Genomic DNA, 144,179 nt, shown 5'->3' on the forward strand with positions numbered 1-144,179 from the left:
AACGGTTTCCAGCATGACCTTGTGTGGGCCATCTTAGGTTTAGTTCTAAAATATATTGAGCTGGCTTTGTGACAGATTAAGTCACAGTGAGGAATAGAGTATGATATCTAAATAAAATGATGACCTTTGAATCATAATATTTATTGTAACAGTTTAATGTGAAATTACGGATATATATATCTTATATGTACCGCGAACCTTGATGTCTCTACAGGTATTCGTCTGTCTCATGTCTGAAAAGCTACGTACGGCGGCAAAGTTCAACATGAGAGAACAGGAATGTTCTTGTTTTTCTTCGCAAGCAGGATATTCTACAGTAAATTTATAGGAACTAATTACACTATAGTTCATATTTTAAAATGTGACACAACTTAATGAAAATGTAGATTTAAGTATGTTATTGTTTAATGGCTCTAAGCATTACTGAACTGCTCAACAATTACTTTTCACGGTGGACAGTGTAAGTATCTCAGAATGAAACCGTAGTTGTGAGTAAAACCAAAAGTACACCACCATTTATCTTTAAAAAGTTCACATAATAATTTACATTTATAAATTAACTTAAACTTTTTCCATCATTAGGGACAGGTACGTTTCTTAGACATATTGAAACTTTTCTCGTCAATACATACGGATATTTTTATTTGCAGATACGTAAAGTAAATGTTGTAGTGTACATGAATAACGTAGTTGAAAGTAAAATGAATTTTGATTCTGTTTGAGGAAGATGGCAGAGGCCTATTCTCTTATACTTAATCTAGAAAGCTATTGTGTTAGAATTCTGGAAAAACGATTTTGAAAGACATTGAGCCGAAAACGCTATTATTGTGTTTGATGTTCTATTTACAGATATTAATGTTGCCGACAGATTGGTAAATTGAAAATTAATATTCAGTGTATCGTGATAAATATAATAAATTGTAACAGCACGAATCTATTTCAACTAATTTTTGAAGTTTTACATGAAACTTTCAGGTTACATTTCAATATACGGATGGAAATACGGATGATGCAAGAAAGATATCCCATTGGCACAGCGGTATGTCTACGGACTTATACTGATAGAAATCTGGTTCCATTATCCATGGTGGGTAGAGCACTGATAGCGCCCTTAGAGTAATTTTGTGCTTAATAACAAAAAGAATATAAGAAAGATTATATGTTGCACATTTTACTATTTGTTAAGAGGAGTATTAATACAGGTTGGAAATATACTGTTGCGAGTACGTGATCTTTTATAATAGCGTTGTAAGTTTATAATCTTTTGGAGAATATTATAGAAAAACAAGGCAAAATAATAACAATAATTATTATTTTATTACACTTAAATCACACTCACAAACATATTAATGCATAACATTGCGAATAATTGCGGCCTTTAGAGGTTTTAAAATAATCTTCATATTAATCGATTCATTTTTCAGAAAACATAATTTAGTAACAAAGCATTACACAAACGCAATCATATGAAGCATTTATTAAATATTTCTGAATTTTCAAAATTCCATCTTTAGCCATCTAGAGGTACAAAACAAACACAATGGTAATGACAACAGGAACATTATATAATTTGTTTCCTTATTACCTATTACAAAGCATATCACACCCAGTCAACAGTATCCATTTCAAACTCCTGGGCTTCAGTTCTCTGATCTAATAGTAGGTTTGATCATTACGTTTAAAGCGCACCTATAGCGTCAAAGTGTGGAGCGAATTCTTGCGGTAACGAGCCGTGTAATGGATTTACCGTTATACGTTCATTTTAATATCTACGCTTGTTTCAGTATAATTCTCTTTTTTGCATGTATGTATATTCTTGAATGTATATTGCGCAAGTTCCGACTGTTCTCGAAATTTGTGGAAGATTCTTGAAAATGAGAATCAATAACATTTGTTTTTGTTTGTTTTGAATTTCGCACAAAACTACTCGAGGGCTATCTGTGCTAGCTGTCCCTAATTTAGCAGTGTAAGATTAGAGGGAAGGCAGCCAGTCATCACCACCCACCGCCAACTCTTGGGCTACTCTTTTACCAACGAATAGTGGGATTGACCATAAAATTATAACGCCCCTATGGCTGAAAGGGCGAGCATGTTTGGGGATGCGAACCCGCTACCCTCAGATTACGAATCGCACGCCTTAACACGCTTGGCCATGCCGGGCCCATCAATAATATTTGTTTTGCGAAAACGCGATAGAATATTGTTGAAACCCGAATGGTTCGCATAAAAGCAGCGAAACGAGAGACAGAAGATTGCTATTGGTCAGCTACAGTCAATGTGCCTTAAGACTCGGAAGCTACAATTGTGATTAACGTTTAATGACCACGAACGTTTATAGATTTCTAACATTACAAACCGTTCAACTTCAGTGAATTAATATCGGACGTCAGTATTTCTACGAGGACATTAAATATATTCGCCTGAAAAAGTCAGCTTGTAAGGGTGTGAGGCCAACCAAGCTAGTTAGCTTAAGCGATATGTATTAAATTTTTGATACTTGCTAACGAATTTTTCTCTCTTAACACAAACATATTTTAATATACAAACAACAATACAATTTATGATAACGGTTATTATGAATAATGGATTATATACACGAGCTTTATAAACTAACAAACTGTGTATACTTCTATTGACGGCTTGAAACACATTTAAGTTTTTCACTAAAAACAATATCTAATGTATTCGTAGAAATACTTACGTCCTAAATTAATTCTGTGAAGTTGAATGTTCGAAATTATAAACATTCCTTACCAAATATCTGTAGTTTTCCGATAAATAAGCGTTTATCAGAGCTATATCTTCTGAGACTTGCAGTATATTAACTGTAGCAACCAAGCAATGTTCTATTACTGTATTTTGACGCGTAAATTTATAAACTTTAGGCAAAATTCTCGAAAGTTCCCCTACCGAACAATAACGGAAGATATGCTAAAGATTTCGTGAAACACATACTATTGATTCTCATGTTTGATAATCTACAAATTTAGAGAATAGGTGGGGCTTGCCAAATACACATTTAATAATATATGTTACATGCATTAAACTGAAATGAACATAGATATTAAAAGAAATACATAACAATAAATCTAAATCCATTACAATTTTAGTCAAAAGTCTGTTTTAAATGAAATCTAAATTTTACTTTGTATAAAAATATATATTTTTAGTCAGTTAGTTCGTTTACCTAAACATCAACCTAAAATTGCTGAGGTTTACCACGGTAGTAGTAAAATATAAATACAGCGAAACAGTTAAGCCTTAATAACATAAATAATTACATAGGCCTAATATCAAATGAATATCAATTGGTATTGAAGGAAAAACAATCAATCATGCAATGCTATGCAATTAATAACACTATATGCTACGCTTACATAGCATTAACAGTTAGATTCATAATACTTTTAAAACTATGTTATTTAAGAAATACTGTGGTCTAAACAAGATAAAAAAAATTGATCTGTTTCTAATTAATTTTACGTATAATATATTCAGTTGGCTATTAGTTGCTACTCAACGTAAAAATAAGCTAAAAAATGTATCTGCATTGACCTTTATACCTTTAAGTTTAACGCTGTTAAAGCACGTCTAGGCCTGGAAGTATAACAATACCTTCAGGCAATCCTTTTCTTTTCGGGCAAATCTAACGTTAAGTCTAAATTCGGGTTAAATCCTAGTTATTTTCTGACATTGAGTGCAAGGACTGCAATTTGACAATATAATTTTATATTAAAGAACCGAGAAGAAAGAAGTTTAATTATCTTACGTTACAGATAGCTTACCTGAGATTTCGCTATTCTTGAAGGTGTTTCTGATACGGGAGTTAGGCCTGTAGTTTGCTTCTGTCTTTGCAAAACTAAGCGAAAACTTGTTAATTCTAACCCTAACGTTAGGCCCACTGGTTGCTTTAAATTATTGCTATTTGTAGTTTTTCGAGAAACCCTTGTTAAAAGATCATAACGCCCTTTAACGAAAAACACATTGCGAAATTCGTGTATGTCTGTGTTTTTCATTTGGTTGAATGTATCACGATAGTTATTGCTAACTTTCTTAAATCCATAAAGATTAAGTTGTCGAATAAAACTCGTAATATTATTCGTCTTGAAGATACTAATGCGATTGTCCAAATACTCTTTTTGAAACTTTGTGTAATCTATTAAAATTGTTGTACCGTCGCAGTTCCATTGAATTGCTCCATTGTTACATTCGTTAACTATTTTCCACAGTTTCTGAGGAAATCTCATGGAAAGAATCGTTGAATAGCACTCTGAAACAGTAACAAATTCCGGCGAAAACGAATATTCAGAGTTGTACATTATTGTCAATTTCATCCATGAGTTGGCCACACTCATAAAAACACACACATCTGTTTAACTATGTTGCTAAGTGACGAGTTTTATACATTTACTTCCTCTTCGAAATCGCGACACTCGCGTGATGAGTTTTGTGAATCAGTTGTAGCGTTCGAGCCAAACAATACATTGTGGTAATAATTTTAATCCCATCTTCTAACAGTTTTATTTCAAATAAACTACTGATCATGCTTCGTAACCTCACTTTATATACCTGTACACTGCGGTATTAAATTATTTGTTCTTCTGTTTTATTTAATATTAGCCTGAAACTAGTTCAACATAACATTCGACAACATTTACAGAATATTATTATGCATAATATCAACTTAGTATTAGAAAAATAAGAGAACAACGTGGTATTAACATTGTATCAGTTCTGAATGTTATCCTGTCTTAACGTATAATTCAAAGAAAACAATACTTCATAATTGAAATTTTAGATTTCGATTCATTCTTTAATTTTCTTTGCATATTTTAAAAATTGGTAACAAAACTGAAAACTTTCTCTAACAATAATAGAAAAAAGAAGATAGAAAAAAAATGGGTTCTAAACATACAAGTATCTTCCACAATTTTCAATTTTCTACTTAGAAATAGCTTTGAATTTTATTCAAAGAAGTCATCATCTAGCTCAATGAAAGAGTTTTTGTTTTATGACAGTGTTTCCCACCCATTACGGCAACAAGTCTATCACACCCACGTGTGTCATTGTTGTAGACCTACTTTTAATTTTCAATCCCACAATATCTTACCAGTCTCCCACTAAAAAAACCTTGGCTTTGAGGTCAAGGGCATAGCTGATACCACAATATTATGTATATAGGGGAAGATTTTTCCAAAAATGTGGAAGTTCTCTGCTACAGAAATAATTTAATTATTTTACATCAAAGTTAATATTTACATACATAAAAAAGAAGACGACATTACCTTTTAAACTTTCTGACTCCTCTGTCTCTGTTTGGCCAGTTAAGTTAAGACGTGCGACTCGTAGTCTGAGGGTCGCGGTTTCGCATCCCCGTCGCACCAAACATGCTCGCCTTTTCAGCCGAGGGGGCGTTATAATGTTACGATCAATTCTACTATTTGTTGGTAAAATAGTAGCCCAAGAGTTGGCGATGGGTGATGATGACTAGCTGTCTTTCCTCTAGTCTTACGCTGCCAAATTAGGGACGGCTAGCGCAGATAGCCCTCGAGTAGCTTTGCGCGAAATTCAAAAACAAACCAACAAATATCTTGTATATTCATTTAATTACAAAACAAATCAAACCTGTTACACCAAAACGTTTTAATTTTAATTTAATTAATCAGTTTTGAAATTCTTAAACATGAGCAATATTTTTTGTTTTGCGGACTGATAAATTTATGCAGTGCTTTTCTAAGAGTTCCCCGCTAGTACAGCGGTATGTCTCCGGATTTACAACGCTAAAAACAGCGGTTCGATTCCCCTCGGTGGGCTGAGCAGATAGCCCGCTGTGGCTTTTCTATAAGAAAAACACACACGCTTTTCTGAGAACAAAGTTTACCATATAATACTAATTCAATGATATACACTCTTGAAATGTAAAAAATAATAATCATATTTTCAAGTAAATATATGGAAAAGAGTTCATATATTGTTTTTAATCACTAAATTACGACTAAACTTTTTATAGTAAATATCAGTGTTAAAATCATTTATTGATGGCTAAATTAAAAACAAACAAACTAGATAGCCCTCGAGTAGCTTTGTGCGAAATTCCAAAAACCAAAAACCAAAACAACAAACTAGAAGCAAAACGGATGTATGACGGTCGTGTCTGAAAACTTGTTTTGAAATATTGTGAAGTATTGAGCCAGGAGAATGTGAATGTGGATATTTTTTCTTTAAAAAAAGAAAACTGTTGATCGCAAGCCTCGTATTTCTAATGTTATAAAACTGTAAAACAGACGCTGGGCACACATTAAACCGTCTCAGCGACTGTTGAAAAAAAAAAGATGGTGATAAATTTTACTATACCACTGACAATTGTACAGTATAATAAATATCTTACGTTGTACTTTTATTTTATTTTCGCAGTAGATTCTGACTCACATGTAATTTGAAACTGCCATAGAAGTATTTTGTACCGAAGTAAATTTCTATTCACGATAAAATTTGAAATTAAGTTTACGCGTGCCTAGCAATTTTGAAAATATTCCTACAGCCTTATCGATATTAAGATATTGCTGAAAGTTTCATAACTCTTAGCTGCACCAGAATGTCGTAAAGAAAATTAATTTGGGCTGTAATAATCCAGTGCAAACGATGCACTTCACAGGTGAAGCTCACCTCAGCTGATGTGACATCACTTTAAAGTATAATGAAACACATAACTAGCCACGTTAAAGTAACGGATATGTGTACGTTTCAACGATGTTACATTGCAAAAAATATAAAAAAAATTAAACACTGGTTGAAGAGAATCTAAATAATGCTAAAATTCGTTGAATTTAAACTGGAAGTTATAGGGAGTTTCTCGATGTATTAGTTTCAAAAAGAAACTAATAAATACTTTTAATTATTATATTACATTTATGTGTATCTACTCAAACAAGTTTTGGAATAAGACAAAATACTAAAATACATGATTATGTACAAAAATAAAATATAAACAAAATTTTCGCTTATTTTTATTATTATTGTTTATTTTACCTTTATTGCTTTGCTTTCTGGCATAACCTTTCATGACATGATGCTTCGAATTTGGAAGCTAAAAATTTTGAGCCCAAAACCAGTAACCGCTCCCAAATTTAGCTTGCGTTATCCCCTGGTAACTTCACATTCTTTTAGAAAGCGTTTTACATTTAATTTAATATTTTGTAAACTGGGATTGATAGTTCTATTTTAAAAATAGTGGTATTAAAAAGTTTGCATATCTTGTAGCCAGAAAACGTTTCATACATTTAAACTATGGACGAAGTAAACGAGTTCAGACAACATAAGAAAAAACAATAAGAAAACCGGAAATTAATTATTTTAGAAATTTCCATAGGAGCAAATTATGAATAAATGACGTCATGAAATATTTTGCAACAGACCATAGAAAGTCTGAAAAACAATTCGCTAATGCTCATGTGGTTCCTAATTCCTTCTGACTAAAATGAAAAAAAAAAAAACTGGAGTTACTGAGTATATTGTTTTATGACCAATCAAATTGTTGACCTTTTATGGTTTCATAATATCAGGAAAATAATTAGGTATTGTGTAAAATTAAAATAAAAGTGTGTGTGTGTTTTTTCATAGCAAAGCCACATCGGGCTATCTGCTGAGCCCACCAAGGGGAATCAAACCCCTGATTTTAGCATTGTAAATCCCTAGACTTAATGCTGTTCTAGCGGGGGACTAAAATAAAAGTAAAAATATTTACCAAGAAGCAATACAGGATCTAGTTATTTATACGTATAAGAAAGATATTACGATAATATTTTGTTTTGACATAAGTAATAAGATTTCAGATATAAAATACTTTAACTGAAACTTTGCACTTATTACAACTGCTTAATACTTTAATATAAGACATTCATTAAACTATGTTATGAGAATTGAAAAATTCGAACTTCTTATATTTTACGAAAATTATACATACAGTGATGCAGTTTAAATTTGTCTTATTGATTATATGAGGGACCCAGCATGGCCAGGTGGGTTAAGGCGTACGACTCCTAATCCGGGGGTCACGGGTTTGAATTCCCATCACATCAAAGATGTGCGCCCTCTCAGCCATGGAGACGTTATAATGTGACAATCAATCCAACTATTCGTTGGTAAAAGAAAGAGTAGTCCAAGAGTTGGCGGTGGATGGTGATGACTAATTGCCTTCCATCTAGTCTTACACTGCTGAATTAGGGACAGCTAGCGCAGATAGCCCTCATGTAGATTTGCGAGAAATTCAAAAACAAGCAAAAATAGGTTATATTATAATAAACATTGGTAATAGCTTTTAACACGTCTTTCTCTGCTACCTGCGTGTGGGTTTTCTGTAAGAATATACACGCCATTGCTGACAAGGCCTTTTGCTGTCAGAGCTCATCAGGTCGTCTGGGTGTGCAGTAGAAAAAGGTCTTGGTCAGAAATGTAATTTATGAGATATTTCAATTTTATTTGTATTCCTGATCGCAAATGCAAGCACCAGAAAAAGGATAGAGGTAGAAACCATAAAATACAAAAAATAAATAAATTTCGAAAATAAATTGATTTTCAAGGTCGTTGACCTGTATTTTAGGATTTTGTTAATTTTATCGTTAAAAGCAAGGTTACGTAATGGGGAATATGTGCAATACCCATCTCGAGTATCGAAATCGATTTTTAGCTCCATAAGCCAAGACTCAACGTGAAGGCGAAATTTGGTTGTATCAGTAAACAGATAGAAATTAATTAATATACGTTGCATTTTTGTTCATTCAAATAAAATATATACCAGTTTTGCTTTTAGGCCCGGTATGGCCAGGTGGTTAAGATATTCGACTTGTAATGTGAGGATCGCGGGTTCGAATCCCTGTTACACCAAACATGCTAGCCCCTTCAGCCGTGGGGGCGTTATAATATAATGTGTTGGTCAATACCACTATTCGTTGGAAAAAGAGTAACCCAAGAGTTGGCTGTGGGTGGTGATGACTAGCTGCCTTCCCCATACTCTTACACTGCTAAATTATGGACGGCTAGCGCAGATAGCCCTTGTGTAGCTTTGCATAAAATGAAAAAAAATATTTCCTTTTAAAAGTATATATATGTTTGTTTGTTTTTTAATTTCGCGCAAAGCTACTCGAGGGCTATCTGCGATAACCGTCCCTAATTTAACAGTGTAAAATTAGAGGAAAAGCAGCAACTCTTGGGCTACTTTTTCACTAACAAATAGTGGGATTGACCGTAACACTACAATGTCCTTACGCTGAAAGGTCGAGGATGTTTGGTGTGACGGGGATTCGAACTCGTGGATTACGAGTCGAGCGCCTTAATCATCTGGCCATGTCGGACCTATAAGTTTATGACTGAAATAAAAGTTCAACTCTTTAACAATATTCAAAATTCTATTATGAATTAAAATTTATATACTTGAGCATGGTCGCACCAGTAATCAAAACGTTGCGCTTGTTCTAAAAATAAATCTTACTTACTGTAAAACCTGTATTTTGTAATAAAAATAGTTAATAAATAGGTAAAGTGAAAAAGAAAATATCCAGCATTATCTCATTTTGAAGACCATATGATTTTTTATTTAAAGTCGCTGTTAACAATTTAATACAATCGTGGGATATCTCTCTATGAATAGGTTTTTCTGTAAATAACCATAAATCTTTGCAAGATTACAACTGTACGATGTATTTGAAATTTTTTATTTACAAAATATTTTGACGAAATATTGCCTTAACTATTAGATTTTCTACATATAAATCTACCTTTTCAAATTATTTCTATACTTAGGACGTTTTTAAAATCATTCCTAAAATGCAAAATTACTTTTGTTCAATTTTTATTTCAAACATAAAATATCACTATAAAAAATATCTTTCGTCCCCGTAATTCCAATATGAGGTGGTCGTCAACTGTTAAAGAAGCAAAAAACGTATTTGTATAATAATCTTAGGCCTGATTCTAATTGTATCTAAACGATGTAATAAATTTAAGTGTATTTATGGATGCTGTATCATGATAATTATAAGAAAGATGTAGTTTTAGTGTTGGCTTTAGATAAATCTGATTGAATACGTTTACTGGATTTATCATTTGTGGAATCACCTATTTAAATTTAGAGATGTGGAGATCTACGTTTAGAAGTGACGCTGTTACTTGTTTACAAATGGTTAAATGAATACTGGTAACCCTCCTTGCCCTGGCATTCTCTTAGTTACTGTACAATAAAAAAATAAGGCTTCTTCTAATTGATTTTACTAATTCTAGTTCTATTACTTTATCTTTTTATTCGTTCGTCTTTAATTCTCTCTAGACTTGGGACCGCACGGTCGGGTATTTGGGCTGTTCCTCACATGACCTCTAATGGTTGAATTCTTTCACATGTATTCCAAATAGAGTTATGTTCATAGCAACATAATGCTTCCAAAATTTATGAATCAGTTTTAGTTTATTTAAATACTGATGTAAAATAACTAATAAAGTTCAAAGTACTTAATATCATAAATCAGTACACCAGGAAACTTAAGGAAAGTCTATAATAACTAGAATGCAATTTAATCACAAGTTGGGCACCCTGATCGTTGACGCTATATTAAGCTGTTGTGTTGCAATTTGTACTTAATAAGTACACAGTTCATCACTGAATCACAAATCAAATATTCATCCATATAAGTGCGTGTGTGTTGGTCTCAATTATACATTAAATGCATTGAATTTAACCATATAGCACGTAAAATAATTTCTCTAATTGTTTTAACAGGATCATTTTAAACACAAGAATATTACTGGTTCCAGCTAACTTATTACAACAGCATCCACAGATTAAAACAAATCACTATCAGATTTTTTCTTTTCTTTTTATTTCAAGAAAAGTCAAAGGTAAACATATTTGCAATGCATTCAGTGCTGATCTATAAACCTAAAACCTTGTCTACAATATTTAAATGTTAAAATAAATTGCTATTCATAGTATTATCATCCATACAGTGGATGACATTGCATATTCTGTGTCAACAAATAGGTCTTATTTGCCTGTAAAGTATTTGTCATTGTGAATAAATCTACAATTATGTAGAAACTATAATATGCATTTTAAGGTCACAATTAGTGTGCCAAAATACATCTTTCTCACAAAGAAGTCTTAAGATGATGCTGTGTTAGATCTATCTTTCTGAAAAATACAAGTTTTAGATTCTAACCCCTTTCCCTGTGCTGTATTTGAAGATCTTATCAAATAAGACTAATGAGGAAAAGACATACTGCAATTGGTTGGGAATCTTGTCCTTTGTACTTTTCTTTCAAATAAACAAATAACAATAATGTTGAGATCAGGATATTTTTCAAACTATGTATTATAAACACATTTTATTTCCTCTTATGTTAGTAAATATTTTGCTATCAAGAAACATTTTATTGTGAAAACTAGGTTATTTTAACAAAGATTTACTTTTCTGTAAAAAAAAGAGAGAGAGAGAGAGAAACATATTTAATATTCAGAATAAATCACAAAAGCTAACATTTTTTATAATTTTTTTATTATTTAAGTTCTTTGTTTCAATGACTATTAGAATAAACTTAAATAAACAAATTTACATGCACAGACATGAACAGTTAGCTAAAAACTAATGTATCATACAAAACTATATATCAAACGGAACACATCAACTTTTGGAGTGAAGACATTGATTGATAACTTCTAGTAGGTATGGGTTTTCCAAAGCAGCAGCAACTCTTTCCTTATCAGCAAGTTGTTTGTTTACTAGAAAAGAAAGTTGTTAATAAGGAAAACATATATACATGCCAATTCTACATATTATATAAAATAACAGAATATACTACTAAAAGATACTGTTCCAAAATGAAGGAAAAAATTGAAACTTCAAATATTTTTCATATTAAAAAAAATGAGCACTTTCATACTTGTTCTATTAATTCACAAATCTCTGTTCATGTTAATGAAGAAAATCTGGTCTCCAGTATAGTATACATAGGCAAGCATTTGATCATAGCTCAGGTTATTTCTATTATAATTAATCTAACCTAAAAGTTTTCTTCCATTCCTGTTCATAAAATTTTCATAAATACCAAAGACCATCTCACAACAAACTCAGTGGGAAAACTGCTCAATTGATAATTCAGAAAACAGCTAACATCATAAATAAAAAGAAATTTAAATCTGAGGTTTCAGTTGCTTGAAAACAAGTACTTTCAAACAAAAGCTTCTGTGTACTTGTAGGAGAGAATAACAACTCCTGCAGGACAAAAATAAAATTACATAAGGATAATAAATTTTCCTTTCCCACTAAATCTCACAAATACACAGACCAAGTAATCAAATAAACTACATGAGAATCTGAAGGCCACAAACAAGAGTTCATCTGAACCTTTTTCATTCAGCCAAAGATTGAATCCAAAAGAAATCACATGAAAGAAAAAAAACAAAGATTAATTTAAAAACAACGTCAAGAAAATTCAGGACATACCAAGCCAGAAAAAAAAAATCACTTCAGAGGGTGAACAGCAGTACAAACACAACAAGACAGAAAACCTGTCAAAAATTTGTCCAAATGGTGTAAACCTTGTAACAATGAAGATATTTAATAAAAAAATAAAGTCCCAAACTTAATTATCAAGATGCCATACCCATAATAAAAGAAAGAATTAACAAAAGATTATGCATTCAAAATCCAGAAACAAGTTAATCATAAGAGAGAGAAGATTCCGATTAAAACTTATATTATTTTTGGAGATGATGAAAGAAACAACATTTGAATCTAAAAACAATCAGCTCCAAGGAGTACAATTAAAATTCTAGTCATTAAAAACTTTCAAATCTAAGTGAAGACATTAACAGGAAAGTGTGAATTATATTAGACAAAAACAGTATGAAAAGAATTTTGAAAATAAGAAAAGAGTTCAAACCTTTCATTGTTTATGATGATGAATCTTTAGTGGAGGTTTGATGGGCTTGAGAGAAAATATTATAGGAAGTCAATGGCATATGAGAATCAGGGATTACAGGGTAAATATCATAAGATCCAACTAAAGTTTATTAAATAGTATAATTAATTACTACAAAAATCTGGTCCTGAAAAAATACAAAATAACTGCACACTAAAGAAAAAAAAAAGAGCTGGAGTTGGGGCACATACAACAATAAAGAGTAGAGACTAAAAATACTGCCAACACTTTGAAGTGGAAACAGATACAAGGGTAATAGTTGAAGGAAACAACCTTTTAATCAAAAGTTTCATCCAATATATATGATTATATGGAACAATGTATTACACAACAATGGAAAAGAACTACCTCAACCCTTTCCAATTTGAAATCTCATTCTTTTACAATGGACACATTACAACATTTGGCTTATAAATTTATTTGACCTCTTCTCTTTCAACTCACTGATAACAAAAATTCACATTTAAATTTGTTTTTAAATAAATTAAGTTAAATTGATATGAACAACCTTGTAACTGTGAAACTATATATAATATAATTTTCAAATTATCAAAATTGGACAAGTTTTTCAACACATCAGAAGTCTGTTGCACACATAAATAACATTTTAAATAAAGTGTTTCTGCTAAATATTTGTCTGTAATTTTCCCAAACCTTTACAGAATAAATCCTAGTAAAAGGTGAATTAGATACAAACAAAACCTTTTTAATCCTAGCATTTCATATTACATTTGCATAACCTCTAAAGTAAATTCTGACTTTATTTCAGTAAAGATATATTTTTATCTTTTATTTTCTCTACTCTAACACTAACTGTAGAGTGATCATCAATATACACTGAAAAGTTGAAAACTATGAAATAAGATAAATAATACAGTGTTTTCCTCTGCATTACCCACAGTATTCATCAGGAAGTTCCCATTTATCTTAACAATTTCAACTGTTAACCTTTTCACTTCTCTTCTCTTATTTTAATATTTCATTTCAGTATCATGTACCCATTGGAACAATAAATCTCACATCCAAAGAACTCAATCACAGTAGGAGCCCCTTAGTTGTTTTCATAGAGTTAACATAAGCAGTATATAGTTCAAGTGTCATGTTTCACATCATGCTTGCCTTAAATTAACATTAGATGTTTTACTTTTCTTAAATACTGTTGCACTAAGCTGAAAAGTTTATAATTTTTACATTAATAGTCACTTATGATAAAAGTATACAACATTCAATAAAAAATACACAAAAACAAGAATTTGTAGTACTCCTGCATACTTCAATAAACATCTGAAACATTTTCTCTAAATTTTATTGAGTCTCTCATCTCTATGACCAAAAGAAAACATGCAGTTTTTGAATATGCATCTTAGAACATAAAAACGTTGTTTTTCTAAACTGAAAATGCATTCCAGATACATAATTCTCTTCCATAAGTCTTTTCTCAATTTACACTGCCCTCTACTGGTGCAAATTAGGAAGATGGGTGAGGAATGTAATAGAGGGAGGTGGTAAGTGACTATCAGAAATACATTTTTAGTTTAGGAAAATGTTAACTTCTATCCAATAACTTTCATGAAAAAAAAGAGTCCCACATTAACTGGTGAAGAGCCAGTGAGAAGATGATCTTCTTTAGGAATCACTAAAAGGAAAACCATCAAGTGTGAGAATGAATTAAAAACATACCTATGACAGACCAAAAAATTTTTGAGCCAGGTATACTTTTCACCTATCAGTAATGGGTCACAACAAAATGGATGAAAACAAAAGAGGAAGCCCATGAAAATTTACAAAAATAAAGGGACCTCTTGGTGCACAGTGGCTAGGGGCACGACAGACCATAATTGAGAGTTCAACATCACACAATACCTGGTAACATCTGAAATTATACATCAGGTCCATGGTAGAAAAATGGTCCTCTACCTTTCACCTCAAAAATGTGTCAGCAAGGAAGAGAAGCTTCTATACCAAAAATCCACCTGTACATACACACACTTCCAACACAACCAACACCAAACCCACCAGGAACAGACATTCGGCAGATAGTAAGAAGGTGTGAAGCCTAGATGAGTCTTCATCCTGCAGCCTTGAGAATTTTTCATCCAGTTCCAGGTAGGAAAATGGTACCCAGCCTTACACATGTCAGAATTCATGTGTCTCATTCAAGTGCAGCTAACAACAGATCCACCAGAAACTAACATCCAGTGGACAGCAGAAAAAAGAACTCCTACTCAAGTTTGCACCTCCAGTCCAAAACCTAGCAGAAATGATAATTCGTGATGATGAGAAACCCACCTGAAGTAAAAATATATCTTGGATGACTGGTATAGGTATTAACACTTTTACTAACAAAACAAAGAACAATGTTTTGACCTTCTTAAATCATCTTCAGGTTAATTCTTTTTAGTTAACCTGAGATAAAGTCAAAATGTTCTCTGCTTTATTAGTAAAAGTGCTAATACCCATGCCAGCCATCCTGAGATCTATAGAAATGATAATTTACTGTCCAGTCTGCAGTAGAAGGAGGATAACTATCCAAATACATGAGGACTTATAGGGCTGGACTGGCTCTATCTAACACCAGACTCAGCATTTGGCAGACAGCAAGAAAAGTGCCTCAAGCTAGAGAAGCACACTGAAATATATTGCTTAGTGCTACATCCAACACCCAGCAGCATTTGGAATTGTACATTAGGTCCACAGTAGGAATGGTGGCATGCCATCTACACTGGTAGAATGCCACTGCTATACTCTCTCTCAGCTGAGAAATATTGTGCACTCTCAGAAGGACAGACCTTCAAAGTATACTGTGGCTAGAAGTTGGTAAGTAGCTAAGACTCATACTCCACTAGAAGAATGAGGGAAGATGTTAGTTAGAGAGTTTGGAGGACCACAACACCAGAGACAGTGCAATGGGTGGTTTTAATTCCCTATTTTGAAAAGAAAAGTGATCAAGTTGATAGAGTCAATCAACTAACACCTGGCAGCATCTAGAATTATACAACAGCTCCACAGTGGGAAGAGCTTCAAATATCATAGATCATCAGTGATGGGCAGTAACCTCTATTTTACCTATGTTAATCCATAACCGTATGGCCTGGCACAAACATATTTATGAAGCAAAATACTGCAAGATGTACTTATTAGTGGTCTTGCTGAAGCCCCATCTCAATGGTGGGGGTAAATATGACCTAATTATGTTATATTATATTGTGTTTTGAAAAGCAGTGAGATCACATTGACAGAATTAATCAACCAACACCTGGCAGCATCTGGAATTGTACATCAAATCTACGGTAGAAAGATGGAAATGCACAGCAAAGAACAAGATAAGGGAAGAAACGTGAAATAGAAAACAATTATCAAAAGAATGAGAAGAACATGCCAGGTAAATCAACTGGTGAATACAAACTGTTATAAGAGAATGGTCACTGGAAAGGTTAAACATCCAAGAATTGAACAAACAGGAATCATGAAAGCAGAAATGCATGTAATATACCATTAAAAAGCCCTAACCTTCCAAAGGAGGATAACAGAATCAGAACAATGTGAAAAAGGGGATATACATGAAAGGATAATGGGTGTGAATGAAGAATTGCCTTCTTGAACAGTCAAATAGTTTGGGTAAAAAGTAGCAATGTCAAAAAATCGAGAACATTGGAACTAAGAAACAAAAACAAGATGGATATAAATCATGGACACAAATGATCTGTGATGTCTGCATGCCAATACAAGCAAAAAAGGGGAACTTCATGGAAGATGATATAACAAACCTGAAGACAAAAACTTAAAAACAGGATGAGTAAAAGCATGAAGAACCACACTGAGTTTCCAATGAGGGAGTGAAACAAGGAAAGGAAGACATTAAATGCAGACAGAATGAAACAACGTGGACAAGACCAACAATCAGAAGACATGAACATATTTGGAAACCTAAAACACTGCAGATAAAGTCAACCAATAGCCCACAACAGAGAAAACCAAAAGGCTTATGTCAAAAAAAAAGTGACGTGAAAGGCATTAGGATGGGAAGGATGATAACAGCTTTGGACAGACCAATAGTGGTATGCGTACCACATGTACTGACAGAGAGGACAGAAAGATAAAAAAGCTATATGATGAGAAAATTGGGTCCTTTCAGTCAAGAACAGATAAAAAGCCACACATGAAGACAGAGTGTGAAAATGTACTAATGATGCATGCCTATTTTCGGGTTGAAGAAGGAATGCTAGAAATAAAGGAAGAGTGGGGGCAATGCCAAAATTCACTGCAGCCATGAAACATGCACTTGAGCAGCCAGTATAGAGCCACCAACAGAATACAACATTGAGTGGTCTGAAATAATGGCAAAAACATATGGAAGGAGATGAATGAGAGGATATGCAAATAGATACTAACCTGTCCAATCCCAACTGGAAGCACCTACTGCCCCAACATATGGATGAGGGACTGTAAACCAAAACTGGGGAAGCTGTGTATTGAAATGAGTGGCAAAGAAATCAAAATCTGGGGCATGCCACTGAGCACACAAACCCTAACAAACTTGAAGATCCAAAAAAAATCATTCCTTAGATAGCATCTAATTAGGAAGAGATAACCAATCTATGTAAAGATACAGGACACTAAGACAAAAAACAAGCAAATAAACAGACACAGTGGTTGTGGGTTTAATTTAGGAGAGCCAACATTTGAAAACAAAAGGCCTCTGACCAAGTGCACCCTAGATTGGAGACTACTGTAGAAATAGTCTTGAAGAGATTTTTTTTAATATTTATTTTTAAAATTAAGAAATTAGAGCTTAGATAACATAAAAAACATGAAATTTTATAAACTTCATTTTTATGTTATGTTTATAAATAAAATGTTGTCAGATTAGATTTGGAATGTAACACTATAAAAGGTCGTGGTATGCATTCATTGACCTGGTTTAATGGAAAGAGTTAAAAATGGCCATCTTACCAAAGAGTACGATGTTAGTTTATTACTGGTTTCTTTGTTTTTGAACTTTGTGCAAAGCTACACAAGAGCTATCTGCACTACCCGTCCTTAATTTAGCAGTGTAAGACTAGAAGGAAGGCACTTAGTCATCACCACCCACTGTCAACTCTTGGGATACTCTTTTATCAATGAAAAGTGGGATTGATCATCACATTATAATGCCCCACAGCTATAAAGGCAAGCATGTTTGGTGCGCGGGGGGATTTAAAGCCGCGACCCTCTGATTACGAGTCGAATGCCTTAACACACCTGGCCATGCCAAGCCAGTTCATTGCTGGATGTACAAATTTATGAAATAATAGTGCTTCTTACCTGCATCTTCTGATGCATGAGTCCCTGGTGTAATATATACATCTACCTGCAAAGGAAACAGTAACTGTATATGTATTTTATAGTAAATCTACAACAAGATGTAATCCATAAATCCATAATATTAATTAGTGTTTACCTGTTTTGACTAAGTTCTTTGTATTATATATTTACATATCACAGCACATATAAAAACAATACACATACATCTTTTGTGACACAGCTATTTTGTAGAATAATTGTTTAGCATTTATTGGCACAAAGCAATTAGGTTATCTGCACCAAACAACAACAAAATAAAAATAAAAGTAAAATCACTAAAATATGTAAAAAGGAATCATATTAGTGCAAAACAAAGTTCAATTTTTGAATTAGAAACTTAAACAGAGTTAAAAAGGCCAACAATGCTTACAAATTTGAAAAAAAACAACTGAGGTGGACAATGTCACCATTGCCAATAATATTGTTCAATAAAGGGTGAACCCATGGTAAAAATGTCTAAAATAGTGCCATCATCCTGGTTATAAGTATTGCATGACAGTAAAATATGGGCAACTCTGACTTGAGTGTCAACAGAGAGCACATATTGGTGGATCAGTTCCAGATAATAGGATACAATGAGTTAAAACTGTGACCAATGTGCAGCCTAGCTAGGACAACCTCCTTCTTCCCATCCTTACAGAAGCAAGATGGCCAAAGAGCAACAGAAAGTTTGGTCTGAAAAAAGCTTGTTGTCACGTTGCTTACTCCAAGTCGACTGCCAACTAGCATGAAGCCTGTAGACCAAGTAAGACAAGCATGGCCATGACAGCACCAGAGCAGACAGACTTAACTGCAGTGTGAGTGAGCTCGTTCCCACAAACACCAACATGGCCCAGTATCCAGAAGAATTTGACAGAAATTTATGATAAAGAGAAACGAGTCAGTCAGTTTCAAATAACAACAAGAACAGGGTGAGAAATGTCATGAAGTGATTCCAGGGTCAGTAGAGAGTTTAGCAAATCAGTGCAAATAGTACAATTCATGTATGGCATAGTTTCTATGTGATCTAGGGCAAAGGAAATGGCATACAGTTTGGCAGTGAATACTGAAACTATAGAAGGATTCCTGTGTGCAACCACTGAACCATAGCAAACCATGGCAGAGCCCAGAAAGCCACCTGATTTTAAGCCATCTATATAAATGGGAATGGAAGGCCAGTTTAAAAGATGTTCAGCAAATAGAATCTGGTACTTCTAATCAAGAGTATCTGCCTTCTTCAGATGACTCAAAGAAAAGTCACATTTGGGGATGATAATAAGTGATGACAGGATGGGCTAATCAGTGGAGACAGCAACATCATCTAGGGAGATACCTAATTTACCCAACTGCACCTGAATAAAAAGGCCACAAGAGACAATGGCAGACTATCTATTCTGAAAAAGCATGGCCCACTGAGGAAATAAAACACAACCCCAAGTGGGATGCTGTGATAAGGATTAAAGTTTTGCAGCATACAGTAAAGACAGTTGTAAGAGCAGGGGTGTAAGAGGAAGTACATAAGTTTCAGTGTATACAAACTGTGAACTGGAGAAAGTGTGGAAAGTCCCTGTGGAAAGCCAAAGTTCCTGATGATGAACAGGGTCAAACATCTTCAAGGCCAAGATCCTGTCAGAGCAACAGACCATTGATCCATAGTCCAGTTTTGATCAAATGAGAGTGAGACAGATAGTTAGAACATCGATCTGCTACCCAAGAGGTGGAAGAGAGGGCACGGGTGGATGTTCAGTGCTCTTGTACACTTGACATGAAGCTGCTTGATGTGTGGAATAAAGGTCAGCTTATAATCAGAAATAAACCCCAAGAGCTTTGCCTCAGGAACCATGGAAAGCACATATTCTCCAAGATGGAACTTGAGATCCACTTGAATACTCTCTTGGTGGCAGAAGTATATGAAAATGGTTTTAGAGTGAGAAAATGTAATACCATTTGCTGTGGTTCACTTCAGTAAATGATTGAGGGCAGTCTGTAGCTGCTGCTCAATAAACCTCATGCTCAACGACAAACATAAGATGTGGAAGTAACTGACAGACTTTTTGCAACTGTAAGGGTGGAATTGTCCACTGATGGCATTAATCTTTACAATGAAAAGTGTGACACTCAAGATACAACCCTAAGGGACTCCAAGTTCTTCCGGGAAAGAATGGAAAATTGTTCAACCCACGCAGACTTGGAATCACTGGTCCAATAAAAATGTCTAATAGAAATGGACAAATGGCCATGCAATCCTTAAGAGTGGAAATCTTGCAGGATGCCATAAATCCACATAGCATCATAATATCATAAGCCTTCTCAAGGTAAAAAAATACAGAAAAAAGATGTCACTTGAGAAAGGTATCCCTAATTGACGAAGTCAAATCAGGTGGTCCAAGTGGAGTGCTATTGTTGGAACCTATACTGACTGGTCAAGAGAAGTTTTTTTTAATTTAAGGAACCAAAGAATATGAGTAATAACCATCCTCTTTCAACTTTAAAGAGAGAGCTCATCAAAGCAACTGGACAAAAGGAAAAAGGAGGCCAATAGCATAGCACTAAGGATCAGGAAAAGCATTCTCCTGCCAGATCCAGTTAAAAAGAATAACAAGAGAGGCAGGAGAAAGATGGTACAGCATCTGGTAATAAATATCATCAGTTCTGAGTGATGTACTACCAGATTGATGAAGAGGAAGCATTAGTGTCACCAGTGAAAGGGGCAATTATATTTTTAGAGATGATCAGCCGAAAAGGAAAGAGGTGATCACTAGGCCGGAATCTTGATGGCTAAGACGATGGGAGATGAGGCAGAAGTGGTAGATGCACAAGAAAAGTTTTTGCCAAGATTATCAGCAATGCTCTGAGCATCAGCAGTTTCCTGGCTATCAGAGAGCAAAATCGAAAGGGGGTGGAAGTATAATGTCTACTAACCTTCTGAGTCTTGTTCCATAAGCTTTGAACTGGTGGTAGATGACATGCTAGTTGCAAACACAATCCAAGATTCCTTCTGGCTTTGAAGTCTTACTTGCCGGGCATGTGCTTGGGCTCACTAGAAAGCAATGCAGTTTGAAAGTGTGTGATACCTACAAAAGGTATCCCAGACCTGTTTTAGAGCCTTCTGTGCCATGTGGCAGGCAGGATTCCACCATAGAGGAGGGTATCCTGGTATCTATATTTGGAATAGACTGAGCAGCTGCTTGAACAATACGTCAGTTAATGCTGCCACACAGTCATCTATTGATGGTCTACAGACAATGGTAGGATAAAGTTCCTAGACAGGAGTGAAAGAGGATCAGTTAGCCTAAACCAGCTAGTACTGTGGAATGCAGGTCTGGTGGCAGTGACCATGGCCAGTCTCCTTCAAAATGATAGGAAAATGATCACTGCCCTGTGGGTCACTGTCAATCCCCCCTCAAGAGAAAAATGAAGGGGAGCAGATAGAGAGACCAATAGCAGTAAAAGACTAACTTGAGAACATCTAACAATGGTACTTGGTTGACCCTAGTCCAAGTGGACCAGCCAACTGACCTTGGGGGTCCACCCCAAGGCTAAAGTAGTGTGTAAAGGGTTGGACCCCTCAACTGCCAGGATCGCAATGCACAGCAAATACATGAGAGGTCCTCTCACCACTTACATGAATCCTCACTGAGGGAGGAATAATTGGAAGCATATAATAATATACAACGGAAATCAGATACAGAAAACTGTGAAACAGAATTATGTTCTAATGTAAAAACCAAACATTTTCCTACTTTATGAAAATCAACTTTTATTTACAGCTGCAGTAATGAAAGTATCATTACTAAGAATAACTAAGATTACAACCTATGGCCTGCCATTCAGATTATAATCAATAGTTCTAGTAATACAGACACACCTGTCTTTTATCACTTATTATCAAATTATCCATTAAATGTACCTCCTGCTTTTCATCTATTAGGTGTTTAATAATTATACACTTATTTCAATTTTACTTTGCACTAATAGAAATTTCTTGCAAAGACTTATTAAAAATATTTAAGTTAATATACACACACACACACACACACATAAACACACATACAGTTCACATATGCACCATCATTACAACTTTATCACATTATATAACAAATACAAATTACTAGTTCCAAGATATCTTCTAGACACAAACCTATGGCTTTCCTATAAACTCACTACTCTTCCCATTCCTCATTGATATTTATATAGAAAAAGGAAAATTTTCAAAACAAAGGTCTGCCACCACAAATACAGAAATATCTAGTTCATAATGTAGACAGAAAAAATACAACCCAACATTTCCTAAACACCTTCAAATTCTGCTTTAGTTCACAGAAAATATTCACACTACGTGTCTAACCACTCCATTAAATGTAGAATTCTCAATTGACTCTCTAACTGTGCTAATAATTTGACTACAAAACCCAAGGTAAGGAGCATATTCTGCCATGATTTTTCACATCAATAGCTACATACCTAATTTTACACAAGAGACTCTGGCAAAACCACAGAAAAATACTACAAAAACATCACACTCATAATACTGGAGTTAAGCAACTTACAGATAACAGCTTACTTCAAAATTAGCAAACACCAGTTCTACAACAGTTCACTATTGAACATTTGTTCTTGGATATTTTGCTACAGCTCAGCTCACTACAAGTCCTTTCATTACTAGGGTATTTCACTAGTGGGTAATTTCCCTACCTGTTCCATATAAATGGCTCATTATGGCTAGACCAAGGACTTATGACTCAGTAAATAAACTCCACTTGCTTTGTGGAAAGTCTCACAGCCTGAATAATTTTTAAAATCCAAATCTTTCATCATTTCAAATAACATATTTTAAAACATAAGAGCCTTTTCACTTTGAAGGAGAGTTTCCTAATAAATTAACATTGTATAATATTTTACTGGTTGGATCGTTTGTCTGATGAACTGATACTGACAAAGTATTTTTATTCTGTGATTTTATATATGATATGTAAGGGAAATCATGACATATAATGTACAGTCTGGTATCGAAATGTCCAGTAAAAACAAAACTTCAAAGCAAACAACTTGTGAAGAAAGTAGAAAAAAATGTATCTTCAAAGTTTACTTTTCGTGCATGGATCCATTTATTAAAGAAACTAGAAGACTTAAATTAAAGAATAAAATATCATCTAAAACAATATGGTCATTTCCTATAATGTCAAGTATTTACTCTAGGAAAACATAAATATAACAACAACAATAGCAGCAGTTTAGGTCAATGACAAATCCTTAGTATTAAATAAGTTTGTGAAATGAAGTTTATATAATCATCTATAAATATTCACCAGCCCATCCTAAGTTACAATAAACACCTTGAATTAAACAAAACTATGATATCTGTATTATAGAAATACACCAGACCAGCAGATAAAAGATACCAAAAACTGGAGTCTTGAAATATTTTCTACTCTCCACATATTACAGTCCTTGTTACCATGTTTAGTCATTCTGTAACTGAAAACAAGCCTATAGCACAGTTTTTATTGTAAAAAACTTGATCATAAGATTGTCATAAGCAAAACACACACCACTTCTTTGTTTGTTTCCCATAATACATGTAGTGTTCAAAATGATGGTTTCCCAGTACCCAGTTCAACAATAACATTGCACAGAAATCTATAGATGCTACATCTGGCAAGATAATTGTTATGCCTTCTTAAGGAATAGCATGAACAATTTTATTCTCCAGCTGCTAGAGGTATGCAGTGGTTGAGTGAATATATCACGGAAGCAAACTATGTATAAATCACTTGTTCCTTTTTTCGACTAAGATCCTTCTCAATAATGTAACATACTTTTGAATAAGGTGTATGAACAACTCTTGTCATCGACATTGGCGTTCATAAATTCTCAACTGTTGCAATGCACTGCACTTTACATACCATAGATAGGGTATTACTTGTAACAGGTTTCTTTCTGTGTGGTCCTGGAACACAAAATTGATCCACATTCCTTTGTTTTCCAGTGCCATTAATTACTAGGTACATTTACCTCTTAAAAATTCATTATAATTCACGTGTGTTAACATTTTGCAATGAAAAAAACTTATTACATATACCCTTCCCAAAAATAATTACTTTTCAGTGGTATCACACTAACCATGAAATGTCAAATAATATCAAAATGTGGTTCTTGTACATTCTAATCTACTATACTATGTATGAGATTTAGCTGTTATACTACAATGTAATGACCTCTGAATGCAGTTTAGACATCACAACAACAGTGCAACTGCCTTTATGGTGACAAGAGACAGTAATACATAACACAGATTAATAGTAATTAAAGTTCTTTGTTTTACAGCTTTACATTCACCTTGAATCTCGAAGGAAGTGCTCTTAAGAGTTTGACTCGAATTGCAAGACCAATCAATGTAGCCATACTACAGTGGGGTATAGTAGGTGTAAACTCAATAAAAACTTCATTCTCAGCATCATTTACCTGTAAGAAACAAATTTAATAACTTAAACAAAGGGTATAGTACAAATAAACTCCATCCTCACCATAACTTTCTTGAGGAAAAAAAAAGGTTTTGACAGAAATCAATGGGAAGAAACATCACCGATTGTTAAGAATATGTTTTCTGAGATTTCATTCTAATAAAACTTGTATGGGCAAAAACTGTTTATACTAATCATGCCTATTCCTTCTTTTAGTTTGATATGTACCAATAATTCCAAACTTAACAGATTATCCACACAGATTTATTAAAGTAGCTAAACAGTTTAAGACTAAAGATTTGGAGTAAAGGTAGATTGACATTTGAATTTTGTTATTAGCTACATTTTAGTTTTAAAATACATTTCTTGTTTGAATGAAAGGTGATGCAACAATATACTTCACTTTCCATCTACAACAAAATTAAAATCTAATAATTATATGATAATTCTATACATATCCATACAATTGCTTAAACAAATCCTGAAAAGAACAGGTCCAAGATCTTTAAAACTTCAGTTGTATAAAAAGAAATGCATTATCAGTATTCACCCACACAATTGGCTACTATGCCAAAAACTATTAATTTTAGGCAAATATGGTGAAAACAAAACCAATATAATGAGATTTTAGGCAAAAGTAATCCATGAAATCCTACATTTTGTTCATGTCTACTTAATGTCACCAGAAAATATCTTTGACAAAAGTCAAATTGGTAAATTAATTAAACTGTCAATAAATAATGTGTGCCACAGGACTGAACAACATAATTTTCCAAATATAATAAGCACTCAAACTTTTGTAATCAGAGTCAAATTTGCTTTATCGTCATAAATAATATACACCTATGCTTTTGCAATACTGTGGTCAAAAACACCCTTTGATGAAAACACGTTAGTGTATGTATAATCTCTAATTGTACATTGGCAATAATGTTTTCTATTTTCACAATCACAGGACAAATAATCATTGTCAAAAGGTTAGAGAATATGTAAAATCAATAAATTCAAGTCTGTCTTAGCATTTCTATGTATGGATTTTGTACCAACTATTCAAGGAGGTTTTACCAAAACCAATTTGTATTTTTTAATATCAAATGTAATGTAGCAATTACTTGCTTGTATTTTCAGCATTTCTTTGCTCACATATAAATAAATTTTAAAAATCAAAAGACTTAGCTTCTTGATCACGTTATTTCAAAAGTTATTTTTAGATATGTTGAAAATGAATGAAAACAAGATGATTTTCAGTTATACTTCAAAATCAGTGAGAATTAAGAAGACACCACTCAAATGCAACATTTCTAGTAAGTATGAATTATCATTCACAACATGTACGAAAAGACAGTCTGAACAGGAGGTAAAAAACAAAAAAAACATTTAGGTTCATTACCATATTAACTATTAGGTAAACTGTTTGTGAAAAAATGCATATTATGTTTGGAAAATTATGGTAATTTATAATGTCTAGTTGAATCTACATATAAAGCAACCAAGGATTTCTGTGTAGTTGGTTGGTTAGTTGATTAAGTTTTATGGCACAAAGCAGCTTGGCTATCTGCGCCAAACATCCGGTAAAAGGTAAAAGTAAAGTAAATGTAGTAAAATTCATAAAAAAATGAAGGTAAAACAAAGTTTAAAAACATAAATAGCATAAAACCAGTGTTGACATCTAGTATGCAACAATGAGAAACTACAGTAAAAGAAGTTGTAAAGAACTTTCTGTAGCATAATGGCAATGATCATAACCTGCCAGGAAGACTAACAGGTAAGTTCAAGAACCACAGTCAGTCACCTGAAGTTGGCTTTTCCAGTCCTGGTTCAGAGTTATGTGTCATTATGGCCATTTTCAAAAAGTAAAGTAACAAAAGTTTTAAAAGTAAAAAGCTTGTTTTTGCATTACCCACTCCAAGTCGAATGCCAGCTGGCACGGAGCCAAGACTTGATTACAGGACCATAGTCTATATATGGAATAGGCACAGTAGTGATAGTGCCAAAGCAGATAGATTTAGCTGCCGTGTCTGCAAGCTCGTTCCCGCAAATACCAACACGGCCCAGTATCCAGAAAAACCGGATAGAAGTAGATGTTAAAGAGAAATGTGCCAGTCAGTTTTGAATATCGGTGAGAACAGGGTGTGAACCAACATGAAGCGACTTTAGGGCCAGTAGAGAACTAAGCAAGTCGGTATAAATAGTGCAGTTGGAGTACCGCATAGCTTCTATGTGATCCAAGACAAGAGAAATGGTGTACAGTTCAGCAGTGAACACAGAAACTGTGGAGGGGATTCTGCACGCAACCACCGAACTGCAATAAACCATGGCAGAGCCCACAGAGTCACCTGATTTTGAACCGTCCATATAAATAGGAATGGAAATATTGTTTGAAAGATGTTCAGTAACTAACAGACGGTACTTCCAATTGGGAGTATCTGCTTTTCTCAAATGACTTAAAGAAAGGTTACATTTGTGGACTGTAATAAGTCATGGTGAGATGGACTGAACAGTGGATACTGCAATGTTATCCAAGGACAGACCCAATTCATCCAACTGCACCTGGATACGAAGGCCAAAAGGAGCAATGGCAGATCGTCTGTTCTAAAAAAGTATGGCCCACCAAGGAAGGAAAACACAACCCCAGGTGATATGCTTTGATAAGGAACAAAGTTTCAAAGCATATAGTAAAGACAGTTGCAAATGGTGAAGGTGCAAAGAGGGTTCATGAGACTCAATGTATAAGCTCTGAACTGGGTAGGTGCAGAAAGCCCCAGTGTGGAGCCGAAATCCTTGATGATAAATAGGGTCCAGCATCTTTAAGATCAAGGGCCTGGCAGAGCCATAGACCACCAATCCACAGTCGAATTTTGAACAAACAAGAGCACGAAATATCTTTAGCATAGAACATTAATCTACTCCCCACGTGGTGGAAGATATGAAACAAAGGATGTTCAATGTTTTTGTACATTTGACTCGCAGCTGCTTGATGTGTCATATAAAAGTCAGTTTACAGTCAAAAATAAGCCCCAAGAACTTTGTCTCAGGAACCACAGGCAGCACAACTTCACCGATATGGAGCTTAGGATCAGGGTGAATACTCCATTGGCAGCAAAAGTGGATGCAAACAGTTTTAGAGAGAGAGAAATTAAAGCCATTTGCTGTCTTTAAGTGACCAAACCTCTGACACTGGAAACATCAGAAAGGGTTTGGAATGTACGGCCATACCCTGCAATTAAGATAACCTGCCTTGATGGTGGCAGGTGCATGTGGTGATGTAAATGTCAGAACAAAAATATTGGTCGGCAATGTAACTCTATTTTTACAAGTGAAGATATGCCTCACTGCAGAAACTCCTACAGTGGAGAAACCAGCAAGAATCTCTGACTCGGGGATGTTCTTCAAGTCCCTCTCAACAATAACTCCTTGTGATGAATTCAAAGTAGCATGAGGTGTAACTTCAATAGGTATATCCTCAATTGCCTTTGAATTCAAAAGGAGTTCACTGTGTTGAGATGTGGATGTTTCCATCAATATGTCTCCAGATCAAAGCTTCTTTACTGACTTTGGAGAGCCAGCAAGTCCCTCCAGTTCCTTCTGAACAAAAAAGGGGAACATTTACTCAAAAGGTTTCTCTGAAAGAGAATGTACAATAAGAAAATGAAGTACAACAGGTGGTACAGATGTTGAAGATTGCTGCTCAGAAACTTCAAGATGTGGTCATTTACCTATTGACCATTTTTTCACTATTTTATTTAAATTTTTATTTGGAGGATCCATAGTAAAAAAGGAAATTTCAGTGCCCACTGACTCTACCCACCATGGAGCCCTACAATGGTATGCACTGCACTGTCAAGCAAGGACACTGCATTAATGCCAGGATTTTGTGAGCACTATACCCAAACACCAGCATCAGACAATGTCCATAACACCTGTTGAGAACTTCCAACACTGGTATTTGGTTGACCCTAGCCAGAGTGCACCAGCCAACTGACCCAAGGGGGGCCACCTCAAGGCTGCCTGTCTACAGGAATTCAAGGCCAAAGTGGTGTGTTAAAGTTGGACCCCAAAACCACCAGGATCCTCTCCTCCCCTTCATGGATTACCACCCATGGCAAACACATGGATGGATGTTTAAATCCCAGAGGAGGTAAACTGCAAGAACAAAACCTACCCTGGGAGGTTCCCTCACCACATACAGGAATCCACACTGAGGGGTTCTGTGTAGTTAATAATTGCACTGCCAGTATTTTCTAATCATGCAACTTATGTTATTAGTGTCATTTTGTGCACATTGCATAAGCATTAAATAAAGTAAAAAATATGTCAACTTGCCACACATCAGACAAACTTAAAGATCATTGTACGCAAATGTGGAAATGTTAGCTGATATATACTGTGGTTATGAAAAGACAGATATGACTAAAAATGACTGTAGACCATAATTTTGTCTGACAAACATTTAGGGTGGTCTGGTTGAGCATGATCCTATAAGGAAAAAAACATAAAACTAGATAATACTCCTGTATAAAATCTTATTCCTGCATAACATCCAAACTGATAAAAATGTCAAACAAGAATAGTCCAAATGTCTTTTACTTTGAGAGATTACACTAAGAATCAAATGTTAACAAAATGGGTAGCATTAACATATTTCTTTCTTAAAAGTAAGAAGTTAATTTTATATAAAAAATATACAAACACAATGCATTAAATAATTACAATTATTAAACCTATGATTACTCATATGAAAAACATTCAAACATGATTTTTATTGGAAAATGGAATTCCAAGTTTTGTACATGAAACTGATAGCCATGGTCTATTATGATGGCTCAAACAATTTCCACTGGTTGAAGGTTCACTTTTTGAGATCAAAATCAAGATTTCTGATTAATCATATCTGACATTTTCCATGATTTTATTTGTGGGGATGGGGAGTAAGTGAAGAAGATATTCATTAGTCTTAAAACTGGTCAAAATTTGTTTGTGAAACCAAGTTCAATATAGTAAAAATAACTTTTTATCCATCGTAATTATGTAATTAATATTTGCAATTATCCATCAATAAAAATAAAACATACACAAATCATTATCTAACACACATATAGCTCCAGATGCTCAATATGGGAATTTAATTTTTCTTATCTATTCCTTCCTTACTTATTAATGCTACATCAGCTAAACCATACAGTTGGAACAAAATGAAACTTGCTCCACATAAGAAAAGAACAGATTGTTAATCTTTGAAAAAATTAAACTTATAGCAATGAATTGCAACTGTTTGAAACTGATATATTAATATTTATATTTCAAAAAAGTATAATATGTCATTTGTATTAAATCAATAAAAAAATTATATGAATCACATTTAAGATTATAACAAAGAGTATATAAGATGTCTTAGTAAAGTGTTAAAATCTGGGAAAAAAACCATAACTTCACAGACATATTTAATGATGTGATACAATACAGTTTTGTTCCTTTAACAAAAAAAAATGTTATTTTTCTGTTCACTGAAAATTTCATTCCTTTCTTAGTGGCAATATTCAAATTTATAAGTCAATGGCTATTCCCAACAATAATAAGCAAACAGGTCTACCACAACTGCTAGCTTATGTTGGATTACAGCAATTCTAAAATTGTTGAAGTTGAAACACTTAACTTATCCAACACTTTCTTTTTAAAGCAGTTAAAATTTTGGTAATTTCTAACAGACAAAATAATTTTTGGGTTTTTTTTAATGTTAAACCTCTTAATAGTATGAGTGATTTACCATACTCAAGTTGTTAAACTTTAACATAACATGATGTTTAGGGGCAACAAGGAACCTATTGAACCACCTAAGCTGTCCCATTCTCTAAATTGAACGTATTAAAGAAAAAAAACCTCAAACCCAGCTATAATCATTCATATAGTTATCAAAATTTTTTTAAACTCATTTAAATTTACTGTCTCCACAACATTCAGATGCAATCCATTCTTTAAGCTAGCTGCCCTGAGAGAAAATTAAAACTATCTTAGCTGATGACTCCCACCTTGCCAAAATTTATAGTTGTGTCCCCTAGTATTATTTTCACTGTTAAGTATGAAAAAAGATGATGCATCAACATTATCAACTCCTTTTACAATTAAATAAACCTCAATGAGATCCCCTCAACTCCTTCCTTTTTTCAAGTGATAACTACTCCATCCTTCTCTGATTAAGGTAAGGATCCCAAGACTGAATACAATACTCAAAATGTGGCCTAATCAGTAACCTATAAAATGAAATTATAACCTTTTTAGACTTGTATTTAGTATTTCTATAAATACAATCTAAAATCCTATTTGACTTACTACTAGCAAGAGCATGCTGCTTGGATGGCTTAAGAGACTGATCAACTATTACACCAAGACTCCTTCCTTTCACTACATCATTAAAATTATTCAAATTCAAATTATACTTAACTTTTGATAACCCACATGCATTATATATTACATATCTTATAATTAAAACCCATCTGTCATTTATTTGCCCAACTCACTAGATGATCTAAGTCCTTTTGTAAATCAGCAGCATCCTCTTCACACCTAGCAACACCAAGACCTTAATGTCATCAGCAAATGTGTGTAATTTATTAACAGTTCCTTCATCTATGGCACTGATGCAAAGCAAAAAGAAGGATCCTAAGGCTTAGCTCTGAGGTTCCCTATTTGTAACATTAATCCAATTTGTCTGAACTTTATTCATAATAAACCTCTGCTTTCTTCCTTCCAGCTACTTTTTTATTCAGTTAATCATCTTATCCCCCACAGCTAAAGACATACTTTTCTTTACAAGCCTTTTATGCGAGACTTTGTCAAGTGCTTTCTGAAAATCCAGATACATTAAATATACACCTTTACACTCATCTAGAAAAGCAGTAAGCTCTTCATATAATGTCAAAAGATTTGTAAGGCAAGATTTCCCCTTAGCAAAACCACGTTGACTATCCAATAAAATTATAAATTTTGTTAAATAGCTTTAAAAAGCATTTTTTATCAGACTCTCACAAACTTTTTCAACAACTTATGTAAAACTAATATACCTATAATTACTGGGACAATTTTTATCAGCTCTCTTCAAAAGAAGAGTAATATTAGCCAACTCTCAATCATCTCAATTTTTTTGAGGTCTTACAAAAAGTGTAGCAAGTGACCACCACATCAAATTCTTAACCTCCTTCAAAACCCTTGAGAAAATATTATCTGGCTCAGGAGCATTATTGTTCTTTAAACTCACCAATTTTTTTGTCACCAAGCTCAAAATTAATGTGATCATCTTGTTTGGTCTTGTTTCAGTCTATCAACTGTTCAAGATCATCTTATTGCACAATACTATTTTGATACCTCCCACTTAATCTAATAAATACAAAGTGAAATGGGTTAAATATTTCTCATTCATTAACAGCAACTTCTTTTTATACATTTTGTATTCATACACTACTCATCTTTATTTTTAGCAGTTTTTTTAATTTGCAACTAATTTTGACTAACTAGTAAGATTTGAAAGTATAAATGAGGTAACAAGTAATGACAAGAGAAAAATTATCTTACCTTGACTCTACTTTCTTCCACAACATTTAACTGTTCTAAAGTAAGAGGGTGTTCTGGGTCATTTATATTTCTTATTAGGTATAGCATAGTTAAGTGAAAAACTAAATTACTGTTTAGATTTTACATTTAAACTTAAAAGTACAAGAAACAAACTTTAAAATACTATATTACCACCAAACAACTACTTGCTTTCTAAACCAACTTATTTAACAAGACCTATACAGTAAAAAAAAGTTTGAAAAATGAAAATCAGATTATATTTGAGCTCTTTTAGGCATGAAAAATAAAAAATATTTAAAGTGAGAGCCAAAGCAGTATATGAAAGAAGAAGCTATGAAAATACATTGAGAGCAAATCCAAAAATATATTTTGGTATTCTAACAAGTTTTGAAGATTACTAATGGTGGAAATTATCTACTCATAATCTGGTTACACACAGAAACTATTAAAAAAAAAAAAAAAAAAAGAAGCTTAGACTTCAAACCATGTATAACAATTTTAAGCAAATACACAAAAAACTGAACATTTATTTTTATTGAAAGTCCATTTTCTAATTCTAGTTTATATCCTTAAAATATCGTTCAAGAAGCACGTGTAACACTGATTTAAAATATTACACTTTTGCACAAAGTTCTTCCTAAGTATTCTGTTTTTCGTAACACCCTCGTAAAGACTAGAATTCTTCTCAGACTTTACCTTAATACTGAGTTTTGATCAAGTCTCTTACTGTTTCAAGTATCGTGGCATATACTGGAATTTGGAAAATATGTAATTTTGCTATTTCTAGTGTACAAAATTAGAACTTGTTTGTTAATGTTAATCTTAAGGAAATTTCGGGTTTAGTTTTTAAAGAATAACTTTGGTTTTGCAAAAAAAAAAAAAAAAGGATACCAAACACTTCTCTGGAATCAATTACGTCTGCAACTAATTCATTATAATCATCATCAGTGAAATTTCTGTCTTCTAGCTTCTGAAATATCAGCGGATTTGCGTTTTCCAGTCCAGGAACTGGAGCCATATTGAATTTGATCTAACTCCGAAACAGGCCGCGACACTCTTACAAACAGATTCATGTGCTCAAGACATTTTCAGCTGCTGTTGATAATGTTTTAAAAAGTATAGAGTTCATACACTTTGTGCACTTTTCAACATAATTTATATCGTTTTCCTCTAAGTGATCGATTTTTGTGCCTGAAAATCTTTAAGCGAAATGTTTATTTATATATATAGTGTTTTTACCAGATTTTTAGTTATTTACATTTGGATGAACATAATCTGGCCATTTATAAACTAAGCACGTAGTGACATGAAAATATATTTAATTTAATTATAATGTTTGGACTAATTCTTCAAAAAGGAATTAACTTTATTGTGAAGAGAGAAAATTTACTATACGCTTTAAATAAAAGTTCAAAGATACAACTTTTGAGAGGATTGTTCATTTTCATTTAATTTTTTTATGTTTCGGCCGCTAGTGTGGCTATCATTATATAAACTATCTATTTTGTGAAGAATAGTTGATTCAATCCAAATTTCATTTATCATGACATCTTTGGAAAAAACTTCGGTGATAGTTTGGTCAACTGAGTAATCCTACAAAAACATTTATCAGAAAAAAGAAACTCAACCTGCTGAGGAGCTCAAGGTTCTTCTTATGACCACATTGAAAGAAACATCAAGGATGAAGCCACCAGTAAATTTATTTGTTCGTCTACCTAGAAATAACCAGTATTTACAACAAATAAAGATTATCCAATCTGTATACTATTGGCCTCAGAAAAGAGAACCACCAAAAATATCTGATAGATGGATATTTTAATGCTAGGATTGTTTAAGAGGTTTACCAATCAAGAAAAGATGCAGTGTTGTAAGCTATATTTGATTATTCTAATTTAGATATTTTTTTAATAGTGCACATGATTGTAAAATCCAGCAGGTTTGTGGGAGTAAGTCTATAAAACCTAGAAAGTTCTAAATCTGACACAAGCATTTATTAAATTCGATAAACATCTAGAACTTAAACATCAGAAGTAAATACTAGTGGTCTATACAGTAAGTAAGCTGGCAGAGAGTGAATCAGTAACTTTTTCTCAGCAGTATAGTGACAGTAAAATATTTAGTTTCAATAAAATTCCCGCTATGTACATGGGAAAGCAACTTGTAGAAACGTTAAGGAAGAAATAAACTACTTTGTTATTGTTACAGGTAGAGTGGACCTTGAATTATTTCCACCAAATACCTTACAAGGATCCGCCCAATGAAAAAACAATGTTCCTACACTATTAATGATATTATTAGCTCTAATCCCAATAACATCAATCCAGACTTGTGGAAATTAAAAAATTCAGGTCAGTTCTAAATCCATATACTAAATAGTAATAAATAACCTTCACAAATGCAAAGTTAATAGTAAAAATAACAATATTTGTAAATATTTACTCTTTATACTAATATTGAGGAACTTAAGTTTAATGACTGACAAAAACCTGCAGATTAACCTTAAGGAAAATTAAAATATGCCATTTTTAGTAAAACATAAAAAGCAATTTACTTATAAGAACCATAAAGCCCACCAGCAAAAACAAAACGAAAAAAAAATGATAAAAATATTGTTGTAAGCTATACTTTTAATATTTCAACTTGGATATTTCTTTGCAATATATTGAAAGTTTTGTACAATCTAGAGATTTTTTTGCGGTACGTAAAACACGGGTATAAAATACAAATTAGAAAATCAGTAAAGTAATCAATGTATTAATGAATGATAACTTAGGTATTTCAGCGCCATTTAGATAGTGAGAGTAATTGAATTTGTGTTTCAGTTTGTGTTAGTCGGTAGCAGTTAATGAATTTGTAATTTAACTTTTACCAGTAACTTTACTTGTGAATGTTATTGGAACACCTATATTTAAAGTCAGGCCTATAAGTGAACATAGCTAAAAACAAAATTTATTCACTTTTTGAAGGAATAAATTAAATTTTTATCATTACATAAACTGGATTTAGCATTATTTTCACCATTTTATCTAAAATAGCCCACCCACTGACAAAATATGTATCAACATTAGTGTCAAAAGTGGGATTATTTTTATTAAAATAAAGTGTTTCATTCTCACATAAAAACAGCTTACCACCTCTCTTATAAGAGCTGTATGACCAAAGCTGTGGAGGTCTAATACCTGATAAATGCCAGATAATATATGACTTGTTCATAAAATATCAAAATACCTTTACCAGTGGACCTCATGACTTAAGTCAAATAAATGAAATATCTCATAATACAGGGTGTTCGGGAAGTCACTGTGCAGTTTTGTAATAATATTTTATTATATTTCAGATTTTGATCCCATATGGTTTTAACAACTGAAGAACGTGTATGGCTCGTCGAACACGTATTCCGAGAAGGTGGTAGATACACAGATGTGGTGCGACAGCGATTTGCTGAAAAATTCCCAGATACACCTGTTCCACATTGCAATGCAGTTCGTAACCTTGTTGATAAGTTTCGGGAAACAGGATCAGTGGATAATGTCAAACGCTGTGGAAGGCCAGCAAAGTTATCGGAGGAGAAATTGTTGGATATTTCTGACAGTGTGATACAGAGTCCGTCAAAATCATTACAAAAGTTAGCTCAGCAGCATGATATTGGTCTTGGAGATGCTCATAAGGCCGTCAAAAAGAAAATAAAACTCTTCTCATACAAAATAATGGCGGTACAAGAACTTGAAGCAACTAATAATGAAAAACGAATACGCTATTGCAGATGGTTTAAACAGATTTATCGAAGAGAATACAGCTAATGTGTTGGATGTGACCTTTTTCACCGAAGAAGCATGGTTCCATCTCTCGGGTTACGTTAATTCACAAAATTCAAGATTGTGGTCATCCGATAATTCTCACAGTTTGCACGAAACACCTCTACATGATTTCAAGGTTGGTGTGTGAGTTACGATTTTCAGACGTCGAATTGTTGGCCATATATTCTTTATGAACACAATAAACAGCGAGCGCTATTGTTCGAAGATTCTTCACACCATTATCGGTCAGATGACAAGTGATGAAATCAATTACTCATAGTTTCAACAAGATGGTGCTACTGCCCACACATCTCACAGATCTATGCGATTATTAAAGGAATGTTTTGGAGACTGTATTATTCCCAAATAGCTCGTTCTTCATAAAAATGACTTAAAAAATCAAAAAAAGGTTTATAGACTAATGACTACAGAAAAAAGTACTCAATAAACTGAAGAAAGAATTGACCATTACCTATATTAGCATATCCAGCTTTTGAGGATCACTTTTAGATTCAGGTGTTAGTTTTCCAGTAGCAGCATTTTTATCACAAGTTTAACATAGAATATTGAATAATATTCTGTACTATAACAGGTCAGTAAGTGCTGAAGAAAAGAGACTTGTATTCTATGAAAAGAAATGTTATACGATATTCAAGTCATTTCCATTATTATCCATATGTACAATAGCTTACACTTCAGACATATACTGTAGCATTGAATTGGCTAGTGAATTTTGGCAATCCAGCAAGCCAGATAGCAAGATTGCTCTTAGAATTTTAGGATTACAAATTTAACATTATGTATTACGCTAATGGAAGCGTGGAAACTTTTGAAGCATTATCCCAAAGACAAAGCATTAATAAAGAATATGAACAATGTGAAAGGAAGGGAGCAAAAGATAATAAAGAAAACCAACCTAAAGTACAATAGAGTATATTCTAAGATGGGACATTCATAAGTGATGATGAAAGTTTAATATAGTCCAACGCTCAACTAAAATATATGAAGTTAAACCCCATTATTCAGTGGATCAGTAATAGTGCAGTGAAACCCTTGAATTCCAAAGTTACACTGAAAACAAAGATGCACTTGGCACATTGGGATTCTTTATACTTACAAGAGAATTAGTTATGGTGGAAATGGAAAGATTTCAGTGAACATAAAAAAGGCCTGCAGTTGGTATTTCTGTAGTCTTTACATTCCAAGTCACTCTATCATCAACACAACCTTCCAATGACTGGCCAATTAGACCTTAAGAAAATAATGGAAGCAGGGTCAGAGAGTGCTTCTATTGGATTGTACGTTCGGGATCTCTACAGAATGCATGTAAAACTGTAAAAAATAAAAATAAGGTCCACAGAACAAAAACATGGATAGCTACAAAAGTATTGTATCGTGACATCACTTAAAAAGTTACTGCTCTTGCGCGTGATCCTCTACTACAAAGTAACAATGAAAATAAATACATTGTGGTTGTCATGAAACTCTATCACGAAATGGTGAAAAGTAAATGCTTTTCAAAACCAGGAGACGGAAATTCGTGTCAACTGTTTGCATTAAAATACTAGTAAAATAACTTCTCGTTCATCTGACGACATCAGGCTGGAGAGTTACATGTAGTTCTACATGTTTTAAAATAAATTAGGAACCACCATAATATGTGTGACCAGGGTCTTCCTCTGTTACTTATGAATTATTATTGGACCTTTTGGAGGATAGTCAGTCAGCAGAGATTAAAGAGTGCCACTAATGTTATACACGACCTTACCTGTGACATAGTTACACCATCTAGTCATAAAAAGAAAAGTTGCCATGATGTTATCGCTGATAAAACTGGATTTCATCGAGATCGTATGATATGATTGTACAATGCATGTCATGAAAATATTGAACTCCGAGATTAAGCAGATGTTGGCCATGGGTTGTATTGAAAAGAATTAATAATGAAATTTACAGAATATAGAGGAGTATCGTGGTGTACGACAAAGACCGTGGATACATATCTGCAAGAGATCAGTCAACTGGGAGTATTTAGAGAAAAATTACCAGTGAAAAATTAACTTGTTGAAGATTGTTTGTTTGTTTTGAATATCGCGCAAAGCTACATGAGGGCTATCTGCGCTAGCCATCCCTAATTTAACAGTGTAAGACTAGAGGGAAGGCAGATAATCATCACCATCTACTGCCAACTTTTGGGCCACTCTTTTATCAAAGAATAGTGTTATTGACTGTTACGTTATAATGCCGCCACTACTGAATAAGGGTGAGCATGTTTGGGAGGACTGGAATTCGAACCCGCGAACTTTATATTGCAAATCAAGCATGTAAAACCCAGGAAATGGACAATTTTGCAAGCAATATTTTAATATCTTAATTTAAATATTTGTTTGTTTTTGCAATATCTGTATTTAGAATTTCATGAAATTTAAAGCCTCTGCATAATCTGCGAATTTCGTGCAATACATATAAACAAGAGTGAAAATGTAACTAATTGTGAATCAATGAAATATTCAGTATGCTGTTCATTGAGTTAGTTTATACCAGCCAGGCATCGTAATTCAGTGACACAATGAGATTTAGTGTATCTTTGATTGAAATTCTGCGATATTTGTTTGTAAATTCGAGTATAATGGTTTTCAAAGTTCTACTGAACATTATTTAAATGGTGAGGTTAGGCCTACAAGTAAATATAACCTGTAAGAAATGTTAATTACTTATTTAAGAAATAATTTAATTTTTTTTCGTTACCTGGAATGGACTTGGTATTATTTTCACTAAATAATCCAAAAGAGCTCATCCAACAACAGAACACATTAGTACAAAAGAGCTCCCATAATTTTCTTTAAAAATTGTTTTGTGTTTTCAATTTTGCGTAACGCTACGCAAAGGCTATCTGCACTAGCCGTCCCTAATTTAGCAGTGTAAGAGCAAAGAGAAGGCAGCTAGTTATCACCACCCACCTCCAGCTCTTGGGCTACTCTTTTACTAACAAATAGTGGGATTGACCGTACTATTATAGCGCCCCCACTGCTGAAAGGGCGAGCATGTTTTTTTGCGACGGGGATTCGAACCCGCGACCGTCAGATTACGAGTCAAACGCATTAACCCACCTGGCATTTTTTAAAAAAACATGAAAGCTAAGGAAGTAGAAAAGGCACGAAATGCTTGCACATCACAACAATATGTCCAGTCTTCTTCTTAAGTTTCAATTGAAACGAGTATTGAGAATTTAGATTTTTTTGCTCAACAAATCATTTTATGCAAATGTCCTGCATTTTTACTCAACTGCTCACATGGAAATCTGTAAACCTGAAAATGTCACTTAAGTTCTTAGAAATTTCAGCTTCTGTAATAGTGTGGTAGTTTCAAATGGAAACTGATTTCTAATAAGTACCAGATAATTCAATTCGCTAATAACAACTGATTCATTCAGTAATCTGTGTTTCACAAATTGATTGAGTTTTCTCATTTTCTGTAAAATAATGAGAGCAGACAAGATTAACAAAATCACTACAATATTTGTCATGACACAACCAAAACTTCAGTCGCTTCTACTAGATTGTGATTATTTTACACAGCTTTTCCCCTAGGGAAACACTTTTGTCAAAATAAACACGCTGATCTTCAGATAGGACTATATTTGAATGTTGTAGCGTCCCAGGTAGAAACGGAACTGAAAAGGCGCCTCTGCATTCGACTGAAGTTCAGTTTTAGCATCCACTTAACAGCATCACCTGGTGATTTGTATTCTTTCATAGCAATGCTTTTTTCTGCAAGCAAAGGATGTAACAGTTGTTAATCTTTGAAACCCAGATGTTATATGCTACTGCAATATTTTTTAAGCAGAATAAACATTATGTACTTTAAAGAACAAAAAAAGCAAATTAAACTAGAACAAGGTGCTTTCAACGACGTGTTTACATTATAACTGTATAAAAATTAAATAAACGAAAACTTAATATTCAAACAAAAACAACAACAGCACATAATATGCTTCCATACCGCAACACTTGTAATCAATTCAAATTGGTTTATTGAACTTACCGTTTTATCTTGAATGTCCTATCATAATATTTTAAACCTCTCTCCCCTTCTTCAATGGCTCAGCTGTAAGTTTGATAGTCTAAACTAAGATTCGAGGTTTTATTTCGATGAGGCATAGCCCAGATAACCTATTGTAAAGTTTTGGGTTAACATGAAAATAAACAAGTGTTTTTTTTTTATCTAGATAGTCCTTAATAAAAAACAACAACATAACTCTAACATGTTATTTTTATTCTAACTCAAGAGTTCTATTTTTGCATGAGCACACACCTTATAAACCGGCATGTACTTTGTGCTCAATAACAAAACAGAAACATACTAATTTATTTTATCCTGAAATTCCATAAATAGAACTACCTATATGTGTATTAAATTATTCATATTGTATGGAAAATTACTTCAAAGAGTTTCTTATTCCTTTCGTCACTGCACGTACCACATTATTCTATGGTTTGCGTTATGAGCTGTTTTTTTTTCTTGTACCTCCGTGTGTGGGAATGGGGAAAACTAAAACTGTCATTGCCTTTATAAGTCTATCTAAACCAGAAACGGCTAATATTACTCTCTATCTTTTTTCCTTTTTTTTTTTTTACACTGAGGCCTGGAGTGACATTTCTGACTCTCATATTTCTGGTTAAAGTATCCTATTAACCATTCGGGCTGGCTATATGTGTTTACCAGACACATGAAGCTCATACCCATAACAGTTGAACAAAAATCAACATTATTTTTAGATGATTAAGTAAATAACTTGCCACACAGCACAGTGACAATAGATCGAAAATTTATTTTATTAAAGTAGTCTATAAAATTATAAAAAACAAAACAATTCAACTGTGAGCTAGGACTTTATTTTATTATATAACTTTTCAAACATTTTTGTTTATTTGTTTGTTATTTTTTTATACTAAAGCCACAACGGGCTATTTGCTGAGCCCACCTAGGGGAATCGAACCCTCATTTCAGGGTTGGAAATCCGTGAACATACCGCTGTATTAGCGGGGGATTTGTGCGTTTGTACGTTACATACATAATATACCGTACATTTATTAAGGTATTTGTAGTTTTAAGCACAAAGCTTATCTCAAGTATCAGAACCCCTTTGCAGCATTTCAATTTATAAATTCCCAGACTCGCCACTGGGAGGAGGCTAAAATCTTATGGCCCGGCATGGCCAGGTGGGTTTAGGCGTTCGACTCGTAATCTGAGAGTCACACCAAAAATTCTCGCACTTTCAGCCGTGGGGACGTTATAATGTGACGGTCAATCCTACACTATTCATTGGTTAAAGAGTAGCCCTAGAGTTGGCAATGGATGGTGATGACTAGCTGCCTTCCCTCTAGTCTTACACTGCTAAATTAGGAAAGGCTAGCGCAGATAGCCCTCGAATAGCTTTGCTCGAAATTCAAACAAACAAACAATCCTAATATTTTTTTTACTTTTGTAGGCCTATCTGTATCTTAATCAAACTGTTTAGATTTATAAGATCTTAATTTTTCTCATCATATTTAGTTTTAAAGTCCTTTTTTAATGATCCTTTTTTAATTTAGAAGTTTATTTTATATTTAAGGTAATTATTGTAAAGTGCTTAAGTCTATAAGTACAATTTCCTAGTCAGTAAAAGATGACAAATGGTGTGCAGTGAACATGAGATAGCTGGTTCTTTTGAAAGCAGGATAATATAAAACTTTTTAAATTCTTCTATGCTACCAAAGGTGAATTTGCAGAGTTATTCCATAGTTAGCGAATAAATGATAAGTTAAGTGATTATTTTCAGTCTATAAACTTTTGTGCAAAGCAATACTTTTATATATTTGAGCGTGCTTGGACCCTTTGATCGCTTGAATTAGTAATTTGAAGTGGGGTCATAAGATCAAGGGCACAAAGAGCGAAAACCTGAAAAGTAAGATAGAAGTAAGTGAATACACGTTGCTATATAAAGTTGTTCTGAAAAGGATTCATGAAAATGTTGAAAACTACTTCCATGTAAACTTGTTGTTATCTAACAGTTATTAAGATACTGTTTGCAATTTTCTACAATAAGTTGTTTGCGCTCTGACCACAGCGCGATATTGAATCCCAGATTTTAGCACTGTAATTCCTTAAACTTACTGTTGGCCAACTAAGAGACTTGATATTTGCTAATATTATTTATATGATTTTAGACTACAATAACATTTACAATAATTAATATCACAATATTATTTATTGAAGAAATATCTTGCTTTGATTCTTAACGAAAATATTTATTTGTGCTGAGAACCTCGAATCTTAGCGTTATAAGCTTCAAACAACACATTGTTTTTATATATATATTAACATTGCAATTCAAATACATCTATTCACAGGGATGAAATCAAAAGGTTGTTATGGAATAAACTATCCCTCGTTTTTGCCTTTTCACACGTATTTAGCACAATTTCTTTTTGTTACTCCAAATTGAAGTTCACAAACCCCTTACCAAAAAAAAAAAGAAAAATTTGCACTCCTAACTTCGGAGTCTTATTGGTGCATCATAAAAATGACTGTAAACTCACACGATTCGATTAAAGTATACAAGGAGCTAGGTGTTGACTAGCTGCGCTGCTTTCCCTCTAGACAAAATTGGATACGACTAGCGAAGATAGCCTCTGATTAGCTGCGCTTGAAAATCAGCAGACGACAAACAATATCTTATTTGTGTTTTACGCTTAACTGCATAATTATAATGTTACAGTTATACTAACATTAATCTTACTCGAGCAAACTTGTTTTATTGTATACATGTTTTCCTCTCTTAAAACATAAGTTTTATTTCACTTCACAAATTGCATGAACATTTTTCCCAATGTTTCTTGGCTGAACTTCATTAAAAACGAACAGCAAGCTGCTCGTTCTCAGATTTAATTGATTACATGGGGATACTGGTGGGTGATGGTGACGCAGACAGATTCAAGCGTTCTTAAAATAATAGTTTTAATATCAAAGCTATCCATGCGAAAGTTGAAGGTTTTTACCAATTTTTTTTATCACATTATTTTCTAATCATTTAAGTTAGATAAGAAATGCAGTTACTGTAATAAATTTTAATTAAATCAAAATAGAATACCGATAAATAAGAAGTTAGTATCTCAACCGATACCTTTGGATTTGAGCAACTAAAATGTGCAAACCACTAGCCTACCACTAAATGAAAAAAAGACATTTTTGTGAATGATGTGAGATCACATAACATTAAATTGGGGTTTAGAATGTAACTGTTGTTTAATCTAATATATTTATATATATGCATTAACAGAATGACAAATTCTTCTTATTAAATACTCACTCTCTGGTAGCGAATGACAGTTCTAATATAAATGCGTATAAGCCCGGCATGATCAACAGGTAGTTGTAATAAACTATGAAAAGTGAAAAGAAATGTCACAGCGCCTCGTAAATTGTTGTTTGTTATTAAGTACAAATCTACACAAATGGCTATCTGGACTCTATCCACCACTGGTATTGAAACCTGATACTGAGCAGTATAAGTCCGCAGACATACTGCTGTGCCACTAGGAGACAACGCCACGTAAAACCAAATTTTACTGTGATCGTAAGATATTTGCAAGAAAAAGAAACAAAGACGATGTTACAACGCTAAAATCAGGGGTTCGATTCTCCTCAGTGGACTCAGCAGGTAGCCCAATGTGGCTTTGCTATAAGAAAACACACGCACAAAGACTATGTAACTTGAAGTCATATTACATGTCAACATGCGAATTGTTTACACGTTGAGCTCTTAGCATTTTTACTTTCTTAAAAGAATAACTCGCCAACCTTTATAATATATAGTTTAACACATAAAACAAAAACAAACTTATACCAAACGATAATAATAAAGCTGAGAGTAGCTAGTTTCTAAAGTGCCAGAAATCTGTGGATCTCTGATTCGATTTCCATTGCCGCAAAATCACGTTTTGCATTTTGGAGTTGTAGGTGCAATGTACAAATGATAGCTAAATCCTAAGATACTATCAAATTAACAAACAGTTGGCCGTCGGTGGTATTAATTAGCTGTCTTCTCTCATGATTGGGGACAGCTAGCGAATATTTCTTTTTAGTAGCTTTGCGTGGACGTTTGAAACAAAGAAAATAGCCCTCCATTGTCTGAGTAATCCATTCGCATATACTTTCAGTATTTCTGCTGAATTTGTAGTGATAATTACTTGGTGCAATAACAGAATTTTAAATAAGGCAAAAGTATCAATGTTACGAAGTTTATGGTTTGTTATGTGAATTTAAATTTATTAAAACAAATTTACTCTAAATTTTAAGGCATTATATTCAGAACTCCATTTAACTTATCAAAAATAGGCTTTACCTAGTTCACAATCTCTAGGTTTTCATACTTCTGATAGTATATGATGTGTGAGTTTTTTTTATATTATTTCTCATGGGCTTAATGTGTAAAAATAAATGCATATACTAGTGTATCTCATTTTCGTTGTATTTGTTACATACATGTGTGTTAAAAAAAAACCACACTAAATTTATGTCGTGTTACAAGTTTACAAGAACATTAGCCAAAACATAGATCTTCACATATTTAAAACTATTTAATATTATGTTCTCTTGAAGGTTAAAGGACGAAGTACAAGTGCATAACAAATCATGCCCTCTGGATGGAAAACAGGCCTAACATCACGTTTTACGCTATGAAGACCAATACTTTTTGAGATCACGTGGCCAAGGTCGCTGAGTTACAACATAGTTAAGCCGTCGCACAGAGACGGTCGTCCAAATGAGTGAGATTCGTATACTTTTATGTGATAACTTACACCAAGCTTACAGATAATTTCGTTATGTGGAAAACTTTTCTAATTGTTTTAGTCAAATACTCGTTTTAATTTGGAAGTTCTTTGTATTTTATTAATTCTTATATTCCACAAGGGTCATTATATTAAGAATCTTTAATTATTGTTATAACAGTACTTAAAATACGTTCAGAAAGAATATATTTTGGCGTGATAATTCGAATACGTCATACAGTTAGTTCAATGTATGTTACTAATATTAATCTTTGAATCGATAGGTCAAGGTTTTAAGGTCGTTCCCTCCTACTGAGATTACAAGTACGATTGTTGTAAATTTCTGTCACAACTTCCTCTGCTTTTGGTGACATTGGTTGTGGTCCGTCCACTCGTATTCTGGAAGATGCCTATCGGAAGTTTATCAGTTGATTCCAAAGACAGCAGATCTAGAAGGAGCAGACCTTATGATGGGACCTCTGAAGGATTATCATTTTTTCACGAGAGTATTAACAGTAGCGTGGATTTCCCTTCTTATATTCCGTGGCAAACTTTGTCATCTGACGTATCCGAAAAACTTAAGCATGGCTCTCTACGAATTAACAGAAGCAACAGACTCGAGTATACTACCATTACAGAAGAAGGTGAACGATTACTACAGGCGAATGGGCGAAAGAAGAAAGCTCGAGCAGCTATTAATGCTGTCAGAGGAGGTAGGGGCATTTTAAATCTCGTATTAAATTAGTTTTGCGGTTAAATTAATAAGCCACTGTAAATATTAGCTCCAGGATTTATTTATATGTCTGATAATTATTAAACTTAACTGCATCAAAGCACTTAACAAAAATACTCTTTCCATGATGCGTTTATTTACACCCACCCAGCTTTGAAAAAGTAAATGTATGAAAATAAATTACTGGAAATAATAATTGGTATGTTTTTATTATGTGATAAATGGTAAACTCCAAATAAGTTGTAGAGTAAGTTTAATAACAGACTATAATTCTCCGTTATTATTTGAAATTCTCGAAAACACCCTACATATCGTCAAGTACAGCCGTCTATCCATGTATGGCATGTCGATTTTGTAGCTACATTACAACTTGCATTTAGTGCTTATTAAGCTATCGCCCAGCGGTGGAATTTAAGTTGTGTAAGGCCAGGGGCTAATAGTTTTTGTGTTCCCGACATGCCATGTGATTTTATACGGAATAAAATTTAGTGAATCCCCCTTAAGACTATGGGCCCTGGGGCTAAACCCCCCCTCTAGCCTCTACCTAAATGCGCCACTGCTACCACCTCCATGTATTTTTCTGTTTCTTTGTCGTATTTAATTAATATCTTAGACACTTAAATTTTAATCCCATCTGTCTGCTGATCTTTATATTCTTAATAAAGTTCATTGTTCTTTCTCCCTTTCTAAAAAATTGTAACTAAGTTATCAAGATTTAATGCTAACTTATTCTTCTCGATTATGTTTCAATTATCCTAAGTATGCTTTTCATTTTATACGAATAATCTGTCATTATCACTTGCCATCCTTATCATAGAGGCAAATTAGTGGGAGCTTTGTGTCCTTTTTACTTCATCATATGGTAACCTATATTAACATATTTACGCAAGTATTATTTTCTGTTGTCTATTTATCTATCATTCACCCTCCCTCCCTACACATACACGATATTCTAAAACCCATATATCTTCCAAGTCACTTAAACATATAGAAAGTAGCTCGGAACCTAACGGGGTCTTTCCTAACCACTTTCACTTGCCGAGAGTGGTAATTGTACAGCATTTCCCCAGTAACCTAACGAGTGTTACATGCACCCATTTGTAGTAGTTTAGTTGATAACTCAAGAATAATACAATTTTTTTTATCATAATGTCAGTTAAAATACCTTCAACGTCATTATAGTTACACTTGTTTACGGATCAAATAAGTAAAATATTGAGTTATTAACTAAACTACTACAAATTGATGCATCTAACACTCAATTTGTTACTGAAGAAATTCTGTACAAGCACCCCAATAGGTCGTCTATCTTTTTCATTATCTTTGTTTAATTATATCGTTTCTACCATAGGCATTTTTATTTTCCCAAATGCTCCTATTTTTTCAAACAATTTCTGTTTGTAATAACTCAAAAGAAAATTACAAACAATGCATAATACTTCATTTTTTATTGTAATTTCTTAACATTAACGTATTTAAGATAAGTAGTTTACATTTTTGAAATTTTCCTTGACGTTCTTTTATTCGTTTTTTTTTCTTGATATCATTACGCCACTTATTTTACCTGTTACATTCAATATTGACACATTTTTTTATCCTATTTTTGTAACCTTCTGCTTTGTTTCTCAATTTGTAAGTGTGATATAAATCTCTCTCTCTCTCTCTCTCTCTATACTAAGTGTTGTTCCATTGCAAGTCAGTTTCTAATACCTCAATTCTATTTATTTCCTATGTAAACGTCAGTCATAAAATACTCAAACATTAAACCACATCAGATATTATACAATCTTATACTATACTATTCGTATTTTGGGCATAAAAAGAGTCAAGAACTTAATATACAAAGACTATAACAACAGCAAACTTGCAAATCATGGTGGCTTTCTTTTTATTTCCCATATTCTACTCGAACACTTTATCTTACTTGTACGATTTCACATTTCTGAACTTTAAACGTGTACTTCTGACATGGAATCTAATATGTACAGCAAATACTAATTTCTGTGGTACACTGTATAATGTTTATTTATATTAAAAGTACAGGCAGGGAGTTTATAAACTAGAACAAGGTGACCTAATTTATTTTGTAGATAGCTTAAATGTTCAACCTTTGAAAGCCTTAACATTTCTGTATCATTCATTAATACACGAATCTTATGTGAGATATAAAAGTGGGTGAGAGGACTATTGGATAATTCTGAGGAAATTTCTGATAACTTCAACAGTGACAAGTTTCACAGTATAACTTCGGGTACCACAAAAAAGTAAATCGGTGAAAATGTAAAAGAAAAATATACATTCTTGTGCTATTAAAGACAAGACCAGATTAAACTCACCAGGGGCTCAAAAGCTAATGTAATTTTGGATGTATTAAAAATTCTCTGAATTTGTAAACACATTTCAAGGTCAATAAATTTCGAAAGTTTTTCTTGCCTTCCCCTCCGGTTCTTACAAACTCTTCAACCCTTATATTAATTCGACACTAGTTAGAGTTAAAATGTATGTATTGAACAATCAGGTTATCTTTCAGTAGTCGTTCTTTTTATATTAACTGTTTTTAACTTAAGTTTAGATGTAAATATACGAGTCAGAATTAAATGTGAAGTAATAGTATAAAACGTGATATCCGAGTATAATAATATGTCCGAGCTCAACATGTTTGATTCTGCATTAATCAGAAAACCTTTATATAAATGATACGTTTGTTTGTCTGCAACATTTCGCGCAAGCTTTTCGACCAAACTCTACGAATCTTGTGTCATTAGAAAAGCCCTTGTCCAAGGAGTTTGGATTGCATATTGGCTTTTTCATTCAGAATTATCTTAACCTGTTCCCTACTTAGTCCAACTTTTTAATGCAAGGATTATGCGTCACTATGGCACAATCATTGACATCACGTGACGACTGGCTTCGATTTCAACTTTAATTTTTTTGTTTGCAAAGTGTTCCACACAACATTTTACCCTCGTTTAATTTCCTACAATACGAAGTATTGCACCAAATACAATGGACTTTTGTGACTAATTTATATCTAAAATACGCATGCGTAGTTCGTTCAAAACTGTAAGCTAATTACTTTCTAAACACATTCAGACGTTTCTGCATATTCAGCTGTGTAGACAATGGTGTGTAGTTTTATTAAATAAAGTTACGTCTAAGTGAGTTTTTGTCTGACCGCATAAACTAGACCAGGATTTACCGATCAAACATGCAATGCCTGCAAGAAAGCGTGGATTAAATACCGTGCGTGAAACTAAGAGAATAAAGAAAATTCAAGCTAAGAGCATGATAACTACCACAGATGGTTTTCATGGTCGCGGATAGTTATTTTAAATAAACAAACTGTTTATGTATATTTTGAATAACGATAATTATGGTGGAATTCTAAACAATTTCTATAGTAAAACATCGTTTGCTATGTTCTAATGAACTTCAAGAAGTTTCGTAAGAGGTAATCTCGTCTTTGGGACACAGGCTATCACAATCTATAATTGTAAACTAGTCAGTCAGTAGTTCACAAGAAGAGAACAATCGCCAAACTCGTATTATTGCATGGTATGTAAAATTTCAGAAATCTTTCTAAATGTTAAAGCGTGTCAGACTTTTTTTTTTCAACAACAAGTTTTTATAATTTTCTAATATATTTAATAATATATTTGAAAAGCAGATTTTTCTCCTGACGTCATCACGAATTTTTGTCAAGTTTTTTGTGCATCATTCATTTTCTAGCAAAAAGTGAATGTTTAGTGAAATAGCTTTGGTTCTTTTTTAAATAAAAAAACAACAAACTTTTTATCAAACAAACCAAGTGTTGCTATGTAAATGTTCTTCCAACTTTAAACACACAAATAAATCACGTAAAGATTATTTGCACCGAATTTAGTGCATTATCTCTCTAAAATGTACTCATAAATAAAGAAAAACAATTAAATAGCATTGAGTTTATTTTAATTAACACTAAACTGAACTAATTATCTGGAAGTGGTAGTGAGTAGACTTTGTCGTTGTTGATTTCTAATAATAAGCGTCTTTATTGTTGTTGGTGGCATTACTTACGAAACCATTAAGAAAAAAACTGGTAACGTTATATTACGTCTGAGTGTTGACCTCGTACATGTCATGGAGTCGCCACTTTCCGTTTAATTATTCGATTTTTACGTGCGCCAGTTTTTTCGTTTATTTTTTTTAAAGCGTTCCAAATTTGTAATCCCAACCTTTCATGACCTTAATTTATTTCATTTATCATTGCTTTTATCTCAAATTTTGTCTAATAATGCCGAATAATTAATGAATAAATGATGTTAATAAATTATCCATGATGTTTTTGTGAATATTAAAGAACAATTAAAGAAAAAAATGATTTTAAGTTTCATTTAAATTATAACTACCGATTTGTTCTTTTGTTTTTATGTCATGTTGAGATTTATAAATTAATATGATGTGAGTTATTATGTCTTTTTGTAGAACCATAAAGCTAATGACAATAACCAAGCTCTTCACAGTTTAATAAAGATTTCATCATTCGCCACTCATTTTTATGATGGACTCATTTAGTTGTGAGATCTTTATAAAAGTAACTGTCAATCTTTTTCCTATTAAAAGAGTAGAACATGGCCTTTATGTTGGCAGATCCTTCTTGGTTGAATGTCTGTAAATCCGTGAGTTTTCTTAGTCTGTGTGTTTAATACACGTGCCCTTACATTTTGATGGGTTTTGTTTTTTTTAATTTCGTGCAAAGCTACTAGAAGGCTATCTGCGCTAGCCGCCCCTAGCTTACTAGTGTAAGACTAGAGGGAAGGCAGCAAGTCATCATCACCCACTGCCAACTCTTGGGATATTCTTTTACCAACGAATAGTGGGATTGACCGTCACATTATAAGGCCCCCACGGCTAAAAGGGCGAGCATGTTTGGTGTAACGGGAATTTGAACCCACGACCCTCATATTAAGAGTAGAAAGAACGCTTTAACCCACCTGGCCATGCCGGGCCGTACATATAAGCTACCATACACTTTGAAAATTATAATTCTGTTTCTTAAGTCCGAAACTGCTTGTTTCCAAAGTTTTTCACTTACAACACCGTAATCAACTTACGTTGATTTATGTGACACGTCTACTGTCACATTCATTGTTTTTGTAGTCTTTTTCTTTTTATGTTTTAAATTATAATTCGTTTGTTAAATCTCAAGATACCTTTGGCATCTTGTTACGACACACACAGTTTAGAAACTACTGCTTTAAGGTGAACAGTTTTAAATTTATAATATGGTTTTTCTTGTGCATCCTAATCAAAATTAGTGCGTTATTTGAGATGCTTTACGTTTTACAGTAGCAATTTATTGGATATTATTTAAGATGAAGAAAAACTTGATGGTAAAGTCTTGATTACTGACTCTTCCACATCAGCACATGACTCTCAACGTTTAACAGGTCTTCCTGAACGAGGCGCATCCTTAATATTGCCAGTTTCAAACAATTTGATCTCCCAATTTGACATCGTTTTTCATGTTAGTGGATCCTTATTAAATCTTTCTCTAAATTTGTTAGTTATTGTATTCAGGGTATCACCAGTATTCTTGCGCTCATGTACCCACGTACTTGTAACAATACGCTCTTCAAGCGTAAATTGGCTTACATCGGCCATATTTCTCATAAAAAAAAAAAAACAAAAAAAAAACCATTTATAATACATGCGTAATTGAATATAACAATAACATTTGGATGGGTAGAAACTTACGGGCCACCCTGTAGTAATACATAAATTTATTTTATTACACATAAACCATTTTATAAAAATAAATTTATTGGAACAATTCTTTAACGCCTACAACTAAGTGGTCGTTAAAAACTTTTAGTAAACATATTTCATTAAAAAAACTGTTTTTTTTTTTTCGTATACAAAAACTTGTAATCTTTACTAAAAGTCAACCAAATTTTGTAAAGATGCACATGCTGTATAAAACGTTATAGAGCAAATACTTAACGTGTGCAAATGTGTGGACAAACTTGTGTATATTATATCGACGCGAAAGGGTTAATTAATTAATATTTTACAGCGAGACGTACTTCTGATTTTTGTCCATGAGGTATGGTATAATTCTTCAAGTTGCTCATTGGGTCTTTATTTTTCTACTAATATTTTAAGCAGGTGGTTAAGACAATCGGCTCGTAATCTGAGACTCGCGGGTTGGAATCCCCGTCACACCAAACATGCTCGCCCTTTCAGTAGTGGGGGCGTTATAATGTCACGGTCAATTCCACTATTCATTGGTAAAAGAATATCCCAAGAGTTGGCGGTGGGTGGTGATGATTAACTGCCTTTCTTCTAGTCTTACACTGCTAAATTAGGGTCGGATAGCGCAGATAGTCCTCGTGTATCTTTTCGCGAAATTCAAAACAAATCAAACTACTAATGTTTGAGTGAGTTTTCAAATCTGTCAGATAACTGGGCAGATTTTCTGGTATATGTGTAGAAAGGTTAAGTTTGTTGTACAATGGGGATTAAGCTTTCGTATGCATAATGTTTTGTGTTTGTTGCAAGTCTTCTGTCTGTGTCTCGGAAACATTCAATTACACCTTATATGCAAAAAACGGCTCGTTTGGGCTGAGAAAACACTTTACATGAAGAGCGAACAACGTTTCGACTTTCTTCGGTCATCGTGAACCTGACGATGACCGAAGAAAGTCGAAACGTTGTTCGTCTTGTTTGCCCAAACGAGCCGTTTTTGCATATAAATATCACTGATTATTCAATTACACCGTACAGGTGTCTTCTCTGATTGGTATAATGTATGTTTTATACATTTTGAGTGTGGTATCTGGTAAAATTCATTGATTATTAATTGTAAGTCTAACAAGATACCTCGCTCTTAGCCAGTTCCGATTTTTGATACTCTTAATGATTATTCCGTATTGGTTTTGAATCGTAAATTAATCATGAGAAATTTGCACATGTAGCGACTTCGAGGAATTGAGGTTTCATTCTGCTTTGTTTAGTTGATTTTGTAAAAGCACTGTATCTTTTATCCTGTAGGTACCAGTTGGACCGTTGCAGCCTTCTTATTGGTGAACACAGCGCTTGGTTCCGGGTTATTAAACTATCCATCAGCTTACAACAGAGCAGGAGGTGTGTATTTCGCAACATTTATACAAGTGGTAAGTACAAAAGATATCGCACAAAGAATATAAAAGTGATCACTGGAGTTTTATTGATTGCGTAAAACATCAGAATTATATTTGTATCGAAAAGGGAGAAGTGCGTAAAGAACCAGTAAACATGCAACCTTGGGATTCAGCGAGAGTGAAGAACTAATAACTTGCAATCCTGGATCCCAGGTACTTAAACCTACAACGTCCCAAGTTACACTACTGTTTACATCTTGCTGTTAATCTTGCATAATGCAGTAATCCTCCTTAATACATATACTATAGTGCAAATAGAAAGTAAATCAAAATTGCACCATATGGGTACGTTTTCTCGTCTGTCTCTTTACTGACAGACGTGTGTTGGATGTTAGCGTTTCCCTCTACAAAACACAGTTAAGAGGAAAATGTTGATCTCCCACATTAAGATTGACTAATACAGTCTGTGGTTTAAAGGATCTTGAAACAATAAAAAGCTATAAAAAAAAAATAATCCTCTCCCACAACGGTTGGTTCTATGTAACAGTGTAATGCAAAACATCGTGGTTTATATAGAAGCGGTAGTTACTGGAGAAAACCGGTTGTCTTCTGTGATAAGTACATTTAAAGAGTATGCTCAACAGTGTAATGTAATACAGCAAACACTCTGTAACCTTTTGAACCTGCCGCACAGCTTCATTTATTAGTTGTGAATGTTTCATGTTTATAACTGGAATGAAGTAAAGTATTTCAAACGAATATATATAAAAAACAAACTCGTGTATTCTCGCAGTTGTGTAGTTAAAAAAATCTTTCAAAAACTAGATCAAGATACCTAATTAATGGGCCCGGCATGGCCAAGCGTGTTAAGGCGTGCGACTCGTAATCTGAGGGTCGCGGGTTCGCATCCACGTCGCGCCAAACATGCTAGCCCTTTCAGCCGTGGGGGCGTTATAATGTTACGGTCAATCCCACTATTCGTTGGTAAAAGAGTAGCCCAACAGTTGGCGGTGGGTGGTGATAACTAGCTGCCTTCCCTCTAGTCTTATACTGCTAAATTAGGGACGGCTAGCACAGATAGCTCTCGAGTAGCTTTGTGCGAAATTCAAAAAACAAACAAACTTAAGTAACACTTCTTACTAACATACTTCATTATTCTGTTGAAAATGCATCGTTTCTCAATGCTGAAATACATTTTGTCAAAACTGGCAGAACATCAACTAAGTAAAATCCTAATGTGTTATAATATGTTTTATAAATCAGTTTATAAAAAAACCGAAATATTCCGAAAATTCTGTTCGATCTGTGTTCAGATGTACAGAATTGAAAGGCTTACAACAGTTTGGGGTTCGTATTGATATATATCAATACATATGTGTGAAGTTGTTCGAATCCACACGACCTCAAACACATTTCCTGAAAATTCATAGTTTTGTTTTCTTCTTGAAACACCTACTTCTTCACCGCTGCTGTCAACAGTAATTTTACTTTCATTTAATACTATTTTTCTCAGTACTTTATATAACTGCTCAATGCTTTCTAAGAGTAATTATAATATTGATTTGTGTTTAATTTATTTAAATGTTTCCTTAAGTAGCGTAACTAAAGCACTTGCGGAATAGTACTTGTAGACAAAATACATTAGTTCTAATACAGTAAACATGGTAAAATACTTATTCAATTATTTGTGCCTTTATTTTGCAATTAATTAGGTTTCTAATTCTCACCCTTTATATTTGTAACTCTCCGTCTCTGTTGTTACAAAACTTCATTTGATGTTATTAACGTCGTGTAGATATGATTATTTTGTCGAAACTTAGCAGGATAGATGGTGGTTTGTGATTTTTTTTTTTAGAATCATGTATGTAAAATCATGATTGCATCTATTTCTATTCTGTATCAACATTTTAGAAATTAGTGAAGGAAAATATAGAATGACTGAAGCGACGCTCTTGGTCAGTAACTTGTAATTTCGGTTTAATGGAGAGCGAAGCCTGTTTTTTCAAATATAATGCCTATGAGAACACTTAGAGAACTGTAAGCAACTGATTATTCAAAAACTACAATAATACAGATGTTTAATCATCTATGATCGCCATATTTCAAAAACTTCTCAATCTTTTATTTGTTAATGTAACAACTCATTTCCAAACATTTTGTTAACATCTATTTTGATCAGCCAAATTACCTGTCTTAAGTTGCAGCTAAAGTTTTTATTTTTATTTTATATCTACCCTGTAGGTTTGTGAACTTCAAAGCTGAAGGATTCATTTTATGATTTATGACTGTAGTGCCCTCTTGGTGTCTAATGGTAAACTTCCGTTTATAAATTGTTTTTTCTTAATTAAAGCTTGTGTCGCTACTGTTGTTTCATAACTATTTTTTGCTTCATTCTACAGCTGATGGTACTGCTTCTGGGAAGCACAATGATTGTCCTGGCTTACTGTTCGGATATCAATCAAGACAACACCTACCATGACGTCCTCATGTCCATGTGTGGTAAACGAGCTCAGCAGCTATCAGCGATATCCATCTTGTTAACCTGTTATGGCATTTGTATAACGTTTCTCATTATCATCGGAGATCAATATGATAAACGTAGGTCGTTTAAGAGAATGATCATTAGAGTTTACGATGACATGTAGTTGTTAAATGGTGTGATAATTAGAAACAACATCCAGTAAAGCTGTTTAAATAGTGTTCCCATTAGAGATTGCAACAATCAATGAAATTGCTAAATTTTGTAATCATTAGAAATGACGGACCACTGAAGTAACTAACTGGTAGGACCATTGAAAATTAAAACCAGTGGGTTTGTTTTAAAAGTGTAATCATAAGAGACAACAGACCAAAGATGGAAAAGACAGTGGTCAATACAAGTCACAACAACTTATGAAACTACTAAATGATGGAAATGTGAATTATTGAAAAGTAGTACCATTACTATCACATAATAATTAATGATCTTTGTTTTACTATAATGAGGAAAGGCCCATTTTTCGAAAGCGATCGGATTAGAGGGTTTTCGAATTTCTATCATTAATAACCTAATGCACATTTTCACCAGAAACTTAAGAAAAGAAACTATGGGAACTTTGTTATTGAACATAATTTTTTAAAAAATTTAACAAGTGACTCTTGGATAAATATATCTTATTTTATTAGTTTGATCGCTTCGGTTTGTTTTGCACTTCGCGTAAAGCTACATGTAGGCTATCTGCACTAGCCGTCCCTAATTTAGCAGTGTAAGACTAGAGGGAAGGCAGCTAGTCATCATCACCCAACGCCGACTCTTGGGCTACTTTTTTATCAACGAATAATTGGATTGACCGTCACATTATAAAGCCCCCACGGCTGAAATGGCGAGCATGTTTGATCGTATATTGAGAATTCATTATTTTCGCTGTTTTACTAAAATATGACATTTAAGTCGATTGTAACTTAGTACAAGGAAAGTAGAAATCCTTCAGAGAAAATGTTTTTGCTCATTTTGGTTATGAAGATAGTCTTTCAAACGTGAGACTACAACCAGAATTGTCATTACTGTTTTCTAGAGTGAAATGCATGACCAGTGGGAGCTAAATAGAAAACGTAAATTCAATAACATATTATATAACATTTTGAGATAAAAACATTTGTATGTATATTAATGTGCGAGTAGTACAAAGATGTATTGGGGCTTTATTAGATACTGGAGCCTCGTAATAGATAATCTTGCTTATATCATAAATAAATCTGAATTAGGCCCCTACAATAAGAACTTTACAAAGTTTTCTCTTGTGTTCGACGAAGTAAGAAAACACTTGATTGAACTTTTTGGCCTGTTGAGAACGGTTTATCAGAGGTTAGATAGTTGTTCTTCCAACCAAATGCCTCTGAAGTACTAAACTTTCTCTGAATGGTGAAGTAGAGCATCCTTCATACTTCGTACACTTGATACTCGCAAGTGATGCTAGTGTCACAATATGGTGATAGGAGTGTAAACTTCTAAGTTTGTTGCTACAATAACGGTCTCAGTTTCACTGGAGTAACTTTTCCTACTTGCTTATAAACGATTTCCACCGTTTCTTTTGGAGAGTAAACAGTCGAGTTGCATAACTCTGTCAAAGGCTGGTAGAAATGTGTACTCGTGTAGTTTACATTTAACTAGGTTAATATTTGTGGCTTATAACCCATACAACGATTGAAAATAAAACATGCTATGGTTTCAATTTGAAAAGACCAATAATTTTCAGTTAATACCGAGACACAAATTGAAAACCTAGTCCATCCAAATACATATTTTCTGTACTTTCAAAGTTTCGAATATCAATCAAACTAACTAAACTAATTTCCCGACTTCATGCGACGACTAGTAAGGTCATGTAATATATTTACACGTCAATGATGTTGTTGTTTTCATATTGCTCTTATTTTGTTGGATGTCCTTGTGTGTGTGTGTGTGTGTGTGTATGTATGTATATATATATATTTTTTTTTTTTTTTTGTTTTGTTTCTGTGAGCTTCTATAAACAATACTTAAAATTCCGTAATTCGAAAACAGTGGAACTGATTTTGGACGATTTGTATTCTTGCTTGCAAAAATAATGCAAAACGCAAGTTAAACGAACAATATTGATAATCCTCGCAAATTTGTTGTTCATGTTTATTATTGTTTACAGCAATATTTATCACGTACATTTTGTTCAATATTTGTAGTATTTAGTTAAAGTACTGATTGTTGTTCTTAATAAGAACATAATATTGAACATGGATGGTGTGAACAGAGATGTTCACCAAATAATATTTTCATGTCGATATACTCATTCGGGATATTTTTAAGGTAAAATATTTTGTAGAATGTTTGTTTTGCTAATATGTTATTCTAACTTTTATTTTAGTGTTTGCTTCTCTATATGGAGATGATTTCTGCCACTACTGGTATTTGAATCGACACACGTCGGTGTTTCTTACTGCGCTGATATTCATACTTCCCATGTGCTTCTTTCAACGACTGGATTTTTTGAGATATGCAGGGTATGAAAAAATTGTTTATCATTTGTTAATTTTGAAAGATATGTTTGGTTGTATCGAAATTAATCATGAAAATCAAAACAAATGTTTATAATGGCACTTGAATATAAAACACAACTAGATGAATGATTTTTTTTTTGTTGTTGTTTAAGTCTCACCAGTTTGGAATTATTTAATATATGCAATTGAAGTATTTACTTACTTTTATTTCCACAATTATTTGGAATATCTGCTATCTTTGCTGACTGCTTTTAACCTGTGCCAGTTAACGCATCTCTAACAGCTAAATGTTGTGGCCACGTGAAACTCGAAACCTGAGCTTGAAAAGCTTTCAGATTTTCTTTATCAAGTGAACTCGCAGCGTGTCAAATATATTAAGTGTCGGAGCGAAATTAACAGTAAGAGTTTTTCTTTTTAGTGATCACTTTAACGACATTTCAGCGGCTTGTCATTCAAATTAATTGAAATATATTTCGTATCTTATCAACCTTAGTAAATCTGGGTATTGGGAGTTAATATAGGTGTTGGTTCTTGTTTCACGAATGGTTGATTAACTTGGAATTTTTTCTTTTCAAGTAGTATTTGTTTTGCAGAAGAGGAGGGAACAAGTACCCTAACCCAAAAAGTATATAGAATAATTTTACAATAAAATCTCAATTTTTAAATAAATTCAATAATTTCAATGCCACTTCAAAATTAAATAAAATTGTAATTATAGTTGTTGATTTATGCCGAAAATGCTATTTTTACCGAGAAATACTTTTTTTATTATTTCGTTTAATATTGTTTGGAAGAAAGTTCATAATTGTAAACGGTATGATATCATTATATAAGAGATAACTATAATATGATAAGTTAAGAAACAATTCAAGTAATATAATGATATTTGAAAGATGTATAAGAAACAAAACTAATTCTTCAACAGTAACAAGATAGAAATCAAGAGATCGTCCTCAAGATTTTCAAATATCTTCAACTTCTTAATTTTAAAACTTATAATTTCATATGCTTCATATCAAGTTAACAGGAAGTTGTTCATATAATCGAAAACGTCCAATATTCTGCTCCATTAATATTTACGTTGTGTTCTTGTGTTGTATTAAAATTTGTTTTTGCCGGAATTTATAATTTACTTAAATAAGATCGTGAAGAGTATAATACTGTTTAATGAGTTGTAAAATGTGGTCATTTCAAAATCCTAGCGCAAACTTCTGGAACCTTGAAGCAAACGAAAATTAACTTGTCATGCTAAGCCTAAAGATAAAATAATTTTAACATATTAGAATGAAAATGTAAATACATAACGTTTATTATTTTTGTTGTTATTGCTTTCAGTGTGTTTTGGTATCTTACGAGTTTCACTATTACAAAAAAATATTAAGTCATATATTTTAAAAAATAAGGTATGAAGCTTTTTGTAATCAGGCACACATTTTATGTGCACGAAGTGTGGTCGTCTTAGTTTTATGAATTGTGTATGTGTGTACGTATAATAGTGAAATAATACTTGGGAATATTTAAATGTTTAAGACTTTATTAATTTACCCAAAATGATCATTTGGTTTTACTTTTCAGCTCCTTGGGGATCTTTGTCATGTTGTTTCTAGTGTTTCTGATGGTTTACGAGTACTTTACTATCGATGTATCGCCTGAAAATATCAAACTCGTGTAAGTATTTTGGAACTTGTTAAAATATTTGTTATATTTAAGGTTATGTTTTGCATCTATGTATATTATAAAAAAATGATATCAACAATCAATATGCAATTAACTATATCCTTTTGTTTTTTATATTGATATGGGTACACGCAATTTTTACATCCTTGGGAAAATAGAGATGTGATCATTCTGACATGAGACTGAGGTTATATAGAAAAAAAGTATGAAGAATACTACTTTAATATTTATCTAAAAACGTTCTTGTGTATAAATGTTTCACTAACAGCTAGAGTCTAACGCTTAGATCATCTTAATATTTTTTTTGGTAATTTTCTTCCTCAAACTACTTTCTGCAACTAGATATAAAATAAAAATGTGTGATATATTTTGTTTTGATATGACACTTACCTAAACATTTTACTTTCACATCAATTATTGGAAAAAGTGTTCTAGTCTATAGTTTTTTGTTTTTTTTGTCAATGTACTTTCTGTTTTCATAAACATTGATTTGCCAGTTCTATATCATGTACCACAGAGCTCGCAAATTTCGAAACTTACCTAAACGCAGTTTTCCGTACAAAAATAATGTGATGGGAAGGTGGTAGCTATTCGCTAATTTCGTTTATGAGGTCATAAGAATTAAAACTTAAAAAAACTTGTTTATAACGGTTAGAAAGATAAAAATGCTGCTAAAACTTTTAGAAAATCATGGGAAAAGTTGCGAAAACTTTCCTCCGATTCTTTATCCAGTAAATAAATTGAAGTAATTGGAATCAAAATAACAAAATCTAATATGTTGTTGTATGATTTTATTATATTATTTCTTTTTATTTATTTGGGATACATTTTGAGTATTTCTAGTACAAAGGGCAAGATAATAAAAGACAAGCTCGAAATATCTGACATTTATAACTATAACAAAGCAAAAAAGTAACTGGAATATGTCGGCCAGTCATGAAAAACGAATAATCTGTCGGATAGTTTCTACTGGTTAATTTTTTTTACGTTTTCTTCATTAAGAATAGCGTGTAATGGATTACTTAAAGGTTAACACATCATAAGAATGTCTGTTGTGGAGATGGTTTTACGAGAAAATTAAAATTAATTACTTTCAAAACAGTGAAAGTCAAGCGGGGAAGATTAATTTGTGTAAACACACGACAGAAAATCCGAATGTAATATTTGGTCACGTTGGACACACTGATTTCATAGGATTGCGAATTCAAAGTTCATAAAATAGTTTATATTTTAATAACTGATTTTTCATAATTCAGTTACGCAATTTAAAAATATATATTGTTTTTTCCCCTCCTTACATAATTTTATTTTTCTAAATTTTTGAAGATAACCATTTGATCTAAGTAAGAGTTTTTCATTTACCACAATGGACATTAATACTATGTTTATGTTTGGGTCTAGGACGCTCAATATGACTCTTGCGTCGCGATTGGTCTAGAGCAGGGGTTGGCAACCTCTTTCCGCACAGGGGCCAAAGGCCATGTCTGTGAGCTGATGGAGAGCCACATTAAATTACAAACTTGAATTTTTTTTTTAGGATAACCACCGGCCGGGTGATGTGATATTTCGTTTGGGGACTGAGGGCTGGATGATTTCGGCTGGCGGGCTGTAGGTTGCCGACCCCTGATCTAGAGAAATCTACAGCCAATGGTTGTCAACATTTTAAGTATAGCAAAATGTGTACCGATTTCAATGGAAATGATTCTCCGATGTAAAAGTGCACATCTCGTTTTGTGAAAAAACTGTTCTTGATTGAGAAGAATAGATATCATTCTCGGACTCAGCGTACAGGAATAACTGTAGAACATGTAATAATTTCAAGACAATAAAACAGGCTCATTTATCAGAAAACATATTGCTAAAGTAGAAGTTGACAGATTTGTAGTTAAAACAGCGTTAAAAAGACCTTTGTTTACTTAGTTAAGTATCTTAGAACATGTTATAAACCTCTATTGCTGTACATGCACGTGGCTTTCCGTTTAACTGTATTAATTTTATACTTATTTCTATTAAGAATTACTTAATGTTAACTTAAACCTACTTTTTTCTGTTTATTACTGTAATCAATAAAGCACATGTTTAAAAGTAGTTTTGGTTCTTTCTGACAGGCAACGTATTTTTTTCGTCCTCTCGGGTTTTCGGCCGCTTCTTAATTTCTTGGTTTCCTTCTTTTAAGCCTCTGTCTTTATTTCTTTTTTATAACCACGCCAACAGGGCCATTTCTTTCCGGCTCTGCATATCTGTTTTCAGTATTTGAATTGTAATACTATAATCGTAGGGATGTTTCCGTAAACTACACAGCAGCTAAACAAGGAAGGCGACCGATCTCTTCAGAACTTTTCTAACCACTTGTTTCTGTAATCCCTAATCCATTAGTCTGACCAATGGTTGACCGCTTTCTCACTTCTCTCAAGCCAATATGATTCTTACAACACGCTTCATAATAAGAGGCATGAGTCAAAGATAGGAAAGTCTAGTTCTTCAGAAGTCATCTTTACCAAAGTAGTACAATAAACACTAAGGTTTTTTCTAACATGCTAGAAGAACAAAACCGTCAAATGTGAAAAGCTCCAATGTTTAACAGAGTTAAGCGACATTATCACACAAAGAATAAGAGGGTATAATGTATGTGTGAAAGATAAGATAACATAAAAAATAGGTTTTTTTTCGTATAATTGTTCAATAGTTTGTTGTATTTGTTACTATAAAGATACATTTTATATTTGTATTTAAATCTGTTTCAATACAAGAATGTCCAGGTTCTTAATACTAGTCAGTGTTAAGTGATGTGAAAATAGAAGTGTCGCGAGGAAATATTTTATCCGATTGCAGAAAGTTTACTTTTCCATAATCCTAACTCAAAAGCTTCTAAGCTACTTGATTGTTGAAACCGATATGTATTGCTTGATTAACTAGTATGTTTTTTGTTGTTTTTTAATTCAAGAAATGAGTTTAAGTAGAAACTTCAAATAACATTAATCATTATTAAATCTGTTCTTCATACATGAATAGCAATCGTTAAGGCTAAACACAGTGGCGAACTGATGACGTCTGGTGCCTGGTTGTAAAACAATATGCCTCCCTTCCCAATCCTTGGTTAGGTGTTCACAATTTTTTAAAATTTCGTTTCAACTACGAGATATCGGAGTATTTCAATCTAACATTGAAAAACCAAAACTTCTCTCGGACGTTATGTATCTAATGATACTTAATGTCAAGCATACTAAAAACATTCTAATGAATCTTCGTCTTATGGGGAAAGATAAATTCTGGTTAAGGTGATTGTTAATTTGGTGCCCACCATTTTACCAAACCTGAACAGGAAACTTTAAGATTAGAAATTTATCAACAGATAAAGAAGTAAGCTGCTATTTTTTATCTTTGTAGTTGTGGGGTTACTTTCACTGTATGAATATTAGTTATTAGACTGTGTTAACTGTTCTGTTCTCTTAACACAGTATTCTGAAACGCTTTTCACACAACACTCTTTGATATAACGCGAAATACTTTTTCCTTTTCTATGAAAACTTTTATTAGACAAAGTTTGGTATTATTTTCTTTTCCTGTGGTTTAATCATGCAGTTTTCTATATAGTTTTCCAACATCATTTTTTTTTCTTATTTATACTCGTGAAACAGCCATGTGAACGTCTTTTCTTATTTGTTTGTTTGAAATTAATCGCAAAGCTACTCAATGGGCTATCTGTGCTCTGCCCACCACAAGTATCGAGCCCCGGTTTCTATTGCTGTATTTTACTAAGTTATAATTGTCTTGCACATATTGATCCGTTTATATTACAAAACATTTTTTGTCTTTCTTAAACTCGGTCAAGCCAGAAATTCATTCTTGAACTTTTCATAGCACTGCTGTTTCTATCGCTATTTGTGTTACTAGCCTACATATAAGATAATTTAATACATCTGGGAATATTACGTTGCTTTGCCATTGTTGAATTAAGAATATTCTTCTATTATTCCTTGATTTTAAGATTAAAATTCATTAAACATAATTTGACGTATGTCCGAAAACTGAAATATGGTTTGTTTGTTGTTTTTTTTACCTTCAGGCCCATTCGTGCGGTTGACGTTTTTGTTGTGGTTCCCGTTTTCAGCTTTGCATACCAGGTAAGTTTCTTTTTGATACACCATTATAGTATGAATAAGTTATATTTATCCATTTAAATATATAAATTGACAAATACACCTAAATAAATAACTATTAAGCTTGTAAATTTATAAATTATATCGTCATATGATTTGTTTATTTCGGATATTCACTTAAAGCTACTCAAAGGCTATCTGCGCTAAACACCGCTAATGGGATGGCAGCTAGTCAACAGCATCCATCACCTACGTCTATGTTACTGTGTCACCGAAGAGAGAAATCTGGTTTTTACCATCATAAAGTGTCTACACCCTCAAAATGAGGAGAAGAGTTTAATTTTACTTTTTGAACGGTAACTACTTGGCCACTCGCAGCCCGTCATAATAGGAGATGTTCTGTGTTTCGCATTATTATTGAAATCCTGTAGCAGTAACACATTGTTTTATGGATAATCTTGTGAAATATACAACTGCGTGTGAATTACGCTTGCGTATAAGTTAGCATAAAGAGTAAGAGTTCCTTAAAGTATAAACGCTGAGTATAATGCAAGTGCGTTACACAGTTAAAGTGTTATATTAGTAAATATAGCGTTAAACGTTCTGTATATGTATAGTATATCTCCTCTACAGTGCGATTTGTTACTTAGTCTGTTCTGCAGTAGTTGTTTTCTTTTTTTCTATTCATAGCTCCTGCTTTGTTCATTGAACAAAGTCCATAATGTGCACTTTGGCTAGTAATGTGTTAAGGGGATACTAGATGAAAGACAAATCTTTCAAAGTTATTGTAGAAAAATGTAACAGAACTTTTCAGAGGATAGAACTCAGACCTGAATAACAAAGAAAGTATCATAAAAGCAACAAGAACATTAAAACAAGTTTTTTTCTCGTACTGTTTTGTGTGGTCTAATTAATTTATAAGAAGTAACGGAGAAATTCTTAAATAAACCATCAGCAGGCCAGTCGTAATGTAACTGCCTCGGATAAGATATCCAGTGGTTTGACGCGCATGTTCATGTTGAACAACCATAATCATTAACATGTGGATTACATGTCATGTCTCCGCTCGTTTATAATGCACATAACAATATCAAATAATCGACATATTTTTTGCTCTTTTCTTTTACATTTAGGTAGCCACAAAAAAACATAAACTACTCTTAAAAATCAAATGTAGTTTTAGGATAAATGAAAATAATATTGAAAAAGAAATACGTAATAATTGGCTAGTTTCTTTATAAAATATCTATCTAAATAAGTTTAACTTATTGAGTTGAAGTAGTTGAATGGGTGGTTCAATACCTCCAAGAGTATTTGATTTGGTATTTTCATTTTTGACTTGATTATAATTTTGACTGTGAAACTGTTTCAATTGGATTAGCGAATTTCATGTTATGGAAAGTTGTAGTAGAAAAATACTGATCTAATAAAGGTTCGTTCTGCAGATATAGGTCATTTTATTTAAACTAAAAGAAATTTATGGTAATAAACTAATGTGTATTAAAGTTAATAATCTATATTTTTTGCTTTCTCACAATGTTGGCAACATGTACCTGCAAAGGCGTGTATTTCAAATATATAAATGTATTTAACAATATACTAGCTTGATTATCCCATAGTTATAGTACCTTTAGAAGAGAATTTAAGTTTATATTAGTATATACACATCTAGTTAAGTCATAGAACTTTAGCTTAGAAGGGCATAATATGTAATTTCCTCCTTTGTATCTTATTTTCCAGACTCACGAAGTTGTTGTGCCCCTTTATGCTTGCATGGGGAACAGAAACCTGAAAGATTTCACGAAAGCTACCATATTATCTATGAGCATCCTGTTCTTTATTTATTGTGTGGCAGGTTCGTTTGGTTACCTAAGCTTTGGAACCACTGTACCCCCGGATATTATGCAAGGATATAATGCCAAGGATCCACTGGTACTCATTGGCATTGCAGTGCTAGTTGTAAAAATGATTACAACTTACCCCCCTCTGGCACTTTGTGGAAGGTAAATCTTCCAGTTGTGGCGCGGATATCTTTCTCCACACTTTATGTAAATTCATTTGAAACATATATGTAATATAAAGGAATAAATTATTTAATATTATATTGCACTTAAGTTTTTCCTCCCATGAAATATGCCTCGATGACTGAAATCGTCAGGCTGTCAATAAATGAAATCGTAAAGTTAATAATATACTTTAAATCTGTAAAGTTGGTAAAATATAGTTTAGGGTAATCGTGAAAAATCTATTCCATTCACCAAGTGATCTTTTAATATGTGAATAAGAACATCTGCAAATAACATTTTCCGAGGACAATCTCCTCACTGAGAAGTTGTTACTTGATAGAAAAAATACGTGCTATAAATTTATTCCCTAAAAAAAAAATGAATTGGTCAGGTATTCAATAATTATACATTAACATATGAACTAAAAGGAAGCTAATCGCACTTTCAATTCGAGAAGCTTCCATCAGTTCACGTAGGTTTATCGTGCGACTTGAATGGTTTTAAATGGAATTTGTGTCGAGTATCTCTAATGAGAGATGTGACGTGTTACTTTATGGTAATATATACTGATATTGGTACATATATTTTATTTTCAAAGAAAATAATTTGCCAGTTTACCTATACACTTATAAAAGGTATACATTTGTTGTCTTGGTTAATTTATAAGTAAAAAATTAATGTTTACTGTGTATGAACGGACCTTTTCATAGAGGTGCTTTGGATGGACTTTATGCTGAACTGACACACCTTCCAGCTGATGAGTTCATTTATGGTGAGAAACGGAGAAGATTCATCATAAGCACCGGCTGGTTTTTCTCGACTGTCCTTCTAGCTGTCTTTACTCCGAACATTGGAGTAGTTATCGAACTTTTGGGTTGTCTTGCCTCTGCAAATGTCTTTATTTTTCCAGGTAAGTTTAAGAGCTTTTAGGTAAATAATTTATTTTAAAGAAATACAGTTGAGACGCGTATATTAAAGTTCACAATCAGTTTTTTTATTATAATCTGCAGAGTTATACAAGCTAAAATACTGAACTTGTTTGTCGAAATCTGAAACTATATAAACTAAAAAAAATGGTTTTTTTTAAACAAGAGTTACACAAAACATATTCTTTGTAATTAGTTTTAAAAAATATTTTTTGTTATGGTTATTAAACTAAAAAATTGTTTTGTTTTTTTGTTCGAAATTTAGGACTATACAACAAAAAATGAATTTTATTTAAAACTAGGGTTATGCAAACAAACCAAACCGTTAATTTCATTGTTATAAATAGTATATACAATTTCGTTTTGTTTTGTTTTGTTTTTTACACAGCTGTATTCGTCTTGCAAAAAGTATTAATATCACACACAGTTTGATTATTGTTTATAAAGTTGTTAGTTTTGTATTGAATTTAATATTTTCATATACTTGGATCTAACATTAGGCCAGAAAAATCATCTGTGAATTAACAAGCAAAATTCTTTTACAAATCTCAACCTTACATACAGGGTGGCCCGTAAGCCCCTACCCATCCATATGTTGTGTCTAAACAACGTTATAATACTAATGATGAGTTGAAGTCAGCTGTTACCTCGGCATTTGGAACAATAACCCCTGCTATGTTGAGGAAAATGTCTCGCAGAACATGGCGTCGCATAATATTATGCAGCGAAAATGAGGGACAGCACACAGATACACTGGATACATAAGATATATGGATGGGTAGAGACTTACGGGCCACCCTGTACATCTTAAACCAATTTCTGTTCAGTCTAAATATTCAGTTTTGTTTTGACCACTCACATTTTCAATATGAAGAAATAAATCTTAATATACCCGGCACTATTTGTTTATGTGACTCACTGTCAGTTAATTTGTGAGTTCAGTGGTGTGCATTCGTTTACCTAGCTTCGTTTTACCCAAAAGGTCTGTTTTGTGTAATATTTTTATAATTACGTCCACAACTATTTCCACTGCTAAGAAATAACCAGTGTATATTTTCGTGATAGTTAAAATGTTATATTGTCGTTATGATCTCTTGAATTGGATAATACCGTAAACAAAAACTACGGTTTTCAGAAAATATTTGTTTTCTGCTCTTGTTTCAGGCTTGTGTCTGATATCGGTTGTTTTGAAGGATGATCCAGGGATTCGTCAATGCAAAAGTTTTATGTTCCTTATACTGTCTGTTGTCATGATCACCTTCGGAGCTTTTGTATTTGGTGTTGTATTGATCCAGGTTATTTTATTTGATCTTACTTCCGAGGGTGAAGTGCATGAAATTTTATGTGTGTAGCACTTTGCCCTGTGACTTCTTTTACTTCTACCAAAATTACTTTTTGTTGCTACAGAAATAATAAAATTAATCTTACAACAACAAGGATGTTTACAAAAATTGCGTTGAGATGATCTTCATTCTACAAAACTAGATAATTTAAAAGCGAAATAAATGATTGTGTGTTACTGTTTTATTTACTTGATTATATTGTTTCGGAATTTTCGATGTTTTAATTATTTCAAATTGTGCATATTAATCAATGCATAGTTTGTTTGTTTTTTTAATGCTTCTCTTGTACTTCTTAGCGTTTTTATTTGCAAGGTGATAAATTTACCACTCTGTAAAGCAAAAATGATTGCAATTATTTTTTCCTTTTCTTAAATCTCTCTGTTGTGAGAATTTTAAAGTTTTAATAAAGTTATTTTTATATGAATTTAAATTTAGTCTTAATAAAGTGTGTGCCACTGGTTCAATAAAAATCAGTAAACACGTACTACTTAATATTGGGTAAACTTTAAACCTAGACTGATATGTAAAGAAATAAATACATGCAGTAGAAACTAAAATTATTGGATAAAAACCTACTGGTAATAATTCCCACGTATTTAATACAAAATGCTGTTAATTAACTAATTAATACCTTCAAACTTCCCATCAGTATAATGATATTTCAATATGTGGTTGTTGAATGTTTAACAAACAAAAGTAGCTATAATGACAAGGTCTAATGATCATGTGTCCTCATTCCTTTTATTGTACAAGATAGGTTGCATGATCTTTTTATTTATTAGCATGTTGTGGATTAGCAGTGTAAGACTAGAGGGAAGAAAGGTAGTCATCACTACCCACTGCTAACTCTTGGGCTACTCTTTTACCAATGAAAAGTGGGATTGACCGTAACATTATAATGTCCCAACCGCTGAATGGGCGAGCATGTTTGGTGTGACGGGGATTTGAACACACGGCACCTCAGATTACTAGTAGAGCATCCTAACCACCTAGTCATGCTAGGCCTAAATTACTTTTAACTTTAAAAAATCAGTTTTCTCAATATGTACACATTGTTGCTTTAAGTTTTATTTTAATTAATACATATAATACATTTAGTTTTCTGTGTATCATATTTTCTTTTTTAATTTAGATTTGCTATTATTTTTGCACAAATACCAGTTTCACTTTCCGAACAGAAGTTTTTTACTTATTTTTTCTAAGTAACATATTTTTAATTTTTTAATAACATACCGCGTGGTGCAAGTTGAATTAACTCTGAAAAACAGTTACAGTACTTCCTCCATCTTGTAATAGAGTGAACTAGAAGAACTACAAATTAAGTTTACGTTGCTTCCGAAATAATGTAGATGTGGATATTTTAAACTCGTATGTTATTTAAAATCATAAACAGTGAACAAAAAGGGTAAGATAGTCGTTTGTTTGTTTAGAATTAAGCACAAAGCTATACAATGGGCTATCTGTGCTTTGCCCATCACGGGTATCGAAACCGGTTTTTAGCTGTATTCGTCCGCAGACATACGGATGTGCCACTAGCGGAAAAGATAGTCGCACTCTTTAAGTTAAATTAAATAAAATTATCAAACTTTATTTTAGTGGCAAACTGTCATTAGAGTATCCAAACTCTGTTCAGAATGGTGAATCACACTCCACATTTTAACAAAGTCCATAAATTGACCGCTGACCTAATGGTAGATTTTAAATAAATAAATTTAGGTTTTTAAACTTGGAACAGCTCAAAAATACTGTTTAAACTGTAGTAACACACATCAATGCATAAGCCTTTTCAGTGGTATTGTTTAATAAACCATTGTTAGATGCTAATTTTTAATTACGTTTTTCCCATGGAAAGAGGTTTATTTTCTATTTATCTTTTTTATCAACAATTTCATCTATGTCCAAACATGTATATTGACATGTAGTTTCCTTACATATATATCCAGCAAGTTCATTTCAATCCTTACAGACTAAAGTGGAAACATTCGATAAATTTCCCTATCTTCTAATTTTAAAGTGATTTAATGGTAAACAAAATATCAAATTTACGAATTTTTGTCTTGATTTCTTTATATTTCAGCCAATACAACTTTTCTATGTATAACGAGGAGTTACGATAGCCCCCACAGACTGAAACTGATAAATTTGGAATTCGTACCTGTCTTGCGATTTTATAAGTGTCAAATATCAATAAATTTGCAAAATTATGATTTTAAGCCTACCGATTTTTTATATTTCGATCAACCTAGGTGAGAGTTTACACAAAAATACATTGCTATCGCATAGACTGAAGCAAACGGATATAATTGTGAACTTCTTGTGGTAAAGGTTTAAAAATGAACGCTATGTATGCAGTACATAGTTTAAGTATTTTAATTTCATACATTCCAGAAAATAGGTCTCTTACTTGACTAGAAACTGCCTATATTTCAAGTATTTAATTGATTAAAGTAAATGGAGGAGACATATCATTCATTTTTGTCCCCTAAGAGTAACAATTATTTTCTGTATAACCTTTTAACCTGCACTCATTGCACAAGATAGAAGCAACACTTTTGAGTAAAAACATCTTATTTCCTTGCTTAGTAATTTCAAAATATTGTATTTTCAAAATGTAATTGGTTAAAATTTTTGGTGTAATAGTTATACTTTTCTATAATATGTGAGCATTATGCTCTTTTCGAAAATTCTAGGACACGCAGGTCCATTATATCTCTATGCCTGTATCTTTATCTTTCATGCAAAGATAATCCAGTATAGTTGAGAACATATTTACTAAGACCGTAAATAACTGTAATCCGGTTACTCTTTGTAAGCTTATTAGAGAAATTTCAACAAAATGGAAAAGGTGTTTTAACATAATGATTGATTACTGTACACGTGTAATCTACTTTAAATTAACAGTATGTGCTAACTTTATAAATAAGGTCACGAGAATGAGTTAGTTACGGAAATCCAGATAAGGCATGTATTTCAGGGCATATTTATTTACATTTATTACACGATGAAGGGAAATTACCCAATCAATATCTTTAGGAGTTTACCCGCTTGTTCCACTGCATGCCGCCGGCGGAAAACTCAAGTGTGTCAACCACAGCAATTAAGATAGATACCATGGCAAAATGATTCCACAAAATGGAAGAAGAGGACGTGTTGCTAGAGTTACACTGTTAGACCGGCATAACAGTCAGAAGTTGTCGTGACACTTGATCTCGGAAGTTGTCGAAAATAAGATTTAACAAAGGCACGTTTCTAGGCCTCTACGACCGGTGGATGTTGCTATGACAACAGAAGTTGTCATGAAATCGTGGTATCAATTCTATAAAGTTGGGCCAGAGAGAGCATTGTTAGGCAGCCATGACAATCAGGTAACAGAGGGTCTCAGCATGTTGTCAATGTCTAGATTAAGACACACGGTAGTGCGTCATACGGCCAAAACAACATGGAGGTCACATTATATATTATTAACAGAAGTGATCATTTAGCAGTTTTCCACTTTATATAGCACAGACTGTGGTAATCCAAATTATAACGTATTTTAAGTGAATGTTTTCTGCTGGGCTCTTACTTTCCATACCAAATTTCAAACCAAGTTATTAAGAAATACACGACATATAAACTCTCCAATTCTGATTGAAGAACGTCCTTTTTTTTTTTTTTTTCTTTGTACGGAAACACTGTGTGATAGAAAACATACTAAACTTTCATGAATTGTTTTTTTTTTTGCACTAAGAGAGCTCTACAATCTACTATTGCATATCAAATTTGGTCTAAATATACGACATTGTATTCAACAGGAAACGCACAATTTTGACAAAAATTTTTGCGCACGCCTAAACAAAATGTCGTGGGAATTGTTGGTCTGAAATTTTAACTACAGCTTTACCTAAAAGTATGAGTGGAGAGTTTTCAGTTGTTTTCTTGTCCTTCGGATGATCGACTTAGATCAGTAAAACTATAAGATGGAAAGACCTACAAGATACATAAAAATTGGTTAGGCCAAGCAAACTAGATTAGCTGTTTCTACTTCAGGATTTCCAAAGAATCACACGGGTGAATAGTTATTATTCATTGCTAATATTTAAGTACAATTTTGTAAAATTTTATGAATTTCTCCTAATTAAAAAGTGTTTAGTCTCACGTGATATTAGCTTAAGCAATTAGCGTAAATAATGATGCTTGATATGGCTGAAAGATTTGCATACAGGTGTTGACAAGAAACTGTTGATCTAGATTCCATATCGTTATTATAAAAGCTTGTTTGGAATTAAACACAAAGCTACACAAGGGTCCATCTGTGTTTTGTCACCACAGGTATCGAAACCCGGTTTTTAACGTATCTTTTTAATGGGTTGTAATTGTTTGTCCTGTGCCTTACATATATTAAGTAAACTATTCAATATGTTGCTAAATACACTACTATAAAGGAAGTTAATAACTGTTTTAGAGAGGGAAAATTGCCACCATATATTTAAAAGAATCTGGTTGGTTCTGTAAAGTAAAGGTTTGTTCCAAATATTAGGGTTGCAGTCCTAAAAATTGTGTTGGTTACTATCGAGTGCCAATTACTTGATGTGATTTTAAGGTGTGTATTGACAAAAGTCTTGATATCAAACGAAAAACAAATTAGATGTGAATAAAAGATGCGACCAACAAACGTATTTGGCGCGTGCGTGTGAACGAAATCAAAATTGAAAGTCAAACTAGTAGCTACACTTATAGCTTTATAAGAATTTAACAGTAAATTTTCGCTCATTAGTCAGTTAGGCTGCGTATTTCGTTTAACACTATTACGCCACAAGTTGAACAAAAAGTGCGGACCGGCTAACTAATGAATGAATATTTGCTGTCAAATTATCATCAATGATATAAGTAAATTTAGCTAACAGTTTGGTGACCAGTTTTGGTTTAATTCCTTTAAGACTCGCGCTCAATCCTTTTTTTAGCCGCATGTTTTTATTACACCTAATAAGTTATTGATTAGATTTAATTACGTTAAAATAATCATTCTAATTAATAAGTATTACAACAGTGTTCCACATGTTAGTTTTTATTGTACATCATATGAATAAGGCCAAAATTATAGCCAATACTTTATTTTTGTATAAAACACTTCACAATTAATTAGTTTTGTTTCTACATTTAACATGTACAGTATAATTTTACTATTTATAGAGCTAGATAGTGTTACTATTACATTTAATGTTCGGATATAAATGTGTGTGTGTTTTTCTTATAGCAAAGTCACATCGGGCTATCTGCTGAGTCCACCGGATATAAGTAAAACTATTTGTTACTCCAATTTCTTATAATACTTTATAATTTTATTTTATATACCTTTTACAAAGGCGGACTGTGTTACTATGGAAAGTGTTTGTGTAGTCAGAGGATGATGAGCTTATCTTATTGTGTCTCAGCAAGTCACAAACTCCTAGATTTAATAACATGTAAAATTATTACTGGGTCAACATAAAAGTTCTCAACACAATTTCTTTTTAATATTAGTATTTTCATAATCAAGATTTTGCAACCTAATATAAAGACTATATAAAGACTCGTGTATCAAGGACGTATTTATATTAAAACGTTTTGCAAAAAACTCGTAAACAAACATGTTATTAAATCCAAATTTAGGTAACATTATTCGTTTGAAATATGTCATCCCCCAAATGGCAGAGTGGTATATATGTTTGCGGACTTATAACGCTAGAAACCGGGTTTCGATACTCGTAATGGGCAGAGCACGAGTAGCTTGCTGTGCAGCTTTGTGCTTAACTACAAATAACAGTAACAACTGACACATGTTGAAAAAATTAATAGCGTAATATATACGTTATTGTCCCCACACACAAGAATACAGATATTCCAGAGCTTTTTGTCGTAAGCCCTCGTTCGACAGTTCTTGATGAAATTTCTCATGTTGAGGTTATGTGAAGACGGTTTTAATGGATCAGTATGGTCTCGGTTTTCATCTCGACCAAAGTAATTACAAACCCAGGTTTATGATTCGGATCTACTTTGATGATGTACAGTTGCTGCGGTTCTGCGGGATTAGATAGGTCGCTGATCACCGGTAAACACAACTTCAACCTTTCTTCACGCACACAAGTCTTGTGTGAGTACAAACACAACTTCAACCTTTCTTCACGCACACAAGTCTTGTGTGAGCACACAAGTCTTGTGTGAGTACAAACAAACAACCTTTCTTCACGTACATAAGTCTTGTGTGAGTACAAACACAACTTCAACCTTTCTTCACGCACACAAGTCTTGTGTGAGTACAAACACAACTTCAACCTTTCTTCACGCACACAAGTCTTGTGTGAGTACAAACACAACTTCAACCTTTCTTCACGCACACAAGTCTTGTGTGAGTACAAACTAAATTTCTATAGTTCTCACACCTCCTTGCTGGAATTCTGCGTTTATAACGTTTGGTAAGACACTATCAAAACGTGTTCGGTTGGTAAGTTTCCATTTCACCAGATCGAAGTCTGAATTACCAAAGAGTGTGTATCATCTCAAGCATTCGTCATATCTTACATCAGTTCCTTGATATTGAAACTGTTTTTCGCATTCCATTGAATAACGTTTTGTAGATTCCTGCACACATTTCGGCCCGACATAAATAGATAGTTGGGGTGCTCGACTCGTAATCTGAGGGTCGTGGGATCGAATTCCTGTCCCACGCAACACCTCTTTCACCTGTGGGGACATTATTATGTGACAGACAACCCCGCTATTCGTTGTTAAAAGAGTAGCCCAATAGTTGGCGGTCGATGGTGATGACTAGCTGCATTCTCTCTAGCCTTACACTGCTAACTTATGGAGGGCTAATGCAGATAGCCCTCGTGTAGCTTTGAGCTAAATTCATTAAGCAAACAAAACATACATTTCAGTATCAAAGGTTGTAAAGTTCGAGCTGGTATCTGTTTTCCATTCACATTGATTGTGACAAACTGCAGTTGTAATTTTAAAACTGTATGGATGTTTTCCCCAAGATTCATTAAATGCATCATTATCAATACATTCTATAACTCACCATGTAGGTATATGACCTAAAAAACTATCATCAATAGATGTTGGTAAGTTTTCATGATGAATTGAAAACAGTTTACACATTATATCTTCCACGGGATATTTAGTTAATCTTTTCTGAAATGATTTATGTGAAAAAACGACTGACGGGTTGGTCTTGACTTTTCTGGCGTAAATGGAAACGTGTTGTAGTACAAATTATTTTTTAAATCAAATTCACCGTTTAACATAATACAAAACAAATCTTTACTTCGTACGAGTGGAGATTTTCAACTTAAACCATTGAGCAAGGGCTTGTTCTGTAAAAAGTTTTCCACTTGTAGATGACCAATTATGTCGACTGTGTCGACTGTTTGACTACCACGAGTACCCGTGTGTTAGTCTTTGATTCAATTGTTCTTACCATCATTAAAATCGATAACGTAAAAATTACCCGCTGTGTCGTTTATCCATGTGGATGATGTCAAACGACTTCTCTTAGCTTCTTCATTATAGCTTGGTAAAGTTTCTATCTAGGCCTTATATGCGAAAAGTTTGTAAAACAAAGAAATGAGAAAACTTCACGTGTACATCCACTTGAGAAAGTAGGGAATGAAGCAACTGGTTGATAGGCTCAGAGTTATCTTCATCTTTTTTTATGTCAGCCCATGTGGTTTTACAGTGTTTGTCTTTACATGAAGATATGATTGTGCCAAAGCCAAATATTCATCACCTAAACCTTATATAAAAAATTCAATGGTCCTATGCCAGTCGCTGAAGATAGAGGATAATACTGGATCTAACAAATATCTTCAATCACAGTTTGTGTGAAAGAAAGAGAACATATGGTAAGTTCAGACTTTGCCACTGACAGGACTTTTCATGCAGTAGGCAAGTCATGATTACTTGTAAAAATAGTCTGGAGTCAATGTTCTTTGTCTCTTGGCTTTGGTTATCCTTAAAATGGGAACCTTTATGTTTCTTATTATTATTGGGCAGTGTAATCTATTTAACACATGGAATCAGGTTCTGAACTCCTTGTGTAACTTCGAGGCTTTCGGTTTCAACAAAAGATTTTCCTTGTATGTCATCTAATGTTAAATATTGATTGATTGATTTAGTATTTTATAGCACAAAGCAGCTAGGCTATCTGCGTCAAACGTCCGGTAAAAAGGTAAAATAAAGTAAATGTAGTAAAATACATAAAAGGAAGTGAAGGCAAAACAAAACATCATCAGAAAAAGTACAAAACCAATGTTGACACCTAGTCTACAATATTAAGAGAGAAAGCAGAGTAAGAGAAGTTGTAAAGAACTTCTCTAGCAAAATGGTAATGATCATAACCCGCCAGGAAGACTAACAGGTAAGTTCAAGAACCACCGTCAGTCACCTGAAGTTGGTCTTTCCAGTCCTGGTTCCGGGATATGTGTCATTATGGCCAGTACTAAAAGGTGTTAAATGACATGCAGCAAAAGTGTAATAACAACTCGCCAGGACGACTAACGAGTAGTTCAAACGGATAGTTCAAACAGCAGCGTTAGTCACCTGAAGTTGGCCTTTCCAGTCCTGGTGTCGAGTTATTTAATGTTCTGGCCATTTTTCAATGTCAAACTGAACTAGAGAAAATGAAACTGTAAAAAGGGAACCACAATTAAAAAGGTGTAATGAATAAATATCCAACACTTAAATGAGATTAAAAAGATTAATGGCCATTAAAAAACTAAAAACTTTATCAAGGTGGACAGTGTCATCATCACCGATAACACTGTCCAATATTACAGATAAACCCTGGGAAAAAACATGTTTAAAATAGTGCTGTCGTTGAAAATCGTAACGATGGCAAGAAAGTAAAATGTGGCTGATAGTGATTTGAGTGTTACACAAACTACACACTGGTGCATCAGTTCCAGATAAAAGAAAACGATGAGTTAAAAAACTGTGACCAATGAGTAGTCTAGTTAGAACAACTTCCTCCTTCCGAACCATACGGAAGCTAGATGGCCAAAGCCCAATATATGATTTTATTTGAAAAAGCTTGTTGTTGCGTTGCTCACTCCAAGTGGACTGCCAGCTGGCACGGAGCCGAGTCTTGAATACAAGACCATAGTCCATGTACGGAATAGGCACAAAGGTGATAGTGCCGGAGCAGATAGATTTAGCTGCCGTGTCTGCAAGCTCGTTTCCGCGAATACCAACATGGCCTGGTATCCAGAAAAACTGGATAGAAGTGGCAGTTAATGAAAAATGGGCCAGTCGGTTTTGAATATCAGCGAGAACAGGGTGTGAGCCAACGTGTAGCAGCGATTCCAGGGTTAGTATAGAACCAAGCTAGTCAGTATAAATAGTGCAGTTGGAGTACTGCACAACTTCAATATGATCCAGGGCAAGAGATATGGCATACAGTTCAGCAGTGAACACAGAAGCTGTAGAGGGGATTCTGCGCGCAACCACTGAACCGCAGCAAACCATAGCATAGCCCACTGAATTACCTGATTTGGAACCATCTGTATAAATGGGAACGGAATGATTGTTTGAAAGATGTTCATTAAATAAATGACAGTACTTCCAATCTGGAGAATCTGCCTTTTTCAGATGACTGAAAGAAAGGTCACATTTGGGGGCTGTAATAAGCCATGGTGGGATGGGCTGACCCGTGGAAACTGCAATGTCATCCAAGGACAGACCAAATTCATCCAATTGCGCCTGGATGCGAAGACCAAACGGAGCAATGGCATATCGTCTGTTCTGAAAACGTACGGCCCGCTGAGGAAGGAAAACACATCCCCAGGTGGGATGCTTTGGTAAGAAACAAAGTTTCGAAGAATATAGTAATGATAGTTGCAAACGGCAAAGGTGCAGAGAAGGTTCAAGAGATTCAACGTACAAACTTTGAACTGGAGAGGTGCGGAAAGCTCCAGTGCAGAGTCTAAGTCCTTGGTGATGAATGGGGTCCAGCATCTTTAAGGCTGAGGGTCTGTGCAGAGCCATAGACCATTGATCCATAGTCGAGTTTTGATCGAATAAGAGCACGATATACCTTTAACATAGAACAGCGATCTGCTCCCCAACTGGTAGTAGAGAGGACACGGAGGATGTTCAGTGCTCTTGTGCATTTGACCCGTAGCTGCTTTACGTGTGGTATAAAGGTCAGCTTACGGTCAAAGATAAGCCCCAAGAACTTGGTCTCAGGGACCACTGGCAGCGAAACTTCATCGATATGAAGTTCAGGATCAGGGTGAATACCCCGTTGGCGGCAAAAGTGCATACAAACGGTTTTAGAGAGAGAGAGAAATTAAAGCCGTTCCCCATAGTCCACTTCAGTACACGATTGAGGGCAGTTTGTAGTTGCCGCTCAATATATCTCATGTTCGACAACTGACATGAGATGTGAAAGTCGTCGACATACAGTCCATTCGCAATAGTGAGAGGGAGTTGCTCAGTGATGGCATTTATCTTTATACTGAAAAGTGTGACACTCAAAACACAGCCCTGAGGGACTCCAAGTTCCTGTACAAAAGAACGGGAAAGTGTCGAACCCACACGAACTTGGAATCTCCTGTCCATTAAATTTTTTTTTAATAAACATGGGTAAATGGCCGCGCAACCCATATGTATGGAGGTTTCGCAAAACGCCATACCTCCATGTTGTGTCATAAGCCTTCTCAATGTCAAAGAATATTAATACAAGATGTTGGCGTTTGAGAAAGGCTTCTCTGATTGATGTTTCAAGTCGTATTAGGTGGTCTGTGGTGAAGTGCTGTCGTCGGAACCCACACTGGGTGGGTGAGAGGATGTTGTTTGATTCGAGGAACCAAACAAAACAAGCATTAACCATCCTTTCTAAGGTCTTACAGAGACAGCTCGTCAAAGCATTTGGACGGTAGTTTGAAGGAATCTTGGGATCTTTCCCTGGCTTAGAGAAAGGTAAGATAATAGCCTGGTGCCAGGCATCAGGAAAAACATTCTCCTGCCAGATCCGTTTAAAGACAATTAGAAGGACATTAAGAGAAGCAGGAGATAGATGGTGCAGCATGTCATAGTGTACATCATCAGGTCCAACAGATGTACTGCCAGACCGATGAAGGGCCATTTCCAGTTCCATCAGTGTAAAGGGACAATTATAGTCAAAGAGGCAGCCAGTTCGAAAGGAAAGAGGTGAATGATCTGCCCGAGTCTTGATGGCCAAGAAGGTGGAGGAACAAGCAGAAGTGATAGATACCCGGCAAAAGCTTTCACCTAGAGAATTAGCGATGCTCCGGACATCAGCCACCTCCTGACCATCAGAGAGTAAGATCGAGAGGGGGGCAGAATTGTAGTGCCCACTGACCTTTCGAATCCTGTCCCACATGACTTTGGAACTGGTGGTAGAAGATATGCTAGTTGTGAACTTAATCCAAGATTCCTTCTGGCTTTGACGTCTTACCCACCTAGCATGTGCACGGGCCCGTTGGAATGCGACGCGGTTTGAAAGTGTGGGATATCTACGAAAAGTATCCCAGGCCCGTTTTTGAGCCTTCCGTGCTAAGTGGCAAGCAGGATTCGACCACGGACGAGGATATCCTGGAAAACGTGTCGAGGATTTAGGAATACACTGAGCAGCTGCTTGTATAATACAGCCAGTTACCGCTGCCACACAGTCGTCTATTGATGGCTGATTCACGATGGCAGGATCAAGTTCTGCGAGAGCAGTGAAAGTGGACCAGTCAGCCTGATCCAGCTTCCACCGGGGCACGCGGGTAGGGTGGCATCGACCACGGCCATTCTCTCTCAAAAGTATAGGAAAATGATCACTGCCTAGCGGATTACTGTCAACCCTCCATGAAAAATGGGAGAATAATGAAGGGGAGCAAACTGAGAGATCAATAGCGGTAAAGGACTGACTAGGTGCATGAAAATAAGTGGAAGAACCAGTATTGAAGAGAGAAAGATTGTGATCAGAGAGCATACGCTCTACAGAGCGACCCCTCCCATCAATAACAGCCCTTCCCCAGAGGGGATGATGTCCATTAAAGTCCCCAGGAGTAGAAAGGGAGACGGCAACTGTTCAACAAGAGCATCAAGGTCTGATTGATCATATGTCTCACTAGGGGACAGGTAAAGAGAACAAACAGTGATGGTATGACCAAAGGAAACACGGATGGCTGCGGCCTCCAAGGGTGTGTTGAGTGACAAAGACAGGGTGGGAACATGCTGATCAACCAATAGTGCCACCCCTCCATGTACTCGTACATAACACATCCTGTCATTTCTGCACAGAGAATACTGCCGAATGGTGACTGTATCAGCAGGTTTTAGAAATGTTTCTTGTAAGGAAAGACATACAGGATGGTAGGAAGCAATCAGTGTTTTGATATCACCCAGATTAGAACGTAAACCTCGACAGTTCCATTGTATCAAGGTGGCCATTTTTAATGACGGGTAGGCGAAGTGGCTGGAGAGCCCTTCTGTTTACGACCACGTCTTTTTTCCTTACTGTCTTTATTCGGAGGAGGTTTATAAACCTCCATGGATTCTGCTCTGGGTCGATTGGGCAGGTCTTTGTTATTGGAAGGGGATTCCAGTGACTGAGGACGCGAACGAATGATTGTTTTGCCTCTTGGGGTGGGAGAAAAAGATGTGTCAGAAGAAATGCCTGTATTTGAAACTGAAGGATGTGGATCTTGAGGTTTGTTGGAATGTATGGGAGGAACAGAAATGGGTGTGGAAGTCGATTCATCAACCTTTTTAACCATGGAGGTCAAAAGGCTTTTCATTTGTTTTGAAAACGATTCTCTTGGAGGCACAGAGAGATCTGTCTGCACTCCCACTGTAGTTGTGGAACGAAGTGCAGCAGCATAAGTCCGAGATGGAGTGGCGGACAGCAAGTTCCGAGCCTCAGGATAACTAATGTTATGAGTCGTTTTCAAACGCTGCACCTCTTTTTCCTCCAACCATTTCGGGCAAGAACGAAAGTAGGAAGGGTGAGAACCATTGCAGTTGACGCAATGTGGGTCTATGTCACACTCATAGGCATCGTGGGCCTTGCCACCACAACGAGCACATGTAAGGGAACTACGACATGATGTCTTTGAGTGGCCAAATCTCTGACATTAGAAACATCGCAGAGGGTTGGGAATGTATGGCCGTACCCTGCAAATTAGATAACCTGCCTTGATGGTGGCAGGTGCACGTGATTATGTAAATGTCAAAACGAGGGTATTTGTTGGCAGTGTAACTCCATCTTTGCGAGTGGAGATGCGCCTCACTGCAGAAACTCCTTGAGTGGAAAGACCAGCGAAAATCTCTGACTCGGGTGCGTTCTTCAAATCTCTCTCAACAATAACTCCTCGTGATGAATTCAAGGTAGCATGAGGGGTACCCTCAATAGGTATATCCCCAATTGCTGTTGAATTCAAGAGGAGTTCACTGTGGTGGGTTGTGGATGTTTCGACTAATATGTCTCCAGATCGAAGCTTCTTTACTGACTTTGAAGAGCCAGCAAAACCCTCTAGTCTCTTCTGAATAAAAAAGGGGAACAATTGCCCTAAAGGTTTTTCCGAAAGAAAATGTAATATAAGAAAATGAGGTATGTGTGCTACAGATGTTGAAGATTGCTGTTTAGAGTCTTCAAGACGTGGTCGCTTACCTATTGACTGTTTTTCACTATTTTATTTAGATTTTTTGAAGGAGGATCCAAATGAAAAAAGAAAAATTTCGGTACTCACTGACCCCACCCACCATGGAGCACTACGAGGGGACGCACTACAATGTCATGCAAAGACAATACAGCAACGTCAGGGTTTCGTGAGCACTATACCCAAACACCAGTATCAGGCACAATGTCCACAACACCCGTTGAGAACTTCCAACACTGGTACTTAGTTGATTCTAGCCCAAGGGGGCCACCTAAAGGCCGCCCGTCTACAGAAATTCAAGGCCAAAGTGGTGTGTTAGGGTTGGACCCCTCAACCACCAGGATCCTCTCCTCCCCTTCACGGGTCGCCACGCACGGCAAACACGTGGGTGGATGTTTAGATCCCAGAGAAGGTAACCAGACAGAACAGAACCTTCCCTGGGAGGTCCCCTCACCACGTACAGGAATCCACACCGAGGGGTTAAATATCGAACACCTTGTTTTCATAAGATTAGTGCTCCTTTCTCAGAAATGGATGACACAAGTTACTCAAAACGTCTATAGCTGATTGACACAAGTTATTCAAAACGTCTATTAGTCCGACTAAAAACATAATAAAATAAACCGTTTTACACTTGACAATTGTAATGGGCTTTATAGGCGGCTGGTTCTGGAGAGTAGAGTGCTCTCGTGATATCAAACACTACGAAACTGAAGTTTATTATCACTGCCCCATGTTGTTCTTTATATCAGTCTCTTTAGGCTGAAAATTTTGTTTAGATACAAATCTGTATAGAGGATTTGAAAATGTTCGGTAATCATGTCTCCATCTTGACCTTTAACTTGAACCATTCGTATCCAGCGATACATGGTTCCACAATATCCGAGTAAACTTAGAGTGAATAAAATACATCATATATATTAACAGTATGTGAAGTTACAGTGGGATCTGTTACCATATGTTTAATATTAAGTTCAAGAATAGTACAGGATCGAGTGTTATAGGAGTACCATCATTTACGTTATAACTTACTCTTCAGGTGAAAGAAACTTACTAGATATAAGTTAATTGTCAGGTTTTAAAAGCAATTCTACCACTTGGTTCAAGATTTTAAGTAAAATATTCGAGTTCTTTGTTGTGACTTGGTCCGATGTAATTTCTGAGAGCCAAAAAAGTAGGATAGCCACTCTGTACCGCCAGGCACGTTTCCCAAACCATGTGTATACTGTAAATTGACCAAGGACATCTCCTACGATCTTTTGAAAGTTGATAAATCTCTAAAGATGATTTATATAGTTTTTAAGAATATTGCTGACAAAACAGTTCATACAACTATTACTAGGTAATATCACATATTACTGATCCATGCTTACAGAGTGATGCGTATTATTTTATGATGGTAGGTGATACAGATCTATTTGTTTGACCCACCTATTACAATTATCACAATATCCGTTTTACGATATATTGTTTGTCTTTGTACTCTTCCTCGTTCACGTGATATTTCTTCTACACCCGAGACCTCATTGATAAAATTTATAACACTTTAAAGTTGAGATTTGTGAAATGTTCCATTTAACGTTTCTCCGATATGTTATCGCAGTTTATATAGTGGTGGATTCCTGTCTGTTCGCTCTTAAATCGCAAATATTTCTTTTGTCTATCCAGGTATACACAGTTACGACAGAAAGTGTTCGTACCTCTGCGTCCCGAGTAGTTTTTTTGCTCATAACTTAAAAAGTATTACGATTAGGCTAATAGACGTATAATATATTATAAATATTATACTAACACACATCTACATAAATTTGTATGTAAATTAAACGACAAATAAACTGTTTATAAACAAATAACCAAAAATACGAGGAGCAGAAAGTGTTCGTACATTTCAGAACGTGTGAAAAAACTGATATTCCCGTAAAAAGTTTGTTTAGCTTGGCAATAAAACTACATTATACCATTCCAGAACTAGACACTGGGTTCATAATTATGGAATTTATTTCCGGCAATTTAGCGCCGTCTCCGTCATTATCTGGCGAACAGGAAACAACTGTCCAGTGATTTAAAAAACCAAATTATTGTAAAATTCAAGTCTCGTGTGTCTCTTTCCGGTATTGCTACACAACTTAATGTGCCAAAATCTATTGTTCAAAGCATAATTGCCAAGTTTAAGCTTACAGGATCAACTACTAACCTCCCTCGTTCCGGACGCACCACCAAAATTCCAGAGAAAAGGAAGAGGAAGGTTCTCAGAGAAGTTAGTAGGAACCCTCTTTTAACATGTAATGACATACAGAAACTGGTAAGGGAAACTGAGGTTGAAGTAAGCACCTCTACAGTTACGAACATGTTACACTCTTCTGGATTCAAAGCATGCCGTCCTCGTAGAACTCCATATTTAAAGCCTGTTCATTTGGAAGCACGATTGAGGTGTGCAGAAAAGCATGTAGATAAACCCTTTACCTATTGGAAGAGTATTCTTTGGTCAGACGAGACTAAAACCGAGCTTTTTGGCCACAATGATGCTCGCAATATTATCCGTAAGAAGGGGGTACGAAATCATCCAAAGAACACCGTCTCTACAGTTAAACACGAAGGTGGTTCGATCATGCTATGGAGTTCCTTCAGCTCTTCTGGTGTAGGCAGCCTTCACCGCGTTAACGGAGAATCGTGAAAAAAGAAGAGTTCGTTGATATATTAGATACTTATATCAAGAAAGATGCTCGAAATTTGCGGCTTGGGCGTCGTTGGATCTTCCAGCACGACAATTACCCTAAGCACACATCAAAATATGTGCAATCCTGGTTGCAGAGGAACCATATAAGCGTTCTGGAGTGGCCATCGCAGTCACCCGATCTCAACCCAATTGAAAACGTTTGGCATGAGTTGAAAACCAGGGTTCATCAGCGTTATCCGAAAAACTTGCAAGAGTTGGAGGCCTTCTGTAAAGAAGAATGGAAGAAAATACCAGTCGAGTACTGTCAAACGATCATGGAGGGCTATGAGGAGAGATTGCGCCAAATAATTCATCTGTAAGGCTACACAATTGACCATTAAAGTAGACGCATGAACACTTTCTGCCCATCCTATGTTTGGTTATTTGTTTATAAACAGTTTATTTGTCGTTAAATTTACATAAAAATATATGTAGATGTGTGTTAGAATAATATTTATAATATACTATACTTTCATTATCGTAATATTTTTTTAAGTTATGAGGAAAAACCCATTCACCACGCAGGGGTACGAACACTTTCTGTCGTAACTGTAAACTTTCTTAAATTGATGTTTAGTTTTTGTCCAATACGTGTTTGATTACCTACTTTGAATTAAAGTTTTACTTTAGTGAATGGCTTATAAAGCTTTCCATCCCACAGACTGATTGGAGTGATTAACATCTTTGTGGTCTCATGTGATGATATATTAATTATCGGCACTGACCAGATGTTTGAGTACAGTGATATACTTGTAATTTCAACGACTAGTAAAATAGTGCCACATTCTAGCTTTAAAAGTGTGATTAAATATTTTTTTAAATAGAATATTTTGTCTCGTTATGTGTTGTAAAGAAGTGAATGTCTTGTTCCTTTAGGCATCAATAAAATATATGATTAGTAAGCTCTATTCCAGCATCTGTTGGAAGTTTACAATTTTTGTACCTTAATTTAAAATCTACTTTAAAGCTTTAATAAGTGTTGCACCTCTCTTAACCCTGGGTAGAAAAACCCATGCATGTTTAAAAAATTACTCAGTACACGTGTGTATACTTAAATTGACTTAGGTTAGAGATCCACCACATCGATCCCTGAAACGAGTACTCAGATTCTTGAGAACCTATACCTCACACGTTTGTGTTGAACGTATGTATCCTGACGAATAAATTAGTCTTTAGCCTGTATTATAGAAACGGATTTACCTAACGCTTTCACAGATCCAAATAAAGACTGTATATCACAAAACCTAGCAGGATGTATACGGTTATAACATATAAACTGCAAATTTTTATTGGACATTATTTTTTATGCAATTATTCTTTTAATATGTTTACATGTTGCTTTAGTAACGAGCAGAGCATTTCTTAACATTGTTAAGCTCTTAAGATTAAAAGTACATCATGTAGGAACTGTTTATTTAAACATCCATTTATATATAACATCTACACTATGGTGATGATAATTGTTAATATGAAATAGAGTCGAATTTGGAAGTTTATTAACACCGGGGTATTCAAACAATTTCACTTTATAATAAGGAATTTTCAGTTGACTTCTCACTATCTTGGCTCTCTCTCTCTCTCTCCCCTTTGTATGAACTACGACAAAGTTCTCTCTCACCAGTCTAACCACAGGTAGGGAGAGTAGACGTTACCAGTTTCCTATGGAATGTGATGAATGTCACCCATTTGCACTAACGATGGTCTGTACCTGTAAGATATTCACTCGCAAACAAGTTGTTCGAACAAACACACACATATATATATATATATATATTCAGTGACTAAATATTTGAACGCTATTTCTATAAGTATTATATATAATACACACGGTCAGTTCTTCAGATAAAGTACTTCTTGCTCTATTTTTGTGGCATTGATGATAATAAATGAATATATATTAAACGAAAGATCATTTTTTAATTTACTTTGGTACCTACGCTATAGCTTTATATTCAGGAAATAAATCTCGCACTCAGGTGGAGTTATTAAGACGTATGTGGTTTCAGATCGACGACTAAGTAACCATATGAGAGTCTCATTACATCTGGATAAACATCTTAAATATTTCACACGTGCTGGATGTATTCGTCTAGCTAAAACATTCAATTTAGATTTTTTCTGGCATTCTTGAATAATATAATATATTAAAATCCATCAAGACGTACTGTTAAACATGGACTTACAACAAAAACTACTGCAAGGGTCTTATTCGCCTGTGTGTAGACAATATTGTATATGTTACACTAACCATCATTTTCAACGTGTGTCGAAATGAACACTGTTATCTAAATTTCGAACCCACAAAGATGTTAATGATATGTTCGTTCATGAATTCGTTGCAAAAAGTTTTAGGTAAGTAAATCTTTAATAAATGTGTCTTTTTTATGTAGTTCAGGTTGCAAAAACTTTATTATGAAACTAACAATGTTAAAAAAAATTGTGTTGAGAACCTTTTACTCTTATACTAAACCAACAATAGTTTTACATGTAATTACATCTAGACAAACACTATCCATAGTAACACCGTCCGCCTCTGCATGTAAAATAAAATTATAAACGTAGTTGATTCTTTTAGCTATATCAGTACGTTAGATGTGATAGTAACACCATTCAGTTCTAGAAACAGCAAAAAGTATGTCATGCACATGTTAAATACAGAAGAAAAACTACTGAATTAGTGAAGTATTTTATAGATAAAGCTACGAATACGTGTAGAAGTATGTAAAGTCAATTTACTCTTAATAATACCTGCCTCGTTCAAATGATGAATGATATGTGGAGTTAAAACTGACATGTATAACAGTGTTATAATATTTGTTTCATTAAAACAGAGATTTTACTTGTAACTATAAAAACATAATTAAATCTATACTTTGATGACACGTTGAGACACTCTTTTGAAGAGATTGTCATGGCAACCTATATGTTTTCTTGACACCTTCCATGTAACGACCGCGTCTACCTATCATGGCGGCCTCTGGTTTAACTTCGTGGCACTACGTCATCATCGTCTCCACTCCCTTCCGGACTGCTCGAGTTTGACGAAATTGTCTCGCCCTCTAGCGCCGTGATGCGAAACAAATTGTATAACTAATATTATTAATACTTTTTTCTCCAGTATGGGTTTGTTACAACAACAAATTATAATAACTGCTTTATAGTTTATCTCTTTGACGTAACTCACACAAGCATATTGAGATAAGATTTTGATACAATGCTCGTTTACGTCACTAAGTAATACTAAATGCAAGGTCTGTATACTTAAGTTTTTAATACAAAATATATTTACTTCTGGAATGAAACACCGAAGATACTAAGAACACAGCAAAAAAAAATCTCAAAATTTCTCTACCTTTTAGTTATTCGAAATATTATAAATACTCACATGGAAGCAAGTTGTTAAATAGCTTTTTAGATGCTTAAGTTTTTTTTAATGAAAGTTATTTGGAATTCATTACGTTCACTGTTAACAGAACGGAGTAATCATGAAGGATGTGCATGTCCTGGCGGTTATCATGCTCGAATTGTGAATCCAAACTTCATGAATCAATGCCCGTTAATACTAAAACGTGCTTTGTTTTACTAATACTAACGCACAGATGGTTCCAGTGTGCTGATTTTAATGTGTATTCTCAACTTTTACATGTCCTGTTTACAAGGATATCGTAATTAGATAAACAACACTAATTGGAATAAAGATATACTATTTATAGACAGATAAATATAATGATAGTGATATTATAACACTGAAATATACCTGAATAAAGTGACAACTATCTTTCTAATTGTCATATTGGTATGACAAAAGTATGTTTCTTTCTTTCTTGGGCCCGGCATGGCCAGGTGGTTAAGGCACTCGACTCTTTATCCGAGGGTCGTGGGTTCGAATCCCCGTCACACCAAACATCATCGCCCTTTCAGCACTGGGAGTGTTATAATGTGACAGTTAATCCCACTATTAATTGGTAAAAGAGTAGCCCAAGAATTGGCGGTGGGTGGTGAAGACTAGCTGCTTTCCCTCTATTCTTACACTGCTAAATTAAGAACTGGTAGCGCAGATAGCCCTTGAGTAACTTTGCACGAAATTCAAAACAAATAAACAAATTCTTATTGTGCTAATATTTTTTTGCATCGTAGTATTTTGAGAGTTTTTTTTAATGCACGCGCATGTTACGTTACCCACTGCTACATTGATTAATGTCATTGCAGATACAGATATAAGAAAAAAAAACTAGAAATAGATATTTTATAACCAGGGGCGGAATGGTACTAAAGCACCAGCCTGGAAAATATTACATGCTATGTACTAGCTAAACAACTAAAATTTAAAATCAATTTATAAGAATGTATCAAATACACCTGCACACCGAGTAACTAATTCCCTAACGGGCAATCTGATCTTTTTTTTATAACTTTCTATTTGAATCCATTTAAAGGCCTTAGTAATAGCACTAAGAGACTTATATATAGTAGTATATATATAGTTTTTCTATTTTGTTTAAAAAATATTTTTATAACGTTAATGTTAATCTACCTTATCATTCACACTTTTAAAGGAACTGATCGTATAATTTAGTTTAGAATACGTTACTGTAAAAAACACATTTCTACATGTTTAATTAATGATAAAGCGACTTTGTGTTTTTATCTAGAAAATTCCTTAAAGCATCCTGTTTTTTACACTTTTAATCAATTATGTCACGACTTTTTCATTTAGAAAATCCTTTAAAGCATCTTGTTCCCAATATTTGTAATCACTGATAACACAACCTTTTGATTTCATAATTTAGAAGATCCTTTAAATAAAGCATATTGTTTTCTATGTTTTTGAGTAATGATAGCACAAATTTGTGATTTCATCATTTAAAAGATCTTTTAAATAAAGCATATTGTTTTTACATTTTAATTAATGACAGTACGACTTTGTGTTTATATCATTTAGAAAACCTTTTCAAGCACCTTGTTTATTATATTATCATTATTTTGCTGGAAACATTTGACGATGTGCTAATTATTTCATATTCTATTCACAGTTTGGACAATTTTATCATATTATTTTAAACTAGTATAAATTATATCAGTAGACGTATGCACAGCAACTAACTCAGGACACCTAGTGTAAATTTCAGAAATATTAAATATTTGATTTTGCAAAATGAACCGGATACTAACTAGACTTTACACCTCCTACTCCAATTTGTTTTTAGAACTGGTAATTCTCATCATTATTCCGTATTCCTATTAGTGTTAGATTTAATATTTAAAAAAAAAGTTTATTATTTTCCTCAAAACCCAATTCTGATTTGAATCGAATTCTTGCTCAATTTAATTTAAATTCAAATGAATTTCAAATTAACTGTAAGAAATTTGAATGACTGTGTCGAATGTAATGGATGTTTACCAGATGGGAAGAAATTGTTATTTAAGTTCTTAAAAAAGTAATAGCATTGTTTTCTCCACTTTCTTATTTATTTAGTTGTCAATTTTATATAAAACATTCCTTGTTATTTTCTTTAGTTACCTATTTATGCTATTTCAGATTTATATCAGAGTATACAGATAGGATCTATCAGGTTGTTACACATGAAATGTCGAATTTTCATGCACAAATTTAAAATTTGATTTTTAGTGGCCGAAAGAGAAGGATTATCGTAAATTTTTCAGAATAATAGAGTATATTCTCTGATTAATTTCAAGCTCATTTTAGTTTTATTATTTCAAAAACTAAATTGCGTTTATACTGAATTTTTTGTGATCAAGGATGAAATTAATATTCGTGTAGTTTTGTTATACTGGTTCAAGCTTGGTCACATATAATGTGGCGGCAACAGCTCGTAATACTAATCATGCATTTGGTGATGGCACAGCTAATGACCACACAACACAACGTTGGTTTTAGAGATTTCGCTTTGGTGACACAAACCTTGAAAATGAGCCTCCCTCAAGTAGCCATTAATGAGGAAGAATTGAAGGTTTAGTTAAATTAGATTCCCACCAAACCGTGAAAGAACTTTCAAAGAAACTTAATGTTCCTTATTCAACAGTTTCCCGACATCTTGAAGCAACTGGTGATATTTTTGATAAACAGGTATCTAACGAATTGATTAAAACCCATCAATTAAGATGAGTTGAAATTTTTCTCACTCCTTACTTGAAACAAAATCGACCCGTTTTTCTATAGAATTGTCACCTGTAATGAAAAATAGATTCTTTACGACGATTGACGACAATCCTGACAGTGGTTTGAATCACCAAAACATATCCCAAAACCAGCTCTTCACCTAAAGAAGCTCATGATCAGTGTTTGGTGGTCGTCAGTAGGTGTGATCCATAATTTACTCTTAAACTCAGAAGAAAAAATTACAGCAGAAAAATATTGTTGTGAACTTTACAATGTGCATCAAAAGTTGTCACCAAAACATCCAGCAACAATCAATCGCAGTGGACTCATACAGCTTCACGACAAGTAACTAAATAAATGCTGTAAATAACATTGATGTGAAAAAATTAACTTCCTCGTCACTGAACGAACTGAAAACTGCTACTAAATTATTCATTAATTTTTATATTTATAATGTATTCATGTTTCTAGATATTTCAGAAAGTCTTCAGATCATTGACATTCACAAATATTAAAGATGTTTTAAAAGAATTTTTATAAACTTAATTTATCTTTACGTCATGTGCCCTCTAACAAATATTTGAATTAAATTGATAAAAATAGTATTTACAATAACGGCAAAAATTACTAAAGATATCTTTACATCATTTTGGGTTTGTCACTATTTAATCTTGCTATTTGCATAAAATTAACATAATAATGGTCCTTCACCGAAAATAAAATAATTAAAACCATTAAAAACAAGCAACAAGCAACGTATCAAAATCAGGATAACATAAAATCAAAAACCTAACAGTTAAGCCTAAATTGAGTAAAAAGCAGTAAAAACAAATAAAAAATAAAAAAGTGAAAATATAATAACTACGAAACATACAAACACCCAATTGAAAAACATTATTGATAAGAAAGCTATTAAACGTTACTGAACACCAAACATAAAGTTTTGTATTTTTCATAAAACATTCTTTAGACTTATATAAACAATATCGGCTTCATTACAATTTTCTTCTTCTTGAAAGTGGCTCGTTGTATTAATGTAGACAGATAATTCTAGTCCCAACATCTTAACGTTTATTCTACGGTTTATTCATATCTATTCCGACAACTCTATAGAGCGATTCTGAAGGCAAGTTTAAACCGTAGCAATGACAAAACACGAGCCATGTGCTTTGTTGTTTCTTTGTTTTGAATTTCGCACAAAGCTACACGAGGCCTATCTGCACTAGCCTTCCCTAATTTAGCGGTATAAGACTAGAGGGAAGGCAGCTAGTCATCACCATCCACCGCCAACTCTTGAGCTACTCTTTTACCAACAAATAGTAGGATTGATCATAACATTAGAACGCCCCACGGCTGAAAGGGCGAGCATGTTTAGTGCGACGGGGATCTGAAGCCGCGATCTTCAGTTCACGAGTCAAGCGCCTTAACCACCTGGTCATGCCGGGCCTGGAAGTAAAAATGAACAGTGGAAAGTTAAAAATAAAATTTCAACAACAAAAAGTGAAAAATAGATAAATTCAACGAAGATAACTAGCTGCAACCCACAATAAGGAATTTAAAAAATTAACAATATCGAAAGTTGTAATTGTTTAAATGTTGAATTCTTGTCTAAAGCTACTTCTCATGGACTATCTGCACAAGCTGTCTCTAACTTTAAAGTGATAGAATGAGGAAAGGCAGTTAGTCAACATCATCCGCTGTCAACTTATGAGTAACTTTAGCTAGAAAAATAGTGGCATTTGTATATCACTCTTGTAACCACGGTTAACCACTGATCCGCTATTAGCATTATTATCAAAAGAGAACAATAAATACGTAAAAGGGAAGAGAGAAAGAAACAAGACCATAAAGACTCAAAAATCTTATTACGAAATATTGTTTTCGTTTGTTTGTTTGTTTATAATTAAGCACAAAGCTACACAATGAGATATCTGTGCTCTGCCTACCACAGGTATCGAAAGCAAGTTTTTTAGGGTGTGAGTCCGAAAAAATATCGTTATGCTACTGGGAGAGGGGAGAAATATTAGATAACAGTCAACACAGCAGAGCAGAACCTTTATCCAAATAAAACCAACATACCAACATAAATTGATAATAAAAAAGAAAAATCTAGAGAATAAAGAAGAAAATACAAAACACTAAAACAGTGTACTACATGGTGTACTATCTCTGAAAAATGATATCCTCATAAAGACAGTGTACTACATGGTGTACTATCCCTAAAGAAAGATATCCTCATGAAGACAGTATACTACATGGTGTACTATCCCTGAAGAAAGATATCCTCATGAAGACAGTATACTATGGTGTACTATCCCTGAAGAAAGATATCCTCATGAAGACAGTGTACTACATGATGTACTATCCCTGAAGAAAGATATCCTCATGAAGACAGTATACTACATGGTGTACTATCCCTGAAGAAAGATATCCTCATGAAGACAGTGTACTACATGGTGTATTATCCCTATCCCTGAAGAAAGATATCCTCATGAAGACAGTGTACTACATGGTGTACTATCCCTGAAGAAAGATATCTTCATGAAGACAGTATGCTACATGGTGTACTATTCCTGAAGAAAGATATCCTCATGAAGACAGTATACTACATGGTGTACTATCCCTGAAGAAAGATATCCTCATGAAGACAGTATACTACATGATGTACTATCCCTGAAGAAAGATATCCTCATGAAGACAGTATACTACATGATGTGAAGAAAGATATCCTCATGAAGACAGTATACTACATGAAGAAAAAGATATCTTCATGAAGACAGTATGCTACATGGTGTACTATTCCTGAAGAAAGATATCCTCATGAAGACAGTATACTACATGGTGTACTATTCCTGAAGAAAGATATCCTCATGAAGACAGTATACTACATGGTGTACTATCCCTGAAGAAAGATATCCTCATGAAGACAGTATACTACATGGTGTACTATCCCTGAAGAAAGATATCCTCATGAAGACAGTATACTACATGGTTTACTATCCCTGAAGAAAGATATCCTCATGAAGACAGTATAGTACATGGTGTACTGTCCCTGAAGAAAGATATTCTTATGAAGTTCTGATGGAACTATAGACTCTGCTCCTTTGCATTCAATGAAAGGTTGATGGAAATGGGTCTCTGATAATCATTTCACCATCTGGGTTATTTTTCAGTAATTTCTCTGCTTTACTGCTGTCTTTGATTTTTTAACGAAACTTCTTCACTTTTCAACTATCTAACAAAAAGTTTAAAGTTGATAGATACACCATATTCTAAAACTTTGGTCAGTTGCTTAACCAGAGTTATTCAGAATATAGAATACAACAACTGTAGTAGTATAGAAAGTTTGGTGCATTATATTAAAACTTCTGTATTATACAAACGCTCTAAGAAAGGGTATTCAACCACTATTTCAAATATCAAATATTCATACACCGTACTGATTAAGATGTGTTGGTACGGAAGATTTAGAATGTCCCAGATAGAAATATTCTATGCGTTTAATGAAATTGGAAAGCAAATGAAAACAGAACAACTTGAGTTACTAGAACTCTTTACAGAGACACTTACAACAAGTCGTACCACAGCCATGATACACAAAAAAATGGCTTATTTTAACGTGTGAGAATACACATATATAAAAACTCGTCCACGAGCCCAACACAACAATGCGAAAAATAATGAGAAAGGACTTTTGCTCTGTCTTGAAACAAGGCCAATAGAGTCTATATTCTTCAGAAGAATGCATCCAATCATATCTCTCATTCAATCTGAACTTACTTGTTTGAGTTGGAAAATGAAACAGGTATTCATGCTACTCCACAGAAAGACATATCATTCATGTGGTTGTACATAATAACTGTGAGTTTCTCACAGGAAGACATGCATATAATACAGAAAGACTTAGAGACATGAACTACAAATGGCATACTAAAATTCCAATATCATTTTAATATAACTTAGTAACATTTGTGAGCGATAGAACAGATATGACTTCTTCTAACTTGTCCAAGAAAGGCGAGGGGTGGATTTCAATGTCATACATACAGTTCATTGATTTTTCACAAAAGATATCGATAAAATAAAAGGAGGTTTGACAGGCAATGTTCATTTGCAGTAATAGATCTGAATTATCTGACTTTGAGTTACAAAAAAATTGACACACTACAAAACACTTTAAAAACAATATTTATTTATCTTACAAAACAATCAGAAGTGAGTATATTTATTTATTTGTTTTTCAATTTTGCGCAAAGCTGCACAAGGACTATCTGCGCTAGCCATCCCTAATTTAGCAGTGTAAGACTAGAAAGAAGGCAGCTAGTCATCACCACCCACCACCAACTCTTGGGCTATTCTTTTACCAACGAATAGTGGGATTGATCGTAACATTATAACACCCTCACGGCTGAAAGGGCAAGCATGTTTGGTATGACGGGGATTCGAACCCGCAATCATCGAATTACGAGTCGAGTGCCTTAACCACTTGGCCATGTACTGAATATGATACTTTAACCTGAGCTTTTCAGATATTTCTGTGAATAAGAAGAAAATATTGTTAAAGTTAATAGAAATCTGTGAATTTGTTTAATAAACTATACATTATAAACATTAAATAATAATACTATTTTTCCCAAGGCGCGTTAAACCATGGGAGAAAGATCCAGAACAGTTGATAAATGGAGCGAGAGAAAATGAGCTGCATTTTTTCACTAATATTTCACTTTTGAAACTATACACCCTTTTACATAAAATTTCGAAAACGCTTTAAGTGAACTTTACCACTTCACTTTATAAATGAAGAAAATAGAAAATGTCTCATATGCCTACATATTATACATAATTTCTTTCCCTCCATGCATGGCGACATGAAGTGTCAAGACGTGGTGATGTGCAAGAATCGTTTTTTTTTATAACATATTCAACTTCTATAATTAGAAGCCAAAATGATAGCTCACTTTTATGCAGCATGCAATTTGTCAATATAAGAAAATGTAAAAATCCAAAATCTTTGTATAAATTCCAAGGCATTCAACATTTGCAGATACACTGCTAGTAGACAATAAATGACAATCAAAATCTAGTTAAATATAGGACAGTTTTCAGACTCCAATAATTGGCATTTAAGAAATAATTTAAACAATCTCAACACAACAACACAAATTTCTCCGTTGTTTCAGCTTAACAGCTACTGTATGTACTTGTGTTACACATACTGTAAAATGCCATACTTCTAATATATGCAGTACTGAGAGCACATGTATAATGTATATTTATTACGAATATGTTTTGTTTGTTTTAGAATTTCGCGCCAAGCTACACGAGGGCAGTCTGCCTTAGCCGTCCCAAATTTACCGGTGTAAGACTAGAGGGAAAACAGCTAGTCATCATCACCCACCGCCAACTCTTGGGCTACTCTTTTACCAACGAATAGTGGGATTGACCGTCACAATATAACGCCCCACAGCTGAAAGGGCGAGCATGTTTGGTGTGACGGGGACTCGATCCCACGACCCTCAGATTGCGAGTCGAGCGCCCTGACCACCTAGCCATGCTGGACGTATCATTTCTGTTAGATCGAGTGACTCTTCTCAGTAAGATAGATTCCATTATAAATATTTAATAAATATTAAAGTTGTTTTAGAAAAACTAATGCAAAACATGTGGCGTACCAAACACTCATTTGCACACAGTTTTTGAATAAGGTTAAAGGCAATTTGCACGACTTACTTTGTAACAAAACGTAATATCATTAGTATTTGCTTATGAGAGAGATTTATTAATTATTACAAAATACATATAAAAAGTAAGACTATTTTGCCAGAGAGGTACTGAAGGTTGTATTTCTACTGAGGAAAGCCCATCTCCTCTAGAGCTACCCCATACAAAGTTTTGATACTCGTAGCGGGCAAAGCACAAATATCCCATTTTGTAGCTTTGTGCTTAACTTTAAACAAACAAATCATCTTCCCTAAAACCTACAAGTAGTCCCCTTAAAAAAAATGTAAGTTTAATAATGAGAAAATTAGTTAACACTATTTCGTATAATCAGAATACATCTAAATACAATTTAGGCTATAAATCGATCTTTTATTTTTGCGATTCAGATCTACTGATATTACACTAAAACATAATATCCTTGCATTGTACTCAACCTTCTAAAAACACAGTAAAATTACAACCTTCTCTAACAAACATAACGCTCGATAAAGTTATGTTATAACTGAAAAAAGGTATAATAGAATTGCTGTTAATATATTAACATGTTTACCTTCTCTTTTCATAAATTCGCGTCACCCCAAAAATACTTATCGTAAATCCCTTTATGATCTTCCAGCTATATTTATTTTCTGTCTAATACCATACGTTTCCTGTTAAAAATACAATACTCGTCTCTGTGCAGATGGTAAGACAGTTAAATCAAGCGTTCTTCCTAATCATTAATTTCAGTATTAGTTTTGGTGTAAAATAGTTTCAACATGCGATGGTGCTGCCTCCTTATCACGAACGTTTGTACAGCATTTGCAGTGTCGAAAAGGAAGTGATCAGGAAATGGAAACGCTGCCTTTGCACCCTGTCCCCTTTTTCTTTTTTAATCTTTGTACTGCAGGATGAAAGTAAGTTGAAATTTATAATTACATTTTATAAAAATATATAATGATTTGTTATTGTTAATTTCAAACTTCGGACAGGTTAAGTGTCAGAAAATTCTTAAATGAATCAGAAAAGGTCGTCCTTAATAATTTACAAGTTGTATTCATAACAGTAATGACACATTCAGACAGAACGAGTGGTAATATTTAATTATGGTAGCTTTTATCCGAACTCTACATTTAGTGTTTGGGTTGGTCCATCTATGTAGCAGCAACCTTTTCTGCTTGAACCATAGTAGCTTTAATATAAAAAAAAGATTATGACTAAATTTTCTAATTATTGTTTTACTATTTCATTTACACTAGTTTTCTATTCAATTAGTATAAAAACTACTTATGTTAATAACCCAATTGAATCTGACCTCCAAGCTTAGGTAACTTATGTTTCGTACTTTATCATTATTAACACTACCTCTGTTATTTACTATTTTTATTTTCTGATTATTCATAGTTAACAGACTCCAAAACCGATTTTTTCTGGGTCCCTAGGGTTGTTTTATTGTTTATAATCACTTTTGCTTAACTGTCTTTAACCTAGTTAGTGTTGTCTACTACATTACTGCTAATTCTTGGTGTCTCATCAGCAAAATATCTTGAACTTTCACTCTTGAAAACCTCTTACAATTTAAATTACCTTCTGTAATAAATTACAACAAAAATCGACTGTTCTAATAATTCTGCTCTTTCTTGGTGGTTTGTGATGCACGGCGGTAACTTTATATGTTCTATTTCATAAAAACATAACTTCTCTCTAGGTTCTATTGATTAATACTGTTAAAGCTAATACGTTTTACTAACCCGTAGTCAAACGAAGCATTTCTGTATAGATCGTTTCGGTGAGGTTTTTCATATCTTCAGTAAGCACGTATTTGTTCATACTCTTCATTTTTCGTTCTACTTCAGAAATGGATTTAAACATCTTTGTATGATAATACATAACAAAAAGTATGAAAATAAAAATGTAATTTACTTAGTGCTGGTATGATTAGAACTTTCCAGAAGGTGTAAACCAAGCCAGTTGGTTTCCGTTAATTTTCCGATGTGTTCAGTCGGAAATAATCTCAAATAAGGTCTGATGTTCTTCTCACGGTATTCAAACAAAACTTTAGTTAGTTTTTCAGCAAGTCTCATAGTGAGAAGTTGTCTTAAACATCCTGTAACTCCAAAAGTGTCACATGATGAGAGTCGTGTCATGTTCTGCTGGTACCTTAAACTACATGGTACCAGTTTACCGTTGAAGAAGAAGAGTGCACCTTTAGAAATAACTCGAGTTATAAAACATTTATCTTTTATACTAAGGTAACAGTTACGGGTTCGTAAAATATAGGAAAATAAGTATGCCTGTGAGTGACTAGTGTTTCTGAGGGCTAATTAACAGAAATACTGACGGTTTCATTGCCATTTACACAAGCTATAGCCAGAATTAACTTTTTTATACATATTCTGCATATTTTGATAATATTTCGATCTATATATTTCAATACTTTGATAACTTGATATCCACATTCAAAGTTACATTTACTCTTTTAAGATGGTTATTGCCAAATTATGAGAATACTTTCCATTACTTTAACAATAGCACCACTACATGATATTTATTAATGGTATTACCAGCTTCTATGATACCTTCCGGAGTCTTCTGTATTTTCGTGTTAATTTATTATTTAATAACAAATATGTCTTTGAACTGATTTCTGTGTTCTTTCAACACTTATCAAAGTTTCTGTCCACAATCTTGGTTGTATAAGTCGAACACTAGCCCAAAAGTTTAATAATATTCGTAGTTTTGTTTCACTGCCGATGAATTTAGATTTCGCTCCATTGCTGGAAAATTTCTAAAAAATAACTATGAATTGGCAATTCCACAGCTATATTACCATTACATATTACGTATACAAAAATGTGATTTATTTGAGAATTTTGAACGATCAGATTACAGCATTTAATTTGTAGTAACTTCCTTATTCCAGCAAAACAACATGTAGAAGATTTGTTTCTTGCAGGTATTAAATCAGGTAATCTACTTTGAGATAATCATAAAAAATTCTAACCTAAAGTTCATTCAACCAGTTTCCCAGAGTTATATTAGTTAACTTCAACACTAAGACTTTATAGTATTGGAAACCTCCATGAAAAACTCCCTGAGCTTTAATCATTATATAATTTGAACTCTTCTCGACTCTGTCCCCCTCTTTAAAATATAATTAATTCCGACAATTTAATACACACCTATAGCGACTGAAAATGTTTCTAATTTTCTAAAACATTCTTGACTTAGTTAATATTATACGTTGCTCCAGAAAAGTCCATACTTAATAAATATACGTGAAAAACACGGACATAAGTACAAGCTACGTAATCACGAAATTAATAATACAAACTCAGTTTTATCTGTAAAATAAGCACTTCACGGCTTAAGTTTAAATCATCCAAAATATGTTGTTCATTTGACTTTTATTCTTTGACTGTTCTATTAATGTCATGTTTTCCAGATTTGTCGTGTTAGTAAGATAACTATTTTAGAAAACATCTTTTGAAAACATTATATATCATTCAAATGAAAACATAAGTTTTAGTGAACTGTGATAAACATTTCATACATGACAAAATATATGATGTTATTTCTCATAAAACAACATACGTCACTGTTAAGTATTATACAACTATACAGAGTTTCAGGCTTTCCAATACCTTCTTTCACTTCAAAAAATCAAAACAATATACAGAATAACCCAGAAAGTATAGACTTTCATTTCACGAAATTCGGAGCAAATTAAAATCTCTAGCACTTCCAGTGCATTCTAACAATCTTCAAGTGTTCTCTACACTGCTTCCACTTTCAGACGATTTAATTATCGCTATGGTCTCTCATACCGAATTTAGAAACCATGGCTTATAGATTCGCCCGGCATGGCCAAGTGGATTAAGGCGTTCGACTCGTAATTTGAGGGTCGTGGATTCGAATCCCAGCCGCACCAAACATACTCGCCCTTTCAGCCGTGGGGGTGTCATAATGCGACTGTCAATCCCACTATTCGCTGATTAAAGAGTAACCCAAGAGTTGGCGGTGGGTAGTGATGACTAGCTGCCTTCCCTCTAGACTTACATTGCTAAATTATGGACGGCTAGCGCAGATAGCCCTCATGTAGCTTCGCGCGAAATTCAAAAACAAACAAACAAACTTATGGATTCAGCACGAAACATCAAAGGATAGACGTGAGGGGACTAGATGGATAGATGAATATGTTCTCATCATTATAAAATAAAATAGTTTAGCTAAAACAAATGATTCTGGAAAATGTAAAATCTTGTATGTACAGATGTTCAGTTTGAAGCACACGTTGAATCATATAACTAAATAAAACGTTTACTTTTCATTCATGCCCCCCGCTAATACAGAGGTAAGTCTACAGACTGACAACGCTAAAATTAGGGGTTCGATTCCCTTCGGTGGGCTCAGCAGATAGCCTGATGTGGCTTTGCTATAAGAAAAACACACACATACACACACTTTTCATTCTTTCAGTACGGTTAATAATCTGATGGAGACAAAGATTTGTAACTGTTTTCATTTCCAAAGTATCAGAACTATATTTATCGTTTCAATGTTAGTAAAAATACCAAATTACTATAAACTATACAAATGTGGTTAGTGTATTCAAAGGTATCGGTTTTATAGCAGAGAAGATGTATGTCTTAGATGTTTATGAGTTGCACAGATCAATCCCACATTCAAAAACTACAAATATAGCTTATATGTTGATATAAATTCAATTTATGTATAGATATGAAAACTAATAAGGTATATTTACTGAAACAGATGATAAACCTGATTTTGGCCACCTTGAAGACGGGATAAGTAAAAATCAGAATAAAATGTGTATTTCTTACGTGAAATTAAAGATTACAAACAACAAAAATGCTTTTAGTTATAAATATGTAACTTTAAATGATACATTAATACAGTGAATCCGAACGTGCCAGACTGTGGACCTGAGGTTCTGTGGTTTACGTTCTGTTACTGCGGAAAAAAGAATGTACTCCGTACTGCGGATTTAGGCACGTTATAAAAATGGCAACTAAATACCACTTTTCATATTATTAAGAGTAGCCTAACAGTTGGCACTTCAAAATTAGGAGCCGCTAACACAGAGAGTAGCTTAGCACGAAATTTAACAAACAACATAACTATTAGGGTGACACCTACTTGTGAAAAGTACTGCTGTTACTGAGATATTTTATTCATTGTACGAGAAACGTTAACTTGTCTTTTATCATTTCGTAAAATACAAAGTAAAAACCATACAGATAAAACGAGCTTATTTCAGCTATATATGCACAGACACACACACACACATTTATTTCTACCAGTCGTGACATTAAACAATGCTGTGATGATAATGCCTCTCACTAGCACAGTAGCAAGTCCAAAGACTTACCGCTGAAAACCGAGTTTCGATAATTGTGGTGGGCGCAGTACAGACAACTTATCCTTTAGCTTTGTGCCTAACTACAAATAAACAAACAAAATTATTACTCGGTTACAAACTATGAAAATTTCAGTTAGTAATATTGAACTATTAGCTATTTGTAGAAATAGGTGAATGTATTTAACTCATAGTAATATATAATACTTTTGTGATTATTAGGGTTCCGAAAGGTCATGGACAAGATTTCCTTTGATGCTCTTTCTATCCATTAACACTTCTTATATGATTGCGTACATAAACTATATGCGAATACAATTATTTTATTCATCTGTGGCTAAAGTTATCATTAATTGAAAGTTATCTTGCATATCTTTTGTTTCACGTAAAAATCATTAGCTTTTCTGAAGTAGAATTTTTAGCTCGTTTCAACTCAATGAATAGAGCTCCAGCGGTTTTTTCTCATTTCATATGTGGAAATTATCATTTTACCGCACAGTGGGATGGTTGTATGCATGCTGTGAGAATAAGCCTGTTGAGAAACATTTTCCGACAACCAGAAAGTGAGTCAGGACTTTGGCGGTAGAAACTTAGGCGATTTCTTTCTTTAGACTCGATCATGAGATTTCACTAAAAAAAAATTGGAAAAACATTATTCTCAAACGCTGTAAAATCTTCTATTTTTAAAATTAATCAACGTGCATACACAAATCATAAGAAACAATTATAACCTAATATGATTATTATACGTACATTTCCAAAATATATAGAGCAGTCCTTTTAATTGTTGTTTTTTTTTCTTTCCAAATAAAACTCTCATGATTTTTGGTGGAGCATGCAGCAGTTCTTCTGCATGTCCCTCCTAATCCTACACTCCTACATGGGCTGTTGGACCTCAACTGCATCAGCACTTCACTTTTCATCGCGATCCGAAAGCAGTTTTATTCAGAAGTTATCTTAACGAGCCATTTAAGAGAGACAAAATAGATTTAACCAATAAAAATTCTTTCCTGTGTTTTGTTTATTTCATGCTGTGAGTGGAGTATTACCTACTTTTTAAAAAAAATAATTTCGGCCGAGTACGAATTCTGTGTCCTCATTCTGATTATTCGTAAATGAAGTAATTTGATATAATTGAAAATAACTAGAAGTATTCAATATTGATGAAATAATTTCGTGATTTATGATGTATTTACTATGTGACATCGGACTAAGAACGTCTCCTCTTCTTTGTGATGTATTTGCATCATGAGAGAGAACAATTGGTTTGGTTTTTGAATTTCCGCAAAGCTACTCGAGAGCTATCTGCACTAGCCGTTCCTAATTTAGCAGTGTAAGACTCGAGGGAAGGCACCTAGTCATCATCACCCACCGCCAACTCTTGGGCTACTCTTTTGCCAACGAATAGTAGGATTAAGCGTCACATTATAACGCCCTTACGGCTGAAAAGGCGAGCATATTTGATGCGAGAGGGATGCTAACCCGCCACTCTCAGATTACTAATCATACGCCTTAACCCACCTGGCCATGCCGGGCCTACTGAAACGAACAACCAATTTCGGGGCAATAGTATAAATTTGATCACAAAACGTATTTTGTAACTCGTAACTATTAAAACCAACTTTCCATTCTACAAATTTTATTATTTCTGTTTGTTTGTTTGTTTGTTTGTTTTTTTTAATTTCGCGCAAAATTACTCGAGGGCTATCTCCGCTAGCAGTCCTTAATTTAATAGTGTACGACTAGAGGGAAAGCAACTAGTCATCACCACCCACCGTCAACTGTTGGGATACTCTTTTACCAACGAATAGTAGGATTGACCGCACATATAACGCCCCCACGTCTGAAAGGGCGAGCATGTTTGGTATGACGGGGACTCGAACCCGCGACCCTCAGATTACGAGTCGGACCCATACTGTAAAATATTATGACCAATTTAAATGTAGAATACAACTCATCTAGATTTTCTTTTCTGAAATAAATTTGTTTCGAATAGGTCAACACAGCTGTTGTTGTGTCCTTGGCCAAGTCAATTTACCCCAATTATTCCAGTCTATTTATTATTTATTTAAAAACGGCTAGTATGAGTAGACAAAGCACGAGTAGAGGAGCGAACAACGTTTCGACTTCTTCAGTTATCTTCAGGTAGTATTTTTTTTTGTGAACCTGACGATTACCGAAGAAGCCCGGCCGAAACATTGTTTGCTCCTCTACTAGAGCTTTCTCTACTCAAACCAGCCGTTTTTAAATAAATAATTTTCTCTACAAGTGGGATTTCTCGTCATCGCAGTCTATCTAGTTGTTGAGTATTAGAGTGCCGCTAGTCTTTAACTTGCAATTGACTGGCGTCTTGTCCAGAGGGCACACGTGACACCCTTCTTATCTCTCGTGCCAACATCAGCTACTATGTGCCATACAAATATAGGTTAGATTTAACTTAACTCAAAGATCATTACAATCAAAGAAAAAACTAGTAGGAAAACTGATTTAAAGCGCACACATAGCTAATTTAGAGAACGTATTTCATCCGAACTAAGACGTTTGAATTTACGCACAAAAACACGCAAGATAGCTTCAGTTACATTATTCAGCGCTAGGTGGAGTAGCAAAGATCACACACGTTTTTGTTTTGTCTTTTTTTTTTTCGGTACATCGTTTGGTGATGCGTCAGTAAATTTAAGGGCTCATAAATATAAAATCTGAGATTAAATTTCTATTGCACAGTAGCCATTCAAGACTCCTAGCCTACCTAACATGTAGCTTTGTTGTAGCCATTCAAGACTTCTAGCTTACCTAACATGTAGCTTTGTAGTAGCCATTCAAGGCTCCCAGTTTATGTAACCTATGGCTTTGTAGTAATCACTCATAGTTTCCAGCTTACTTGACATGATAGCTTTGCAATAGCCATTCAAAGATACCAGCATATGTGACATGCAGCTTTGTAGTAGCCAAACACAGTTCTCAGTTGATGTGATATAACTGTAAGGTCCTTAAATTGCTCCCAATCGTTCACACCTTCCATAGTACAGCGATTAAATAGATCTTTCTAAGTCACAATTATATTTGAAACTCGCAATAAACGTTCGTAGTGCTGTGTTATTACTCGGATTTTCAGATGGAATGTCGAACAAGAGAAACATCTTATTGGGTAGACGATCTAATCCAGAAGTCTCGTAACAAAACTAAAGTTATGTGATGAAACCATCGATCATTATCATTGATCACATACGACAAGAATATATTTGATATACACGTTACAATCTTCACGTTTCTGTTTTTTTGTTTAATGCAACTATCGTTGCTTACAATAGAAATTATATAATGATTCACAAAATGTAATCCACAAGTACACCTAAATGATCGAGTCAAGCAGACTAATGGAATGAACTACAAAAGCTATTTCGAAACCAAAATATTCATAAAAATTTTAAACTCTTCTTACCCTCTTACAGACAGTCAAGAAGACCAGTATCGGTCGTCGTGATAAACAGCACGATGACATGTCTTAGAATGCTAAGAAAGATAAGCCAGGAAAGCTTCCTGGAATTTTTGCACAACATTGGAGACACGAGGTCTATGTATCTCTACTTCTGAATGCTGCCTGTTCCACAATAAGTCATGTTTGTGCAAGAACCAATTGAGTGACGTAATTGTTATGAAAAATAATATATAGAGTGTAAAGAATCAGTTCTACAACCTGGTGTCCATTGATGACACCAAAAGTCGACATTTGAATCTAAACCTCATCCAGTGTTGAAGCAAATGACATTTAGCTTTAACACTTTTCTCTTGAATAAAATCAGTTCTCACTTAGTGTGATAAGTACGAGAATCTCATATACTTACAGTGCAGTAATATTTTATATTCTAAGCAATATTATTTGTTGTGTTCTTTCGTTGCTAGTGAAAGCAGGTTAATCATTTACCATGACTTCTTAATTTATTAAGGAACCACTACCTCTAAACCTCATTATATATTAAGTTATATAGAGATTTATCACATAAAACCATAAATTCAGTATCCTAAATATCACATCATTACACAGCTCTAAAGAAAAAATGTACTATTTTACGTAAGACCTGGCATGGCCAAGCGCGTAAGGCGTGCGACTCGTAATCCGCGGGTTCGCGCCCGCGTCGCGCTAAAGATGCTCGCCCTCCCAGCCGTGGGGGCGTATAATGTGACGGTCAATCCCACTATTCGTTGGTAAAAGAGTAGCCCAAGAGTTGGTGGTGGGTGGTGATGACTAGCTGCCTTCCCTCTAGTCTTACACTGCTAAATTAGGGACGGCTAGCACAGATAGCCCTCGAGTAGCTTTGTGCGAAATTCCAAAACAACAACTATTTTACGTGCTTTGTTTTGTACAAAGTAAATGAATATAAATTTTCTTTAGAAACCAAACTGTTACTAATAATGTAAAGAGAACTCCCAGCACAATGTATACAAGGAGGTGAATTTATCTTCTTCTGGACACTCCATTCAGTGATTAGATTCGCTCGTCGTGGAATGACCACAGGTAGCGTTTTGAGTTCATCACAGATATCCAATTATTTCATATCTATCAATTGAGATTATTGTTGTGTACGAACAGAGCCAACATTTATGTAGTACTTTCTGATGCTGGCGTCATCCTAGTTGGGTTTTTTTTAACGTTTCAATACAAGACTTAAGTTACTGTAATAGTTTAGTTGCTATATGATGAATGTTATAAACAAAACAATTTTGAACTGTTGCAATATATTTCGAATTAGTTCACCTTTCCTTTATATTAAAACAAATTTATTTTGCTGTCAACGAATTTCAGTCTTTGGTTGATTGTTTGTTTTGGAATTTCGCGCAGTGTAAGACTAGAGGGAAGGCAGCTTGTCATCACCACCCACAGCCAACTCTTGGGCTACTCTTTTACCAACGAATAGTTGGATTGACCGTCACATTATAACGCCCCCACGAGTGAAAGGGCAATCATGTTTGGTATGACGAGGATTTGAACCCGCGACCCTCAGATTACGAATCGAACGCCTTAACTACCTGGCCACGTCGAGCCATCTTTGGTTAAATGTTCACTAATCTCCAGCTCGTTGATACATGTTTTCACATATTTCAGGACCTTTGCAAATCTCCCCCACCATATCATAAAAATATAACAAAATTATTTGTTAAATACTATAGTTTATAAACCAAGGTACAGTGATTTTTATTTTTAAAATATTAAAACTCTTTCCGCAGTTTCGGAAAATATCGGCTTTCTTCATCAATAGGTAATGACAGGACACGCGAAAACCTACTTAAATTTAAATAAAATAGAAAAGAAATATCGTCTATTAATGAATGATTTTCCTCGTAGATTTATTAATGCTCAAATAAAAAAATGTTTGTTCGAATCGTGTTTTGAAATTAAAGTTTGTAAACTTAAAACGGATGCCAAATCCTTTAAACTGTTATTCAATTATTATCAAAAATACTGCATAAATAAGCCAGTCCTTCAATAATTGTAAAACTATCTGGTATTTCTTATTATGCTTAAGTTGTGATGTTTGCGTACAGTAAAAATGCACATAATATATTTTTCAATCGTAAAAACATGTATAAAACTTTCTCGCTATTTTATACATTAAAAACGTACTGGTAACTTTATAAAAAGAATCATGACATAAAACTGAGTTTGGAAGAATGACTGTTTAAGTAAGTTATGTTTGCTGTTAAGCTTAAAGCTTCACAATAGGTTATATGTTTTGAACCCATCACAGATATACAAAACCGAATTTTAGCGTTATAAGTTCTCAGACCTACCACTGAGTCATTGGGTGTTATACAGATAAGCATACAAATAAAATATGAGTCTTAAGAAACTGTGTGTCGAATGCGTCATTTTGTTCTATTTTCACATGGAACTAATCGGGAAATAAACGTCATACGTAATCTTAAACAGGATAAGGATCGGATGTGGTGAGTCGTAAGAATCGTCGTTAGAAAGTTTGTGGATCTTATACTGAAACTTATCATGTTTTTTTACAAAATAAAAACATCAAACATGAAAAAAGAAGGAAACAGAACTAGTTAAACAGCTGTAAATACAACACTCTTTATTTAAGGTCAGGTCACACAATTGTTTTATTTTTAGATCATTAAACCAAAATTACTTCTACTTCCACGAATGCCAAGTACTAAACTTATTAGTATTCGCTGGAATAAATAACACAACGTTTCAAATTACAAACCTCTTTATGTTTAAGGTAAACTTTTAAATGATCAATAACGTCTTAAGAATCTTACTTCGTCTGTTTTTACTCAACAACTATCTCTTTCAATAGTTTGTGACTCGGGCATCTGAGACACAGAAGACTAAGAAAAGTCTTTATTCTAGGGGTGAGAACCCTGTACATAACAGGTGTATGTAGTGCATAAAGCTTTCTAGCAATGAAGAATAATGGTTTGTTGTTGTTTAAAAGTAAATACTTTGTGAACAAAATATATTGAGTACTATCACAAGGTATACCCTTAAAGCAATCCCATCCCAGTTATATTGCGAATACATGTGCAATTTATAAGCAATTTTTACTTTATGGAATACCAAAACATCACCAACGTACAAATGTTAAATCCCATAAGAATTGTCTCAAACAGATCAAAAGGGGTTAAAAGGTAAAACAAATTATAAGACATGTAAAACATTAATAATTATGTTATTCCCTTTGAAGGATACTATTCCTGAATTGTAGATAATGTTTTCTTGGACAGTGATAACCGTGGCTATTTCACATTATTGTCATTTTGTCAAAAATATATTTAAGGCACTATGACTGGTAATTTTGCCAAAAAAATTAGTGTTGACACAAAACACTGATATAAGGCATTGTATACTATATATAATAACATAAATTTTGTTTGATCAGTGATGTCGAGAAAACATTTGTAGAGAAAAATATATATGTAAAAACGGTTCGTTTGGGTTGAGATTTTTTTTTTAATTCTCAACCCAAACGAGCCGTTTTTACACGTATGTAAATATTGTTTGAAATAAGTTTATCATAAGTGCACGATGATTAGAATTATCAGGTACTATTTACCTTACTTATTACTGAGGGACAAGGAATGGTCAAGTTCTTAAAATGCCGGACTATGAATCCAAAGGTCCATCGCCCTCGCTCCACTGCCAAAAAATCGTGTTCCATTTGTTGGGTACGTGGGTACTTTAGAAGACTGTCGATCAAATCTCGTTATTCAACTGCAGTAGTATGCAATTTGGCGGTGGGTGTTGTTGACTAGCTGCCAAATTCCATCTAGCCTGTCACAGGGAATGCATTAAGCGCATATAACCTTTGTGTAGTTGTGGCGTGAACATCTTAAACAACCAACCTACTTCTGTCCAAATTTACAAATTAAAGAAAAGGCCACCTGTTGATTGTATTGTACTAGATATTGTAAGTATTGGACTAATTGTTATTTTGTTATTCATAAGTCAAAATCACTAATGCGTGTTATAAATATTCCAACGTTTATTTATGTATAGATATACCTATGAATTTACTTGTATTTATAAGTAAATATTTTCAACAAAATACAACTAATACTATGACGTCATAGTTACGTTAGAATGTCCTCATAGAACCGCGATGGCTTCCTTGTTGTGCAGCGTGAGAATCAAACGTGGGAGGTGACGACGCCTCACCGCTAAACTCTTTATATGGAAAGAGAAAACTTGCCCCAGTAACATTAATAGTTTAGGGCTTTACTATGGCGTCTCCAAGACCAAAATCTCCTCGTCCGACTACGCCACAGAAGAAAAAAGATGAATCTTTTTTCGAATATTTAGGAACTCTCGGTAGAAGAAAGAAAATTAAAGAAGGTATTCATGAGTTGTATTCAAAGTAATACTAGTACTAGCATGAGTATAATTACCTTAACTTACTTAGTTTGATTAGTTTGGTACAATAATTTTTTATGTTAAATCATGTAATAATTATGAAGATAAAATATCTTAGGTTTCTGAAAAATTGGCTGACGTTGTTAAATATACTTCATTTCTTATTTGGTATGAATAATACAGATATTCAAAATAACGTTTAATTTGGAACAAGATATAGTATAGCACATCTTGTATCGCTGTCTGACCTACTTATCGAAGCTCTGTTTATCACGTAGAATTAGAAAGCTATTTTGAAATAGTGTATTAAACGTTTAGAAGACGTAATATTTAAGTCAGAACAGTTTGACTCGTATTTGACTCAAACATACTGTGTATTAAAGCTACTGTATATAGTGATTTGTAAAATATCAATTTCGTGATAGGTTCAAACATACTGTTTGTGTGAACATGCTTTGTATTGACTCTGATGAAAACCTACACACTAAATAGGTGAAGTAAAGAAAAGGTGTCATTGGTCACTATTCAGTACTTCAGATTATATAGTTGCACAATAGCAGATATAATAAAATTTGTATTCCAAAAAGTGTTTAATTTTGAATTTTAATTTCAAGGAAGGTCCAGTTTAATCTACCTTATCAATGTGTGTGTTTATACTAGTTTAGGAGAATTTCATTCCTCATTAGTAATGCTGGTAGGTTATGAAAATGAATTTATTGATGTCTTACTGAAGTGATTTTTGGAATTGAATAAATGGGAAACAGGACATTGAATTTATCTGTTAATTAAGTTGATATGTTAAGGATTTGTTTTTCTCATGTTTGTTGTGCAGGCATTATTCAGGAAAGAAAGTCAAAATAGATTCCTGTTTAATTTGGTCATCCATCTGTAGCTGTTGTATCAACAAATCCTAATATTAAAGACAGTTTGAGTACATCACAGTATTACATGTATTAACTGTATCAATTTGATATCTGTTGTTTACAGTATTTGTATCTGTTGTAAAAAGTCGTTTAAAAGTCACCTTGAAATAATAACTTATTCTCAGCATTGTTTTTAAAGGAATTATCTTAGTTCACTAAATTTGTAGATTGTATTTCTGCTCTTTTTTTGGAATGAAAACACAAAGTTGATGGTATTTATCTTGTTTCACAAAAGGTTATATAATAAAATTTTTCAGATTTGGTGAATATGTGAAAAAAGTGAGTGAGAAATTAGCTTTGTTGAGTCATTCGTGAGTTTTGTTGAGAGTAAACAACATAATAATTTGCATAATATTTCATGTTGTATCGAAGACAACATGGAAATTTTATTAGCAGATTTTAACACTGCTTTTCTTAAATGCACTTGATTCAGTTAGTGTCAACTGTATTAGTAATTGATAATGTTCATCTTTGCTACATGAAGTAAGTATGGCCCTTTTAAGGTAGCCAAATGCTACATAATCCAATTAGTGGCATGCATGAATGAATTAATAAGGTTTTTACTGCCCTTATTTACTATCTAGCAAAATCACAGACTCTACACAGGGACAGTGGGAGTCTTGTTAATATATTCATGTGCATCACTAATTAAATGATGAGGCATTCAGCTACTTAAAGAGAATGACAGTTTATACTGTTGGCCACATTTTTTTGTTTTCTTTTAAGTAAACAGTGTCAGTTCATGAAGGTTGCAGGAAGCATTCTTTTTTGGCTGTTTATTTTCTTCAGAACATGTATTAAAATTATATATATTAACACTATGGAGAAATATTATTTTGAAGAAGCTAATAATCATGAACTTATTTTGCTGTAACAGTAAAATTTGCCAGATTTAGCAGTATATATAGTAATTTCAATTTTTCTAAAGAAAAGTAAACTATTTCAGTTAATGAGCTCGAAGAAGAAGGAAAAAATGCAATTGATTCATCTGCAAGTCCCACTTCAGCAGAGCTACCACCTCAGGATTATGTTCTTGGTAAGTCTGTATTTTCTAATTTAGTAAAATCTTTTGAATATTCTGGCTTTTTTGCATTTCAAATATGTAATGTATATGTTTTAAAGTTAAGAATTAAAGATAGATAATGTTAGACTTAAATTAATAAAATTGTTTAGTTGTCCATTATTAGAATAAACACTTTTTGAAAATAAAATGAAACTGTATTTATGTATCATAAAAATTATCTATAATTCTGTATGTATTACATTCTGTGAAGTTACAGAAACTACAGGTCTGTTACTTTTAAGCTTAAATTATATTAGTAATCTGAATTGAAAATATGAAGTTCTGCAGTAGTTAATGAAAACTTGTATGTATAACTTCTATTTAATAGTTAAAACACAGATCAAATGACAAACAAAACTGAAAACATCATTACAGATAGCTTGTTTTATGACAATTCATGCAGTAGGGTGCTAATGCCATGATTTCTTTAATCAACATCTCTTGAAAAGCATTTGGTGATCTGGTTAAATAATGTTGCTTTTTCATATTCACATTATCTATATTGGATTGGAGATAATAAATTTACAAAAATTATTAATCTTATTATACCATTTCTTCATACTTTCTTGCTTAATAGAGCTTTTGATTCTTATGATTTGGCTGAAATCATTTTCTATCTTTTAGTATGCAGGGTTTTATATTCTTAGTACAATTAATAAGAACAAAACAAGTTGGTTTTAAATTACATTTGTTCTGCCCTTCTTAAAATGCAAACAGACTTTATTGACAGGAATACTTTTATAAGGTTTTTCATTTGATTTAAGCAGCATATTTTGATTATTTCCAAAGCTCTATTATGAATATTAATATGCATCAGTAAATAACATTAAATAATTCTGTGAATAAACTATTATGAATTTTAAACAAATTAACAACAGATAATTTTTAAAGTTAGAACAAACTTAATTCTTTGATACTGAGTATTTATGACAGGAAGTGATCCAACCTATAATGAATAATTCATCATTATTCAAAAATAAACGTACATGGGGTGTAACAACTATGAATTAACATTTCAGAATGATCATAGCATACAATTTTTATGTCATTCAGTGATCAGTATATTCAATTATAAAACCTTTACCTTGTAAGATACTCATTTAAGTTCTCAGTTAAATTCAGTATTATAAATATTTTTTGATGTACCTTTCTTAGAAAACATTGAATATTCATTTATATTTCATAATTCAAATATGTTTTGTAGTTAGTGAGTCTTGTAGTTACATCTATAATTGAAGTTTTATAAAATTAAACTGGTGAACAATTATTGCATAAATATGTAAAAATTACCTTTTTATCCTACTGAAAATTAGTCCAGATATTACATCATATATTTGTATTCCTTAGACAGAGAATAATTTGCATTCATCAATCAGAAATTGTATGGGTACATCATGTAAATTCCGTGCTACAATATGTCTAGAAATGAAGGCAGATTAATTGCACCAACAAACATTATCTAATGACTCTCAATCAACAGTTTTGTTGTGCAGTATGCATCAATAGTAAATCACATACAAAGAGTACCAGATTTCAAAATTAAATTACATACCAGTCATCAATGATGTTACAAAGCTAAAGAATTCTGACAGTATATAGTGTGTGTATTCACAGAAAGAGCTTATTTTTATTCTAAGCAAAACTACTAACACATCTGTATTATTCTATTTGAAGGACAGTAACAAAAATGAAACAATTTTTAACTATCTTTAGTGTCTGTAGTTAGTTATTTTTTAAGCATAAGAAATTTAAATAGTATTTTTCATGTAGTTACCCCAATAAATTTTTGCATTAACTTGCATTGACTTCAACTTCAGATAATTTTTGTCTTGTTAGAAATATATCTAATTTCTCCTCTTTTCCCTGTTGACTCAGCAATAAGGCTGAACAATTGTAAAGCTAAAAATCAAATTTGAATACCTCTAGTTGGGCAATCACAGATAATTCATCATGTAATTTTGTGCTTAACAAACAAACAAGCAAAGGTAACTTTACTATAGAGGGTGTATGCCTACTAATTCTTTTTACAAGGTATACTTCAATAAGGATTTGTCACACTGAATCCAGTGACACATGATTTTTGGAGCTCATCTTCAAGAAAATGTACAAGAAAATCAAGTAAATATAACATGTTTGATTCATTGTCAAACTTCTCAATTTTTTGTGATTCCTAGGAATGTCAGGTTGTGATAGGGTTAAGAAATGATAATATATTGACAAAGCTTTACTATTTAATTGTATTTATATACTTAACATCGAAAGAAACTAAGATTAATGCTTGATATCTTTATTTCAGAAGATCATACAGTTTTGTACATCAGTATTTTCCAGCAATGTGTGTATTTGTTATAGATACATCACACTTTTCAAATGTGTAATCTTAAGTTCTGTGTGTTGTCTTTTAATTTGCTAAACTTACAATTATTTTTAAAAAATTTCAGATGAATATGAGGAACGCTCTATGATAGAGCCTTCTTCTTATGAAAATCCAAAATTGAAGGAGCTGATCAAAGTTTTGATCGAATGGATAAATGATGAATTGGCAAATCAAAGAATTATTGTTAAAGACATTGAAGAAGATTTATATGATGGCCAGATTCTTCAGAAGCTTCTTGGTGAGTAAAAATATTATCTTACACTTGTTTTTAATCATTTAACATTATTACTGGACATATGAACTTTACAGTATAAGTATTAAAATTACACACATGCTGTACATTGTTAGGCTTCAAAATACACCTTCACTTCAGTTACATTTCAGAATCATATGAGATTTAAAAGTATATTGCTAATATGCTGTATTGTGTATTTCACAGCATCCCACTTAAAATAGGCATAGCTTATACTTTTCACTGTAGTCATTCAAAGGACCATGCACTAATATGCAGCAGTAGTGTAGAATTCATGGTAAATGTTCTGTACGAAAGTAGATATGAACATTTTGAAAACTCTTAAATTTCATATCCTTGAGCTATGATGATGCTTTAGACTAATTTCCCAAATCAGGTGTGCCATTTCAGGTGGAATTATGGTACAATTTTGTGTTCACATATTGATATGCCATTATTTGCTTTAGAAAGACAGTATATTATTTCTTCATTAACAGTTTACAAGCTGTTAGCAAAATATAAAATTTTGTATTCCTGATTCATTTTACTCAAGATATATATTCTTATTTATATGTTGGTTTAAATAAAGTGTTTTGCTTAATGTAACTTATAATGCTTCAGATCTCGAACAAGCATTAAGTTGTTTGTTGATCTATATCAAAATTTCAAGGCAAAGATTTTACTGGTGTTTATTTATAAATTAAATACAGAAAAATTAACTGAAGAAAAACTGGATGTTGTTGAAGTAACTCAATCAGAAGAGGGTCAGAAGGAGAAACTGAGGACTATACTTGATGCAGCTAATAAGCTTCTGTCACCCAATAGGTGGAGCCAAGTGAAGTGGAATGTTGAAAGTAAGTTATTTGTTGAACAGTTATCAACTGCTCAAAACACAATCTTAAAAGAAATGGTTTAAAATCAATAAATACAGCATTACTCTAACTATATAAATGCAATCAATCTGGTACAGTCAAAATCTATTTCTGGGAGTATTTCATGTAGATTTTGTACAATCAATAATAATATTTTAATTTATATAGTTTCACATTTAAAGACTAGAACATTTTCCTGTGAAGGAATGGGGTGTATAGTTTTTGGGCAATATTATTATTATGGATCTACATAAATTTCAGACTTTTTAACAAGGTCTTTTGGATGTAATGTGTGGATGTATGTGTGTGTGTGTGTGTGTGTATGGCCAGATGATTAAGGCACTTGAGTCATAATCCGAGGATCATGGGTTTGAATCCCTGTCACACCAAACATGCTCACCCTTTCAGCTGTGGGGGCATTATAACATGATGGTCAATCCTAGTATTTATTGGTAAAAGAGTAGCCCAAGAGTTGGTGGTGGGTGGTGATGACTACCTGCTTTCCCTCTAGTATTACACTACTAAATTAGAGATAGCTAGTGCAGATAGCCCTTGTGTAGGTTTGTACAAAATTTAAACCACATTAGTTTTAACATTGCACTTCAGTCAATGGTTCTTCTTGTACAGTGTCTCTAAAATGAATATACCAGAAGTAGGTTTGTTTTTTTTGTATGTGACAAGTGAACTTTTATTTGAAATTCATATCTACACATGCCAAAAATTCTTTATTTCACAACTCTGAGAAACTCATGACTTGTTACAAAGAGCTGTCATCCAACAGGATGGAGTACCACCCCACTTTGCTTGAATTGTTAGTATTTTTGAACCAAACTTTTCCATAATGTTGGATTGGTAGAGGAGGACCTATCAAATGACATGCTCATTTGCTTGATTTATTAACCCATTTAAATTTTCATATCTTGGGCTTTTTTGAAAACAAAAGTTTGCCATAACAAACCAAAAGACTTTGAAGAACTGAAACTTTGGATTCATTATATCATCCTACTGCTGTGAAGGATTGGTCATAGCTACTCCATACCTGCTCGGTGATGTTTAGTGATTGACTAGACCATGGTAGAATTGTGATTACTTGTTCATGTGTAACCGTTAAATGTTGGTTAATCACAGCTAGAGATAGTTTAAGAAATGTAACTTTATAACACTAAGCTTGTTTCAAACTTTTAATTTTGCTAACAGTTATGCTCTTCCTCTTTGTTAAAGGAAGTGTACTTTTTTTTTCTTAGCTATAAAATAAAATTTTTGTGCTTGTGTAGAAAGTTATAAGTTGAAATAATGAAACATTTCAAATTTTAACTCCTTCATTAGGTATCCATTCTAAGAATGTGATTTCTATTCTTCATCTACTTGTTGCCTTGGCTCGTCATTTCAGGGCTCCTGTTAGGCTTCCTGAAAATGTAATGGTGAATGTAGTTGTTGTTCAGGTAATCATAATATATATTCATTATTATTTCAATATTTTTTTCTGTTTGTTTTCAGTATATGTTAAACTCAATGTCTGACATTTTTTCATCTGTATTTTTTCTTTCTATCATGTTATTGGTACAGTCTCTCTATTATGGGACCATAATAATTATTGTAGACCCCTTCATATATTTTGGTACTAAACACAGTTTTAACATTAACAAATATATACACACAGTGTTTTATTACCTTTGGGTGCACAAATTCACATTTACTTTTGTGTCTAGTTAATTTTAAAAACACACTAGTTTTTAATACACTTTTCATACCTTATACTAATATAGAATTGATGTAAGTGCCAGATTCAACTAAGATAGTGCAGTGAACCACTTTTCAGAAGTCAGTTAAAATATGAAGATACTGTTTGAAAATAAAAAAATTTATTAACAGCCATGGGTCAAAAACTTGGGAAAAGTTGTTGTTCAGTGGGATGACACACATACTTGTTATAGAACTTGAATGACAAGGATTTAAAAAAGGAAATTGTTTCCATGTGTAAAAAATTTTATATAATTGTTTTACAGCTTAATAGTTCTATCTCAAAAGTATTAAAAGCTGTGTATGGTCCTCTAGACACCAATTTCCTTAACATAAGACATTGGAAGTTATGACCCATCCCTTGAAACAATGTAACATATTAAATTAGTTGTTATACATTTGTTTGGTAATTTTTTCTTTGATATATTTTTTTGTAAACAGTGAAGTAATTAGAGAAACTTATAAATGATGTTACATTATGTATTTTTTACTTTGCGAGCAAGTGTGTTACCAGTTAAATTCTAGTAAATCAGTTTTCCAATATAACAACTGACAATATTGGTTTATAAATTTATTTTACATTAAAGTATTGGTGGCCTGATGTATAAAATTGACTGTCATTATTAAGCTGTGATATGTAAAATTTTTTATAACTCAAACAAGCCACTATTCCCCTGTTTTTATAAGAATAATTTAAAAGTGGAACTAGTACAAAAATTTGGTGTAAAACTAAATGATGTGGATGAAAGTTTGTAGAATGGATGGCAACTGCCTGTTGGGGAGACACAAGTGTAGAGCACTACATTTTGAAAGTCTTCAGCCTTTTGTCTTCAAGATTTGAAGATGAAAGGTGGAAGACTTAGAACATGTCGTCCTCTACACTTGTGTCTCCACAACAGGCAGTTGCCATCCATTCTACAAACTTTCATCATGAATACTCTGCCTAAACAATCTATCAAAGAATACCTAAATGATGTTATTTTCTTATCATAGAAGAGAGAAGGAAAGCTCCACACACGAACAGTGCAAGAAGAATTAACTTCTACATATGAGTAAGTATGAATGATACAACTTAGTATTTTTCTACAACTGAAAACCAAGAAATTCTAGTATTAATATTTGATATTTTTCATTTCATTCTGTATTCGTTCCTTATTGGCTAAGTTTATTTTATGTTTAAAGAATCACAGTTTTTAATTATTCCTCTATTTTAATGACTTTTTAAGATGCAAGACTTTAGTTTGCAAATTTCTACTTTTTTCACCTAATTTCTAGTATATGGTAATATGACATTTAAGATAATGTTTGTTTATTGACAGAAAGTCTTGTAATTTATTTTAATTACATTCTATGTAGTCAAATTTATTTTGGCAATCTAGCCAAAGCCAAAATATACGTTTTTGGTAACATTTAAGTTACAAGAATTTTTGTTGTTAGCTCAAATTGTTTTTGCTATTTCTTGGATTTTAAATATATGTAGTAACTAATAAAAAAACAAACTGTAAAGAATATTTGGTTAAAAGACTCTTGTGTTTTTGTTGTCTTCTTGTTTAATCCTTTATATAAGGGTTTTTCATTTTAACCAACCTTGCAATTACTGTGTTATTATAAAACTATGCATACCAATTGTAAATTAAAACTTGTGTAACTTTGATTATAAACTACATTTTGATGTAAGATTTATTGATATACATTTACAATACAAGTAGCTTAAGTAAAAGGTCTAGCGACGTGCACACTTGACGGATCTGTATCTAGAGGGATAATATGTCATGCATCTTTATAGTTTGATTAGCATATAACATATTTGTTAGTACTTACCTTGTACTGCTGCAATCTTACTAATGTGTTCCATCCTTCTTGGCATATACCATTCTCTATATTATTACTAAATAATGTATGCTTTGTATGTTGTACAGTTTGTTATTTAGATATATTATATAGTTTTTTCTTTTTTTTTAATCAAGCAAGTAAAGAAACTATTTTTTTGTGCAGTTGTTGAATTTATTTGTTAAATTTTCAGCAGACCAGATTTAAACTAGTTGGCTAAGTTTGAAATAATACAGTCAGAATATGCCAATATTATATTTAGGATTGTGACTGTCGTAACATTTAGAATAAACTAATAGTAGCTTTTATGGTGGTCCTCATATGTGACAGAAACATAAATCATTATAACACTGAAATATTTTATCTGCTTGCTTGTACAAGTGGGTAGGAATGAATAGTCATTAGCTGTAATGACTTGTGTGTAATAGAACTATTATAACATGTACTTTAGACAATATTTTGGTAAATTGTGCTAATAAAAAACAAAAATAACTTGTTTCTATATGCAAAATAATACCTTTGGTCATACTCCAATTTATTTTATAAATAAAATAAGGCTATTTAGATAGAACAGTAAACAAGAGATAATAAGTATTCTATTAATCACAATTTATTTAATCTTAATAACGTCAACTGTAATTTTAGAATTAGCTGTTTATTACAGAATAGTGTCTGCTTTATGAAGATCTGTATAATATTTCTAAATGTGAAATCTCTTGTTTGTTACAGTGATCTTGGAATGAGGGTTGGTAAGTATATTTTAATTTTTTTCATCACATAGAAGTCTTGATCAGATTGTTTTCAGTAAGAATATTGCATTCAAGCATACTACTATTTAGTAATTCTATATTAACTAGCGTATATGTTATTTATCAACATGCACTGTTCTCAATGTCAGAATTAATATATAGGCTTTAGTTCAAACTAAGGTAAACTTTAAATTTTTGGTTCTAATATAAACATAAGTATATTGTTTAAATAAATTTGTGGTGCTAGAAAAACATGAAGATTCAAGAAGTTTTGATACAAATTAATATAAACCCTACAGCTCAAGTGCTTTTGAAAGATGGACCTTTCAAAAGCAATCACGTTATAGGGTTTTTATTCATTTTTTTTAATTAATGAAATTCCTACACCATGATATGTAATTCAGACTTTTTTTTTCAACAGAGCGAGATGCATTTGACACACTTTTTGATCATGCCCCTGACAAGTTGCAAGTAGTGAAAAAGGTAACTTTGTTTTTAAAAGTTTGAGTTATAGCAGAGTTAGTGGATGTCTCATAAGTTTTGGTTTAGTATTAGGAAACCTATAATAAAATCCTTTCCAAAAATTATTTACTGGGTTAGTAAACTACAAAATATGTGAATAATAACTATAGCCTTGTAATCACCTTGTTAACACTATCTGTATTTTGTAGTATATTGTTAGATATACAGTTTCTATTGCCTAGATAGATCTTGGAAGAAATTAAAAGATCTGTAATTTTGGGGTCCCTTTAAGCTACCTTGCAGTCATTCATCATGTTGTGAACAGTAATATATAAAACTTTGATATTTATAATAATGAGAATGACAAAAATAACATACATCACAAGTTGTTCTTTATTGTATTTATAAATGTAAAGGAACCAGCTTGATCAAGTCCAGATGAAAAATCTGAGAACTGCAGAACAATAACTTGTAGAATACTCAGTATAGACCTGAAATATTGTATTTACACAATCAATGATGACAAGAAGACCCACTTGTAGAGAAAAATATATATGTAAAAACAGCTGGTTTGGGTTGGAAAAATTTTTTATGTAGAGGAGCGAACAAAGGTTAAAATAGGTTTGTGAACCTGACGATGACTGAAGAAGGTCAAAAACGTTGTTTGCTCCTCTACATAAAAAGATTTTCCCAACTCAAACCAACCATTGTTACTTATGTATTTACACAACTTTGTTTTGAAATACATGAAGGACTGATTAATAGAAATATGATGAAAACATCTATATCCAAACATGATTTTCATCAAACCTGTTAGGCCCAGTAAACATTTGTATACATTAATAACTCCTTAAGAAAGAAAATGCCACAGCCAGTTTGGAAAGACTGTAAAATTATTAATGGAAATGCCTGTTTCTTGAAGTGTAAGAAGTTAATGCATGTTTTTAACAAATATTAATGGTTTCAACAGTGTATCTCTTTTTTATTGTGTTGGGATTTTGGTTATTTAGACAATTAGTTTAAGGAGGTTAATTCTATCTATTTGTCATAGAACTGTTAATGTAGAGTGAACTAGTACAACAATAAGTTGTTTTTCTCTCAAACCAACAATCAAGTTATACTTCTGCAGAATTTGTTTGTGTGTAAACATCATCACACCACAGCTAACACCACTAAGTTTAAATCATTTAATTATAGTCATTTCTTCTCTTTCCATGGTCTCTGTTAAATATATATAAAACATAGGCTGTTATCTTTTCACATTGTTAAAAATGTTTAGAATATATATTTTCTTAACTTTTTTTTAATGAATATTAAGACAGTTGTATATATTGCACAAGTCAATAATTGCAAGGAACTTAAGTGTGATTCTATGACTGTAAGATTTACATTTTGACAATGGAATTTCAAGAATCATATATTAATAATGCCTCCTCTTTCTAAAACTCTAGTCACTGGTAACTTTTGTCAACAAACACCTGAACAGAATAAACTTGGATGTTACAGATTTAGACAGCCAAGTAAGTTCTATTTGTGTTGCTTAATATTGAATCTGTGTTATAAAGCAGTCATTTATCAACTCTGTTATGCTTCAGTTTTGTTTTAAACATATTGTATTTACTACATGTTAAACCCCTTGTGGAAATTTTTGGTTCACATTTACACCTTATTTTTTTGCATCTGCCAGAATGCTTATATTTGTTCCTTTATAGGTATGGGGGTTTACATGTATATGATATATGTAGATATGAACTCATGCGTACACTATTACCTTCTTAACTATTGTTCTCTGATACCTGTACCTGTGAAATGTTGTTGTTGTAAGTCTATCAGTTACATTAGTAATCTGTTTTTTTGTTATAAGTTGTGCTCTTTGGGTTTGTTATTTAACAATTATAAGATGCATTGTATATTCAAGAGTAGCTTTCTGTGTTTGTAGTTCTATAATGAGGTCTTTGTAGCTCTCCTGATAAAGATTGGTAAATCATATCATATATGTAAATTTATTATCTTTGTAGTTCCATGATGGGGTATACCTGACTCTCCTAATGGGACTGTTAGAGGAATACTTTGTTCCACTCTATTCTTTTAACATGACACCAACTGATTTTGATCAGAAAGTACATAATGTTGCTTTTGCTTTCGAGTTAATGATGGATGCTGGTTTAGCCAAGCCAAAAGCTCGACCTGAAGGTAATTTTTTTTTTTTAATTTGTAGGCAAAATTTTTTTAATCCAAAATGTTTTTGTAATTATAAAATGATGCACAGAAATAGTTTGACATTCACTGTTCTTGAGGTAAATATTTTTTTACATTTTAACGTTATTTCTATTAATCTTTTTGACTGATATAAGCACAAGCTTGTAGACATATAACTTGATGATTATTTGAAAAATAATTAGGTAATATATGCTAAAATGAAGAGGGAATCCTCAACAACCATGACTGTAATTAGATCTGAGATCAGTTAAATTTGCTGGAGAAACTCATTGGTTTGTCATTCTTTGATTCAGCTGTATCTGCAGATGGCACAAGCAGTGGTAAAAGCACTAAAGTATTAGAATAACACAGTTTTGCATATATAGAAGTAATAATGACTTGATATTATAGATATTTTCTTGTGTTTAAAAAAAATAGTGAAAAATATTTTTACATATTTATCTGTCATCTTTGATGTCTTTTTTAATTTTTCGTGTGAAACTAATCTTTAAAACATTGTCTTCTTTTAGATATTGTGAACTTGGACTTAAAATCTACCCTGCGAGTTCTTTACAACTTGTTTACGAAATACAAAAATTCCAGCTGAAAAATTCATCTACAGGGACAGAAATTGTTTGTTTACTTTTAAGGGTTTTAACACTATCTTGTGCAGCTTAGATATATTTTTAGTCTTATAATTGTGTGTCAAAAAGTACAGGGTCTGTTTTAAAAATTAACAGCTGTTAATCATCATGTATCATCTTAGGAGGTATGTCAGTTTAGCTAGCTTCTTATGTTGTTATTACATTATTTAGGTTTTAATGGGAATTAATATTATTGTTTTAGGATCATTCTCATAAAGCTATTAAATTACGACTGTAAATTATTTTAAAATTACATTTTGTTTGTGTACAAAACATAAAACAGTAATTATTGTTAAATTATGATTTTAATATTTGATACCAAACTGTAAACTTGCTGTCCTACTATGATGGTGTTCTCTAACAGAAAGTTTATTTCAAATAATATTTATTAACAAAATGAGTATTTTATACTTAGGTGAAAGAATTTTAATCATTTGTATATTCATTTTGAATCTTTAAATTTTTTTATAAATAATGTTCAAGTTTTAAATAAAGATTTTCTCACTTTTAATGTTTTAGGTGGCAAAATAAAACATCCTTTTGTGTGTCTCAGGTAAATCTATGAAACAAGAAGAAAGTGTAGTTTCTATAAACTTCTAGTATTTTATAATTACTTTTTATATATGGTATTAATTAAGAACTTTATTGCATTTTGAGATACGGTATGTTAAATAATCAAATCAATGGAATGCAATAGGTAAGAAAGGTGCTAAGGAAAATGTTAAATTGACTTCATTCGACAATGCCTTATTACAGAATATTATTACAAAATGGTCAATGTGATAATAAATGGATGTGAGTGTAAAATTATAAAACATGTTTATATACATACATAATGCATATTTGTCATCTGCTACAGAATGTGTAATTTTAGGTAAACAACTTATTACAACTGTTTCAGTGCCTTCAAGTAATGTATTTTGGTATGAAAATTTAATGTTTCAACAGAAAACATTTCAGATATATAATTATTATGATGATATTTTGTTTAATATAGTACTGTATAAGCTATTAATAGTATCTATAATGTAGACAACAAAAGTATATACAATCAAACAGCAAGGACAAATTAGTAGTTGCTCATCATTGTGATTATACAGTAAAATGAAATAAGTTTGTTCCTGATATGTCAAGACGGAAAATCATGTATCATTATTCTAATAATCTGATTTCTTACAATATTTTCTTTTAATAATATTTTTCCTTTCCAATGAAAAATCTGGTTCTTTATAGTAAATGAATGTTCTATAAAAACACTGCAAATCTCTCAAACTTCAACACAACCTAAATACTGTTCAGTATGTTTGTAAATCCATTTATGAATGTTATATAAATAAAATTGTGTCGGTGACTGAAGCAGCTCATGTGAAGTGATATATTAATTCATGTTGACATATCATGCAAGCTTTTATACAAATGGTGATATTTCAATCCGATATTAATTAAACGTGTGTGTGTTTTATATTTCAATTCTTTAGCTTTTTCTGTACAGTATGAAATTGATAAATTACTTCATGATTGTTGTGTAATTAAACATTACTCTTTCATATTTATATATTTACAAAATAAAACTGTAAAAACTAAATTTTTGTTGTACTAGAGAAGAATCAGTAAATAATAAAGTTTCATATTAACCAAATTAATTGTTTTCTCTTTTGACCCTAAACCAAGTAATATTTTATGTAAAATCGACTGGTATAGGTAGAGAAAGCATTGTGTAGAGGAGCGAACAACATTCTGACCTTTGCTCGAACCTGACGATGACCGAAGAAGGTCGAAATGTTGTTCGCTCTTCTACATAGTGCTTTCTCTATCCATACCATCCGTTTTTACATATATTTTTCTCTACAAGTGGATTTTTCTCGTCATCACCAAGTAATATTTTGTGAAGTTCAGCCTACTTAGGAACTTTTTGATTATTCCTAAATCTATATACTGAGCTAACAATGCAAAAGAATTTCTAGAATAAATGTATTATTATAATAATAATAATAAAGAAAAGTCAAACTAAACATGAAAGACATTCTAACCAATACTGTCAACAGTGGCACAGCAGTGTTTCTGCAGACTTGCAATGCAAAAAACCTTGCTTCAATACCCATGTTGGGCATAGCACAGATAGTCCTTTGTGTAGCTTTGTGCTTAATTACAAACACCGATTGTCAACAGTGATAATAAAAAAAGAATGGAGAATACCAAACATGAAATACAAAACATCAGGTTTTGATAGCTTCAACTAATGTCATAAATTTAATGAAGTAATGTGTCAATTATCACAGGATATTTGAGTAATCCATATTGAAAACTGGCTTATTGTTGCTCATTCTGCTTATGATATATTTCTACTGAGTTTGTGGAGGACATTTGACGAGGTATGAATATCGTGTGTGAGCTATTTTAAGAAATCCAGATATCCCATCTACTTCCCAAAACCACAGCAACAAATGTGGTTACTTTTCATTTTTAAAACTTTTCAAATAAAAGATAATAGAAATTCTTGAATCTGATCTACATCATGTACACAACCACTTGTAGAGGTGTATATATTATACACACCTGTTTCAAGTTGTCTTTGACAAACTTCACCCACGTACTAAACTATTATGTAACATACAAAAGCTATTTTGTCAATCCCAGGTATTCCGAGATTTATATCAACCAGAAATGAGCCATGTTATCTTGCAACTTATAACAGTTTAAATTTTTCAGATGCTAAATATCTGTTATTTCTAGGTTTCTGACATTTTAGATAAAAAATATAACTACTGATAGAACAGTTAAAATAATTTAACGTACAGCATTCAACTTTTGTTTTTCCCTGTATATGAAGTTAAAGAAATCGTGTAAATAAGAAAATACATTTGTAGCTTATTGAATAATGTAAATATTACTCTGTTGATGCTCACTATTGATTCGAGATACACAAAAGTATATTCAAGAAGCCAAACAAATTTTCACTTTTATTATTTAAATGCTATACCTGAATTATAACGCAAAGTTTATGTTTTATAAACTTAATTCAACAGTAATTTTTCTAAAAATAGTGATTGAATAAATATGGAGTTTGCAGTCAATACAATCCTTTGAATCAAAGTTTATGCACGTTGTGATTGTCTAGTTAGCCATTTACAACCGTCTTTTGTTATTCTATGTGTTACTTCAATAATAAATACTGCATTGGATTTGTTTTTAAAGCAAAAGAGACCGAATACAATGCACTGTTGGGAAACTTTGGTTTTTGATGCAATAGGTGCATCTAACACATTGGACCACTCAGCATCGCTAAATGTTCACTAGGATTTTTTCAACTGAATGTCACCATTCCTTGTCAGTCACTGAGCACAAGGGAAGGCTGCTATGGAAGTGAACGCTTTTTGACCCTTGTCATTTCTCTACGCCGTCTACGGGGTGGGTGTCAAAGAGGAGATATTCAGTTAAATTCATATCAATTTATTCGACATAGATCAATAAATATTGCATGTGTATAATACTGATATGATAAAAATGTTTCTTTTTCTCTCAGATTGAGCATTACTCACAAATGAAGACTGGCTGAGAGATATTGATATCGAAATGGCATGTTATGAATTGAATTTTTTTTTAGTATCTCACAAAGCTACACGCGGACTATCTGCGCTAGCTGTCCCTAATTCAACACGTAAAGGGAAAGCAGGTAGTCATCACCACCCACAGCCAGTTTTTGGGCTACTCTTTTACCAACGCATAAAAGGGACTGACCATCCCATTATAACGCTTCCACAGCTGAAAGGACGAACACGTTTGGTGTGACGGAGATTTGAACCCACGATCATCTAATTAGGAATCGAGTGCCTTAATCACCTGGTCATGCCGGGCCTGTTATGAAATGAAAACAAAATAAATAGTATTTCCTGTAATTTATTCTTGAAACGAGGCATTTGGACTTTTCTTTCTAGATTAACAGTTTAAGAGATATACTTTTTCATGCTTTTCACTTTCAGAAATCAAATGTTAAAATTTCCCTTAATACTACTGTATTAATAATTTCCAATGCACGAGGACAGTAAGGCATTGACCTAGAGAATCATTACAGGCTACTGGTTTTAATAATATGGTGAATCGCGAAATAGAGAGACCAAAGTCTAAGTTAGGTCATAACTTATACCAGTGAGTTTCTTTTTATTTTATAGATATTGGTCAAGACAACTGCAAATACGTTAACCAGTAATATTACAATTAAAAAATACTGTTCTCGTGAATCCTAATTAATTGTCAGATGACCAATAGTTTTAAATCAAGTTCTAGTCGGAATTTTTTTTCTTGCTGTTTATACTATTTGGAATGTAAAAAGTTGTGTAACTTTCTTGTTTGTTAGGAGAAATGTATGAAGATTTTTCAGTAGTAATGACATAACATAAACTTACCATACACAAAGAAAAGTGAAACATTCTATTTATTGCCAAATATATCAACGTAACATTATAAAATTCTCTGAGCTAAACAGCTAATTTTTTCTTTATCAATATTTGGTTTTGAATTGCCCGCAAAGCTACTCGAGGGCTATCTGCGCTAGCCATCCCTAATTTAGCAGTGTAAGACTAGAGGAAAGGCAGCTAGTCATAACCACCCACCGCCAACTCTTGGGCTACTCTTTTGCCAACGAATAGTGGGATTGACTGTCACATTATAACGCCCCCACGGCTGAAAGAGCAAGCATGTTTTGTGCGACCAGGATTCGAACCCATAACCCTCAGATTACAAGTCGAACACCTTAACCCACCTGGCCATGCCAATACAATACAACAAAAGGGAAGTGATATTGATACACATCCCTTTCAATACAAACATCACTCCATCTTGCACACCACAAACAATGTATTTTACAACCTAGTCAATACATATAATATAAAACTAAAGGAGTACGTTAAAATTTATAGTAACTACACAGGCCAAACATATTTGTAAACCAATTATTAAAAACCCTAAACATTCAAGTTACTCATATAAACATGCGCAAAAAACATATACTTCACACTTTTGTTTTTTGAACGATTACAATCTAGTGTACCTTTACTTGTAAAATATTATTGCTTCATAAACATACACTACAGTCTTTTCACACTACGTTTGTAAGGATCAAGTAACGAGGGCGTGGAACAGGTTAAGAAAACGGCCTTCTGCGAGGGTTAGGATTGTAGTTTACATTTGAATGAGAAAAGTCCTTTTACAAAGAAATAGTCATTCCTCCTCTAAATAAACTTGTGGAATAATTTATTAGATTCATTCTATTATTTCATCAAAACCATCATTTACAATTACATGCACTAGTGGAAAACATTAGAGCTTAGTTATTACCATAATAATATCATGCTGTTATAAAAGGTCTGTAACATGACAGTATTACCTTTTTACCACTTATCTTGCTATACTATATTTTAAACCTCATGTCGTTGGTTCGCATCTTATTACCATGCATGCTGCTGATCCAGCCGTGGGGGCGTTATAAAGTTTCATTTAATCCCACTACTAGATTAGAGTAAACCGAGTGGTTGTCTTGATTGGCTTCCCTCCCTTCAGACTATTACTTCTATATCAGGGACGGCTATCTCAGGAAACGTTCTATTAGCTTTGAGCGAAATTCAAATTTTATATTTTCAGATAATTTTAGAAGTTTGATTTCTCGACTAAATACAGATTTTAGGTGTCCACAAACTTCACATTTTCCAGATAAACCCCGTTACTTTGACATACACACAAAAGAAGCTTTCGACATTTATTTTTTCTAATAAGTTATGCTTGTAAATCATGTGTGTGTATAAATGCATTTCTTCATTTTCCCTCATATAAGATTTAAATTTCTGTATTTCCAAATATGTGTACACGTACACATGTATTACATTTTAAGGTATACTGAATCTCCAGCAGCCCAGTGACACTACAACATACAGTCGATAGTGTGGTTATGGACAAATAGCATTTTATGCAGCGCTATTGTTAGAGTCAACAACAAAAAAAAGGTGTTAGAACGCAGTTTTCAACGCACTATATCATTTAAATAACAATTTCAACTAGAGGGGCACTCAGTAAAACGTATATCTCGGCCAAGCAGCGTTAATCATATTTGACTCTCAAAAAATAAGATAGTGTGTCCGTAATATCGTCGTTGGATACAGAACATTTTTAGCAGGGCAATGACAACTAATATTTTACGTATGTCCACCAAGTTTAATCGAAATCCTGTCTCTGTTTGTTGTTTGTATCTTATGTTTCTTGCTGAGTTGAAGGGCAAAAAATAATGTTAAAAATTGGTGTCCATGTTAAAAGATAGAGATTTAGTATTTTTGTAACGTTGTTATGATTTTAACCATCCAAAAACTAATCCCTTCTAAGTTGGGTCATAGTCCGAATGTATATCAACTTTAGTCCAAATCCATTCAGCCGTTTTCCAAAAATCGTGATGACAAACATACAAATAAAGGAAACTATTTAAAAAAACATAATTTGGAAAATTTAACTTGTTAATAAACGAGTTATACAAAATACACTGCATCCAGTACTACAACATTTTACCTCACGTGTATATGGCAAATAGCTCTTTATTTTAATTTTAAAACTTTCTTCTAGTCAAGGCCCAACATAAACTGGTGATTAAAGCTCTTATCTTGTAATCTGCGGGTTGCAGGTTTGAATCCCTTCTATAAACATGCTCACCCTTTCGGTTATTGGGATATTTTTTATATATTTGCTCCCTCCACATCCAACGTTTATTGAGCCTAAAATAAATGTAAACTGAATCACTTTCATGAAAATGTTACCCAGACAGAATATGTCAATAAGTTGTGAAGCTCCTGACACAAAGAAACAGGTTGGAAAATCCAAACCAAAGAACGTCCGATTATTAGCGAGATTAAATTTTCTGCTCTGCTGGTCATTTATGAAATACCACACTTGTCATCATCAGTGAAATAAATAGAAAGTTAAAGTTCTAAGTTAACTGAAAACAAATGTTTAAAACTATTGACTAATTTTACTATAATAACAACAGTTATCTGACCACACCACGTAGTCTGCTAAAAGAGCGTAAATAATAATAACCCAATCAATCAGGTGTAACAGATCGCAAAAAAGGGAAAGAATACATATATATAGCACAAATTTACCGTTTGTCTCACCGATGATGTGTATTAGTTCGTGTATTTATGTATGTATTTTTGGTTTTTCATTTCCTCCTTTCAGTGTTTATTGAGCTTAAAAGAAATGTAAATTGAATCGCATTTCTGACTCAGTAAATTGACAAAAACACCTGATGTTCACTCCTTTCATACCTAGACAGCGTATGTTTACTATATCAACATCCCATAACAATGAGATATTTTCTGATACGTTTCCATATGCATATAGTCAAATTCGAACGTATTATACGTTTATTTATTTCTATAAAGGTACCAATAAATGTAGAAATGGGTTCTGCTACGACTCGAGTACTGAGCTTATGTAGCTTTGTTTGAAAAACGAAACAAACTAAACTGCTGTAAATGTTTATCATGAATGCAAATGGGCAAATAAAAGTTATTTGAGTAGGGGTATACGTAGGGGAGTTGTGAAATTTACATATTGGACAAAATAATGATTATTTGTAATGAGCAGGGAGTAGATACAGCTTGAGTTGAAAGTCCATTATAAAGAAAAGGGTTTAATACATTTACTTTAAACTCTAATGTGCTACCAAATTGATCTAATACCAACATTCATTCATAGCAGTTGACGTACTGAGTCACTTATCTCATGTTCACTTTAGAAGTACAAGTGTGTAAATAAATTATTTTGGTTAGAAAACAATATTTTCTTGAGTTTAACCACAATTATAGATTTGTATGTAAAATATGTTCTGCTAGTTTGAGAAGAAAAACTAAAATTCAACATAAAATAGAGGATAGTATGGGTTTGACGAAACCGTCACAATTAGCTTATGTGACGTGACAGAGAAACTGTGTCAATACAAAAACTGGTATTTCTACTGTTAGCTATTAGAATCTATATGGTGTTTGATTGTCTAATAAAATTAGTAAGTTGCCTTAGGGTTATTGCACAGGAATAAACAGCAGTGTATCATACTAAAATACGCTATTTTAGTATTCTAATCCGATTATTTTTACACGGTTATTATCAACAAACTGATAAAATGCTCTACACTGCCATTATAAAAATGTTTCTAAGTGATCCAGAATCGGGATCTAGAGGGTCATACTATGAGGACATCCTATAAATATTTCACGTAAATCGGTTTGTTATTTTCTCGAGATACGTGCTCGGACACACATATGGATCCAAAGCCAATACCCTCGCTCCCCTTTTGTGTAAATATACACTTTAAATCTTAAGTAGTAGAGCAAATGGTACACTCTAAGCCTGTTCACACTTAGCGTGAACAAATGCTACTAAAACACTAACGTAAACAAACACAACAACTATACTTTAAATCTCGCTTGCTTAAGCATAGCACAAGAACATTAACGCTTTTAAATGAGAAGTAGGCCCACAAGTTGCATTAACTCTTAACTTAAAGTAACAATAAAAGTAAAAATATACAGGGAATATGCTAGAAAACTTCAGTTTCTGACAGATACATCTTGAAAGGAAAACGAAGAGAAATTGAATAGCATGTAGTTTATGTAAACTCTGCAATTGTAAAAAAAAAATTAAAAAAATAGAAAAATGTATAAATGTCAGTGGAAACTGTAGAAATAGTTAAAATCTGTATAAACCTACATAAGTTACACAGCCTTTGGCTCCAAAAGTATCTTAAGTATGTCAATAAGTTCTTAAGTTCCTGACACAAGAAAAGAGTTATCATTGCTTGTGAGATTAGCTGACCAGTGCTGAGGATCAGAGCAAGATTATTCATAACTATCAACTGATTTACTAGCTCATTAACTACAAATAATATAATTATTCCTGGAAAATAATTGGGCAAATAAACTTCATAATGCTCACTTAATCTAGTTTGAAGAATGTGAAAATTAACAACAAGGTTGAATACCACTGTGTTCCGTCCAGAGAAAGGTGAAAAACAACATAATTTCAAAAATGTTTATTTTTTAACTGAAGAAGTGGACAACACACGGTATAATCTAGTACTACAACACTTTACTTCACGTTAAGAATGGCGCGTGTTTTGAAATTATTGCACGTTTAGCGATTTTTTTTTCATTACTGAATCTTAACTTAAGTGGGATAATTTTCTTGGAACTGTTTTTGTTTATGTTAACTAGTTTAACGCACAAGTGGAGGCTTACACACAGTGACAAGAGCTCTTTATTTTTAATTGAAATCTTTTTCAACTCAAAGGCTGGCATATCCTGGTGGTTAAAGCAATCTGTTGGTTGTAGGATCGTATCCTATCATCCAACTGGTCTTCATTTCATTCATATGTGAGTATTATAAAATGACAATCAATCCCTCTGTTTGTTAGTAAAGAAAAACCCAATAGTCAGCAGTAGGTAGTATTGCCTAACTGACATTTCTTTAGACTAACACATTACAATTAGGAATAGCTATCACTGTTAGTCTCTAATTATCTTTGAGTGAAATTGAACAAAAACAAATTTCTTTAGTTCTTGTTAGGTACACACACAACTGACTACCTGTTCTAATGTTTAAAATATGTAGTATTACTGTGTATTATTTATATGTATGTAGTCAGCAAAGATTTTCATTAAATATTTGTGCTTACTAAAAATCTTTGTCTGGTCTCTGTCGCAACAACTTCTTAGGATACAGCTAAGCCAAAGAACCTTCAGTTATTAGCTTTGCCGATCATTTACGAGATATCACACTCGTAACTATTCTTGAAGAAAAATCACACTGTTTATTATGAGAAGTCAAATCACAGGAAGAAATACCTGCAGTTTTGAAATATTGACACCTGAATACCGATATGTAGAAAAATATTTACCAGATATGAGAAACTGGGAGAAACCAAAACAGTTTAGTTATTCCTGACGCTCTAAGTTTTCCAGCTATAGTATGTGAAGACTACCACCTTACACGTTTTTGAGGTTTTCGCACATACGCCTCCCTTAGAAACAGTGGTCAAATCCTCATCACACCAAACATGCTCGATCTTTCAGCCGTGGGAGCGTTATAATATTACGGTCAATCTCACTATTCGTTGGTAAAAGAGTAGCTCAAGAGTTGGCGGTTAGTGGTGATGACTAGCTGCCTTCTCTCTGGTCTTACACTGCTAAATTAGCGACGGTTAGCGCAGATAGCCCTTGTGTAGCTTTGCGCGAAATTAAAAACAAAACAAACCAAACCTTTCGGTACTTAATTGTGAAATGGTATAAAATAACTCAAACTTTACAACTGGAAGCAAACAATATTGCATCAGAACGATATTTTTTTATGGAAATGATATACCACAACTACGTTTATTAACCACCTTGCCGGTTCGTGGGATTTCACGAAAACAAACGTTTTGTTATTATTATCATTATTTGTGCTTACATTTTAGTGATCCGCGATAGTTTAGGAAGATAGTGAGTATGACCCTGGGTTTGAAACTGTTGAGAAACCTATACTACAGAGAATCTGCATTCTGGTAAACAAAACGAAAGGTTAGTTTGTAGTTGAACATAGAGCTGCACAATGAGCTATCTGTGCTCTGCCCTATAAGTCCGCAGACATATATCACTAGGGGGAGGTAGAAAAAAAAGGAAAAGCAAAAGAACAAATATAACATGATAACACTTAACATAATGTAAAGGTTAGAAAGTCTGTATTCCAGTTACGTAACTTTAAAATATAATATCATATCTAACACAAAATATCGTAATGGGCTAGTTTTTCTTGATTTTTGACTGTCATAGCTAAAAATAAAACAAAAATTCTATAATTTACTAATTTTTTTAAGCTTTATATTTTTATTGAAATATTTGGCTCGTACATATATGTATGTGTGTGTCCCTAATGGCTCAGTAGTAAGTGTTTATTACACTTAAAATTGGGTTTCGATACCCATGATGGTTACAACACGGATAGCGCATTGTGTGGCGTCATGCACCTCAGCAAAACTAACATATAAAAGTAAGGTCCAGTTCTTCTATATTTGTATTTTTGTGTTTGTAATTATAAAGCCACTATTAAGTATCTACCATGTCCACTGCAGCTAATCGAGTTTGGGATTTCAGTGTTGTAAGTCCATAAAGCTATCACTGACAAAACAGAAGACTTCTTATGTAGTAACTATGCAATAATTTCAATTTACAAACCAGTTTCGTAATCTTAGAGGCACTGCTTTCAAGGCGAAAAAGAAAACAAAATAACAACATTTCATATATTGTTGGCCCGGCATGGCCAAGCGCGTAAGGCGCGCGACTCGTAATCCGAGGGTCGCGGGTTCGCGCCCGCGTCGCGCTAAACATGCTCGCCCTCCCAGCCGTGGGGGTGTATAATGTGACGGTCAATCCCACTTTTCGTTGGTAAAAGAGTAACCCAAGAGTTGGCGGTGGGTGGTGATGACTAGCTGCCTTCCCTCTAGTCTTCCTTCCTTGTCTGCCTTCCCACTGCTAAATTAGGGACGGCTAGCACAGATAGCCCTCGAGTAGCTTTGTGCGAAATTCCAAAACAAACAAACAAACATATATTGTTAAATCACCAAATATATTTAAAATTATACACAAGTTACAAGCAAATAAACATAAAATTAGGAGTGATATATTCAATAAACATTTGTGAAAAGTAATGAAACCACCAAATGAACAATAAAATAATCGAAATAAAATTAAAAACATTTCTCATAATTATTACACAATATGAAATAGTATAAACAACACTATGAAATAAAAATTGATTAGTTAGCGTAAAATTTATACTTTTTTAATAACTACCTGATGCATTTGTTACATATAAGAATATATTCTTAGAATACACTAATTACCAATAGCTGAAAATACGCGTGGAACATTCTTAAGCCGTGGCTTTCCAGGTATCAATTTGCATAAGACCCAACTTAATAATATTATTTATTTATTTTCAAACAAAATACATCTGCTTATACGCACAAGTTGTAGCTGAAAGCTAGAAAACATGTTTATCCAAATATTTGCTTATAACTCAATTCCTAAATCAATGGTAAAGCAGTGTTAAAAATATTTCTCGTGCAATTGTGGCAATCTCAATGATATACAGTACACAAAGTTATCTGATCTCTGTAGCTTAGGGCCTAGTATGCAGAATGACAGGTCTAGTGAACTGTTAGTAGAATGGAAGAGATAAGACACTCTGTGAAGTTGAATGGCTTATTTTTCTGAAGGATTATAGCAGAACATAAAAATTAAGATATAAATTAAACAAGGAAATAAAACTGTATTTAAGTAGAGAAAGTAATTAAACGATAAGTGCACGGGTACAAAAAATTACTGTAAATAAAGTTAAACAATGGAGGAAAAAAATAGAACTTCATAGAAAACACATCATTTTATCATTTTTTCTTGTAATTTCAATTAATTTTAATATCACTTTATATCCAGAAAAAAAATCTTCTTAACACCTGAATTAAAGATGTGAATATGCTATATTAGTGTCACGCAGTTAACACTAATGAAAGCCATGAAATAATAATTAACTAGTTAACCAAAAAACAAAAATGTATGAAATAAATAAATATAAAATACATAAATATTTCTGACAAACAAGAGCTTACCTTTCATTAAGGTGTTTTTATCGTTAGAGAAATCAATATTTTGTCAAAGTTTTATGTTATTAGGTGCACCTCGTGTTTTATTCTATGGAAAATTTGAAACTGTAGCTTTTCCTCACCAAAATAATGAAATTTAAGTTATAGTTATAACTTGGCGAAAAGCAAAATTCTTCCACATGAGCATGAATTATTATTTAGAAACGCAAAAGTTAAGCCTGATAAATATTTACTCTGTATCATATTTTGGTTTAATATATTTGAAATGTTAAACGCCTTTGGTTAAGTTCATGTACATATTACCAAAATTAGTTTTAAAAATAATGCTGTTAATTTCCTTGAAACGAAAAAGCATATCCTATCCTTTATGACGTCATCATCTGGTGAAATTTAATCCAATCTCATCCAGTGGCGGGAGAGGTAGTTTGGGTATTTTGCCTAGAAGTAAATAGTTGAATACGAATTTGGTTAATTTATATAAACATATAATATTATCTATGTTTGATTTTAAATATGCAAGTTGAATTACATGAAGATGGTTATTTTCAATTCACGAGAATTAAAACATAGCATATTTTAATACAAGTTACTGTTAAGAAACCTAGTATGCCCCCCGAATATTGACGTAGTGAGAGGGATCGTTATTTGGATCTGACTCCTTCCCTCTAGTGGCCTGGCATGGCCTAGCGCGTTAAGGCGTGCGCTTCGTAATCTGAAAGTCGCGGGTTCGCGCCCGAGTCGCGCCAAACATGCTCGCCCTCCCAGCCGTGGGTGCGTTATAATGTGACGGTCAATCCCACTATTCGTTAGTAAAAGAGTAGCCCAAGAGTTGGCGGTGGGTGGTGATGACTAGCTGCCTTCCCTCTAGTCTTACACTGCTAAATTAGGGACGGCTAGCACAGATAGCCCTCGAGCAGCTTTGTGCGAAATTCCAAAAACAAAACCTACCCTCTATGTTATTCCCTGGTGGATACCGTGTTTTTGCTGTGCGTTGAACGCTGGCTAGTAAACGATAAAGGTAGTTTATGTTTAAATTAAAGATTGAGGCTTTAAAATTTGTTAAAATTCAACTTATTAAAGATTTTTGTTCTTAAATTTTGCACAAAGCTTCTCGAGAGCTATTTGCGCTCGCCGTCCCTAATTTTGCAACGTAAGACTAGAAGGAAGGCAGCTAGTCATCACCACCCACCGCCAATCTTGGGCTACTCTTTTACCAACGAATAGTGGGATTGACCGAAACATTATAAGGCCCCCACGGCTGAAATGGCGAGCATGTTTGGTGCGACCGGGATTCGAACCCGCGACCCTCGGATTACGAGTCGAACGCCTTAACACACTTGGCCATGCCGGACCACTTATTAAAGAAGACATCTCTGACATTTCTTTTAAAACAGACTAATTACATGTGTTTTTTTTAATTGTAGAAAAATTGTATCAGTTAAATTCAGTACCGTTAACATGTGGTACACGTCGTTGCCTTTTGTTGTTAATCGCATAGCTATAAATTGGACTGTGTGTGCTCTGTCCACTGCTGGTATCGCAACCTGATTTTCAGCATCATTGTTTCTCAGACTTACCTTTGAGCCACCAGATGGGTACTAAGTTGTTAGAATCTGGCTGTACAGAGTACTATTTAAAGTTGATGGTTGCAATAGAACAGATTGTTTGTTTGTTATTAAGCACAAAGTAACACAATGGGTTATCAGTGCTGTGCCTAACGACAAATACCAAACCATTTTCTTAGAGTTATAAATCAGCAGGCCCGCTGATGTACTAACGGATTGTTAATTGATGTAAATTGATTCTGTGTCATTAACATTTGTACATTGTGAGAAAAAAGTCATTTAGTTATAATGGTAACTTGCCATCAGTTGATTGAATACAAGTATTACGTGCTAGTTGTAATTCTTAATGTTAAAAATAAATTATTTTAGCAAAAAAAATTTACAATGGACGATAATTGATGTATCTAGAATTAACACTTCTCACAGAAGGAACCTTGTCATGAAAATTCGCATTAATTCTAATGACATAAATTGAATACAAAAGTTATAGAAAAATAAACACTTTTGTTTCTTTAAAAATAAAAAAAATTGGGTATTATTTTCAACTCTTTCGTGTTAAAAGGTTTAAAGTGACAAGAACTAACAACTTTATATGCTATCGTAGCCACAAAGGCATAATATCAAACTACATCCAGCTGGCTTAGAAAGTCACAATTGTGATAGAGATTACATTAATAGAATAAACATGTTTTAACAAACGGAAAAGCACGCCCATCATATCAATTATTTATGATTTATTGTAACAATAGGTTTATAATATATGGATATATTGTTTACGGTCTTATATATATATTTATGGCAGTGCTATTGAAAGGCTAAGGAAATTCCTGTCAGTGGGTGTAAACATTCCATTCTGCCAGGGGAAACAGGATGATATAAATGTGCAGATTTATACATTGTAATGTAAGTATAATGCTCCCTTCTTTCATGTTTATAATGAAGAGATAAAACTTCCCCGCCCATGTTTCTATGTAGTTCATGGTCGTATTTATCCCCTTTTCTGTTAGGGTTTTCCTTTTTTACTTCTAACTGGCTCAGTGAGAAATCTCAAGATTCACAACTGTGTTTCAATACCTGTGGTGGCCACAGCAAATATAGCCTGTGGTGTAGCTGTGCGCTTAGTAACATAGTGTGTGTGTTTTCTTATAGCAAAGCCACATCGAGCTATCTGCTGAGTCCACCGAGGGGAATCCAACCCCTGATTTTATGGTTGTAAATCCGGAGACATACAGCTGTACTAGCGGGGGGGAAGAGTAACATAAAAAATAATCCATTCATAATCATATAAAAGGACTAAATTAAAACAATATATAATATCTACAACATGAACTGTACTATTAGGGGAGCTTAGTAAGTAGCTCGGTATACCCTATAATGGTTTTCTAGTGAAGAGAAAGACGTGGCATATAGTAGCTTTCATTGCAAATTGCCAATTAGTCGCTTAATGTTGTTTTTTATTAATATACATGCACTAGTTAACTATAACAATATATCAAATTCGAAAACCAAAACACCATGGAAACACAATTTATATAATAATGTTGTAATAAACTTTATATCCAAACACATAGATTATTTTACAAAAAAGAAACATTTTGTTAGGTGAATATACGTTATACAGGCTAGACATAACTGTACTTACTGGCAACATGAATTTGTTAGAATGCAGCAGATCATATTTCGTATCTGTCCAAAACCCACGGTGCTGGTAGAGCAAGTATTGCAAAGACTTTGAAATAAAAATTCTTCGGTGTTATCAAACATACTTGTCAAAATCATAGCGATAAATAGAGCACACAAAACAGATGTTGTCATTTTTTGGGTTCCAGTTAAATCTGTAAAGACATCTCATAAATTAGTGCAATTTTATCTAATTTTTCGGTTGGATGTGATAACTTTGTCTTCAAACAAATATAAAAGTATGATAAGTATGGAAAAAATGCAACAATAAAAGTTTACTTCATTTCTGACGTTCATAATAGAATTATTGAACACTTACAGCGTATCTACATCCATTCACAAAAAATGTTATACGCATGCGTGTTTTCTTAGAGCAAAGCCACATCAGGCTATCTGCTGAGTTCATCGTAGACTTACTTACCACTGTACCAGCAGGGTACTATACGAATACGGCAGAAGAATCCCGTAAAATAGAAATATTCATGTTTATACCAAAGAGATGAATGGAGAAACAACTGATGAAATAGACAAATAATTTCCTAACATAAACTTGCGTAAGCGTACATAATACAGATATTTAAAAAACTAGAGATAATAAAATAAAAAACTAAATATTGTGAAAATACCTTGGTTTCAATAAAGGTTTGTCTGTTGATAATTATATTCTCAAAAGACAAACATAACATGAAAATAAGTTTGAAGAATATTAATATTTTTGATAAAACTGTCAAATTTTCTTTCTCTTTGTACTTAGACAAAATGTAGAAAACGCAACTGTTAAAATAAATTACTTTCTTCATAATGTTTACTGAATTTTCGATAGAGTTACTATTAGAATAGATATATTCTTTGTCGTGTGTCTATGACGGATCCGCAAAACAAAAGTAAAAATACGGGCTTTTTTTTTTACTAAAGCCAAATTTATGTACTTTTATATGCTGCCATCAAAACAGCTTACGAAGCGTGTTGCATTACTACCTAACTCTAGAGTCTAGACACTGGTGTGACTGTCATATGACCGCTGGCCTGGAGAGCCCTTGTATAAAGCGAAAGACTTCGCAGACATGATTAAAACAGGCATAGTGGGGTAAGCATATCGTTATGCATTATTCTTTGCTTTCAGTCACAAGTTTTTAAAATTAGTATTTGTATTTTGTATTTTAAATTAAACACAAAGCTACTCAATGGGCTCTCTGTACTCTGCCCACCACGGGTATCGAAACCCGGTTTTTAGCGTTGTAAGTACGCAGAACCACTGAGGGGCTTTAGAATTAGCAATTAAGATCTTTACACGTAAAAAACTGATACTATGGAATTGGGCAACACAAGTACTGCGATGTTTGTAAGATGATTGTTTGTTTGTTTTGAATTTTGCACAAAGCTACACGAGAGCTATCTGCGCTAGCCGTCCATAATTTAGCAGTGTAAGACTAGAGGGAAGGCAGTTAGTCATCACCACCCACCGCCAATTCTTGGGCTACTCTTTTACCAACGAATAATGGGACTGACCGAAAATTATAACGCCCCCACGGCTGAAAGAGCGAGCATGTTTGGTGCGACCGACCCGCAATCCTCGGATTACGAGTCGAGTGCCTTAACCACCTGGCCATGCTGGGCCTTATAAGGTGAACTTAGCATACGTACATTTAAAGTGGCACAAATAAAGCGAAAGGTATCATGCTAAGTTAATATGTTATTTCTTCATCATTCACAAGAAACTGGTAGAGAACGACGGTTAAAATCATGTACAAGAATATAAACTACCAATGTACGAATCATAAATATTCTGAACGTAATATATACAAAACATGTGCCAATCTTTTAAGTTGCACAACATGTCTATGTCGATTTTAAAAGTTTTATATTATTTTTTCTCAGATAATATTCGAAAATATCTGAAAATAAACACAAAACTATTGACTAATCAAATGAACAGGTAACAATTGCTTTCCCTCGAATCAAGGTGGAAAGCTGTGAAATAGCATGTCAGGCACTCTGACGTGGATATTATGATTATTCGAGTGCTGGTGGAGCTACGTTTGAACATCTTAAATGAAGTAGCTGTGTATGTACAGTTAATCTGTGATATAAAACGTTCATAAATACGTTTTGCTGGCTTATAGGTTCATTGACTATAGTGAAATGAGCGTTCGAAATGTGGGTACATTTTTTGGGCCACTATGTATATATAAATATATATGTACAAATATGACACTTTCAACATTAAAATTGTATTGGCAGGTTAATAACACTTTACAGTACGTATTCTAGTTGGTCACGAGTGCGTTTGCAAATATAAAATGCCAAAATATAATGGTTTGGTTTGGTTTGAATTTCGTGCAAAACTACACGAGGACAATCTGCGCTAACTATCCCTAATTTAGCAGTGTAAGAATAGAGGGAAGGCAGCTAGTCATCACCACCCACCGCAAACTCTTCGGCTTCTCTTTTACCAACAAATAGTGGGATTGATGGTAACTTTATAACGCCCCCACGGCTGAAAGGGCGAGCATTTTTGGTGTAAAAGGAATTCAAATCCACGACCCTCGGATTACGAGTGGAGTGCCTTAACCACCTGGCCATGCCGGGCCTCGAAAAATAGAAACCACGATTTTTTGTTTGTTTGGTATTAAGCACAAAGCTACACGAAGGGTTATCTATGCTTTGCCCACCAGGGATATCGAAACCTGGTTTTTTTTGCAGTGCGAGTCTGCAGACATACCGTTATGTCACTGGGGACATAAATCCAATAGACAGAGCTCAGAAATATCATTGTGTAACTTTGCATTAAAAAGCCCAGTTATAAACTAAGCCTTACGCTCGTCGTGCTATAAAACTTACAATAAATTAAAAGGCTTAAAACCTTTTATTAGAATACAGAAATATTGTTCTATGCGAGGGTTTTACATTTGAAATAATAACAAGGTTTGTTCAGAAAATAGACAATGCTCACAAGCTGCCTTACTACCTAACAGGTAACTTGACAGTATTTATTTATATATATATATTTATACATAATGTTTTTATAGATAAAATATTTTGCGTATCATTTTTTCCACTCACATAAGTTGTGAATCACTGCTGAAATTTTCCAACAAACTATTTTACGGAAACATTGATAGTGAGTTTTTATTTGTACACACAGCTATCTTATTATAAATATTATTCATTATGTGTGTCACTATGTTTGTCAGTGTTCCCATCCATTACCAAGAGCTGCTGGCTCGACTACCATATGCGGGTTATTGTGTTTTAGGATTTTTGCTCTAGAAATAGAATAGAAAACATACTAAAATAGGACATATTTCCTCTTTTTTTAAACACATTTGAATTTGAATTAAACACACAAATAATTGATCAACTAAATGAGTCAATTATTACTTTCTGCAAAGGAAAGTATACAATTAGCAAATAATGAGGTTATTAGGAATTTAGTCAGAAAAACGAATTAATGGGATAATTAAACTTTATACAATTTTTGTTTCTTTAATGGTTAACTTCAGCTACTTTTATACATTTTTACGAAACTCAAGCCGTAGAAAATACAATATTCTGATAAATCACTGAATGAATTGTTACATTTTAACATGATTTTGTTGTGATGTATTCTGTAATATTGTATTAACAGATTTATTTCTCTGCAGTTCTTTCTCCATAAAGATATACTTTTATAGCAAGTACATTTTGCGAGAACAAATTATATTTAACTTCGTGAATTGAATCACAGTTGAAACAGATTAATATTTAATCATATACATTTTGTATTTATTGTGAAGTTAAGCGACTTATTACATAAATGCAAAATTATATTAAAACAAATAAGAGCACAAATCGAACAGTATATTATAACCATGCGTGCTTCTGCTTAAAAGTTTTCCAATAATTTGTGAATTTTGGCATTTAAGGAAATGAAAGTGTAATTACTTTCAATAAAACGACAAGAAAAAAAATTAAAAGAAACAAATGACAAGAATGAACGGTAAAAGTATTTCAGGAGGTAGAGAAGCTATAGATCATAATTAAACTTAAACAGAAATAAATATAAGTAGCTATAACCCATACCTAGTAGTTAAGGATCCTGGTGTGCGCTGGATATCACACTTTAACTTACACAGAACCAAACAAATAGAAGTAGTTATAGCCTATCCTGAAACTTACACAGAGAAGTGAGCCTGATACCCTGGGTATCACAATGAAACTTACATAAATGAAACAGAAACAAAAACAACCTATAGTGGGGAGGGGATTACATAGAGTATCACATATAAATTTGCGTAGAATGATATAGAAGTAGATATAACGAAAAAGGGGGTTACAAGGGGTATAACACTTAAATTAACTTAGAACGAAATACAAGTACCAAAAAAGGGAAGATTCACTTAAACTCGTATAGAATGAAATAGAACTAGTAAGAAGCCATACGGGAGAGGGTTGGGATACAACGGGTATTATATTCAAACTTGCACAGAACGAAGTAGAAGCTACAAACAATAGTTGATAGGTTTCCACAATCTCACACAACTGTGCTTCTAAACAAAACGATATTCATCGTCTGTGGTCAGTTGTGAAATGGCGTAGTTGCTCTTATTAGAACAGAAAACTAACAATAGTACTAGAATACTTTAAAACAGTTAAAATAAATGTATTATAAATATGAGTTTTAAACTTCAAACTTACCGATAAAAAATATGCTAGCAAATATTGCGATTCAGCATCCAGTAATAACTTATATCCTCTAGCAAGCTTCAGGGTAGCAGTTTATATACGTGAGTGTACATCCTGTGGAACTAATTTGCAACATAAGTATGTAGATAGAAAAGAAAAAGAATGTTGGAAGAGTGGTTGCAAAATACCCGGATTTTCACTCAACGAAACACCAACAACACCTTCACAATACTTACTTGTCAGGATTTAGTCATTCAAACCTTAACGCTTATTATCATATAAAAATGCTGTACAGTTCCATTATAATACCACCATAGCCACTGAAGCATGTACTATTATAATTTTCATTTTTCTAGTTTCCTATGCTAATAATAAATTAGATTCAGGCTACAGTACTCTATCCTCCTGTTAGTAAATAGGATATATAAGATATGAGGATGAATTACGTTGTTATTGTTTATTTGTCAGTTAAACATTACCTGTTTGGGTTATGTTTAATAGAAACTGAAATCTATATCTCCAAGTACTGTCTTAAATCTCTTTTTGTGATGTATGACATACTTAGTTTGCCTTGCGTTAGAAAGGTTTAAGGTGACTGGTAAAAACAAAAATATCATTCGTCCAATATGTGTTTTTTACATTGGCCCAGGATGGCCAGTTGGGTTCAGGCGTTTGACTCGTAATCTGAGAGTTGCGAGTTCGAATCCCCGTCCCACCAAACATGCTCACCCTTTCATCCGTGGGGTTGTTATTAAGTAACGGTCAATTCCACTATTCGTTGGTAAAAGAGTATCCCGGGAGTTGGCGGTGGGTGGTGATGACTCGATGCCTTCCCTCAAGTCTTACACTACTAAATTAGGGACGGCCAGCGCACATAGTCCTCGTGTAGCTTTGCACGAAATTCGTAAACAGACAAACAAACAATTTTTCACTACTTACCACAACATCCTGAAAAATTAAAATCAACTTTTTATTACTTAAAGAACAGTCAACTTTTTTTTTTAAATTGCGACAATGAAATATTTGACACACTCTAAATGTAAACGAACAGGTGAATGGATACTTCTATGAGACATTTTCCAAATATAAAAACACAAAGCTGAAAACAGTAAAATGAATGCGTGATTTTGTAGCCATGACTATTTTGTTAAACCCGCCCCCTATAAGTCCAATAAAGTAAGTTCAAAATAATTATTTAAAAAGAGATACCTAATAATTTAATGCTCACATTTTAATTCAATGT

The 144,179-nt window shown here is 33.4% G+C and overlaps 3 protein-coding genes and 2 long non-coding RNA genes across 8 annotated transcripts; 2 read left to right on the forward strand and 3 right to left on the reverse strand.

Annotated features, from left to right (window-relative positions):
* Positions 1-11,342: 11,342 nt before the first annotated feature.
* Positions 11,343-33,502, reverse strand: galla-2 (MIP18 family protein galla-2). The gene is made up of 5 exons (XM_076493762.1): positions 33,213-33,502; positions 32,322-32,401; positions 24,631-24,756; positions 18,274-18,319; positions 11,343-11,767 (listed from the first exon to the last, which is right to left on the reverse strand). The coding sequence occupies exons 1-5, from the start codon at positions 33,337-33,339 to the stop codon at positions 11,670-11,672; spliced, it is 477 nt and encodes a 158-aa protein (XP_076349877.1). The 5' UTR covers positions 33,340-33,502; the 3' UTR covers positions 11,343-11,669.
* An 11,297-nt stretch (positions 33,503-44,799) lies between these two features.
* LOC143246691 (sodium-coupled neutral amino acid transporter 7-like) lies at positions 44,800-68,274 on the forward strand. Of its 2 annotated transcripts, XM_076493784.1 has the most exons (10): positions 44,800-44,928; positions 45,216-45,644; positions 52,697-52,818; positions 55,185-55,383; positions 57,666-57,801; positions 59,374-59,466; positions 63,542-63,599; positions 65,316-65,578; positions 66,292-66,491; positions 67,672-68,274. In XM_076493784.1, exons 2-10 carry the CDS (start codon positions 45,338-45,340, stop codon positions 67,857-67,859), a joined length of 1,566 nt encoding a protein of 521 aa, XP_076349899.1. In that variant the 5' UTR covers positions 44,800-44,928; positions 45,216-45,337; the 3' UTR covers positions 67,860-68,274. The 2 variants fall into 2 exon arrangements, with proteins under 2 accessions (XP_076349899.1, XP_076349889.1); XM_076493774.1 differs by having other exon boundaries at positions 44,922-45,644.
* A 28,510-nt stretch (positions 68,275-96,784) lies between these two features.
* Positions 96,785-123,989, forward strand: LOC143246710 (beta-parvin-like). Of its 3 annotated transcripts, none has more exons than XM_076493811.1 (12): positions 96,858-96,932; positions 109,002-109,241; positions 111,129-111,218; positions 113,687-113,860; positions 114,565-114,708; positions 116,053-116,168; positions 117,460-117,518; positions 119,026-119,045; positions 119,467-119,528; positions 120,959-121,027; positions 121,526-121,700; positions 122,237-123,989. In XM_076493811.1, exons 2-12 carry the CDS (start codon positions 109,130-109,132, stop codon positions 122,311-122,313), a joined length of 1,098 nt encoding a protein of 365 aa, XP_076349926.1. In that variant the 5' UTR covers positions 96,858-96,932; positions 109,002-109,129; the 3' UTR covers positions 122,314-123,989. The 3 variants fall into 3 exon arrangements, with proteins under 3 accessions (XP_076349915.1, XP_076349926.1, XP_076349922.1); XM_076493807.1 differs by having other exon boundaries at positions 96,890-96,932; positions 108,980-109,241; XM_076493800.1 differs by lacking the exon at positions 109,002-109,241 and having other exon boundaries at positions 96,785-96,932.
* On the reverse strand, positions 101,703-104,972 carry LOC143246728 (uncharacterized). Its single transcript, XR_013026115.1, has 2 exons — positions 104,838-104,972; positions 101,703-102,025 (listed from the first exon to the last, which is right to left on the reverse strand). It is a non-coding gene; the product is annotated as an uncharacterized LOC143246728 (long non-coding RNA).
* Positions 123,990-133,973: 9,984 nt separating the features above from the next.
* Positions 133,974-143,054, reverse strand: LOC143246703 (uncharacterized). Its single transcript, XR_013026101.1, has 3 exons — positions 142,949-143,054; positions 138,234-138,426; positions 133,974-135,464 (listed from the first exon to the last, which is right to left on the reverse strand). It is a non-coding gene; the product is annotated as an uncharacterized LOC143246703 (long non-coding RNA).
* Positions 143,055-144,179: the final 1,125 nt, after the last annotated feature.

The sequence above is a fragment of the Tachypleus tridentatus genome, chromosome 1 (assembly GCF_004210375.1).
Source record: "Tachypleus tridentatus isolate NWPU-2018 chromosome 1, ASM421037v1, whole genome shotgun sequence".
NCBI classification, from domain to species: domain Eukaryota; kingdom Metazoa; phylum Arthropoda; class Merostomata; order Xiphosura; family Limulidae; genus Tachypleus; species Tachypleus tridentatus.

What these genes read in the sequence shown, in the direction of transcription:
- galla-2 (XM_076493762.1), bottom strand. Translation starts at nt 33,339, where the DNA reads ATGGCTCCAGTTCCTGGACTGGAAAACGCAAATCCGCTGATATTTCAG. An exon ending in CACTTCCTTCGAGATTCAAG is followed by an intron (nt 18,320 to 24,630) that starts GTGAATGTAAAG and finishes TTTCCTTTGCAG; the next exon opens with GTAGATGTATATATTACACC. An exon ending in TCATGCATCAGAAGATGCAG is followed by an intron (nt 11,768 to 18,273) that starts GTAAGAAGCACT and finishes TTTCTTTTCTAG; the next exon opens with TAAACAAACAACTTGCTGAT.
- LOC143246691 (XM_076493784.1), top strand. Translation starts at nt 45,338, where the DNA reads ATGCCTATCGGAAGTTTATCAGTTGATTCCAAAGACAGCAGATCTAGA. An exon ending in CGGAGATCAATATGATAAAC is followed by an intron (nt 55,384 to 57,665) that starts GTAGGTCGTTTA and finishes CTTTTATTTTAG; the next exon opens with TGTTTGCTTCTCTATATGGA. An exon ending in CCTGAAAATATCAAACTCGT is followed by an intron (nt 59,467 to 63,541) that starts GTAAGTATTTTG and finishes TTTTACCTTCAG; the next exon opens with GCCCATTCGTGCGGTTGACG.
- LOC143246710 (XM_076493800.1), top strand. Translation starts at nt 96,800, where the DNA reads ATGGTGCTGCCTCCTTATCACGAACGTTTGTACAGCATTTGCAGTGTC. An exon ending in TGATCTTGGAATGAGGGTTG is followed by an intron (nt 119,046 to 119,466) that starts GTAAGTATATTT and finishes TTTTTTCAACAG; the next exon opens with AGCGAGATGCATTTGACACA. An exon ending in AGTTGCAAGTAGTGAAAAAG is followed by an intron (nt 119,529 to 120,958) that starts GTAACTTTGTTT and finishes CTAAAACTCTAG; the next exon opens with TCACTGGTAACTTTTGTCAA.